The sequence below is a fragment of the Hemitrygon akajei genome, chromosome 24 (assembly GCF_048418815.1).
Source record: "Hemitrygon akajei chromosome 24, sHemAka1.3, whole genome shotgun sequence".
NCBI classification, from domain to species: Eukaryota; Metazoa; Chordata; class Chondrichthyes; order Myliobatiformes; family Dasyatidae; genus Hemitrygon; species Hemitrygon akajei.
In genome coordinates this window covers 58,354,417-58,498,595 of record NC_133147.1, presented here as the reverse complement: position 1 = coordinate 58,498,595, position 144,179 = coordinate 58,354,417, and the positions used below count along the sequence as shown (strand labels likewise).

General features: G+C 43.6%; 2 protein-coding genes across 5 annotated transcripts; both read left to right on the top strand.

The window, feature by feature from the left end:
* The first annotated feature begins 61,149 nt into the window (after positions 1-61,149).
* LOC140716083 (scavenger receptor cysteine-rich domain-containing protein DMBT1-like) lies at positions 61,150-110,496 on the top strand. Of its 4 annotated transcripts, XR_012096236.1 has the most exons (16): positions 65,416-65,654; positions 65,802-65,898; positions 70,357-70,392; positions 73,143-73,457; positions 75,865-76,179; positions 79,614-79,928; positions 81,662-81,976; positions 85,266-85,580; positions 86,413-86,727; positions 92,783-93,097; positions 96,830-97,144; positions 100,418-100,732; positions 101,772-102,086; positions 106,490-106,804; positions 108,384-110,287; positions 110,384-110,496. XR_012096236.1 is itself a non-coding variant. In XM_073028778.1 (15 exons), exons 2-15 carry the CDS (start codon positions 65,868-65,870, stop codon positions 108,710-108,712), a joined length of 3,861 nt encoding a protein of 1,286 aa, XP_072884879.1. In that variant the 5' UTR covers positions 61,150-61,168; positions 65,802-65,867; the 3' UTR covers positions 108,713-108,875. The 4 variants fall into 4 exon arrangements, 3 of the variants coding, with proteins under 3 accessions (XP_072884879.1, XP_072884878.1, XP_072884880.1); XM_073028778.1 differs by lacking the exons at positions 65,416-65,654; positions 110,384-110,496 and adding an exon at positions 61,150-61,168 and having other exon boundaries at positions 108,384-108,875; XM_073028777.1 differs by lacking the exon at positions 110,384-110,496 and having other exon boundaries at positions 65,416-65,624; positions 108,384-108,875.
* LOC140715769 (scavenger receptor cysteine-rich domain-containing protein DMBT1-like) lies at positions 110,361-133,607 on the top strand. The gene is made up of 5 exons (XM_073028141.1): positions 110,361-110,698; positions 111,550-111,864; positions 126,246-126,560; positions 128,016-128,330; positions 133,272-133,607. The coding sequence occupies exons 1-5, from the start codon at positions 110,584-110,586 to the stop codon at positions 133,277-133,279; spliced, it is 1,068 nt and encodes a 355-aa protein (XP_072884242.1). The 5' UTR covers positions 110,361-110,583; the 3' UTR covers positions 133,280-133,607.
* Positions 133,608-144,179: the final 10,572 nt, after the last annotated feature.

Below are 144,179 nucleotides of genomic sequence, written 5' to 3'. Positions count from 1 at the left end.
GCACTGAGTGTATCTAACATCAATGATTGGGAGGCCGAGAACCCTGGAGATTTCATTCCGATTTTAGAAGTCGATGGTAGGCTATTTCAGTAGTCATTAAGACCTCTCTCTCTGTTGTGCTCTGCACGAAGTAGCTTCTGGCTTCTTGGAGAAGATGGGAACCGAGGTACTTCATGAAGTCACGGCCATATACTTTCTTATTTTGGCAGTCGTTGGCGTTCCGGGTGAGTGCTACCCATATAAAAGACTTAAGATTGTAATCTGCGTTAAGGTTATTTCGCTGTTTTTCACAATCAGCCAAAACTAACCGGACTATTATTTTCTGTACTAATGTAAGGACACAGACTAATAGTAGGAGGAATTGCTATTACGCTCACCCCAGAACTCACGACCAATCGATGTGATCAGGTTTGAATAATGATTACGTTTCCAAGTCATGCAATACATCGCCACGGTCTCTCTAAAATTCACTCATATACAATATGTGATCTGTTCTGTGAATGTACCATCAATATCGATTTTGCTGCCTTAATTCAGCCGTAATCCCAGTGCGCCACAGTAGCGTAGCGGTTAGTGTGACGCTCTTACAGCTTGGGGTATTCATCAGTTCGGTGTTTATTTCTGGAGCGAACTGTTCGAAATCTGTACGATATCTTCGTGACAACGCGGTTTCTTCCGGGAGCCACAGTACAAAGAAGGACTGGTTAGTAGGCTAACTGAGTCTTGTAAATTGTGCTATGATTAGGGTAATCGGTGGGTTGCTGTGCGCAGCGGCCTGGGTGGCATGACCTGTCCCGTGCTGTATCTCTAAATAAACCTAAAGAAGTAATAACAAGTGGCATTTCTTTTCCACTCTAGATATGTTTTATATTTCTTACCGTTTAGAGCAGTGAGATGGTAAAGTGTAGATCATTTACAACAGTCAACGTGCATTAGCCGTGTAGAAAGAAACGTGATTTTTATTTTGCAGTTTAATAATCATTCATCACATAAGCCCGCAGGAAGTAGCATTGTGAATGACCATTGCACCGTCTCCATTGCTACTACATCAACCTTAATGGCACTGGAACCAAATCAGTGCACAGTATTCGAGGTTTCTCCTTTACCCCACTATGTACAACTATAATGTATCCTCAACGTGGTATTTACCTTCTCGATGGTTTGCATTATTGTCCACCCGCACGTGTGTGTGTGTGTGTGTGTGTGTGTGTGTGTGTGTGTGTGTGTGTGTGTGTGTGTGTGTGTGTGTGTGTGTGTGTGTGTGTGTGTGTGTGTGTGTGTGTGTTTGTGTGTGAGAGAGAGAGAGAGAGAGAAATTTACAGGGGGATAGGAACCGGAGTGATAGGGCTGAGGAAGGGGAAAACTGAAATAAATCAAAGATAGCATGCGACAGAGATGACAGAATGGACAGACAGGAGATGAGGCATAATCACAACCACTGAGATGTGTACAGGGCAATAGAGGTGTGGTGCAGATAAAACAGAAAGCAACACATACTGGACTGAAAATGTTATATTTGAATGCACGTAGCATAAGAAATAAAATGGGCGATCTTGAAATTCAGCTACAGATTGGCAAGTATGACGTTGTGGCCATTTCTGAAACATTGGCTGAAGGATGGCTGCCATTGGGAGCTGGACGTCCAAGGATCTACGGTGTATCGGAAAGATAGGTTAGTAGACAGAGGGGGTGGTGTGGCCCTGTGCATAAAAATAATATTAAATCATTAGAAAGTGATGACATAGAATCGAAAGGAGTAGTGTCTCTATGGGTTGAGTTAAGAAATGGCAAGGGTAAAAGGGCCTTAATAGCAGTTGTATGAAGGGCTCCAAACAGCAGCCGGGATGTGGATTACTAATTACAGAAGGAGACAGAAAAGGCATATCAGAAATGCAATGTCATGATAATTGTTGGGGAGTTTAACATGAAAGTGGATTGGGAAAACTAGGACAGTACTGGACCTCAAGAGAGAGAATTTGTAGGATGGCTTTTTAGAACACCTGACCGTTGAGCCCACTAGCGGATCAGGCTGTACTGGACTTGGTGTTGTGCAATTATCCGGAGGTGATAAAGAGCTTAAGGTTAAGGAACCCTTAGGGAAGTAATCACAATATGATCCAGTTCACTTTGAAATTTGAGAAAGACAAACTAAATTCCAATATGTCGGTATTTCAGTGGAATAAGGAAAATTACAATGGCATGCGAGGGGAACTGGTCAAAGTTGACTGGAAAAGGACACTAACAGGAAGGAAGTAGAGCAGCAATGGCTGGAGTTTCTGCGAAAAATGAGGGAAGTTCAAGAGAGATATATTCCAAATGAGAATAAAGTTTCGAATGGAAGAAACACTACCGTGGCTGACAAGTGGAGTTAGAGCCAAAGTAAAAACAAAAGAGAGGGCATACAAGGAAGCCAAAACTAGTGAGAAGATGAAGAATTGGGAAGCTTTTAAAAACTTACAGAAGGAAACTAAGAAGGTCATTAGGAAGGAAAGGATGAATTATGCATGGAAACTGGCGACTAATATCAAAGAACATACCAAAAGCTTGTCTAAGTATATAAAGGGTAAAAGACGGTTAAGGACAAATAGAAAATGACTGGAGATATTGTAATGAGAGACGCAGAGATGGCAGAGGAACCGAATGCGTATTTTGCACCGGTCTTCACAGTGGAAGGCATCTGCAATATACCGGACATTTAAGAGTGTCAGTGAAGTGAAGTCTGTGAAGCGAAAATTACGACTGAGAAGGCGCTCAGGAAGTTTAATTGTCTGAGGGTGGATAAATCTCGTGGACCTGATAGAATGCACACACGGGTTCTGAAATAAGCAGCTGGAGAGATTGTGGAGGCATTAGCGGTGATCTTTCAAGAATCGATAGATTCTGGCATTGTACCCGATGACTGGAAAGTTGCAAATTTCACTCCACTATTTAAGAAGGATGAGAGGGAACAGAAGAAAAAAATATACATCAGTGGATGGGACGTTGTTGGAATCTATTGTTAAAGATGACATTGAGGAGTACCTGGAGGAACTTGACAAGATAGGTCAAAGCCAGAATGGTTCCCTGAAATAAAAATACTGCCTGACTAACCTACTGCAATTTTTTAAGGAATTCCTAGCAGCGTGGATAAAAGAGATGCAGTAGATGTGGTGTACTTTGACTTTCGGAAGGCCTTCAACAAGGTGCCGCACATGATTCTGCTTAGCAAGATAAGAGTCCATGGAATTACAGGGGAGTTACTAGCATGGGTGATTGGCAGAAAACCCAGAGTAGGAATAGAGCGATCCGATTCCGGCTGTCTGCCGTTTACCAGTGGAGTTCCACAGGGGTCGGTTTTGGGACCTCTGCTTGTTACGGCGTATGTCAATTATTTGGACTATGGGATTAATGGATTTGTGGCTACATTTGACGATGATGCAAAGATAGGTAAAGGAGCGGCTGGTGTTGAGGAAACAGAGAGCTTGCAGACAGACTTAGATAGCTTAGGGGAATCAGCAAAGAAGTGGCAAATGAAATACAGTGTTGGAAAGAGTACGGTCATTCACTTTGGCGGAAGAAATAAACGGGCAGACTATTATTTAGATGTGAGAGAAATCAAAATGCAGAGATGTAAAGTGACTTGGGAGTCTTTGTGCAGAATACCCAAACTTTAACCTCCTGGTTGAGTCGGTGGGGAAGAAGGCGAATGCAATGTTGGCATTCATTTCTACCGGTATAGAATATAAGAGCAGGGATGTGATGTTGAGGCCCTATAAGGCACTTGTGAGACCACACGGAGTATTGTGTCCAGTTTTGGGGTCCTTAATTTCGAAAGGATATACTGACATTGGAGAATGTTCAGAGAAAATTCACGAGAATGATTCCAGGAATGAAAGGTTTATAGTATGAGAAACGTATGGCAGCTCTTGGACTGTATTCTCTGGAGTTCAGGAGGATAATGTGGGATCTCATAGAAACATTCTGAATGTTAAAAAGGCCTGAACAGATTAGGCATGGCAAAGTTATTTCCCATGGTAGGGGAGTCTAGGACAAGAAGGTACGACTTCAAGATTGAAGGACGTCCATTTAGAGCAGAGATGCGGAGAGATTACTTTAATCAGAGGGTGGTAAATCTGTTTGTAACCCCCTGGGTCGCCTCAGGATCGCTCAGCTCGTTCTTGTCTTGGGGGAGCAGCCTTCGGCCCCGCCAACCAGGTAATCAGCTTGTGTGGAAGTTGTGTGATGTCCCCGCCTCGCCAAAGAACAGACAGGACACCATATGCGATTAAATGATTACAGTTTATAAAGATTACTATAACTAAGTAATTTATATCGATACAGTATACATGAAGGAAAAGAAAATAAAGAAAAGGCGCCAAACTTATCAAAGTCCAAACCACTTCGTGCACAACCGTTGGAGCTCAATTACTGAAGTCTTCTGGCCACCATTCGATCCCGACCGAACTCCTCGACTCGCAGCTCAGGACCACCCGAAGTGGTCAACCAAGCACATCTATCTTCGTTTCCTCTCCTCGGGGTACTCACTGGCCTTGGACCCCCGCTTGGGGTCCGTTCCTCCCCCAGCTTAGAGCATCGCGTCCTCGCTCTCTCACCCCCTCGCGCCGATCTCCCCATAAGCCCGCCAACAATAGCTTACAGACTCAGAAGAAAGAACAACATTAATCCCAATTGGTTAACAAAGGAATACAATTTTCGTTATCAGTAAATTTTAACCCAAACAAGCTTCCAGCACTCTCTCGCAACAAAGAAACATTCCTACTTTTAACAAAACAAAAAAAAAACATTTTGATTAACATACGCAATAACAAAGAAAAAGAAGAACGCCCCCTTTACACTCTCCCTCCACCAAATAAAAGTCATGTCCTCATGACTATTAAATAACTCGCCCACTCTTCCTGCCAACACAAACCCTAACCCAGGCACAGACAGTGACATTGCTTCCCAAAAGAAGAACCCCCCCCCTTTACATGTGGATTTCTTTTTGCCACCAGCGGCTATGGAGGCCAAGTCATTGGATGCATTTAAGGCAGAGATAAATAGGTTCTTGATTAACCAAGGCATCAAAGGGTATGGGGTGAAAACTGGGGACTGAGATGACTGGAAGAATTGGATCAGCCCGTGATTGAATTCCGGAGTAGACTCGATGGGCCGAATGGCTTACTTATGCTCATATAATTTATGATCTTATGTTTTTATAATTAATGCAAAAATTGTGTGGTAGTGTTTATGCGTTTACTGTTCGCTCAGAAACCCGTTGGTGAGAGAAAGAATCTGTTCCGAAAACATTCTACTAAATCTGCTCCGAACGGATTAATTGTCGTCACACCCGCATTTCAAAAAGTGTCTAAATCTCTACACAGTATTCCAGCTGTGTCCTAACATCTGCGTTGTGGAGTTGTGAATAACTTCCCAAATCATAGATTCTATTTGAAAGTATAGTTCGGCTCAAGTACCAGCAAGTATTACGTTTTCTTTGTCCATGACTACCCGGTTTAGCGGGATTACTTAAAATAACTTCGCAAAAAAACTGTAGTTCAAACCTTTAATTCCAAGGTGATTGCTGTGAAATTGTTTAGACAGCCCGATTCCATCCAATGCGTCATCGTACTGCGAACATTTTATAATTAGTTTGCCCATGGCCTATCATCACCCGCCACATGACAACTCGCCTTACAGTGCTTGCATGGTGGCTGGCCGGAGTGTCCGTCGAAGAGAGGAAACCCCACTGCACTATAGATAGTTCAATTCTCTTGACCTCAGAGGTCCGGATGCAGTGGCACGAGCAACACATACAAAATGCTGGAGCCCAGACAGCATCTACGAAAAAGAGTAAACAGTCGAGGTTTCGGGCTGATGAAGGGTCTTGGCCCCAAACTGTTTTCCATAGATGCTGCCTGGCCTGCTAAATTCGTCTAGTATTTGTGTCTGCTGCTTATAATACCAGCATCTGCAGATTTTCTTAGGTTTGATAGTAGTACTAGTAGTCGTCATAAACTAATGTGTTCATTTGCTGCAGTGGATGACAACTTCGTCTTCTGTATATTGTCATGCCGTTCGCTCTCCATGGAGTGTGGCAGTACCACCCTCCCGGTCAGCGGATATCACTGTGGACCTCATCAACCCAATCCGGTGTGGACTTCGTATGTAAGGCAGGCATATCATTATCACTGGGATACGGCCGCTGACCACCCTCTCCTTGTTTAGCTCGCCTGTTGAAGCGGTGCACTGGTGTGTGCCCGCTGTCGAATTGAAACAGCTACCTGGACCCGCAGGTGAGAACTGAGTGTTCAATGGTGTCCAAAGGTAGTGAGGTGTCCCTGAATGGGCAACGCAAGCCCCTTCCAACAGAAGTGCTGCCCCTTCCAACAGAGGTGGTGCCCTATCCTGGACACACGTACACCACAACAGTGGCCTTACAGTGTTTCCATTGGCAACGTGCTCCAGTTCAATACACAGGTTATTGGATTTTAGTGTTGCGGAATGGAATATATTTATTCTACTGGTAAGCTGATGGAGAAGATCCTGAGAGGCAGGATTTATGAACAGTTGGAGAGGCATAATATGATTAGGATTAGGCAGGATAGCTTTTTCAAAGGCAGGTCGTGCCTTAGGAGCGTGATTGATTCTTTGAGGATGTGACTAAACACATTGATGAAGGTAGAGCCTTAGATTTAGTGTATTTGGATTTCAGCAAGGCATTTGATAAGATACCCTATGCAAGGCTTATTGAGAAAGTAATGAGGCATGGGATCCAAGGAGACATTGCTTTGTGGATCCAGAACTGGCTTGCCCACAGTAGGCAAAGAGTGGTTGTAGATGGGTCATATTCTGCATGGAGGTCGGTGATCAGTGGTGTGCCTCAGGGGTGTATTCTGGAGCCCCTACTCTTCGTGATTTTTATAGATGACCTGGATGAGGAAGTGGAGGGAAGAGCTAGTAAATTTGCTGATGACACATAAGTTGGGGATGTTGTGGATAGTGTGGAAGGCTGTCAGAGGTTACAGTAGGATACTGACAGGATGCAAAACTGGGCTGAGAAGTGTTGATGGAGTTCAACCCAGATAAGTGTGAGGCAGTTCATTTTGTTAGGTCAAATATGATGTCAGAATACAGCATTAACGGTAAAAATCTTGGCAGTGTGGAGGATCAGAGAGATCTTAGGGTCCGAGACTATATCACACGCAAAGCTGCTACGCATGTTGACTCTGTGGTTAAGAAGCCATACGGTGCATTGGCCTTCATCAACAGTGGGAATGAGTTTAAGAGCCAACAGGTAATGTTGGAGCTATATACTGTAGGATCCTGGTCTGACCCCTCTTGAAGTACTGTGCTCAGATCTGGTCGCCTCACTATAGGAAGGACGTGGAAAGCATAGAAAGGGTGCAGAAGAGATGTACAAGGATGTTGCCCTGATTAGGGACAATGCCTTGTGAGAATAGGTTGAGTGACTTTTCTCGGCCTTCTCTCCTTGGAGCGACGGGGAATGAGAGATGACCTGATAGAGAGGCATTGATCGTGTGGATAGGCAGCACGAGAGGGCATAGTTTTGAGGTGCTTGGAAATAGGTACAGAGGAGATGTCAGGGATAAGTTCTTTATGCAGAGAGTGTAGTTCTATAGGAACTGTAGTTCCTATAGTGAGAGTGCGTGGAATGGGTTGCCGGCGGCGGTGGAGGAGGTGAAACAATAGGGTCGTTTAAGAGACTCCTGGATAAGTACATGGAGCTTAGTAAAATAGAGAGCTATGGGTAAGTCCAGGTAGTTCTAAGGTAAGCACATGTTCGGCACAGCTTTGTGGGCGGAAGGGCCTGTATTGTGTTGTAGGTTTTCTCTGTTTCTACTTTATTTCCTCCGAGTCCTGATTAATGCTTATTTCGCTGCAGTTTTCAGCCAGTTGATAGTTCCCTGTTTTTGCATTATATTCCTACTGAAAAGGAATCTTGAAATCCATTAATGCACCGATCCTCTTTCCTTGCTTTACAGGTAACTTGATGGCGATTGTGATCCTGTGCCAAGGGAAGTGTGGTCTCTCCAAGTGCATCACTCGGTACCTGGTGGCCATGGCCGCGGCCGATTTCCTGGTCGGTGTTACCAACGTCCTATTAACCACGACAGTCGGAAGTTATTTCCCACTTTCTTTTCTGACCATTACGCCGGCCTGCTCGGTTAACATTACCCTGTTTTGCAGTGCAACGGTAGCCTCTGTCTGGTTCACGGTAGCTTTCACCTTTGATCGGTTTATGGCCATCTGTTGTCAGAAACTGAGAAGCAAATATTGCACCGAGAAAACGGCGGCTGTTGTTATTGGGCTCACGGGTACATGGAGCTGTTTAACAAACATTCCGTGGTATTTCGCATTTCGTCCTGAATATATAGTGGACAACGTTCCCCGAGGGTGTGGTATGAAGCTCACTTTCTATAGATTGCCCGTATGGATTGCATTTGACATTTCTGGTTTAGTCTTAACCCCTTGTATTCCGTTTTTCCTACTGTTACTTCTCAATTCTCTGACAGTGAGATACATTATGGTGGCCAGCAGAATCCGTAGGGGACTCCGCGGAAGGAGTAATGTAACGAACGATAAAGACCCAGAGATGGAGAACCGTCGGAAATCTATTGTTCTTCTGTTCAGCATATCCGGCACTTTTATACTATTATGGAGCACTAAAACATTGTACGTGATTGCTATGCATTTTGCAGGAAATTTTGAGTATGCTGGAAGTGACTTTGAAACAGTTGGATTTATGCTGCAGGTCCTCAGCTCGTGTACGAACACGTCCATCTACGTCCTGACGCAGAGGAAATTCAGGCAGCAGCTGAAGAATGTGATGACCTATCCAGTGAATTTAATTGTGAAATTCGTTAAATCATGAAAATAACTAGCGAATCCATCTAATGTGAAATGAAAGTACAGATTCACTTTTTTCCACTGTTCGGAAGTTTGAAAGCCATTATGAATACGTACACATAAAGATATATTTATGCGAATTTATTTATACAATGCTCATCAGCACCGACTCCAGCCTAGTCACCCCGCCACACAGCCTATGGTGGGGCGCGCCGGCTACAACGCATCTGTCCTGGTGCTTGCAGACTGGCGACCTCGTGGTTTGAGGCCTAGTCCTCGCGACGACCGAGGCCACGCAGTTCCCCTGCTTTCCTTCCCGTTCGCCGACAATAAAGCAGTAAATCGAATTTACGGCAGTCCACATTGTCACGTTCCCTTGACCGGGTTACCGAATCAGCAGAAATGGAATACACGTTGGAGTGTGGTATTACTGTAACTAATAGTGTTTACTAGTAAACTAAGTAATATAGTACTATAAAATGCAAAAATATGTACAAAACAGGTTAGCAATGATATATACAGAAGTGTGGAAACAGGAATCAAAACCAAACTCTTTCAAAGTCTGGGGGTAAATGAATAGTCTTACGATGATGCAGAGTTCAGTTCAGTGTAGTTTAGGTCGAGGTAGTTGCTGGTGTACCGTTGTTGGGGGAGGGGGGAAGGAGCGAGAGAGAGAGAGAGAGAGAGAGAGAGAGAGAGAGAGAGAGAGAGAGAGAGAGAGAGAGAGAGAGAGAGAGAGAGAGAGAGAGAGAGAGAGAGAGAACCCAGAAAAAAGCCCCCACCGGTCGCACCTTCACAAACTGTGAGCCTTTGATCTATTCCCCAAATCGATCCTCCAAACCCCTACCTTCACGTGGGTGCACAAATATCTTTGAGTGTCCCGTGGTGTGTCTGCTTGTGTCTTAGCAGACCTGCTTTTTATCATCACTTGCAGGACACCGGCCGTCCATCAGCTGGTCCCGCCTTGCTGTCTCAGCAAGAATCTTACAAGCAGGCAAAGAGAGTGTCTTTGGAGCAAAAGTAAACAATTAGCTAAGAAGCCATAATATTAAAACATCTCTCTCTCTCTCTCTCATCTGCAGCAGGATGCCTCCCCCTCTTCTCTCTCTCTCTCTCTCTCTCTCTCTCTCTCTCTCTCTCTCTCTCTCTCTCTCTCTCTCTCTCTCTCTCTCTCTCTCTCTCTCTCTCTCTCTCTCTCTCTCTCTCTCTCTCTCTCTCTCGCTCTCCTCATTAGCAGCATAGATCACAGGGGGTCAACTCTGGACCCTATCTCAGCCCGGTTTGCTCATAACAACATTACCAATGTCCAAAACGGTCTTGTGATTACAAGAAAAACGACCAAGGCGGTCACTTGCATCCGTATTAGCACTTTGAACAGGCCGTTCACTTTCTACGCGAGGGAGCAGCTCACTGATGGGAAAGATCTACAGTATTTTAAGTTCGTAATATTCTACAGGATCTTGCAATCATTCAAATACGTTTAAATATGAAAGAAGAAAGTGCAAAAGTTGGCTTGTTGCACAATATTAAGAAAACCAGGGATGATGTTTTTTTATTCATGGTAATAAATAGAAAGAGAGTGGAAGGAGTGAAGGATTTTGTCTTCCTCGGTTGAAAGATTTCTCTAGGGTGGCAACTGCAGCCATGAAATTAAACGGTGATTACTTTTTGGGAGGGCAACTATGGTAAATTTAGATAAATACTGAAGAGCAGAGACATAACATTCTCAATGAAGATCTGTATAGTCAAGTCTATAGTCTTTCCAGTTGTGATATATGGCTGTGAGAGCTGGACTATTATTAAGGCTCAATGCGAAAGAATCGACGACCTTGAACCTGGATGCTGGAAGAAAGCGTTAAGAATTCATGAACAGCCAGAAGATCTGACAAGTCAGTACTTGAAGAAATACAGCCAGACGGGAGGCTTGATTATCGGATTAAAAAGCTCATGTATTTTGGCCACGTCATGAGAAGACAGGATTCCTTGGAGAAGGCTCTCGTGTTAGGTAAAACAAGATAAAATAATAATAAGACGACAGAGGCTATGTTAGCTAATAATATGACTCAGACGATGTGTATGACCTCGGAGATGTCACGATCCGGTCCATGGATTCCGTATTCCGGTTATTCCCTTTCCTCCTTGTTCCGTTGGGCTTTTGAGGCAGCTGATTGTCATTTCTGTCTTGCAGCATATGTAGCTCAGGGGTGCGGCTATTCATAGAAACATAGAAAACCTCCAGCACAATACAGGACTTAACTAAGCTCCATATCCCTATCTAAAAGCCTCTTAAAAATACCCTATCGTATCCGCCTCCACCACCGTTGCCGGCAGCCCATTCCACGCACTCACCACTCTCTAAGCAATAACCCTACCCCTGATATCTCCTCTGTATCTACTCCCCAGCACCTTAAACCTGTGTCCTCTTGTAGCAACCATTTTCAGCCCTGGGAAAAGCCTCTGACTATCCACACGATCAATGCCTCTAATGATTTTGTACACCTCCATCAGGTCACCTCTCATCCTCCTTCGCTCCAAGGAGAAAGGCCGAGTTCACTCAACCTATTCTCATAAGGCATGCTCCCTAATCAAGGCAACATCCTTGTAAATCTCCTCTGCACGTTTTTTATAGCTTCCATATCCTTTCTCTAGTGAGGCGACCAGAAATGAGCACAGTACTCCAAATGGGGGTCTGACCAGGGTCCTATATAACTGCAACATTACCTCTCGGCTCTTATATTCAATACCACGATTGATGAAGGCCAATACACCATACGCCTTCTTAACCACAGAGTCAACCTGCGCAGCTGCCAAGTGTTTTCCCGTTAATACTATATTCTGCCATCATATTTGACCTACCAAAATGAACCACTTCACATTTATCTGGGTTGAACTCCATCTGCCACTTCTCAGTCCGGTTTTGCATCCTATCAATGTCCTGCAGCACCCACTGACAGCCCTCCACACTATCCACAACACCTCCAATCTTTGTGTCATCAGCAAACTTACTAACCCATCGCTTCACTTCCTTCTCCAGGTCACTTATATAAATCACGAAGAGTAACGGTCCCAGAACAGATCCCTGACGCATTCCACTGGTGACCGACCTCCATGCGGAAGGTGACCTGTCAACAACCACTGTCTGCCTTCTGTGGGCAAGCCTGTTCTGGATTCACTAATCAATGTTCCCTTGGATCCCATGCCTCCTTACTTTCTCAATCAACCTTGCATGGCGTACCTTATCAAAATGCTTGCTGAAATCCATATTCACAACATCTACAGCTCTTCCTTTATCAATATGTTTAGTCACATTCTCAGAAATTCAATCAGGCTCGTAAGGCACGACCTGCCCTTGACAAAGCCATGCTGACTACTGCTAATCATATTATACCTCTCCAAATGTTCATAAATCCTGCCTCTCAGGATCTTCTCCATCAACTTACCAACGACGGAGGTAAGACCCGCTGGTTTATAAAGTCCTGGGCTATCTCTACACCCTTTCCTGTATAAAGGAACAACATCTGCAACCCTCCAATCCTCGGGAACCTCTCCCGTCCACATTGATGATGCAAAGGTAATCGCTAGAGGCTCAGCAATCTCCCCCTTTTCCTCCCACAGTAGCCCGTGAAACATTTTTTTCCAGTCCCGGCGACTTGTCCACCTTGATGCTTTCCAAAACCTCCAGCACATCCTCTTTGTTAATATCTACATGCTCAAGCTTTTCGGTCTGCTGCAAGTCATCACTACAATCAGTAAGATCCTTTTCCATGGTGACTACTGAAATAAAGTATTCATTAAGTACCTCTGCTATTTCCTCTGGTTCCATACACACTTTCCCACTGTCACACTTGATAGGTCCGATGCTTTCACGTCTTATCTTCTTGCTCTTCACATACTTGTAGAATGTCTTGGGGGTTTTACTTAATTCTGCGAACCAAGGCCTTCTCATGGCCCCTTCTGGTTCTCCTAATTTCCTTCTTAAGCTCCTTCCGAGTAGCCTTATAATCTTCTAGATCTCTAACATTACCTAGCTCTCTGAACCTTTTGTAAGCTTTTCTTTTTCTCTTGACTAGATTTATTACAGCCTTTGTACACCACAGTTCCTGTACCATGCCATAAATTTCCTGTCTCATTGGAACGTACTTATACAGAGCTCTACACAAATATCCCCTGAATATTTGCAACATTTCTTCCGTACTTTTCCCTGAGAACATCTGTTTTCAATTTAAGCCTCCAATTTCCTGCCCGATAGCCTGATAATTCCCCTTACTCCAATTAAACGCTTTTCTAACTTGTCTGTTCCTATCTCTCTCCAATGCTATTGTAAAGGAGAAAGAATTATGATCACTATCTCCAAACTGCTCTCCAACTGAGAGATCTGACACCTGACTAGATTCAGTTCCCAATACCCAATCAAGTACAACCTCTCCTCTTGTAGGCTTATCTACATACTGCGTCAAGAAACCTTCCGAGCACACCTAACAAACTCCACCCCATCTAAACCCCTCGCTGTAGGGAGATGCCAATCGATATCTGGTAAATTAAAATCTCCCATCAGGACAAATCTATTATTACACCTTTTCAGGATCTGTTTCCCTATCTGCCCCTCGATATCCCTGTTACTATTAGGTGGTCTATAATAAACACCCAGTAAAGTTATTGACCCCTTCCTTTTCCTAACCTCCACCCACAGAGACTCCGTAGACAATCCCTCCATGGCGTCCACCTTTTCTGCAGCTGTGACGCTATCTCTGATCAACAATGCCACTCCTACTCCTTTGTTGCCTCCCTCCCTATCTTTTCTGAAACATTTAAAACCTGGCACTTGAAGTAACCAGTCCAGTCCCTGAGCCATCCAAGTCTCTGTAATGGCCACCACATCATATATCCAACTACTGATCCACGCTCTAAGCTAATCCGCTTTGTTCACAACACTCCTTGCATTAAAATAGACATATCTCAAGCCTTCGGTCTGAGCGCATCCGTTCTCTATCACTTGCCTATCCTCCCTCTCGCAGTGTCTAACCTCCTCTTCCACAGTCTCTTCAGTTCGGTTCCTACCCCCCAACAATTCTAGTTTAAACTCTCCCCAGTAGCCTTAGCAAACCTCCCCGCCAGGATATTGATCCCCCTGGGATTCAAGTGCAACCCGATCTTTTTGTACAATTCACACCTGCTCCAAAAGAGGTCCCAATGATCCAGAAACTTGAATCCCTGCCCCTTGCTCCAATCCCTCAGCCACGCATTTGTCCTCCATCTCATCCTTTTCCTGTTCTCACTGTCGCGTGGCACAGGCAGTAATCCTGAGATTACTACATTTGTGGCCCTGCTTCTCAACTTCTTACTAACTCGCTGTAGTCTTTTTTCAGGACTTCTTCCCTTTTCCTGCCTATATCATTGATACCAATATGTACCACGACCTCTGGCTGTTCTCCCTCCCACCGCAGGATATCTTGGACGCGATCTGAAACATTTTAGACCCTGGCACCTGGGAGGCAAACTACCATCCGTGTTTCTTTCCTGCGTTCTCAGAATCGTCTGCCTGACCCCCTAACTATAGAGTCCCCTATCACTACTTCCTTCCTCTTCCGTTCCCTACCCTTCTGAGCCACAGGGCCAGACTTGGTGCCAGAGTCACGGCCATTGCCTCTCCACACCCCCAACAGTACTCAAACAGGACTACTTATTGTCAAGGGGTACAGCCACAGGGGTGCTCTCTAGTAACTGACTCTTCCATTTCTCTCTCCTGACTGTGACCCACTTGTCTGTCCCCCGAGGCTCTGTTGTGACCAGCTGACTGCAACTTCTCTCTATCACCTCCTCGCTCTCCCTGACTAGGCGAAGGTCACCGAGCTGCATCTCCAGTTCCCTAACTCGGTCCCTTAGAAGCTGCAGCTCGACACATCTGGTGCAGATATGACCGTCCGGGAGGCTGGGAGACTCCAGGACCTCCCACATCTGACTCCGAGCACAGAAAACTGGCCTCACACACAGACTTTCTACCTCTCCTCGTCCCGTGACAGCCTAAGCCTGTTCAGCCAAAGCCCTACCACTCTGCTGCCTCATACTCCGCTGCTCACTGGATATGGCTGCCTTCTTTGTAAACCTTTCGCGCTCTACTGCCTGACGTCACCCGCCTTCGCTGGACCGTCCCCGTTATACCGTTAGAATCTCTGTGAGAACCCCACACCAAGAAGCTCGGCATCCGAAACCCACATCAAGCTCGGCTCTGTGTCCAAGAGGAGTCCCGGCTCTGTGTCCTGTGTCCAAGGAGAGTCCCATCCCTGCGTCCTGTGTCCAAGAAGAGTCCCACCCACTGTCCAGTGTCCAAGAAGAGTCTCGGCCCCATGTCCTGAGTCCAAGCAGAGTCCCGGCTCCGTGTCCTGTGTCCAAAAAGAGTCCAAGTCGAGTTAACTCGGAGTCTAAGCCTGAGCCCGAGTTCCTGGTCAAGTCAAGACAAGACCCAGGGACCGAGTCTCTGTGAAGACCCGAGTTCCGAGTTATGACCTGAGTTCTCAGTTAAGTCCCTGTCCAAGCCAAGCCAAATCCGAGTTCTAGTCAAGAGCCCAGATAAGACCCAGGTACCGAGTCCCTGCCAAGATCCGAGTTCCAAGTCATGACCTGATTTTCCTGTCAACCTCAAGTCCCAAGTCCAAGTCCAGGTTTCCGATTTGTTATTCTACGTCTATGTCCATGCTGTTATTTTGTTCTCGCTCCTTGGCTTCCCTAGTATTCTTAATAAACATAGTCCTGTCCGTATCACTTGTGTGTCTTGCATTTTGGACCACTCCCCAGCGCCCCCTTGTGAGAGGGGGATCTTAGAGGGGCAGTTTCTAAACAGAAGGCTTGGTATGCAGGAGTCCATGAAATCATGAAATGTCTGACTCGACTTAACGATTTACAATATCACCTTTTGTTGAATACTGAGAGCCGTCTGACCTAAATTGGCGCCATCTTACCAGAAGATTTGACTGTCCTCAGCCACATAGAAGGAACGTTTATTACACTCCGCAAGTTTCAGTTTAACATTGAGGTTGCTAGCCCTCAGCTAAAGCCCCGAACCTGGAGCACCAGTGGACCATTCATGGTGTGGCTTCTGCTCTTTTCTCCTGTTTGGCATGGGTGACACTACTAAGACCCGAAGCACAAGGCCATCACTACAGCAAAGGTAGCCCTCTGGGTCATTGAGGGAAGCAAACCTCCGAATTCTACGACAAGGTTTCAGTTCTCTCGGAGGTTTTTACTCATATGCAATATTTTACCTGTTCTGTGAATGTCTCTGCAAGAGCGAATATGCTCCCTTAATAGAGCTCTAATATCAAGCGACATTTTGTTTTGTATTTTATGCATGCGTAATGCCCTGGCTCATAAATTTACTGTTATGATGTATGCATATCTTTCATCAGTTTGTAAGAGCAGTCCGTTCTTCTGTCAGCCTGTCTGGGTTATTGTTGAAGATAAGGAATGATGAGGAATGTGTGCCATTCGATTAGGATTGTAGAACTGAGGGGAGTTTTTTTCTGGTGAGGAACACTGAGGTTGGGCTTGGGGCTTTTGTTCGGCTGGAGATGAAGAGAGAAGACTCCAAAGAGAACCGGTCGTCGGATTCGACCTGGAGTGGGACCGAAATTCGATGAAGTCAGGGGGCGATGATAGATTGAGGATTGGTGAACATGATAGAATGTTAAGCTCCAAATTGTACACATTTGACTGTTTAATTAAAATGGTCCCTTCCTTTTTGTTTTTCTTTACTAACCATTCAGTTTGGTAAAGATTCATAAATATAATCCTTTCAATTCCTACAGAGTACTGTCCGTCCTTTCGTGGCACTAATTTGCAACAGAGTAGCAAATTGCACTGCATCCACACAAATCGGGGTTTGGATTGGGAGAGCTGTCTCAATCTCACGAACTTGGGGTACCGAGAGTGTCTTCACTAATGATACGCTGCCAAGGAAACCAAGGGGTTTCATATGTATTATAGTTCTTCCGGTCCTTAGGTGCTGCAAAAAGGTAGACGCATAAATCGTTAACAGCATATACATCATTTATCTGAACCGAGAATGCCCCTGCAAAGGCGAATTTTCAGCCTTAATTCTGCTGTAGTATCATATTGCTCACAGCAGTGATGCATAAATAGTCACATACATTAGCTGTGTAGAGAGGAACACGATTTTGGTATTTCGGTTTAATTATGACCCAATCAATTAGACTGGTTTATGTCCTTTGAACGGTCTCCATTGTTACTACATCCACCTCATACCTGATCCCTACTGCAACTAGTGATGCCACATAAAAGAGGGGCGAGAGTAGATATTGTACTATTGGAGTGGTGGTAATTGAGGACAAGTAAATGGCTCACGAAGTGAATAAACATTTTGCATCAGACTTTACAATGGAACTCTCTAGCCGTATGCCAGAATTTCGAGAGTGTCAGGGTGTTGAATTAAGTAACAGTGTGTTATAGGGGTAGAAAGCTACAATACAGTATCGTGTCCTTCGCATTTACAGTCCGTGCCGAGCAATTTAACTGCCTAGTCCCATCGACCTGCAAACGGACCACAGCCCGCAATATCCCCCCATCCATGTATCTATATGTATCTGTCCAAATTTCTCTTAAACTGCAAAATGGAAATCGCACTCACCACCTGCGCTGGCAGCTCGTTTCACTTTCTCACCACCCTCGCGGTGGAGAAGTTTCTCCTCATGTTCCCCCTAAACGTTGCTACTTTCACCATTAACCCATGGCCTCCAGTGCTGTCTCAGCCAAATTCAGTTGAAACAGATTACTTACATTTACCCTATCTATACCCCTATAATTTTGTATACCGCTATCAAATCTCTACTCAATATTCTTAGTTTAAGGGAATAAAGTTGTGACCAGCCAGTCTTTCCTTAAACTCAGTCACGGCTACTTCCTTTTAAAATTTCTCTGTACTCTTTCAATCTTATTTGCGTCTTTCCTGTAGGCGGGTGGCAAAGCCTCCATACAATAGCTCAAATTAGGCTTCACCAACGCCCATTACTACTTCAACATAACATCCCACCTCCGATACTCACTACTTTGATCTATGACGGCTAAAGTGCTGAAAGTTTTCTTTAGGTCCTTATCAACCTGTAACGCCAATTTCAATTAAATTTGGATCTGTATTTTTAAACCCCTCTGGTCCCTCCCGTTCACTGTGCAAGACCTACTCTGGTTAGTGCTACCGAGGTGTAAGACCACGGACTTGTTTGCATTAAGTTCCATCTGCCGTTTTGCAGCCCAGTTTTGGAACTGGCCCAGATCTCGCTCCAAGATTTGACAATCTTCCTCGCTTCTGCTACACCTCCAATGTTGGTGTCATCCGCAAATCTGCAGATTAGCCAATCACGCTACATCCAAATCTTTGATACAGATGACAAACAACAACGTAACAGACACCGATCATCGTGGCAATCAACAAGTCACAGGCCTCCAGTCAGAGAAGCAACCATCCATTTCCACTCTGATTGGTCTCGCAAAGCCAATGTCTAATCCAAATTACTTCATCTTGAATGCCAAGAGAATGAAGCTTCTTAACCGACCTTCTACGTTGGACATTGACAAATGCCTTGATGATGTTGAAATGGACGACATCCACTGTCTTGCCCTCATCAACATTCCTGGTAACTTCCTTGCAAAATATAAGATTGGGTGGACGGCGGCTACTACACAAAAATCTATGCCGACTATCCCTAATCAATCCCTGTCTATCCACATAGTCGTACATCGGCTCCGGTGGAATACCTTACAATAACTTTCCCCACTACTGATATCAGGTTCACCGGCCTATAATTTTGCGGTTTATTCTTAGAGCTTTTCTTTAACAGTCGAACAGCGTTAGTTATCTTCAAGTACTTCGGTCCCACACAGGTTGTTAAGAATGTTTTAAATACTTCTGCAGTTTCTGCACTTGTATCGAAAGAGGGAACCCTTGCTAGACCATGGAAATTGGGCCATCATCATTTACCTGAATGCTGCAAGCACCCCTGCCCTGTAATCTGAACTCACTGTTTTTTTGCATCGGTCGTATGGACTCCGCATGCGTCTCCAGAGGAAGTACAGATGGAACTATTCAGTTTAAAAATTCCCCATCTGTCTTTGCTTTTTGCATGAATTACCATTCTGACCTTCCACTGAACCAATTGTGTCCGTTGTAATCTGTTTGTTCTTAACATATCCGTATAAGACCCAAGGATGTTACTTCGCCTTCACCTTGTCTGCTAAAAAAACCTTATGCCTTCCCTGAGCACTTCTGATTTATTTCTTGAATTTGTACTCTTGCATTTATGACACTCCTCATGCACTTCATTTGTACCTCCCTACCTATACACGCTATGTACCTCCTTTTCCATCTTAACCAGATCCTCAATATCCCTCAAAACCAAGGGTCCCTGCTGTTATTTATCCTTGCCTTTTATTCATGAGGCAGATGTAAACTTTGCATTGTCATACTTTACGTCGGAAGGCCTCCCACTTACCACGTACTTATTTCCCAGAAAACACCCCGTCCAAATACATAGTTGTCAAACCCTTTCTGACATAATTAATATCGACCTTTCTAGCCTTATGCGCTGAACCCGAGGATCATAAGACCATACGACCATAAGATATAGGAGCAGAAGTAGGCCATGCGACCCATCGAGACTTCTCCGCCAATCAATCATGGGCTGATCCAATTCTTTCAGTCATCCCCATTCCCCCGCCTTCACCCCATGGCCTATGATGCTCTGGCTAATCAATAACCTATCTATCTTTGCCTTAAATACACGCCACCATCTAACTTAAGTAATTTCTCCGCATATCAGTTCTAAATGGACGTCGTGCCTTCTTGTCCTAGATTCCCCTACCATGGGAAATATCTTTGCCCTATCTAATCTGTTCAGGCATTTAATATTCGGAATGTTTGTGAGGTCCGCCTATATTCTCCTGAAGTCCAGGTACGACAGCCCAAGAGCTGACAGACGTTCCTCATACAATAAGCGTTCCATTCCTGGAATCATTCTTGTGAATTTTCTCTGAACCCTCTTCAATGTCATTACATGCCTTCTAAAATAAGGAGCCCAAATCTGCACACAGTACTCCAAGTGTGGTCTCACGAGTGCCTTATAGAGCCTCAACATCACATCCCTGCTCTTATATACTATACCTCTATAAATGAATGCCAAAATTGCATTCGCCTTTTTCAAAACCGACTCAACCTGTCAACAACATCCACCGAATTTCCTATGAGTACCGTGCTTTTAATTTCCTTAAAGAATTCTAACATATTTGCCATGAAATGATGGCTTACTTTCACAATGTGTCTCCAAGTACCCGAAACCTCATCCTGAACAATCTAATCCAATATCTTCCAAAACCCTGGGGTCGGGTTAACTGGCTCCTACTATCCTTTCCTCTGCCTCTCTACCCTCCAGGAGACAGAGTGACATTTAAAATTTTCCAGACCACCGGAACCATGCCGGAAGCAAGTGATTCTTGAAGTATCATCACTAATGGCTCCGGAAAATCATTTGTAGCATCTTTCAGAACCCTGGCTTCTAGTCCATCTGGCCATGGATGACTTAACTAACTTCAGACCTTTCAGTTTCCCAAGCACCGTCTCAGTAAGAATAGCAAATGCACTCCGTAAATGAACTAAATCGGATAGAGGTTGTCAAATATTTTGCAGAAAATTTCCTTAATCAATACACAGAAGTCCCAACGAGAGAGCGTTCAATACTTGACCTGTTCTTAGGGATTAAAGCTTGCGCAGGGGAACGCTTTTCATTTAGTGATCATAATGCCTCTAGTTTCAAGGTAATTATGGATAAGTATATGTCTGGCCTTCGGGCTGAGATTCTACTTTGCAGAAAGGACAATTCTAGCAGAACAGACTTTTTTTCCGGCAATGGTGTACTTGTAAATGGGAGACCATGAGTAGTGAAATTTTGAGAATATTCATCTTGCATCTGCCTGTTAGAATAAAAAGCAAGGATAGCAGGTTTAGGGACCCTTGATTTTCGAGGGATATTGAGAATCTGGTTAAGACGAAAGAAGGTTTTTTAGGTATCGTCAGGGAGGAATAAATTAAGTTGGTGAGGAGTATACAAATGCAAGAGATAATTAAGAAATAAATCAAGAGGTCTAAAAGAAGCCTTGAGGTTGCTCTAGCGGACGAGGTGAAGAAGAATCCTCGGGGTCCTATGGATATGTTAAGAAGAAAGGAAATGCAAGGAAACATATTCGTCCTCTGGAAGATCAGAAACCCAATCTATCGTGGAGCCAAAAGAAATGGGGAGATCGTAAATAGATTTTTAGAAACAATTATATTTGCTGGGAGTTGGACATAGGATCCATGAAAGCGAGTCGAAGCAGCAGCGAGGTCCTATACACATTATAAAAGAGGGATTGTCAGCTGTCTTGAGAGAAATTTGGGTGAACAGCCCCACGGCCTGAAAAGGTATTTACTTGGATCCTGTGAGAGGCAAATGCAGAAGCTGAAGGGTATGCAGCAGCGATCTTTAGATCGTCATTAGCGACAAATGAGGTACCGGAGGTTTTGAGGATAGCTAACGTTGATCCGTTGTTCAAGGAACTTTCTAGGAATAAGCTAGGAAATTATAGGCCAGTGAGTCTGACATCCGCAGTGGGAAATTATTGGCTGGTATTCTAAGGACAGAATATGTGAGCACAGGACGTACACCGTGAAGAGTGGGTCATTAAGGCGTGCGGTAGAGCAGAGGGATGGAGAAATGCAAACCTATAATTCTTTGAAAGTGGCGTTACCAATAAATGAGGTTGAAAAGAGAGCTTTTGGCAAATTTACCTTCAGCAATCAAAGTATGACCAAAAGTTTCTTCAGATACGTAAAGTGTAAAAGAGCGGCAAGAGTGGATATTGGACTGCTGGAAAACGGTACTGGAGAGGTAGTAATGAGGAATAAGGAAATAGCTGATGAAGTGAATAAGTATTTTGCACCAGTCTTTCCTGTGGAAGACACTAGCAGTATGGTGCAAGTTTTCAAGTGTTGGGGGCATGGAATGTGTGAAGTTACCATAACTAAAGAGAAGCTTCTTAGGTAACTGAAAGGCCTGAACGTAGATAAGTCACCTGGACCAGATGGTATACTCCCCAGGATTTTGAAAGGGGTGGATGAATTAGAGGTTATCTTTCAAGAATCACTAGATTCTGGAATGGTTCCAGAAGACTTGAAAATCGAAAATATCACTCCACTCTTCAAGAAGGGTAGGAGACAGAAGAAAGTAAATTATGCCTCAATTAATCTGAACTCAGTGGTTGGGAAGATGTTTGAGTTAATTGTTAAGGACGTGATTCAGGAACACTTGCACGCACATGATAAATTAGGCGGCAGTCAAAATGGTTTCCTCAAGGGAAAATCTTGCCGGACAAATCTGTTGGAATTCTTTGAAGATATAACAAGCTGGATAGAGAAAGGAGACTAGGTTGATGTTGTGACCCTGGATTTTCAGAATGCCTTTGACGAAGTGCCACACATATTGCTGCTTAACAAGCGAGGGAAAAGTATTATCGGAAAGTTTCTAGCATGGGCGACTGGCAGGAGGCGAAGAGTGGAAGTAAAGGGAGCCTTGTGTGGTTGGCTGTTCGTGCCTTGTGGTGTTCCACAGGGTTATGCTTTTGGACCGATTGTTTCTACGGGTTGTTCATTGTTTGAAGGATGGAAATGATGGCTTTGTTATACAGTTTGCAGTCGATACGAATATATGCGGAGGTGCAAGTAATTTAGAGGAAATAGTGGGGCTGGGGGCCCCTTATCTTCGAAAGGATATACTGAAACTCGAGAGGGTTCAAAGGACGTTCAAGAAAAGGATTCCAGGATTAAACGGCTACTGATATGAACAATTTGTGAAGGCTCCTATGGTGGGAGCGTCTAACACCAAAGGGGAGAAACTCAAAGTAGAGGGGTTTCCTTTTAGGACGGATGAAGAGGAATGTCTTCAGCCGCAAAGTGCTGAATCTGCGGAATTCGATGCTACAGGTGCTGTGGACGCCAGGTCTTTGTGTATATTTTAGGCAGAGATTGAGAGATTCTTGATTAGTCAGCGCACGGTGGGACAGGAAGAGAAGGCAGGAGATTTGGTCTGAGAGGAAGAAAATGGATCACCCATGATGAAATGGCGGAAGAGACTCCGTGGGCAAAATGGCCCAATTCTACTCCTGTATCTTATGGTCTTATTGTATTGTGGAATAGTGCTGTATATTGAAATTATATAAGTCATTGTTGAGGCGTAATTTGGAGTGTAGTGGGCAGTACCTACAACCTGTCTCCCGCAAAGACATCAATCTCAGTGCAAATTTCTGTACTCTGAGGGTTGTGAGCTTGTGGAACGAGCAGCCAGATGAGGTAGCTGATGCGGCCACGATTCCAATATTTAAGAGACGTTTGGATTAGAACATTATCGGGAGCGGTATGACTTCGATGCAGGTCGAAGCGAATAAACAGAATAACACACAGAATACATTGCCGAAAATCCTGTTTGTCCGTCTCAGTGCTCTATGATCGTATGACCAACACTGACACATTAGAGGTCAAAAGGCATTGGTGAACCGGCACTATTGCTCGCTGCCGATTAATAATAATCGGCAACAGAAACTCCAGCAAAGCCTTCCCTGGGAGAGGAAGGAACTTCGACTCAGGATAGAGGTCTGCCGAGCAATTTTCGGCGGCCGATGCCCCAGTAGGGATAATGAGTTGAAGAATAAAAAGAATATCACAATCCTACGCACCAATCGCACTTTCGGTCTGCCCTCCCTGGTGTCTTCCCAGAAAAGTATTTAATTGGAGACAAATGACGCAACATGTTTGTTCAATGAGTGTAACGAACATCAATGATCAGCAGGCTGAGGACACTGGGGATTTCATTCCGATTTTAGAAGTGAGTGGTGGGTTCTTTCAGAAGGCATAATAAATTCTCTGTTGCGCTCTGCAGAGGCAGCTTCTGGCTTCTTGGAGAAGATGGGAGTCGCGGCACTTAATGAAGTCACGGCCATATACTGTCTTATTTTGGCAGTCGTTTGCATAGCGGGTGAGTGCTGCCTATACAAAATGCACAAGACTGGAACCTGCGCGAAGGTTATTTTGCAGTCTGTCAAACAAATCGGACTATTAACTGCTGTACAAATGTAAGGGACACAGGTTAATAGCAGGAGGATTTTCTATTTTACGCGCACCCCTACCCGACTACTCGATGTGATCACGTTTGATTTCTGAAAACTGCCAACGTTTTCCCAATTCATGCATGCATTGCTTTAGTACCTCTGAAATTCCCTCATAAACAAAATGTAATCTGTTCTGTGAATGTCGCATCAATAGCGAATTTGCTGCCTTAATTTAGTTGTAAATGAGGAGCGCCACAGTAGCGTAGCAGTTAGCGCAGCGCTCTTGCAGTTCGGCGTGTTCCGCAGTTCGGAGTTTTTATTCCGGAGCCGACTGTCCGGAGTTTATACATCTCCTCGTGACTGCACGATCTCTTCCGGGTGCTCCAATTTCCTGCCGTAGTCCAAAGAAGGACCAGTTAGAAGGTTAATTGGGTCTTGTAAATTATGCTGTGATTCCACTAATCGGTGAGTTGCCGTGCGCAGCGGCTCGCTTGGTCGGAAAGAACGGTTCAGTGCTGTTTCTCTAAGTACAACTAAATGAATAAGAAAAGTGACAATTCTTTTCGAATTTACGTATTTTTTATATTTCTTACTGGCCCTAAGGTGTTGCGTTAGGAGAGATGCATCAGTCGCTAACACTGAAACAAGAAACTGTAGATCAGTTGCAATAGTCAACGCACTTTTGCCATGTAGAGAGAAACGTGAATTTATTTTACAGCTTAAGTATGATTCATTCCACAGGAATTAACCTTGTGGGTGGACATTACACTGTCTTCATTGCTAAAAAGTAATGCAAACAACCTGAGGGCTGTCTATATGCAAATTAAATAATTAATGCAAAAAAGTGAGGTTTAGCTTATGCGTTTATAGTCCGCTCAGAAAAATGTTTGCAATGGAAACAAGCTGTCCAAAAACATTCCACTAAATCTGCTCTGCACGCGTTCATTGTCGTCAAACCTGCCCTTTAATATAGTGTCTAAGTCTCTACATGTTACTCTAGTTGTGTCCTAACATCTGCGTTATGAAGTTGAGAATAACTTCACAGATTTTAGATTCCATTTGAAAGTATACTCAGGGACCAGTACTGGCTACGTCTTTTGTCCATGCCTACCCGATTCTGCTGGATGATTTAAAGTAATTTCGCAAAAGCTGGAGCTAAGGCGATTGCTGTGAAATTATTTAGCCAACGCGATTCCACGAAAAGCGTCATCGTACAGCGAGCATTTTATATATAGTTTGCCTGTTTCCCATCATCACACACCACAGGGCAACTCAGGTCTGAAAGTATAAAGACTGTTGCACTGGGGACCGACCTCAGAAGTCCAGATACAGTGGTACGAGCAACACACACAAACTGTTGGAGTAACTCACCAGCCCAGGCAGCATCTATGGAAGAAAGTAAACTGTCGAGACTTTCGGCCGAGACCCTTCATCAAGCCTTGGCCCAAAACGTCGACTGTTTACTGTTTATCCATAAGCACTGCTCAGATTTCCAGCATCTGCAAATTTTCTCATGTTTCATAGTAGTACTAGTAGTCGTCATAAACTGGTGGGTTCATTGGCTGCTGTGGATGACCACTACGTCTCCTGTACCTTGTCATGCACTTCCCTCTCCACCTTCTTGGCCGTTGGATATTACTGTAGACCTCATCCGCCCAGCCCGTTAGAGCTGACCTCGTACGTAAAGCAGGCATGACCTCTCACACTGCGATATACGGCCGGCGACCACATTCATCTGGTTTAGCCTGCCTATTGAAGCAGTACTGGCGTGTGGCCGCATAGAAACAGCTACTCGGATCCACAGGTGAGAGCTGAGTGCTCAGTGGTGTGCAAAGGCGAGTGGGGTGCCCGGAATGGAAACGACAAGCCCCTTCCAACAGAGGTGCTACTCCTTCCTGGACACCCATACACAACAAGAGTGGCCTTATTGTGATTCCATTGGCTACGTAGTCCAGTTCAATGCACTGCTGATTTCATTTTAGCGTTGCTGAATAAAATATATTTATTCTACATTGTCTCTTCCTAATCCCGATCAATTCTTATCTCGCTGCAGTTTTCTCCCAGTTGAAAGATCTCTGTTCCGTTGTATTCCGTGAACAGTCATTTGAAGCACAATTCCGAAATGTAATCAAATTAAACTTGCTGAAGAAACTCAAAGTCAGTCTAGAAAACCAATAATCCGCAGCTCGTCTTTCCTTCCCTTACAGGTAACTTGGTGGCGATTACGATCCTGTGTCAAGGGAAGTGCGGCCTCTCCAAATGCATTACTCGTTATCTGGTGGCCATGGCGGCCGCCGACCTCTTGGTCGGCGTTACCAGCGTCCTAGGAACCAGGAGAGTTGAGAATTATTTCCCACCTTCATTTCTGACCGTTACGCCGGTCTGCTCGGTTATCAGTGCCCTGTTTGGTGCTGTTACAGTAGCCTCTGTCTGGTTCACGGTAGGTTTCACCTTTGATCGGTTTATGGCCATCTGCTGTCAGAAGTTGAGAAGCAAATATTGCACAGAGAAAACGGCCGGTGTTGTAATTGGACTCATAGGTGCACTTAGCTGTTTAACAAACATTCCGTGGTATTTTGCCTTTCATCCTGAATACATAATAGACAACGTTCCCCGAGGGTGTGATATAAAGCCCACGTTCTATATATTGCCCATATGGATTGCATTTGACATTTATGATGTAGTCTCAACCCCTTGCGTCCCGTTTTTCCTACTGTTACTTTTCAATTGTCTGACAGTGCGACAGATTTTGGCGGTCTCAAGAATTCGTACGGGACTTCTTGGACGCAGTAACGTAGTGAACGATAAGGACCCAGAGATGCAGAACCGTCGGAAATCTATTGTTTTACTCTTCAGTATATCTGGTACTTTCATGCTGTTGTGGAGCACTAATACATTCTCTGTCATTAGTATGTATTTTGCAGGAAATCTGGATAATGCTGGAAGTGACATTGTAACAGTTGGATTTATGCTGCAGGTCCTCAGTTCGTGCACTAATACGTCCATCTACGTCCTGACGCAGAGCAAATTCAGGCAGCAGCTGAAGAAAGCAGTGACGTATCCAACGAGTTTAATTGTGAAATTGGTTAAATCATAAAAATAACTAGCTGCTCCATCTGATGATCAATACAAGCAGAACTTCACTTAATTTCCATCTTTTAGAAGTACAGGGTTCTCAGATTATGAACTGTAATGTTAACTGTTAACTGCATATATAAGATGGCTTCACTGTGGGTAACTGATGAAGTAATACTCTGTTTAGTTGAAATGTTTGGGTTATAATTATTGAGAACGGAGGAATTAACCAATGGTAGCGATGTTGTTCTCTCTGTATGTGTGGGAACCTAGAGTCAATGGCGGGCTTTTCGGGAGGAGAACCGAAGAGAAAGGACGTGCTGGACGCGCTCTGGTCGACCACCGAGGTTGGTCCCAGGCGGCGGGTCGGGGAGGTCGGAGAAGATCGAATGGTGGAGAGAAGGCTGCGAAAATTGAGCTCCAAAAGTTGTGCATGAACTTACTGAACTCTGATAAGTTTCGTCGCCCTTTTCTATCTTTTTATTTTGTATCGCTATTAGTTACCTAGTTCCAGTAAGATCTATAAAGTGTAATCTGTAAAACGTACATTGTGTGCTGTCTGATATTTTGACTGCAAAAGACATTCAGGAAGATTTAGCAGACTCTGGAGTGGTGGTGCACTGTTCTACTGTGCAGCGACACCTGCACAAATATGACCTTCATTGAAGAGTCATCAGAAGAACCTTTCCTGCGTCCTCACCACAAAATGCAGAGCCTGAAGTTGGCAAAGGAACATCTAAACAAGCCTGAAGCATTTTGGAAACAAGTCCTGTAGACTGATGAAGTTAAAATAGAACTTCTTGGCCGCAATGTGCAAAGGTATGTTTGGAGAAAAAAGGGTGCAGAATTTCATGAAAAGAACACTTCTCCAACTGTTAAGCACGGGGTGTATCGATCATGCTTTGGGCTTGTGTTTCAGCCAGTGGCATGGGGAACATTTCACTGGCAGAGAGAAGAATGAATTCAATGAAATACCAGCAAATTCTGGAAGCAAAAATCACACCGTCTGTAAAAAAGCTGAAGATGAAAATAGGATGGCTTCTACAACAGGATAATGATCCTAAACACACCTCAAAATCCACAATGGATACCTCAAGAGCCGCAAGCTGAAGGTTCTGCCTTGGCCCTCACAGCCCCCCGTCCTAAACATCATCGAAAATCTGTGGATAGACCTCAAAAGAGCAGTGCATGCAAGACGGCCCAAGACTCTCACAAAACTAGAAGCCTTTTGCAAGGTAGAATGGAAAAATCCCCTAACAAGAATTGAAAGACTCTTAGCTGGCTACAGAAAGAGTTTACAAGCTGTGATACTTGCCAAAGGGGGTGTTACTAAGTACTGACCAGGCAGGGTGTCCAGACTTTTGCTTCGGTCCACTTTCTTTTTATTTTACTTTGAAACTGTAAAAGATGGAAATAAAAAATTAATCTTGCTTGAAATATTAAAGAAATGTGCCATCTTTAACGTTATGCCTTTTGTAAAGCGGGTCATCTTTTACTCGCTTAGCTATTCACAGTAACAAATTTTGACCAGGGGTGCCCAAAGTTTTGCATGCCGCTGTATCTCAGCTGTTATGGAAGTATCCGAGTACATAATCAACTGATGGTAGCTCCAAACTAGATGGACTTTGGAAAAAAAGTCGTGAAAGTGTGTTTGATGCGGACTGGGTATTCGCCCAGCAGTCCAGGAAAGTTACATGTGGTGGTGCACACGCTTTACAGAATCGTTGTGGGGAACTTACATATTTCGCAAATAAAACGAAATGAAGCATTTTATGTTTAATGAAACCCGCAACACAGTTTATTGAACTCTAATTCCTCAACACAAGAACGCGCAACGACCTCACGTTAGGCCAGCCTCCTAAAGTGAAACCCCGATTCAATGCCGGTGGTTATGAATTATGTATATTTCTCCCAGTCACATTACCCTGCATTCTAATCAAATAAATATGTTGGAGGTGGTCTAGATAGTCATAGGTCATAGAGTTATGGGACAAAAAGGCAAAACTTACTATCTCACTACATGGCAACAGCAATAACTATCTAATCCTATTTGCCCACATAAAACCCGTATCCTGCTTCTCCTTGTAGTAGTAGGTGTCAGTGAATGTCATTTCTTGAAGACATTGTGGTTTACAAGGGTTGCTGATAAATTTCACCAACTTCAATTGTATGTGGCTGCCTCACCGCCAAGCCTTTCCCTTCCACATTCCCAGGAATTAAGGAATTGCAAAGATGCTAACACATACGGAATGCCAGGTCATCGCCATAACTCCAACGCGGACACGTTGGATTCCATGCTGGGTTGGGACTGGTCCCATCCCTTCGGTGCTCTCGTCCAGTGTTCGCTCGGTGGAAGTAAGTTGGACTGACTTCATCTGCGGCTACACTACCGCGAGATAAGGAAATGCACTATGCAAGGGACAACAACTAGGCAACAAAGTCTCTGCTTTATATATACAAAATTATTGTCTTTCATCCACTGTCAATATTTTTATTCATCTCCTCGGTAGTTACATTCATGGCAGGTCATCAGTGGCTACGGGACCTCTACCACATTCTCTCAGACTGCTCATACCCAGATTTCGCACTCAAACATGACCTCGTATCGTGGACCACAGCTTCTCTGCAGCCACAATGATTCATTTCATCTTCGATCGTAGGTCTTTGAAATCTTGCTTCTTTATCCACAACTGTATCGCAAATTCAGAGCGGAAGTTACAACTTAACTAAATGATAAATTGTATTCCATTGATCGTCTGAAAGAGACTCCAGAAGTTCCAATTCCCAAGCGCGTTTAACCTTATCATTAGACATCATTCGTACACTCATTAGCCTTTTATATATAATGGCTATCAATCCTTTTTGAAATGGTTTAAGGTGAAAAATAGCATCTATCATATTTTGTAAATGAGGAAATGGATAATTCGGTAACAAATCGCGTAAAAAATTCCAAACTTGTAAGTATCTAAAAGATTGTGCGATAGATATATCATATTTATCTACTAGCTGCGAAAAAGACATTAAGCGATTCTCTAAAAACAGATCTGAAAAAGGAATGCCCAGTCTTCTTTTTTTTGTTTGTTTTAGGTTAGTTTAGTGGGTTGCTTTTTTTTTTCTTTCTCAATAATAGAAATTTTGAGTCTTTTTTATGAATTGTTAAGAGGACTTGTGGTTTCTTTTTCATATTAGCTTAATATTATACTATACACGATTTTGACAGTGTATATTCCTTTGTTTGTACTTCTATTGAAATATGTATTTGATGTAACTTCTCCTCTGATTTGTATTTAACCTTATATTCTTTTAAATCAATAAAAAAATATTGAAAATGGAATTTACAACTTATGCGAAATTTGGCCCTAAGTACAACATGGATCTTTTCCCTCGAAAATGAAGGCGGAGGCAGAAATCTTCCATGCATTCGCACACCCTCGGGATGTGCACTCGTGGAGCAGCGATCTGCAGAACTGCAATGCTCACATCGCCAAATCAGCTTTGGCGCAGCAACTCTGCTTCTACTGCTACGTATTTCAGTCACCCAGTGACGCTCTTTTGTGTCAAAAACTTTTTATTTTAATCATCCTGTCATTTTTTGATTATGTAGAAGATCGGTGTTGATATTCAGTTCTGGTCGCCTCACTGCAGGAATGATGTGGAAGACATAGAAAGGGTACAGAGGAGATTTATAAGGATGTTGCCTGGATTGGGGAGCATGCCTTATGTGAAAAGGTTGAGTGAACTCAGCCATTTTCTCTTGGAGAGAATGAGGATGAGAGGTGACCTGATAGAGGTGTACAAGGTGATGAGAGGCATTCTTCGTGTAGATAGTCAGAGGCTTTTTCCCCAGGGCTGAAGTGGTTGCCACAAGAGGACACGGGTTTAAGGTGCTGGGGAGCAAGTACAGAGGAGGTGTCGGGGTAAGTTTTTTACTCAGAGAGTGGTAAGTGCGTGGAATGGGCTGCCGGCAACGGTGGTGGAGGCGGAAACGATAAGGTGTTTTAAGAGGCTTTTAGATAGGTACATGGAGCTCAGTAAAACAGAGGGCTGTAGGTAAGCTTAGTAATTTCTGAGGTAGGGACATGTTCGTCACAACTCTTGGGCCGAAGGGCCTGTATTGTGCTTTAGGTTTTCTGTTTCTATGTTTTTCTATGACATCAGAAGGCAGATTAACGAAGACGAAAGTATACATTACACAGTTGCAACCAATGTAGTGAAACAAAATAAAGAAACACAATATGCTGGAGAAACTCATCAAGACGGGCAGCATCTATAGAAAAGAAAAAGACTCAATATTACGGGCCGAGATGCTCTACCAGAACATCTCAGAGCAGTGGTGAATGGAGGGTCTCGGCTCAAATCACATGGATTGCTGGGGGAAATCAGCACGTCAGACAACTCTTTTCCACTGTGTTGCCTGACGTGCTGAGTTCCCTCAGCGTTCCGCGTGCATTGCCCTGCATTTCCAGCATCTGTGTGAGGAACTGCAGTTCACATAATGATCTGAATAATCATCAAGGAACACACGAAACCGTAGAGGAGGCGCATTCCGTCCAAATTACTGCAAACACGCAAAATCATGTGACATCAGGCCGTGAGGCCGTTGAAATGCGAAATTGCTTTAGAAGGTTGCAAGCCAAGTATAAGACAGTGCTGTTGATAAAATGTAGTTTTGCTTGAGCACATATTACGCGATCTTCAGGGCCAGACTGTCAAGGCTTTGGCTTGGACGACCTCGCAGGGTAAACGGAGAGCGCTCAATTACTTCCAAGCAATCTGCGTGTTGCACGTGTCATTGTCGAAACTTTCGCGGATCTGGCCTGAAGGTATTGTATCCTTCCATAAATAGAACCATAGAACCATAGACTATTACAGCAGAGAAACAGCCCTTTTGGTCCTTCTTGGCTGTGCTGAACCATTTTTTTGCCTAGTCCCACTGACCTGCACCTGGCCCATATCCCTCCATACACCTCCCATCCATGTACCTGTCCAAGGTTTTCTTAAATGTTAAACATAGAAGCATAGAAGCATAGAAAATAGGTGCAGGAGTAGGCCATTCGGCCCTTCGAGCCTGCACCGCCATTCAGTATGATCATGGCTGATCATCCAACTCAGAACCCTGTACCTGCTTTCTCTCCATACCCCCTGATCCCTTTAGCCACAAGGGCCATATCTAACTTCCTCTTAAATATAGCCAATGAACCGGCCTCAACTGTTTCCTGTGGCAGTGAATTCCACAGATTCACCACTCTCGGTGTGAAGAAGTTTTTCCTCATCTCGGTCCTAAAAGGCTTCCCTTTTATCCTTAAACTGTGACCCCTCATTCTGAACTTCCCCAATATCGGAAACAATCTTCCTGCATCTAGTCTGTCCAATTCCTTTAGAATATTATACGTTTCAATAAGATCCCCTCTCAATCTTCTAAATTCCAGTGAGTATAAGCCTAGTCGATCCAGTCTTTCTTCATATGAAAGTCCTGCCATCCCAGGAATCAATCTGGTGAACCTTCTTTGTACTCCCTCTATGGCAAGAATGTCTTTCCTCAGATTAGGGGACCAAAACTGCACACAATACTCCAGGTGCGGTCTCACCAAGGCCTTGCATAACTGCAGTAGAACCTCCCTGCTCCTGTACTCAAATCCTTTAGCTATGAAAGCCAACATACCATTTGCCTTTTTCACCGCCTGCTGTACCTGCATGCCCCCATTCAATGACTGGTGTACAATGACACCGAGGTCTCGTTGCACCTCCCCTTTTCCTAATCGGCCACCATTCAGATAATAACCTGTTTTCCTGTTCTTGCAACCAAAGTGGATAACTTCACATTTATCCACATTAAATTGCATCTGCCATGAATTTGCCTACTCACCTTACCTTTCTAAGTCACGCTGCATCCTCTTAGCATCCTCCTCACAGCTAACACCGCCACCAAGCTTCGTGTCATCCGCAAACTTGGAGATGTTGCATTGAACTCCCTCGTCTAAATCATTAATATATATTGTAAACAACTGGGGTCCTAGCACTGAGCCTTGCGGTACCCCACTAGTCACTGCCTGCCATTCTGAAACGGCCTCGTTTGCTCCCACTCTTTGCTTCCTGTCTGCCAACCTATTCTCTATCCACATCAATACCATACCCCCAATACCGTGTGCTTTAAGTTTGCGCACTAATCTCCTGTGTGGGACCTTGTCAAAAGCCGCTTGAAAATCTAAATATACCACATCCACTGGCTCTCCCCTATCCGCTCTATTAGTTACATCTTCAAAAAATTCTATGATTCGTCAGACATGATTTTCCTTTCACAAATCCATGCTGACTTTGTCCGATGATTTCACCTCTTTCCAAATGTGCTGTAATCACATCATTGATAACCGACTCTAGAATTCTCCCCACCACCGATATCAGACTCACCAGTCTATAAATCCCCGGTTTTTCACTCCCTCCTTTTTTAAAAAGTGTGGTTACATTAGCCACCCTCCAATCCTCAGGAACGAATTCAGAATCTAAGGAGTTTTGATAAATTATCACTAATGCATCCACTATTTATTGGGCTACTTCCTTAAGCACTCTGGGATGCAGATCATCTGGCCCTGGGGATTTATCTGCCATTAATCCCTCCAATTTACTTAACACCACTTCCCTACTAACATCTCACTAGACCCTCGGTCCCTTACTATTTCCGGAAGATTATTTATGTCCTTCACAGTGAAGACAGTACCAAAGTAGTTATTCAATTGGTCTGACATGTCTTTGTTCCCTATGATGAATTCAGACGTTTCTGACTGTAAGGGACCTACATTTGTCTTGACCAATCTTTTTCTTTACACATAACTATAAAAGCTTTTACAGTCAGTTTTTATGTTCCCTGCCAGCTTTCTCTCATAATCTTTTTTCCTTTTCCTAATTAAGCCCTTTGTCCTCCTCTGCTGGTCTCTGAATTTCTCCCAGTACTCAGGTGTGCCGCGCCTTTTGTTTTGCTAATTTATATGTTTCTTCTTTGGACTTGATACTGTCCCGAATTTCCCTTGTCAGCCACGGGTGCACCACCTTCTCTGGTTTATTCTTTTGCCAAACTGGGATGAACAATTGTTGTAGTTCATCCATGCGATCTTTAAATGCTTGCCATTGCATATCCACCGTCAACCCTTCAAGTATCATTTGCCAGTCTATCTTAGCTAATTCACGTCTCATACCTTCAAAGTTACTCTTCTTTAAGTTCATTTACACAACTCCCACCAGCGTTTTATGCTCCTTAGTGTTATGCAGCTCTACCCATATCGATTCCACATCCTCCAGGCTAATGCCCTTCCTTTCTATTGCGTTAATCTCCTCTCTAACCAGCAATGCTACCCCACCTCATTTTCTTTCCTGTCTATCCCTCCTGAATATTGAATATCCCTGGATGTTGAGCTCCCATCCTTGGTCACCCTGGAGCCATGTCTCTGTGATCCCAACTATATCATATTCATTAATAACTATCTGCACATTCAATTCATCCACCTTGTTACGAATGCTCCTCGCATTGACACACAAAGCCTTCAGGCTTGTTTTTACAACACTCTTAGCCCTTATACAATTATATTGAAAAGTGACCTTTTTTGACTTTTGCCCTGGATTTGCCTGCCTGCCACTTTTACTTTTCACCTTACTATTTTTGCTTCTACCCTCATTTTACACCCTCTGTCTCTCTGCACTTGTTCCCATCCCTCTGCCACATTAGTTTAAATCCTCCTGAACAGCAGTAGCAAACACTCCCCCTAGGACATCCGTTCCAGTCCAGCCCAGGTGCAGACCGTCCTGTTCATACCGGTCCCACCTCCCCCAGAACTGGTTCCAATGCCCCAGAAATCTGAATCCCCCCCCCCCCCCCATTGCAACATTTTTCAAGCCAAGTATTCATCTGAAATATCCTCCTATTTCTACTCTGACTAGCATGTGGCACTGGTATTATCCAGAGATTATTACCTTTGTGGTCCTACTTTTTAGTTTATCTCCTAACACCCTAAATTCACCTTGTAGGAACTCATCCCGTTTTTTACCTATATCGGTGGTACCTATTTGCACCACAACCACTGGCTGTTCACCCTCCCATTCCAGAATGTCCTGCAGCCGCTCAGAGACATCCTTGACCCTTGCACCAAGGAGGCAATATACCATCCTGGAGTCTCGTTTTCGGCTGCAGAAATGCCGATCTATTCCCCTTACAATCGAATCCCCTATCACTATAGCTCTCCCGCTCCTTTTCCTTCCCTCCTGTGCCGCAGAGCCTCCCATGGTGCAATGAACTCGGCTGCTGCTGCCTTCCCCTGTTGAGACATCTCCACCAACAGTATCCAAAACAGTATATCTGTTTAGGAGGGAGATGACCTCAGGGGACTCCTGCACTACCTGCCTACTGCTACGCTGTGTAGTGGCCACCCCTTCCCTTTCTGCCTGTCTAGGCTTTACCTGCGGTGTGGCCAACTCACTACATCGCGGATGCTCCAGTATGAATCCAATCGCAGCTCCAGACGCTCAATGTGGTCTGCCAGAAGCTGCAGCTGGACACACTTCCTGCACACATAGTCGTCAGGGACACTGGAAGTATCCCTGATTTCCCACATGCTGCAGGATGAACAAACCACGGGACCGATCTCAGCTGCCATGACCTACCCAATACTTGCCTCACCTTTTGAAACTTTCTTCTTTGAAAGGAACTTACCCGGCCTTACCTCACTTGGTGTGAAGCTCGTCCTCAGCCTTTGCTCGCCGAAGCCTCTCGAGACAAAGCCTTCCTACTCTGTCTCCCTCTACTCTGTCGCCCGTTACAACTTCGCCCGCTCCGTCTACTGTTCTCTTTAAATACTCCCGCTGCCTCACGGTCCGACTTACACGCGCTTGCGCAGTCGTGCTCCCGTTAAACTGCCTAAGAAAATGACCTACTTCCACAAACTGTTCTCTTTAAAAGTGAGTCCGCATTTATCACTTCATCTGGCAGCTCATTCCACACTCCCACCACTCTCTGTATGAAGAACCTCCCCTAATGTTCCCTTTAAACTTTTCCGCCTTCACCCTTAACCCACGTCCTCTGGTTTTTTCTTTCTTGTTGGAAGACCAAATCTTTCAGGCTGAATCAGGTTTTCCTCCAGGATATCCCTGCATTTTGTTGCATTCATTTTACCCTCTACTTTCACAAGCCTTCTATGGCCTGTTGCAGTGAAGCAACCCAACAGCATGATGCAGCCACCACCAGGTTTCACGGTAGGGAAGTTGTGCTTTAGATGATGTGCGACGTTTGGCTTACACCAAACATAGAATTAACTCTGATGGCCAAAAGGCTTAATATAGTTTTCATCAGACAAGAGAACCTTCTTCCAGCTGACTTCAGAGTCTCTCACATGCCTTCTGACAAACTCTAGCCAGTTTTGAAAAATGGCTTTCTCTTAGTCAGTCTCCCATAAAACTGCAGCTGGTGAAGCACCCGAGCAACAGTTGCTGTATGCGCTGTCTCTCCCATCTCAGACACTGAAGCGTGTATCTCCTTTAGATTTGCCACAGTTCTCTTGGTGGACTCCCTCACTAGTCCCCTTCTTGCACAGTCACTCCGCTTTTTAGGACGGCTTTTTACAGGCAGATTTACAGCTGTGCGATATTCTTGATGATTGACTAAACTGTATTCCAAGGGATATTCAGTGACTTGGAAGTTTTCTTGACTTGTGCTTTTCAATACTTTTTCTTATGCAGTTGCTTAGAGTATTCTTTTGTCTTTTTGGTGTAGTTTTTGCCAGAATACTGTTATGACTGCTGAACAGACCTGATGGAGATGTTTTGCCTGTTTTGCGGGAATTTGAGTTTTTTTATAACAAAGCATGTGAATAATAAAGACAATGTCATGGTAGATTGATTGACTGAATGTTAAGTTTAAAAGTGATCTATAGATTAGTATTTGCACAAACCTCTGTAATGTACTACATTATCATCACACATGTATTGGTTCACACTTTGTAATATAGACCTAAGCTAAGAACACAACCCTTGGTATTTTTTTGGCTAACATGAAGAATAAAAATAGACAGTTTCTTAAGTTGGAGTCTGTTGTTACAAGAATTTGATATTAAAATACAACATGTAAAGGGAAGTGACAATGTAATTGCTGATTGTTTATCCAGGTGTTAATTTGAAAGTATATCTGTATTATTCTTGTAGTTAATGACCACTTCTGTATCATATTCGACTCTGTATTGTGCTTTACTAGTTAATTTTCACCCTGGTGAAAATTCCTTGATGGATGAGGTTGTTATGAGTGCTGAACAGACTTGACAGAAATGGGTTGCAGAGTTAATTATTTCCTCCCCCTCTTTGAGAACTATGAACTATTGCTATTGCTATGCTGCTAATGAGAGAGAGAGATGAAGCACAGAGGCAGGGACATCTGCTACAGATAAGAGAAAGAGAGACACACACACATTTGATTTATGTATTATGGCTTCTTCCTGGATTGGTTACCTTTCGCTACAAGGACGTTACTTTGCTCGTTAACATTCATAAGGAGACAGCAGGAGTGGCTTGATTTGATGGACATGGTCATTTTGAGTTGATGGATGGCTGATACCCCGTCAGTGGGAATAAAGGACAGGTGTGGGGAGACACCCTAAGATACACCAGTGGACACTGACCGAGTGTTGTGCTCCCACAGGAAGGTGGGGGCTTCGAGGACCAAATCAGGAGATCGGTCAACAAAGCTCACATTGTGACGGCAGGGCCGGTGGGGACTTGTGTGTGTGTCCACTCATGCCAGAGTGACGAGTCCACCACAGAATAACGGTCTAGCCGAGAACGGAGGGGTCATAACCGAATGACCACAACTGTACGACGGAATAAGAAGACAACGGAAGGTTTGCCTGCTGCAGCTGTTACATCTCGCTCGCTCTCTCTCTCTCCAACAAATTACAATACAACAACCGCAACTACCTCAGCACACATGAAGTGAACTGAACTTTATATTCTTCAATGACAATTCATTTACCCCTAGACATTGATAGAATTTGTTTATTATTGTTGATTATTATTCCTACACTTCTATGTTTATTATTGCTAACCTGTTTTATATGTATATCTGTATTTTTGATATTGTATTGCTTAGTTTACTAATAAACACCTTTAGTTTTCGGTACCACCAGACTCCAACGGATTTTTCTATTTCTGCTGGTCTATAAAACCAGTTACGGGTACGTAACAATACTGACTCACCAGCAGTTCGACGTTCCAGATACAGGTGTATTTTTACGACACTCAAGAGAAACACTTGGACTATGCACAGTGATATCCATTAAGCTGATTATGCGACTTCTAAAACCAATTGCCGGCACCAGTGATATTTAGTATTTCATATTTAAGGACAGCGGTGGACAGGGTGGCGAGGGTGGCGTGGAGTGGTGGTGAATACTTATGCCATCAACTATTTTCTGTTTCATATTTGTAATTAGTATAGATCACTTTGTAGAGATCTGTTTAAACTTTGACACAAAGAGCCTATTTCTGTTGATCAGAGTCAAAAAAGCTAAATAAAACATGAAAACTTCCAAGGGGAATGAGTATTTTTTAGAGGCATTGTAGGATGTCCAGGAGCCTGAAGGGCCATACTCACTCAAGGTATTAGAAACAGTTAATTCCCTCCTCCCCAGTGCACATGAACGGGTCCTCCGTGAAGACAGTCAGGAGCACCAGGTTTCTGAGAGTGTATATCACGGATGATCCCACCTGGTCCCACAACATCATCTCTTCATACAAGGAAACATAATTGCGCCTACAATTCCTGAGGAGATTGTTGCAAGCGTGGCACCACGGCCCCATTCTAACCACTTTATACAGGAGAAACAGTGAGAGTACCCAGAGCTCCTGCATCTCCGTAAAGTATGCGAATCGCAAGGCTTCTGACCGCAACCAAGCAATGGATTGTCAGGACTGCTGAATGAATCATCAGGGTCTCTCTCCTCATCAATGCAGGATATAAATCAGAAGAGCTACACTCACAAATGCCCCAGAATTGTCAAGGACCCCCCCCCCATCCATCAATCTTTTTGTCATCCTACCATCAGGCAGAGGTACCACAAGTTAAAAGCGAGGATTCTTAGGCTGGGGAGTAGCTTCTTCCTCCAGGCTGTGAGACATCTGAACACATTGACACCATCCATTATACATTACTTATGACAGCGCCAGGAGCAGTAATCCTGCTGTATATTTAAGTATAGGACCTATATGCACTTTGTGTCAACTTGAACGTCAATAGAATATTTTATACCATCTGTCAGTATATTTGTTTTTGATATTCTTTTATGTTTTGAATGAGATATATGGACTATGATTTGCACCTTGACCCCAGAGCAAAGTCGTTTCGTTTAGCTGCATTTGGATGACCATAAACTTGAACTTGAACTCTATCTCGACCTGTCAATATTCGGTCAGTTCCAATGCAATTCGCCCTCATTCTTCATCAGTCCACCCCAACCTCATTAAATTTATGATCCATCGTATTATCTTAGCGTTCAAAATTATTGGAAAACTTGCTTTGCAGTCTTTTGTGAACCAGGATATATGACAGACAGATTCGTCTAATATTCTTTTCAGTGTTTTGACAGATCTATTTTTGTCCTCAGTAAATGGTGGTGGTTATCCATCCTGCCCGGCAATAACAGGGACTAATGCAGGAGAGTTTTTAACTTTGAAAAACCACTGCACTGCGGCAGTCTCAGACCTGTCGATCACAGAAGTCTCAGTGCAGTTTTACGAAAAAGCGTCACAAACTGGGGACTTGCTTAGTTACAGTGGATGACGTCTTCCGTGCCTTGGCATGCCCTTCGCTCTCGACGGAGCGCTGCAGAACCGCCTTCCTAGTCGTTGGATCTCAGCGTACATCTTACCGGCCCAGCCCAGTCCGCTGGAGCTGGTTCCGCATGCTAGCACAGCCATCTCCCTATTTTTCCGGGGTACAAGGCCGCCGGCTACCCTACTCTGGTTTACCTCGACTATCGAAACGTTCTGGCATGTGGCCGCTGTCCCATTGGAGCCACGTCTGAGAGTTCAGTGACTGGTGGGGACCAAAGATGATTGAGCTGCCCTGAATGGGCCGACACGTCCCTTCGTCAAAGGTGCTACCCTTCTCTGGACATCCCATTCAGCCCCATCAGAAAATATAACATAGTAAATGCCCAAATAATGGGCGTTCTACGTCACTGGCAATCCACGTTATACATCAGTCTCCACCCTTACTGTGGAAGAGTCTACGGTTTGCAATAACGGGCTGATCCGTCGCCGGGGTAAAGTCGTATGCTATTTTTTTTCCGGGTTGACATATCCTGCACTGCCTTAAACATAGACATGCGCAGTGGGGTGTGTCAGGAATGGACAGGAGGAGGAGTATAGGAAACTGATACAGGACTTTGTGATATGGTGCAACTCAAACTACCTGCGTCTCAATATCACCAAGACCAAGGAGATGGTGGTGGACTTTAGGAGATCTAGGCCTCATATGGAGCCAGTGATCATTAATGGAGAATGTGTGGAGCAGGTTAAGACCTACAAGTATCTGGGAGTACAGTTAGACGAGAAGCTAGACTGGACTGCCAACACAGATGCCTTGTGCAGGAAGGCACAGAGTCGAATGTACTTCCTTAGAAGGTTGGCGTCATTCAATGTCTGTAGTGAGATGCTGAAGATGTTCTATAGGTCAGTTCTGGAGAGCGCCCTCTTCTTTGTGGTGGCGTGTTGGGGAGGAAGCATTAAGAAGAGGGACGCCTCACGTCTTAATAAGCTGGTAAGGAAGGCGGGCTCTGTCGTGGGCAAAGTACTGGAGAGTTTAACATCGGTAGCTGAGCGAAGGGCGCTGAGTAGGCTACGGTCAATTATGGAAAACTCTGAACATCCTCTACATAGCACCATCCAGAGACAGAGAAGCAGTTTCAGCGACAGGTTACTATCGATGCAATGCTCCTCAGACAGGATGAAGAGGTCAATACTCCCCAATGCCATTAGGCTTTACAATTCAACCGCCAGGACTTAAGAACTTTTTAAAAGCTATTATTAATGCTTTTTGAGATAGTGATTTAGATGCATATCATATTTTTACTGAGTTAAGTATTGTATGTAATTAGTTTGCTACAACAAGTGTATGGGACATTGGAAAAAAAAAGTTGAATTTCCCCATGGGGATGAATAAAGTATCTATCTATCTATCTATCTATCTATCTATCTATCTATCTATCTATCTATCTATCTATCTATCTATCTATCTATCTATCTATCTATCTATCTATCTATCTATCTATCTATCTATCTATCTATCTATCTAATGCCCCAATCCACTCTCGACGATCTGCTACTTACACATACAAAATGTTTGAGGAACTCAGTGGGTCAGACAGAATCTACAGAGAGGAATAACGAACAGACATTTCTACCAGTCACCTTTCAGCTTGTACGCTTCACACCCCCCAGCTTTTATTCTAGCTTCTGCACCCTCCCTTTCTGGTCCTGATGAAGCGGTTCTGCCCCAACGTCACTGTTTATTCCTCTCCATACATGCTGCCAGACCTTCTGATTTCCTCAGCATTTTGCTGGTGTGTTACTGAAGCTGCCACAGTGTCCTTTTTATTGGCTAGCTATTTTGCCGTTTTCTGTTTCCTCGCTTTCAATATATTTTTAAATAATATTTCAGCTCTGTTTACCTCTTTAAGCCCGATGAAACCCCTGTTCATAATCCACATTCTTTTAAGGGAAATGAATAAATTATTTCCATATTTGCACCATTTACATTCTGGCCACTTTATCATGTATACCTGCTCATCTGCTCCTTAATTCCAATATCTTATCGAACAGTCACGTGGCAGCAACTCGATGCATAAAGGCATGGTGACATGGTAAAAAGTTTCAGTTTCTCTTCAGAGCAAACATCAGAATGGAGGAGAAATGTGACCTAAGTGACTTTGATCGTGGATTGATTATTGATGCCCAGACTGGGTGGTTTGAGTATCTCAAGAACTGCTGATCTCCTCAGATTGTCCTACAGTCATTCTCTGGAGTTTACAAAAAATGGTGCGAAAAAAAATCAAAAGAAAACCATCCGGCAAGTGGCTGTTCTGTTGCCCTTGCCAAATAGACAGAGGGGAATGGCCAAATTGGTTCAAGTTGCCAGGAACGTGATAGTAACATAAATCATCAGGTACTGTGCATCTCGAATGCATAGCGCGGGTGTCCTTGAAAGGGATAGGCTACAGCAACAGAAGACAATGAACATACGGAATGTTCCCGGTGTTAGGTACACGGGCTGCATAATGACGCGGCCACTGAGTGTATTCCTTTACGATGGGGGTTTCCAGACACTGTCATTTATTTGATTTTTAACCTCTTGGTTTCTCGCTCACAATGTTTTCTTGCAATACAAATTGCCAAATATTCTATCTTTATCATAGATTTCTGGTTCCCTGCGTTTCTTTGGATAATTATATCCGTGCTGTGCCTTTGTTTGCGCTGACCTTTCGGTCTTCGGGTGAATATGCAAGGTGGATAGCTAGCCAATGTCTGCAGGGATATATTCCAGGTTATTGGGGGACGCACGAGTCGAGGTACTGGGGCTTAACAAAGATGTTTGTACCCTCTGTAGCCACGGCGAAGACACAGTGGAGTCACAGAGAAGATATTGGCCCAATGTTTAAGAAGACAAGTAGAGATAATCGAGGAGATTATGGGCAAGTTGGTTTCATCCCGTTGGTAGTGAAGCTGAGGATACATAGGATTTGGATTTATTCATCTTTCGAGAAGCATGAGTTTCCTCGGGATAGTTAGCATGATATGGTGCGGGATAAACTATGTCTTACAATATTGAATGTTTTGTTTTCAGAAGAGAATAGCATGGACTGGTGAGGGTACATCCGCTCATATTGTCCATATTGACGTCAGTAAGGCACTATGAAAGGGATTTTTTAACGATAGGCTTATCAGTAAGATTAATATGCATGGGATCCCATATGACTTGGTAGTATCGATTCAGCAATGGCTTCACCATAGGAGTTTGAGGGCAGTGGTGTTCCGCAGTCATCTATACTGAGACCGTTGTTTCTCATCCGTAAAATGGCTTGAATGAACATGAGAATGGGTTCAATAGTATGATTGAGGAATATAGACAAAAATGCTGGAGATGTGCATTTTGAAAAAGATTTTCGAACTAAAGTTTCTTTGCAAATACTGGCCGAGAAATTATTTACATTATTTTAACGGAACAAGTGTTAGTTGGTAAATTGAATTGGTAACGTGGTGCATTGTTATCACATGTAGAGCGCTATGTTGGAAATCTTTATATTGCAGTTTATTCATGAAGAGCATTTCATCACACCAGCACATCGAGGTCGTAAAAAGCGACAACAATAACAGAATGTCGAAAGAAGAGCGTGAAGTGCAAGCTGACTGTAAAGTTCAAAGGCCACAACAAGGTACATTGGAGGGCAAGACTCCCTTTTTATACTAGAAGAGATTCCTACAATTGTCCAAAAAGACGATGGTAGATGTTTGATGTTTGGGACTGGTGATTGATAGGCTTTCAGGCATTCGTATCTTCTGCCGATGGCGGGAGCGAGAAGAGAGAACGTCTGGGGTTGGGGTGGGGGGGGGGGTCTTTGATTATGCTGGGTGCTTTACTGCGGCAGCGAGAAGTGTAGACAGAGTCCGGGGACAGAAGGTTGGCTACTGAATGTGCTGAGCTGTATCCACAACTCTCTGCCGTTTTTTGTGGTCTTTTAGAAAAATAGTTGGCACACCAGGTCGTGATACATAACAAAAGATTCCTTTCTATGGTGCATCTATAGGATTTGGTTAGGTCAACAGGAACATGCGTAATTTCTATAGTTCCAACAGGCAGTAGAAGCGCGGGTGCTTTTCTTTGGTCACGGCAACTACAGAGATAGTCGAGCGCGGTCTATTGGTGAAGTTTACTGCTAGGAGCCTGAAGGTTGCAATCATCTCCACCTTAGCACCATTGATGGAAACAGGAGCTTAGTTCCCCACTTCCAGATGTCAATGACCAGCTCTGTTTTTTTTTTGTTGGCACTGGGGAAAGGTTGTGTCATGACCCCGTGTCAGTCGCCGCTCTATCGCATTACTAAACTACCACTCATAATATTTTACTTCACTGAGAGATCCAATAGGAGGCGAAAGTATTGAGTAAATGACGAGATCCTTAGGAGCATTAATGTATCGAGAGATGTGGTGATCCAAGCCCAGTGTTCTAAGACAATGACGACACAAGTTGAGAGGAAGACAAAGCCCCTCTTCATTATGGAACCCCCCTCTTAATCGAACGAAACGATGCGTATAAGAATCAAGAAATCGAGCTGCTCCTCTATAGCACTCTGTTTAGGTCGCTTTTGGAGTGTGGTGCGCATTTCGTCTCACCCCAAGCCAAGAAAAATGTGGCGTACATAAAGTTTCACCAAAGGTTGAACCGATTTTGACCTCTCAACGGACGTAGAAAGACGAAGGCTGAAGGGCGACCTGAAAGAGGTTTATACAATTATCAGCGGTTCATAAAATTATCAGGAGATATAGTCAGCAGGCAGAACATTTTCTTGCAGTGGGAATGTTATATTGAAGAGGACATCGTTGTACGTTAAATGACATATTCAGCGTTTGATTTATTTACATGGTCCATTAGAATTCTGGACACATTTTTCCGATTGGCCGTAGAAGCAGACATGATTATGGCGTCGAAGAATTATTTAGATTGGCATGTGAACGCGCACAGAATGAATGGAATTGAAACATGTGCAGGCAGACAGCTTTAGTTTAATTTATCATCATGGTCCGCGCATGGTTCACCCCATAATGTAGGGGAGTATGCTTCATTTTCTGTATTTGAACAGACGTCCACAACGATAGATGTTAAGTATTGTTAACTGCATTTGCTATACGTTCGTGCGCTGACAAATTTCCTGAACTTGATTTCCTTGAACACTGTATTGAATATAAAATCAATGGCCACTTTCTTAGTAATACCTGCTCATCTACTCGTTAATGAAAACACATAATCAGCCAATCACTTGGCAGCAACTCTAAGCATCAAATCATGCAAGCATAGTCAAGCGGCTGGGCTGTTGTTCAGAACAAGCATCAGAATGGGGAAAAATGTGATCAAAGTGATTTTGACCGTGGAATGATTGTTGATACCAGACAGGATGGTATCACTATCCCAGATTCAGTCTCTGGAGTTCCGCATTGGTGCGGTAAACAGAGAAAAATCCACGGAGCGGGAGTTCTGTGGGCAAAAACGCCTTGATAATAAGAGAGATCAGAGGGGAATGGTCAGATTTGTTCAAGCTGACAGGAAGGCGACAGTACCTCAGATAACTACACGTTAAAACAGTGGTGTGAAGAAGAACATCTCTGAACACACATTTCAAACCATGAAGTGGATGTGCTACAGCAGAAGAAGAACACGAACATACACCCAGTGGCCACTTAATTAGGTAGAAGAGGTAGCAGCTACTATATATATAAATCTGTGTGTGTATATATCGAGTTTATAATGTTTTGAGTTTATAATGGAAACAACGACAAAGCGTAGGTCGCGTTTAGCCAATCTTATAGAACGCATTGCGTAGGTTACCAGGAAAGATTATGAAGGAAAAGGAGTGGATCATAGCAAAACCTTTGAAAAGTCCCGCATGGGAGGCTGGTAAGAAAGGTTCAGTCGTTTGGCGTTCAGAATGAGGTAGTAAATTGGATAAGAGATTAACATTGCGGGATAGACCAGAGAGTGTTCGTAGATGACAGGCTCTCTGACTGGAGGCCTGTGACTAGTGTTACGCCGCAGGGATTAGTGCTGGGTCTGCTGTTGTATGTCAAAATTTGCCGTCTACTGCGATGTATTGCACTTCGGCAGGACGCGCCATTTAGGCGTTGCAGTTGAATAAGATGTCATTTGGAGTATATTGTGCAGTTCTCCTCACTTAGCTACAGCAAAGATACCGATAAGATGTCAAAGTTACAGAGAAAATTTACAAAGATGTTGGCTGGACTCGAGAACTTGAGTTACAGAGGAAAGGTGAATACGTTAGGATTGTATGTATCCCTGGAGCGGAGGAGAATAAGCGGACATTTAATGGAGGTATACAAAACTTTGAGGGGTATAGATAGTGGTAATTCAAACAGGCATTTCCCATTGAGTTTCGGTGAGACTGCAACTAGAGGTGATAGGTTAAGAGTGAAAGGTAAAATATTTGAGAGGAACCTGCAGGAAATCTTCTGCACTCAGAGGGTGGTGAGAATGTGGAACGAGCTGCCAGTGAAAGTGGTTGATGAGGTTTCGATTAGCATACTTAAGAGAGTATGGTTCAGTTGCAGGTCGATGGACAGAATAACACATCGGCACGGACTACTTATCCAAAGGGTCTGTTGCTCTGTCTCTGCTCTCTTTGATTGTATGACCATATGAATAATATTGAGTGAAAATATCATGAATCTAACTGGGCATGCGTCTAGCAGCACCATCCCTCAAAACGTAGAGTTACAGAAACGTCAACACGGACACCACAGAACACATCCCTGGGAGAGGATGCATCTTCCCTTAGAAGACGTATGCACTCGTGTGGTGATCATCGATCATCGTCGGCCCCGGACAGAGGACTCTACCGAGCTGCTATCGGTGGCCTATGGTCCAGCAGGTGTAATGAGTTGAAGAAAAAAAATATCATGAACCTACGTACAGATCACACTTTCGCTATTATCTCCCTAGCGTCTTCCCAAAATAGTATTCATCTGGTGGCAAATGATATAATGTGTTTGTGCAATAAGTGTAATTAACATGAATGATCGGGAGGATGAGGACACTGGAGATTTCATTCCAATTTAAGAGGTGATTGGAGGGTTATTTCAGAAGGCATTAAAACCTTTCTCTGTTATGCCTGTACGAGGTTTGTAGCTTCTGGTTTCTTCGAGAAGATGGAGACCGCGGTACTTCATGAAGTCATGCCCATATACTTTGCTATTATGGCAGTTGTTGGCGTTCTGGGTGAGTTCTGCCGATGAAAGACTTAAGGGTATAATTTGCGCTATGGTTTTTTCGCTGTCTTTCAAGATCAGATAAAATGAATCGGACTATTAGTTGATTGCGTGTGTTGTACAAATGTAAAGGACACAGGTTAATATCAGGAGCCACAGCCTCACGTGCACCACAGACCTCCCGATCAATCGATGTGATCAGGTTTGATATCTGAAACCTGTAGGTCATGCCTCAATCCCTCTGAAATTCACTCATACACAATATGTGATCTGCTCTGTGAATGTTCCATCAATAGCGAATTTATTGCCTTGATTCAGCTGTAATTCTAGGGCGCCAAAGTAGAGTAGCTGTTAACTTCTCGCTATTACTTATTGGGGTGTTCTACATTTCGGAGTCTAATTCCAGCGCTGACTGTCAGGAGGTTGTACGATCTTTCCGTGACTCCGTAGTTTCATCCGGCTCCAGTTTCCTTCTGCAGACCAAAGAAGTACCGGTTAGTAGGTTAATTGGGTCTTGTAAGTTGTAATGTGATTAGGATAAGGTTAAATCGGTGGATTTCAGTGCGGAGCGGTTCGTTCGGCCGAAAGGCCCTGTTCCGTGCTGTATCTCTAAATAAAGCAAAGTATATAATATCGTGACATTTCATTTCTATTTTATATGGTTTACATTTCTCATAGATACTAAGATGTTGCCTCAGGAGGGATGCAACAGCAGCGAAGCAGTGCTGTCAGGAGACGGACATAGCCGTGTAGAGTGAAAAGTGATTATTATTTTACAGTATAGTTATGACTCAACACATAAGAGCCCAGGATTTTACATTCCATTTCAGTGTCTAGTAAGGGAAGTATCGGATAGGGTTTCTTTGTCCATTCCTACCCTGCTGAGTTGGATTACTAACTGCAAACGCAAAAGCTCTGATATTCCAACCTTCAATTCCAAGGGGATTGCTGTGAAATTTTTCAGGCAACTTGATTCCGTGTTATGCATCATAGGACTATGATAATTTCATAAATATTTTGCCGATCGCCCTTCACAGGACAACACCTTGCAGTGCCTGCGCGGTGGTTGGCCATAGTGTCCGACGTTGACAGGATACCTATGCGAGACAGTATTAAAAGTGGAAAAGCTTTTGCACTGGGGCATTTCCATTCTCTCCACCTCAGACATCTGGGTACAACAGTACGTGTGGTCTTCAGAAAAAGGTGTCTTCCTTGCTTGCAATGGATGACCATAACTTCTTCTGTGCCTTGCCATGCTATTCACTGTCCAGGGAGCGTTGCAGCACCGCCTTTCTGGACGTTGGATCTCACAGTAGATTTCATCCACCCGGACAGCCGGAGCTGGATGCGTATGCTAGGACAGGGATGTCCCTGTCTCGCCGGGTATAAGGCCCACGACCACCCTCACGTGGTGTAGTCGCTTGTCGAAGCGGTACATCGGGATGTGGCCACTATCGCATGTAAACACCTACTTCGAGACAAAGGTGAGAGCTGAGTGTCCAGTGGGGACCACATATCAGTGAGCTGCCCCAGAATGGACACAAGTTCGTTCAACAGAAATGTTAACTCTCCGTAGACACCCTAAACCACCCAAAAGTGCCTGAACAGTAAGGACCCTGATTGTGATTCCATTGGCATGGTGCTCCAGTTATATATACTGCTGATTCTATTTCAGAGTTGCGAAATAAAATGTTTCTCTTCTACGTTGTGCTCTCCTAATCTTGATTAATACTTATTTTGCTGAAGTTTTCTCCCCGTTGGAAGTTCCCTGTTCCTTCATAATATTGTATCAGCTGTTATTTAAAGCACAATTCCAAAGATAACAAGGCAAATTTATTAAATACACTGAAAATCAACCCTGTGGACCAAGAATACAACGATCTTATTTCCTCCCTTTACAGGTAACTTGGTGGCGATTGTGATCCTGTGTCGAGGGAAATGTGGTCTCTCCAAGTGCATCACTCGCTACCTGGAGGCCATGGCAGCGGCCGATCTCTTGGTCGGTGTTACCAACGTCCTATTACCCAGGACAGTGGGTAGCTATTTCCCACTTTCATTTCTGACCGTAACGCCGATCTGCTCGGTTAATATTGCCCTGTTTGCTGCAGCTACGGTAGCCTCTGTCTGGTTCACGGTGGCTTTCACCTTTGATCGATTTATGGCCATCTGTTGTCAGAAGCTGAGAAGAAGATATTGCACCGAGAAAACGGCGGCTGCTGTTATTGGGCTCACGGGTACATGGAGCTGTTTAACAAACATTCCGTGGTATTTCGCATTTCGTCCTGAATATATAATGGATAATATTTCCCGAGGGTGTGGTATAAAGTCCACATTCTATGTATTGCCCACATGGATTGCATTTGACATTTATGATATAGTCTTAACCCCTTGCGTTCCGTTTTTCCTGGTGTTACTTTTTAATACTCTGACAATGAGATACATTTTGTCGAGCAGCAGAATCCGTAAGGGACTCCGCGGACGCAGTAATGTAGCGAGCGATAAAGACCCAGAGATGGAGAACCGTAGGAAATCTATTATTCTAATCTTCACTATATCGGGCACATTCATCTTGTTATGGAGCACTAAAACAATCTACGTTATTGTTATGCATTTTGCAGGAAATCTGAATTATGCTGGAAGTGACTTTGAAGCAGTTGGTTTCATGCTTCAGATCCTCAGCTCGTGTACGAATACATCCATCTACGTCCTGACGCAGAGGAATTTCAGAGAGCAGCTGAAGAACGCGATGGCGTATCCAGCGAATATAATTGGTAAATTTTTTACATCAAAAAAATAACAGCCGACCCTATCTAAAGTTAAATAAAAGTCCTAATCTTTTTATTTTCTACCTTTTGGAAGTTTTGAAACCAAGTTTTATTCCATCAGAATTCAGATATACAATCCAAGAGTTTTGTCTTGCCTATCAACAAATCGTAAATTGATAAAATGCATGATTTCAAAACGAATTATATATTCGATATTTGCAACAAATAAACTAACCGTCTAACATGATTTGAGTCATATTAATTATTAATCAATTACCCTTTACGCCACTGTCATTTAGGGCAGCAATGGAACTCTTCCATTTCTGTCTGTCCTTGGCCACATACTTTACTGTAGAAGGAATCTTCTTTCTACAGTAGACTAAACTGATACTACCTAAAAGTGAGGCGAGAGTGCATAACGGACTACTGGAATTTGACGTAGGAAGTGTAGTATAGCGGGAGAAGGAAATAGCGGGCGAGCTGTGTAAGTATTTTGTATCAGTATGTGGGAGACACTAGCAGTATGCCGAAAATCCGGGAGTGTCAGGTGGCTGAAGTGAACATAGAGCAGGGGTGGGCAAACTTTTTGACTTGTGGGCCACAAAGGGTTCTAAAATTTGACAGGGGGGCCGGACCAGGAGCAGATGGACGGAGTGTTTTGGTAATACACTTCATAAGAGAAAATAAAATATCATGGGATATGTAAAAACCATGTGCTTTAATTTCAATTGAAAATGAACAAATGCATTACAACAAAATATCTGTCTTTGAAGTCCCATGGTATTTAGCTATTTATTGAAATGACTTTTAAAACACTGAAAATTAAATGAATAAAATACAGCTTTTTTTTAATAGTAACAGTTATTATTTTAAAGCACTGAAAATTCTGTTATCCTTCAAGATATTATCATCATCACTCTCCTCCTGACTGTCTTTATTTCAAAAACGGTAGGAGATGCAGGTCTACTTGTCCTGCTCCTTCTTATTCAATTGTCCCCTGAGTTTATTCAAAACTCAACAACGACCAGCACAAGGGCAGAACAGTGACAGCGCGCCAGTATGCGGAGCGCGTTATTTGATCTGGAGCGCATTTTTTATTTTCAGAACGTACGTGCACCTGCGCACTACTCATGTCCATCACTTAACAGAAATGAGATGTAACATGTAAGGCTTATTGAAAAAAATATTTCCAAATGCATTTTTTACATAACACAACGAAGAAACTTATTTTTAATTTCAGTGGGAACAGTGCTGTTGGTCTCCCTTTTTAGCCAGCGCATCAAAGTCTGGATTTAGTTTTGTTGTGGCGAAAACGCCAGAATTGCGGGGGAAAAAGCGTTAACAAGGTTTATTAATATAATTTCATCAAGTTCTGCGGGCCGGATTAAAAAGCTTAACGGGCCGCATATGGCCCCCGGGCCGTAGTTTGCCCATGCCTGACATAGAGGGTATAGTCATAGATAACTACATACAGAAACAGGCCCTCCATTCCATCTAGTCCGTGCCGAACCATTTAAGCTGACTAGTCCCATCGACCTGCAAGCAGATCACAGTCCTCCATTCCACTCTCTCCCATGCAGCTATCGAAATTGCTCTTGGAAGTTGAAATCAAAATTGCAGCCACAACATCAGCTGGCAGGTCGTTCCACTTCCTCACCATACTCTGACTGAAGAAGTTTCGCTGATGTTCTCTTTTAAAATGTCACCTTCCACCCCTAACCCATGACACCCAAATCAGAGGAAAAAGATCGCTCACAGTTTTCCTATCACTCACAATTTTATATAACTCTATCCAATCTGACCTCAATCTTCGACGTTCTAGGGAATACCGTTCTAGCCTATTCAATGTTTCCTCATAACTCAGCTCCTCCAGTCCCTGCAACATTCTTGTAAATTTGATCTGTAACATTTTACCCTTATTTATATATTCATGTAGGCAGGTGACCAAAACGGCACACAATACTCCAAGTTAAGTTTCAACAACGTCTTTTACAACCTCAAAATAACGTCCCAACTCCAAAGCTCAGTACTTTTATGTATGAAGGCAAATGTGTTAAAAAAACCTTCTTTACGAACCCTATCTACCTGTGTCGCCAATTTTAATGAGTTATTCCCAGATTCCTTTATCTCAGTGTCGTACCGCTTACTGTGTAAGACTTGCTCTAATTGGTCCTGCCAAAGTGCAACACCAAACATAAGTCTGCATTAAGTTTTACTGAACCTTCTTGAACAGCCTCCCTTGCAGGACTTTGTAAAACGTCTTGATAAGATCGACGTAGACAGACCCACTGGCTTTCTTCATAAGCTTCCATGGTAATCCCCTCCATACGTTTGCTATGAAGGACAACCACACCGAAAGCCATGTTGACTATTCCTGCTCTGGCACTGTATATCCAAATACGTGAATGTCCGATCCGTCAGAATATCTTCGACTATCCTACCTACTACTGTCGTCGAAGTCGCTGCTTATAATTCCCCGCTTATTTTTAGAGGCTTTGATCAACTTAGTTAGGTGTGAGGTGATGTATTTTGTAATGACAAAACCAAGGTAGGACCTATCCAATGAATGGCAGGACACTGATGAATGTAGTTCAACATAGGACTTGGGAGAACAAGTGCACAGGCCTCTAAAGTCGGCCTGGCAAGTGGACAAGGGGGTGAAGGGCTTCATTAGTAAGGGCACCCATTGGAGGAGTAGGAGTCACAACCACAGATTCGACAGCACAGTCGATATGTCCAATTGCACTTGTGAATATGCACGTGTCAGATAATTATTAGTTCACTGTGATGGTATTTAACGCCATACTTTTCGTCGTAGTGCTTGTCAAGACTTGGACACAACAACGCTTTGCTGCCTGCTTGCATTCCACCTTGCCTGAGAAATTGGATTGTCGAGTCAACTGACTCTGAAAGCTAGTGGCATTCGTTTTATGCTTACTGTTTTTTTCAGTCGCAATGTAGGCTTTAGCTTCGCTTTGAGAGTTTTAGTTGACGACCTTGTTTGGCCTAGGGCTTATTGTTTTCTCTTCTATTTAACATTGTTCGCATTAAAGTCTGTGAACTATCAACCTGCTTCAGTGTCTCTCACTCCGCATTTGGGCCATGTCCGAACCGGGGGGGGGGGGGGGGGTGTGACATTAGGGGCCTTATGTTGCAGTTATGTAATTAGTTCTTAAGGATGCACTTGGATGATTGTGTACATATTTTGTCGTCGAATTAAGAAATACATTATCAAGCTGGTTAAAGTGCAGAAGAAATTTATGAGAATGCTACGTTGTCTAGAAGGCCTAAGCTATAGAGAGATGTTGGCCACGCTGTACCTTTATTCCATGGAACGTTGGAGAATAAGGCTTGACACCATCGAAGATTATAATATCATGATGGGTATCGAAAATATGGGCGGAAATCTTTGTGCCATTGTTGGGGAGTCCAAGAGTAGAAGGCACGGTAGAGGTGAGATAGTTTAGAGATATCTGACAGTTAAAGAGTAACGTCTTAATACCTTAATTCGGAGGGTTGTGATTACCTAGACTGAGCTGCCAGAAAAAAACTTTTGAGAGTTGGGTGCAATTACAACATGCAAGATGCGTTCCGGTAGATACATGGACGGAAGTGACTTGGAAGTTTATGGAAGGTACGCTGGAAACTGGGACTAGCAAGGAAGCTGCGTGATCAGCATGGGCCAGTTCGGCTGTAGTATCTGTTGACGAACTGTACAACTCTAGGAATGGGTCAATAAGTATTGAAAATTACAGCGGGGAATCACTGTAAACATAATGATATAGCAATTGCAGAAAGAGAAAAGTAGTTCTACTTGAATGTGAAAAAAGAAGTGTATTCGCATTCCCTCTTTTTCCACAGCCCTGACAAGAAAATAGATGAGATAAAAATAAAAATCCACGGTAAAATAGTCATTCTCATTAAAGTCAGAACAGAGAAATACCATTTTATACATAACGGACTGGCAGCAATGGATATTGCCCCCTCTTTTACTCTCTGTATACCCATGACCTTTTCGCCACCCACAGCTCCAATCTGCTACTTAAATGTGCTGGTGATACAACATTGACGGGCCGAATCTCAAATAATAACGAGTCGGCCTACAGAGATGAAGTTATCACCCGGACACAGTGGTGTCAAGAAGACATCTCCCTCAAAGTCGCAAAAACAATGGAGCTAGTTGTGGGCTAAAGGAGGAATACAGACAGGCTAACCCCTCTTGACATCAATGGATCTGGGGTTGAGACGGTGAACAGTTTTAAGTTCATCGGCATACAAATCACTGAGGATCTGTACATACCGGCTGTGTGGTGAAAAAGACACAACAGCGTCTCTTTCACCTCAGAAAGTTGAAGAAGTTTGGTAAGTTCCACCAAACCCTAAGAACGTTCTACAGAGGCACAATTAAGAGCATCCTGACTAGCTGCATCACTGCCTGGTATTGTAACTGTAATTCCCTCGATCGCAGGAAATGCAGAGAATGGTGCGGACAGCCCAGTGCATCTGTAGGTGTGAACCTCCCACTATTCCTGACATGTAAAAAGACAGGTGTGTAAAAAGGTCCCGAAGAATTATTGGGGACCCGAGTCATTCCAACCACAAACTGTTGCAGCTGCTACCATCTGGAAAATGGTACCGCAGCATAAAAGCCAGGCTCCGGTTCAACTTCTTCTACCAGGCCATCAGACTGATTAACTCACGCTGATGCAATTGTATTTCTATGTTACATTGATTGTCCTGTTGTACATACAATTTATTACAAATTACTATAAATTGCACATTGCACATTTAGAGGGAGACGTAACCTGAAGACTATTACTCTCGCGTATATGAAGGACATAAGTAATAAAGTTAATTCAGTTGAATATTGGCCATATAGTAAACAGTGCATATTCAAATTCTTTACTTGCGAGATCAAACACCATTCACAATGCAGGTGCTAAAACTCAAAATAAACTGCAAACTAACAATCCACGATACTTTGAAGTTAGTAAAATAATTGTCACTTAGTTGATGCTTAGTTTACTGACCGTTACACTGCTGATGTTCAGAGAAGCAATGAAGGTCCGCTATCTTTGGTGATGTTTACGTTTACCTTCATCATGTCAGTAGGTTCCTCTCAGTCTTCAGCACTGTCCGTCATGCAAGTCTCTGGTGAAGGCTCAGGAATATCATCACACTCAGTGTAGAGATTCTTCATCGCTTTTTTCCCTAACAATATTGTTTTCGCGGTCAAGCCCTGAGTTGAACCCCACAAAACCTGGAGGGCTGGTGAACTTAATCTGACGTCGACCCTTTGTCTTTCTAGCATGGGTGACCCAACCAAGAACCGAAATGCTTGATGTGCTGACACCAGCCGACATAGATCTCTGGGTCATTGACGCCCACAAGACGCCAAAGCGCGGCAAGATTATGATCCTCTTGGAACGCTGATGGCGTTCATTGATTGCTTCCATGAATTGTTCCGTTAAGTTCTTATCTCTTGTCTCTCAAATTGCTCCAGTCCCCTGCAGTGCAAAGGAAACCTATGCTCATAAAGGGCCTTTCTTAAAAGATCTGGGATGCCTGCACTCTATCTGTAAGTATTAATCCGCCGTGTCCCATCGACTACACGCGGACCATTGCCCTCAATACCCCTCCCATCCATGTATCTGTCTAAATTACTCTTAAATGTGGAAATCATACCTTCATCCGACACACTTGCTGGCAGCGTTTTCTGCATTCTGAAGGAAGACGTTCTCCTTCATGTTCCCCTTAAACATTTCACCTTTCACTCTTAACCAATGACCTATATTTCTCGTCTCGCCCGATGTCATTTGAAAAAGCCTGCTTACATTTACCCTACTTATACCCTTCATTATTTTAGAATACCTCTGCCAAATCTCCCTTCATTCTCTTACGCTCTGGGGAAGAAAGTTCTAACCTATTCAACCTATCCCCATAACTCTGGTCCTCAAGTCCCACAAACATCTTTGTTACGTCTTTATGACGTTTTCACGTACATCCAGCGACCGTCCTATGCTAATATTATTTTTGTCCCTACGTTTCAATAGCACCTTCTGATCAAACACTCCGATTGGGATAACTTAGAGTGGCCAGTTGCTTAATAGTGTATACACCTTCGACGTGTGGATGGAGTACGGATAACTCGGGCAAAACCAGAATGGTCACAGAAAGAACGTGAAAACTTAAGCTAAGATATAATGCAGTTCATAATTGAACTGTGGTTAGTGGAGCTGTGTGGAAGCAACTCTTCCTGCTGTGCGAATGTTTGCAGTTTCATGCAATCACAGTACAGACCACAATACTATATTGTAGGCGCCGCTGCAACGTAGCGAGTAGCACGACGCTATTACAGCTCGGGACGTCGGATTCAGTGTTCTGTTCTGGCGTCCGCTGTGAGAGGTTTGTCCTGTCAGCTTGTGGGGTTCCTCCAAGTGCTCCGGTTTTCTCCCCCAGTCCAAAGACGTACAGGTTAGTAAGTCAATTGGTCATTGTAAATTGTCCTGTGGTTACACTATGGTAAAAAATGGGTTGTTGGACAGACGGCTTGTTGAACTGGAAGGGTCTGTTCTGCGCTGTCAAGAATGTCAAAAGGCATCTGAGCAGAATTCGGTCATTGAGCTCAAAAGTTCAAAGGAATTTAATCTCTGTTCAAATTATTTTTCCCTGTCCGTTTGTTGTTCATGTCTAAATATATAGACATAATTTCGAACACGGTTGCAACATGATCACATTTCAACTTGGAAATGGAGTAACGAGTTTTAAGGAGTTCCTTCCCTTCGTTAGCCTGAAGGTCATCCTTGAACAATGGATCCTTGTACTTATCTAGCCTTCCCCCCCCCCCCACCCCCACCACCCTCGATCAGCAACATGTGAAGCCATGGGAGCAGGTGGTGGATGGTCGTATGAGCAAGATAAAATCTGAAGATGATGGAAATCCGAGCAACACACACAAAATGCAGCAGGAACTCAGCAGGCCAGGAAACATCTATGGAAAAAAGTACAGTTGACGTTTCGGGCCGGATGTCCTGTCGAAGGGAAGGGCGAGTGGACAAGGGAGTGGCGTAGGGAGCGATCCCCGCAGAAAGGTAAAGTAATGGAGGGAGTGAGGAGTTAGAGGGAAAATTGTGCTTAGTGGTGGGATCCCTTTGGAGATGGTGGAAGTTACGGAGAATTATGCGCTCTCTCTCTTTGTGATTTCAAAGTTTACATTGAATCATAGTGAATTAAACCTGGCTTATTTTGACAATGATCAACAGAAAAAGACTCTTTCGTGAGAAACTGAACAGATCTTTATAAAGTGATCTACATTAATTGCAAACATAAAACACAAAGTCATTGATTGCATAAAACATCACCCCCTTGAAGTCGGTAGATGCAACATTGGCAGCAATTACAGACTTGAATCTATGTGGATAGGTCTCTATCAGTTTTGCACATCCTGACATTGCATTTCTTCCTCATTCTTCTTTACAAAACTGTTCAAGCTCCTTCGGATTGCACTGGGATCGTGAGTGAACAGCCCTTTCCAAATTCAGCCGCATATTCTCAATTGAATTGAGGTCTGGACTCTGACTTGGCCGCTCTAGGACATTAGCCTTGTGTGTTTGATCCATTCCTGAGCAGCTCTGGCTTTATGCTTGGGGTCATTCTCTTGCTGGAAGACGAATCTTCTACCAAGTCGCAGTTCTCTGGCAAACTGCATCAGGGTTTCTTCCTGGATTTCCCTATATTTTGTGGCATTCATTTTACTCTATACCTTCACAAGCATTCCAGGGCCTGCTTCAGTGAAGGTTCCCGCAGCATGATGCAAGCACCATTACGCTTCACGGCAGGGCTGGTGTGTTTTTCATTATCTGCAGGAGCCTACCATTCTTCCGAACTTGGGTTCAGTTGTTTATCAGCGCACAGTGTGACAATATGCAATGTAATCGAAATCAGGATTATCTTTAATATTATTGACATATGTCATGAAAATTGGTATTTTGCAGCAGCAGCGCAGTGCCATACACATAAAAACCATAAATAACAATAAGAGATATGCTGCATATTAAAAGAAAACCTAAATTAGACAAATAGTGCAAAACGAGAGCAAAATAATGAAGTAGTGCTCACGGGCTGGTTCATTGACAATTCAGAAATTGGATGGTAGAGGGATAGAAGCTGTGTGTTTTAAGCTCCTGCACCTCCGCCCTGATGATAATAATAAGAAAAAGGCATGTGGTGGTCTGCTGCGAGTCAGTCTATTCTACCATCCAGTCTATAGCACAGTAGCAGCTTCCTACCTGTCACACAGTTCACTATGACACAGATGTTCTGGTCATCGACTTATTTGCAAAACATTCTTCATGCACAAAGATTAATTATACCAACATACAGTGCTGTGCAAAAGTCTTAGGCACCCTGGCTATATAAATATGCCCAAGAATTTCACAATACTGTACTTCTCTCTCTCTCTCTCTCTCTCTCTCTCTCTCTCTCTCTCTCTCTCTCTCTCCTCTCTCTCTCCTCTCCTCTCTCTCTCTCTCCTCTCCTCTCTCTCTCTCTCTCTCTCTCTCCTCTCTCTCTCCTCTCTCTCTCTCTCTCTCTCTCTCTCTCTCTCTCTCTCCCTCTCTCTTCTCTCTCTCTCTCTCTCCCCTCCCCCTTACCTCTCACTCCTTCTAGTTCATACTATCTCTTTGTCTCCCTCTTTCACTTTCTTTCTCTCTATCTCTCAATTACACATAAATACTCAAACATTTACACATGCACCCAGACATACATGCATGAGTGCGCACGCTGCTAGTAGAGTTTATTAAAAGTTTTGTTTGCTCGATGGGTTATAAACCACCTGCCCTGGTCAATACACATAATGTCATCCTATGCCAGTGAATATGCATTTCGAATAAGATCTTTCGCATCAATTTGAATGAATGAAATTTCTTTTGCAGGTGCAGCTCCTGGAACTGGGCATTAATGATAAACTAGGTTTTTGTACCTGATAGACAGGCCAGTGAATATAAGGAAGTTATTCTGTGGCTGGCGCGTTCCTGCCGCCGTCCGACTTGAAAAAAACCTGCTCGTCCTTCCGATGCCATTCGTTTAAGTGGTGACTGGCGTCAGCGGGCACAAAAGTCAAAGGGAATCACACGCCTCAAACACTCGTACTGTGCCTATTCTGACGATTACAAATAAAAGTAGTTAAAGTTGGCATTCAGCTCTAAATATCTTTTCTTCAGTCTTGACGTAGCAAAGTCCTATATGTTATACCGGGATCAGACGGACTACATTTCTGCATTCTGAAATAAGACCATAAGATATAGGAGCAGAAGCAGGCCATTCGGCCCATCGTGTTTCTTCTGCCATTCAATCATGGCCTGATCCAATTCTTCCAATCATCTCCACTCCCCTGCTTTCACCCCATACCCTTTGATACCCTGGCTAATCAAGAATTGGTAGCAAAAGAGATTGTGGGAGCATTAGTAGTGTTCTTTCAAAAATCACTATATTCTGGAATGGTTCTGAAGGATTGGAAATTTGGAAATGTTACGCCACTCTTTAAGAAGACGGGAAACTATAGACCAGTTAGCTTGACTTCAGTGGTTGGGAAGATATTGGATGACGTTTTCGATAATTAGGATGAGGTTTCGGGCAGTTGAATCCACATTTTAAAGCCATGCCGAAGTAAGCGTTGTTTACCTAAAGGGAAATATTTACTGATAAATCTGGTCCAATTCTTTGAGATAAATGTTTTTCAATTCTTTGATAGGTAAAGGAATGTCAGTGATGTTGTTTCATTGGATGTTCAGAAGGCCTTTGACAGGATGCCTCACTTCAGGCTGTTGTACAAGATAAGATTCCATGGTGTTACAGGGAAGATACTAATATGGAAGGTAGATTGGCTAACAGGCATAAATCAAAGAGTTGGAATAAAGGGGGGCATTTCTGATAGTCTGCCGCTGATAAGTGGTGCCTCGCAGGGGTCTCAGTTGGGACCGTTTCTTTTCACGTTATATGTTAATGACTTGGATAATGAAATTGATGGCTTCTGGACGATACAAAGACAAGTGGAGGGGCAGGTATTGTTGAAGAAGCAGGGTGTCTGCAGAAAGAACTGGATAGATCTAGACGACGGACAAAGAAGTAGCATATGAAATATAGTGTAGGGAAGTGTATGCACTTTGGTAGAAGGAATAACGACGTAGACTATTTTATCTACGTGGACAAATGTCAGAAACCAGAGATGCAAAGGGTCTTGAGATTACTTGTGCAGGATTCCCTAAAGTTCAACTTTAAATTTTGAGTTGTTGGTGAGGAAGGCAAATGTGATGTGAGCATTCATTTCAAGAGAGACAGAATATAATATCAAGGATGTAATGCTCAGGCTTTATAGAACTTTGGTCAGGCCACACTTGGGATACTGTGAACAGTTTTGGACCCTTTGTCTAAGAAAGGATATGCTGGTATTAGAGTGGTTCCAAAGAATGTTCTGGAGAATGATATCAGCAATGAGAGGATTGACGTATGTGGAGCATTTGGTGGCTTTGGGCCTATCCTCGCTGAAGTTCAGAAGAATGAGGGAGATATTATTGAAACGTATCGAACATCTAAAGGCCCAGATAGATCAGAAGCTGAGACGATGTTGCCTATAGCGGATGAGTCTCCGACCTGAAAACGCAGCCTCACAATAACCTTCCCTTTCTCCCATAGTCAACTATCTACTCATATCAGATCTCTTCTTCTACAGCCCTTTACTTTTTCTACCTATCACCTCCGAATATTAATTTAATTCCCCCTGTTAAACCGTGTGGCTTCACCTATCACTTTCTAGTTTGCACTCATTTCCGTTCCCCACATTTTATTCCGGATTCTTCCTCCTTTTTCGGTTCTGATGAAGTGTATCGGTCGAAACATCGACTGTTTATTCATTTCTGTTGATGCAGTCTTACCTGCTAAGTTACTCCAAAATTCTGTATGTGTTGCTCTAGATTTCCAGCTTCTTCAGAATCTCTTGTGTTTATGTCTTTTGCCGAGTTATTTGTTTGAACTCAGATTCAAAATTTGAACGTGTGTACGTTCAAGAATTCTACAAGTACTTCAACATATTATTCGGCATTTCAACATATTAATCAATATTATTCACGATTGGACCAAGTACCGTAATTCAGGAAAATTACTCTCACGCTATCTCGAAAATAAATCAGTCGAGGCTGTAAAGTACGTAAGCAAGCTGGTGACGCAATCCGTCCAATTTCAACCGTCTGAGGAGTGCGGCAAACTTGTTCCAGGTCATCTCCCGCAGTATTCTTTCAGTCGCAGACTTATCTCAAATTCAAGAGGTACTTTTTACTGTGGTTGTTTCTACCGCTCCGCTGACTCGTTAGATCAGGGCCCATCTCATTATATTGAAGCAATGCATTTGGTCATTTCTAGAATCATGTATTCGCCTATTATTGTCACGTGTAGAGATCCACAGTGAAATGCTTGTGTTATGCCCGTCGTCCTGACAACGTCTCGAATGTTCTTCGATAGCCGTTTAAATACTTCTGGTCTGGTTGCACTCGTTAATTTTTTGGCTGCTGGTTTTAAGGAATAAGGTTTATTTCGTGTTCCGGCTTTGTTCTATCTCCTGGTTCAGGGTCTGATTAATTGCTGCTTGTGTGGAATGAGCTGCTAGCAGAGGTGGTGGATGCGGGTTGGATTTACACAATTAAGAGAAATCTAGATAGGTACATAGATGGGGGTGGGGGGGGGGTTATGGAGGGCTATGGTCCGGATGTAGGTGCATGGAACTAGGAATATTAAGAGTTCAATCCGAGCTAGTTTCTGTGTTGTAGTCGTTCTATGACACTAAGACATTATGAATTCATGGCGCTGTTCAACACTGACTACATGAGTCTAAGGGCCTGTTTCACTGCTGTAGCGTTTTATAGCTCCTTGACTTGACAATATACTCAATATATTACTTAATGCATTGTGCTATCCCGAGACGTACTGGAATACGCTTTCAAAATAAACACAAATATAGGGAAAATGACAGAGACTGTCCTCTCGACATAGGAGGGCACAAAATCTTCAGGTAGACAATTAATGTACATTACAGAACTAGTGCCGCCAACACGGATGGCAACCAGGCTCCAGGCAAGGGTTATCGAAGCTAAACGTTTGCATTTCACATATCTTCGCAATTCCATAAACCACACGTCAGATCAATGGCAAAGTTTATGTTTCGAACTGTTTAACTTGCCATTCCGAAGCAAAGAAAGTAGGGGCAAACAGCGTTTCTGACCAAAATCACGACCTTTCCTGTTAATGAGCGAAATGTTCACAATGCACTGCGGGCCAATTACCTCCGTTTGTGTTACGCAGTGGAGTCGTGCCTGTTCCTCACTTTGCCATAATTGTTTTTACACATGAAAGTGGAAGGCGAGTAATTTACGAGTAGTTCAGTCATCAGAAGCCGTGTCATCTTGCAAAAGACATCTCTAGAATATACTGTCAGTGATCACCTCCTGTTTGCAGTCGTCTGCTACTGCAGCCCAACCAATTCAAATTTGAACGTGATGTGCGTTCAGAAAAGCTCTTCTGCACACTTCTGTTCTAACATTTGGTTATTTGAGTTAATAACTCCTTCCTGCCAGCTTGAAACTGTCTGGCCATTCCGCTTTGACTGCTCTAATTAACAAGGCGTTTTCACCCACATCACTGTCGCTCACCAGATTTTTTTTCCTGTTTCTTGCACCATTCTCTTTAAATTCTAGAGACAGTTGTGCGTGAAAATCCCGGGAGATCAGTCGTTTCTGAGATAATCAAGCCACCACGTCTAGCACCAACGGTCAAAGTCACTCAGGTCACATTTCTTCCCCATTCTGATGTTAGGTCCGAACAATTATACCCTGTCTACATGTTTTATGCATTGAGTTGCTGCCACATGATTGGGAGTTATAAGGCCATGAGTGAGGCGTAGGCCAATGTCGGTTGGAAGGGCATACCAGCAAGGATGACGGCAGACAGCAATGGCTAGTGCTTCTGGGACCAAATCGAAAAGTGTAGTATAGGTGCATCCCAAAGAAGAAGAAGAAGAAGTATTCTAATGGCAGGACGATGCAATCGTGGCTGACAAAGGAAGTCAAAACAACATAAAAGTGAAAGAGAAGGCATTAACTAGATGAAAAACTAATGCGAAGTTAGGTAATTAGGAAGCTTTTTAAAATGAACAGAGGACAATTAAAGAAGCCATAAGGAGAGAAAGATTAACTATAAAGGTAAGGCAGCCAACAATATCAACAAAGATACGAAAAGTTTATTCAGGTATATAAAGTAAAAAAGAGACAAGAGTACATAACATACCTCTGGAAATGAGAAGAGAATAATGGGGGACAAGGAAATGGCGGCCAAGATAAATATGCATTTTTCATCAATCTTCACTGTGGAGGACACTAGCAGTATGTCAGAAGTTCGAAAGTGTCAGAGTCAGAGGCAATTGCAATTACTATAGACAGGTGCTTGGAAAGCTGAAATGTCTGAAGGTGGATAAGTCACCTGGACTAGATGGACTACACCCAACGGTTCTGAGGTAGGGAGCTGAAGAAATTGTGGAGGTATTAGTAATGATCTTCCAAGAATCACTAGATTCTAGCACGGTTCTGCAGGACTGGAAAATTGCACATGTCACACCACTCTTCAGGAAGAAAGTGAGATGAAAAGCAACAATAGCCCATTTAGCCTGACCTCAGTGGTTGACAAGAAACTGGAGTCAGTTGTTAAGAATGTAGTCTTAGGGTACTTAGAGGCACAAGATAGAATAGGACAACGTCAGTGTGGTTTCCTTAAGGGAAAAGCTTACCTGAAAATCTGTTAGAATTATTTTGTGAAAATAACAAGTAGGACAGACAAAGGAAAATCGGCGGATGCTGTGCGATTGAATTCTCAGAAGGCTTTGACAAGGTGCCGCTGATGAGATCGCTTAAACAATTTAAAATATGTTGAGATTTTACAGACTTGCTTCCCTCTAAATTAACTGAGTGAAGACTAAATGTATGAGTGAAAACTAAATTCGTGAGAAACGCGGCCCAGAGATTTGTAATGGTTCCTTGCCCTCCACCTGAAAGTCGCAACCTTCCCCCAAGCAATCAAAGTCTGTATAATTTCTGCACATATCCTTTAGAGTACAAATAGAAATCGTACAAAAGTACATCATGCGAACATTCTGTTCTCGACCTGGAGCAATGCCAGAATAAACTCAGAAAACTTGGAGAAAAATAAAACATTTTGTTAACCATTAATTCCGTTTAGAACAAAATCTGCGCAATAAATGTTTTGAGGTATCCGACAGGGTGAAATGTGAGGGCGGGGTAGAAGAGCAACTGAAACGTAGCGGTTTAATGAAATTAAACATCATGAAACGCACGTTAGCAATTGCTGAAACGTAGATAGAGTTGAGCAGACGGAGATAGAGAAATATAGAGAGATAAACAGAGAGAGGGGGGTTTGGAGAGGTAGAGAAGGGGAGAGAGGGAGGAAGAGAGAGATAAAGAGGTGTGGGAGGGAGATAGAGAATAGGGAGATTGATAGCGATAGACAGAGACAGAGGGGAGAGAGAAAGAGAGAGAGGGAGAGAGAGAATAGGAAGATCGATAGTGATGAACGCAGAGACAGAGAGACACAGGGGCGTAAAACTGAGGTGCGGAGGTGAAGGAAGAAAGGGGAGGTGGAGAGAGTGGCTAGGCAAATAGGCCTAAGGAGACTGGGAGGAGATGGAAAAGAGAGAGAAGGATGAAGGGAGGGATAGAGGAAAATAAGAAAGGATACGGAGAGTGAGCGAGGGTGGGGAATGGTAAAAGATAGATGCACAACGAGATCAAGAGAACGCAAGTCGTGTAGAATAAGGCTCAGAGTATGTGGCCTGATACGCAGAAGCCTAAAGTGAAGCAGATATTATTAGTGAGAGGGAAGTCAATATGCAGTGGAGGGAAGGGTATGGTGAGAATAAACGAAGAGGGAAATTGAGATTTACAGAGGGAGAGTAATCAGAAATATGGTTAAGATAGAAAGGCAGAGAGAAAAGAAGGAACAGAGTGCGGGGAAGTATTAGGTAGGATTAGGAAAAGATGAATGAAAGTGAAAGGCGAGTGGGGGAGGGAGAGTGAGGGAGATGGTGTCGAAGGGGGAGGAGAGACGCACTTAGAAAGAAAGAGAAATGCAGTGGCAGTTTTCAGCTGGAATCAAGAAGCAGAAATTGAGGGATATTTTCTGTGTGAAGAAACAGAGAGAGAGGGAGGAGTGTGAGTATAAAAGCGAAGGGGCAGATATGAAGGGAAAGAGAGAAAGGGAGTGAATGAGTAAATGACAGACAGGGTTGGAGAGGAGAGAGAGAGACAGCTAAAGGGAAAGTTTCATTGCAGAGAGGGGAATTTTCCTCATCGGTGTAAACACCACACAAACAGGGGCCAGGAAAGTGTAAACACATTGAGAGCATCAAGTCCCCGAGTGCGCACAAAGTCCTAAATAATGTCAACATAGCCAGGCAATCACCCTCAGTTCGCAAACACAGAGCGAACAAGGGTCGCTAGAATGTACTGCATGCCCCAATTTGTAGACAGAACACGGATTTTGCCCTTGTGTAAAGACAACAGAAGCACGTTCCTTTGTAGCTTGGACCGTGCCGAACACTGGTGTGCACAGATTGAGCAGGGTTAAGGGTTAGGCGTTGGCTGAAAACGTCGATGCCGCTAGGGCGGCTGGGGTGGTTGCGGAATTGCGATTTATTGTAGAGCAACTATGGATGAACAGCATGTACGATTCTAAGTTTCTATATGAAATCCGGTATGTGTACAGATGCCCCAACTGTATTTTTCGTCTGGATGAAGGCTTGGTAGAAGTATAAAAAAAATGAAATCCTGACGTTATTGTGAACGCCAGATAGTGTGCCTGAGATGTTCATTTGCTCAATCGAACCTTTTTGTTTTAAAGATTGCTTGACCGTTATCAAGAAGAGGCGATAGATTTCCAAGCCAGAAACGCGTAGACCACGTATACATGACTTGGACGCTGTTATTTCTGACATTGGGTAAGTGACTCCAACCTTAGGCAAGTAGTCTCTTACGGGGATTAGAACAATACAGCACAGTGACAGGCTCTTCGGCTCAAGCTGTCTGTATTCAGCATAATACCTTATTAAACTAATGCCTTCTTTCAGCACTTAGACCATATATAATAGTTACTCGTGGAGTTTATTGTCAGGCACAAGTACGTGTAAGTATAGGTGTAATTGAAAAAAGAAACATACTAACAGCAGGAAGACGCACACAAAGTGCTGGAGAACTGGGCCGCCGGCGACAGTGGTGGAGGCGGATACGATAGGGTCTTTTGAGGTACTCCTGGATAGGTACATGTAGCTTAGAAAAATAGAGGGCTATGAATCCTTTTCCCTATGAATCCTAGGTAACCTCTAAAGTAAGGACATGTTCGGCAGAGCATTGTGGGCCGAAGGGCCTGTGTTGTGCTGTACGTTTTCTATGTTTCTATGAACGCAGTAGTCTACGGAAAAAAGTAAAGTCGGCGCTTCTGGCTAAAACCCTTCGGAGTGGGGAAAAAGCTGAAGAATTCATTTAAAAGGTGGAGGAAGGGAAAGAGAACCCCTAGGTGAAAATGCAAACGTTCGAAATAGGAGCAGGAGTAGGCCATCGAGCCTGCTCCTCCAATCCATAAGATCATGGCTGATTTGACAATGAAATCATCTCCACCTACCTGCCATTTTCCCATAACCCTTAATTCCCCTACAATGCAAAAATCTCGCCAACCTTTTCTGAAATATATTTACTGAGGTAGCCTCCACTGCTTCATTAGGCTTCATTAGAATTCCATAGATTCACCACTCTTTGGGAAAAGCAGTTCTTCCTCATCTCCGTTCTAAACTTACTCCATCTGCCTTCTTGATAACCTGCTGCACCTGCAAACCAATTTTTTGCGATTCATGCACAAACATTCCCAAGTCCTTCTGCGAAGCAACATGTTGCAATCTTTTACTATTTAAATAATAATCTACTCTTCCATTTTTCCTTTCAAGGTGGATAACCTCGCATTTACCAACTTTGTACTCCATCTGCCAGACCCTTACCCATTCACTTAACCCATCTATATCTCTTTGCAGACTCTCCGTATCTTATGCAGAGTTTGCTTTTCCACTAAATTTAGTGTCATCAATAAACTTTGATACTCGACACTCGGGCCCCTCTTCCAGATCGTTAATGTATATCGTCAACAGTTGTGAGCCTTGCACCAACAGCAGCAGCAACTGACTGCCAACCAGAGAAACACCCATGTATCTCAACTCTCAGCTTTCTATTGGTTAACCAATCCTCTATCCATGCGAATACTTCACCCCAACTCTATGCCTCTGTATCTTATGGGTAAGTCTTTTATGCGGTACCTTATCCAACGCCTTCTGGAAATCAAAGTAAATAACCGTCCATCTCTTCCCCTCTATCTACTGCGTTTGTTACATCCACAAAGGACTGCAGTAAATCTGTCAAACAGACCTGCCTTTACTGAATTCACTCTGGGACGGCTTTCCCAATGCCTCGCTATTTCTTCTTTAATGATAACTTCAACCCAACTACAGATGTTAAACTGATTGGCCGATAGTTAACTGTCTTTTGCCTATATCCTTTTTTGAACAGTGGCTTGACATTCTCCTTCTCCCAATCTGCCGGGACCTGCGTAAGCTCCAGAGAATTTTTGTAAATTATCACAAAAGCCCCAACTATAACTTCTGCAATTTCTTTCAGTACCCTGGGATGCAGACTATCAGGAACAGGGCACTCGTCTATCTTTAGGCCCATAAGTTTGCTCAGCACTACCTCTTTAGTGACAGCTATTGTATCGAGATCCTCACCTCCCATCGCATCCATATCATCTCTCTTCGGAATTTTACACGTGTCCCCCACAGTGAAGACCGACACAAAATAATCATTCAAAGCCTCGGCTATTTCCTCATTACCCAATATCAATTCTCCTTTCTCGTCCTCCGATTACAATGGACCTGCGTTCACTTTCGCCACCCTATCCCGCTTTATATAATTATAAAAACGTTTGTTAGCCGTTTATAAATTTTGTGCTAGTTTATTTTCGTAATCTATCTTCTCTTTCTTTATTGCTCACTTAGTGGTTCCTTGATGCTTTTTAAAGTTTTCCCAATCTTCCAATTTCCCCCTACTCCTGGCGACTTTTTACGAACAAGCTTTTTTTGATGCCTTCCTTTATTTCCTTAGTTATCCATGGCTGGCACTCCCCACCCCTACTATCCTTGCTTTTAACTGGAATATAGTCGTGTTGAGCACAATGTAAAATCTCTTTGAAAAGCTTCCACCCTTCCTGAACCGTCTCACAATATAGCCTGCGTTTCCATTCTACCATACCAACACCTCCCTTATCCCGTTGTAGTCTCCCTTGTTTAGGCACCGGTTTTAGATCGAAATATTGCACCCTTCAGTTGTATGAGAAATTCACCTATACTGTGATCACTCTTTCCAAGAGGATACCCAATTACAGGATTGTTAATTTTACCTATCTCATTGCACAGGAACAGATCCAAGATAACATGTTCCCTTGAAGGTTCAGTAACACGCTGTGCAAGCAAGCTATCAAGTATCCATTCTATGAAGTCCTACTCAAGACTGCCTCGACCAATGTAATGCACCCAATCTATGTGGAAGTTAACGTCCCCACGATAACTTCAGTTCCACTCTTACATACCTCAGATATTTCTCGGTTTATTACCTGTGCCACTGTAATTATATTATTCACAAAATTATTCGGTGGTCTATAGAGAACTCCCACCAGTGATGTGTTCCCCTTATTATTCCCAATCTCTACCCAGATAGATTCAATATTCTGATGCTTAGATTTTATATCGTCTCTCACTATCTCCCTGATCTCACCTTTAATTAAGACCACTACCCCATCTTCCTTAATTTCCTGCCCTATCCTTCCGTATTACCTGATAACCTTGGATATTTAATTTCCAAACCTCTCCACCCTGCAACCACGTTTCTATAAGGGCCTCTGAATCATACTCCTTTATACTGATTTGTGCCACAAGTTCACTGACATTTTTGCGAACACTACAGGCATTCAGATAAACTGCCCTTACACTCATTGTGTCTTTAAAACCTACTAATCTTTGTCACTTATGCACTTGACTTTTATGCACTCCTCCCTTACTTTTCTCTTATTTCACCTTTTACTTTATCTTTATCCACACTTTCCTCTTTTACTTTATCCATACTTCTCCAATCTGTTGAATCAACTCTACTTCTATTTAGTTTCAACCCTTATCCAGAACCCTAGTTATGCGAATCGTCAGGATCAAGGTCCCATCACGGTTCATATAGAGCCCATCCCAATGGAATCATTCCCTCCTCCCCAATACTGGTGCCAGTTTCCCATGAATTCAAACCCAGCACTCACACACCAATCCTTCAGGTACGCATTTAATTCTCTAATCATCTTAATCCTGTACCAATAAGCACGTGGCTTAGATAGTAATCCCGAGATTACCGCTTTTTTGGTTCTCCTTTTTAATTTATTCCCTGGCTGCTCAAATTCCGTCAGCAAACCTCTTTCCTTGTTCTACCTACGACATTCATACCCACAGGTAGCATGGCAACTGGATCATTCCCCAAACACTGGAATTTCCTCTGCAGGTCAGATAAGATGTCCCAAACACAGACAGTAGGAAGTCGATACATCCTTTGGGACGCTCTGTCACTGCACAGTGAACTTTGACTATGCCCCTGACTGTACAGTCTCCAATTATCACTCATTTCTCTTCTCTTCCCCCTCTTGAATGGCCCCTGAACCACGATGCCGCAGTTAGGTTGCTCATCACCCTCGTCCACACAGGAAGCAAAAATCTCAGATCTGTTGGGCAAGATCAAGAGATGAGTTTCCTCCAGCACTGTCTGTTTGATCTCACTACCTGCCTGAACCGTAATCACACCTTCTTTCGCCTGACCAAAGACCGAATTTGCGTGCGCCCACCTCCTGAAACAGAGCGTCCAGGTAACTCCCCCGCCCCTCCCTGCAGTGTCGCAGTTTGAAGCTCAGATTCCAGGTCATCAACCTAGAGCCTGAGTTCCTCGAGCAGCCAACATTTGCTGTAGATCTGGTCAACAGGAACCACAAACTCCCACATCATGCGGCTACAGCACATCGCCTGATCCTGCATCTTCCCTACTTTATTTAATTAGTTCGCAATGTTTAAAATGGGTGGTGAATGATAATCTTTGCTTTGATATCACGTGCGAGGCTTCAGGAACAGTAAAAACTTAAAGTACGTAGAAACCTGTTGTTTTAAGTTATGGATGCCCTTCAGAAATCACTTCGCTGCTATATATCATTGGCTCCAGTAAATTTTCTGGGAATATGTTGCAGAACGGAATGTGCCATGCAAGTTATTTTCATTGCAATATTACACGATAAAATTGTTCAAAACGCTTGTTGATAGCGTGTGTTTTTTTCACAGTGATTCTGGGAATTCAGCAGAATGTTTATTCTCAAGGTCAGTACCAAATATTTCAGAAAAAAACTCGATGGCTTCTCGTTAACGTTAATACTGTCCTACAGTTCATAGTCTTAATACATCGTCGTTAGCACTAGAGGTAGACAGATCTAAGTCGACTAGCTCTCACCTTTTTAATGGAATTCACTTTGTTACCTTGATTTACTCTTTACTATCTGCAGAATTTTCCGGGCCCTGTTGACCACTGAATAAACCTTCAGGCGCACATCACCTGGCAGAATATGTCAAAGGATACCTCAGCAGATAAATATCAGCGAGAGTCGTATTCGCAAGCACAGACGCAAATGCACATAATCTATCCGGGAATAACCCCTCCACCAACAGACAGAACCACACGCATATAGATACGCAAGCGCTTCTCTCTCTCTCTCTCTCTCTCTCTCTCTCTCTCTCTCTCGCTCTCTCTCTCTCTCTCTCTCTCTCTCTCTCTCTCTCTCTCTCTCTCTCTCTCTCTCTCTCTCTCTCTCTCTCTCTCTCTCTCTCTCTCTCTCACACACACACACACACACACACACACGCACAATAGAAGGGAAAGATGGATACATTTCAAAGTACATTGGAAATTTATTTTAAAATACGTATACGTCACTATATACTTGCCCGAGATTCCCTTTCTTACGGCCATTCACAGTAGACCAAATAAATACAATTAAAATCAATGGAAAACAGTCAACGACAAACAACCAACGTGCAAACGAAGACAAAATGTGCAAATATTTAAAAAAACAACAAATATATCTATAGATTGATAGACGAATTGATTGATCGAGAGACAGTCAGATAAATAGTTAGATAGATGGATAGATAGATAGATAGATAGATAGATAGATAGATAGATAGATAGATAGATAGATAGATAGATAGATAGATAGATAGATAGATAGATAGATAGATAGATAGATAGATAGATAGATAGATAGATTTTAGTCGTTGGTGAGGATAAACAGTTCTGTATAACCGCGGTATAATATAAAAGATGTGATTGAACTGGAGCGAGTGCAGCGCAAATCTACGAGGACATTACCTGGTCAGGAAGCCCAGAGTTAAAGGAAAACGTTTGCTAGGCTTCATTGGAACGTGTGAGCAAGAGCTATGAAATTATAGAAGAGTTAAAATTATGAGATACCTGGATAAGATATATGATAACTGACTTTTCGCAGGGTCGGGCAGATTAAAACAAGGGGTCATCAGTTTAGGATGAGGGAGAAACATTTAAAAAGAAACTGAGAAACAACCTTTCACAGAGAGGGTGGTGAGTATACGCAACGAGCCGCCAGAAGAAGTGGTTTGGATGGATGCAATAACATAAACGAAGAGGCGATTGCCTTGCCAAGGATTGAAAAGATACTTTGCCGAAGTTTCATGTTAGGACTATCTGGATTGGTGCCATACTAACTAGCGACTGTGCTGTATTAATGTGTAATGGTTTTCTTCTTTAAATAAAAGGACATTTCATTGGATGATGGCAAATTTCTTTATCCAAAGGTTGGTGAATCTCTGGAATTTACTGCCATAGGTGGCCATGGAAGCCAAGTGATCAGATGTTTTAAAGTGGTGGTTGATAGATTCTTGAGTAGTAAGGGGAGAGGCTTGGAGTATGAGGATGAGCGGGCAAATATATTAACCATGATGAAATGGCGGAGCAGACTCGACTGGCTTAATTCAGCAGCTACGTTTTTGACCCTATTGTCTTAACTCCATGATTCTAGTCAGTAAAGGCGTTGTAATCTCAGGATCCTGTTTCGGTTTCAAATATTGCAGCATTGCCAATGGTATCAGAAAGCAGCAACAATAATGGAACATTGCAACATGTAGCTGTTATCTCCAAAGATAGATCATGAGGACCTGCATCGGTCGAGGTCGACCACACACATTGCTTTCTAGCTGCCAATGTAGTCGATATCGAGAGCAAACTGTTGTCCATGAAGCAGCAACGCCCACCCGCACCCCCACCCCCACCCTCACCCGCACCTCCACCAACCCCACCCCCACCACCACCACGCTCCAAGGACGATGAATCCAAAGGTATGGCAGAAACTGATAGTTTGATGCCAGCAGCTTTTCAGGAATTGCCAATCAACGTTGAAGTCATCGTTGAAGCCTTAGGATCCCAATTTCAGGATTTCCCTTAGGTTTTACTCCTGAAGCCTTGACGGTGAGTGAGTGTAGCCGCAAAGCAGGGAAGGTTTCAGATCAGAGATTTAGTCTCCAAGATGAGCTGCCAACCACGGTTGACCAGCCCCATCTGTCCGAAGCAACTGGTTTTATATCGCAAGTACTAGACTAGACTCCTCCTCCTGTCAGTAGAAACTGATCTGTCGGGCGTTGTAGCTAACACACACATCAATGCCAGAAGCTCAGCTTTCTTGTTAGTGGCATCTCCAGACACACGCCATCGGCAGTGTTTACGAGTTAGTGGGAACTTATCATTCTGTCTAAACTTTCTTCTATCTAACTATCTCACAGGTACACTGGCACACACACACACAGAGGGAGGGAGATAAAGACAGAGGTAGAGGTAGATACAAAGAGATAGATAGAGAGAGAGGGGGGGTAGGAGACAGGGAGGGAGAGAGAGAATAGGGACATTGATAGTGATAGATAGACATAGAGACAGATAGGGGCGTAAAACCGAAGTAGAGAGGTGAAGGTTGAAAGTGGAGATAGAGAGAGTGGGCAGAGAGAGAGAACCAAATACAGAATTAATATTTGTCTGAACTTCATTTCAGTGCCTGCGGTGAGAGTCGTGAACGGCGATGGCTACTGTTCAGGAAGAGTGGAAATATACTATAATGGAGAATGGGGAACGGTCTGCGATGATGACTGGTCCTTGGAGGACGCGCAGGTTGTGTGCCGTCAACTGGGGTGCGATCTTGCCGTGTCAATACACTCGTCTAGCGAATTCGGGCCAGGTACAGGGAAGATTCTAATGGACAACGTTGGCTGCAGCGGGACAGAATCCTTCCTATCGGCCTGTTCCTTTGGCGGCTGGGGAAACCACAATTGCAATCACAACGAAGATGCAGGTGTTGTCTGCAAACCAGGTATGAGTATTGTTGAACACCCTTCTTTTTTTGCCAGAAGCGTTTCCACTTTTAACAGAAATGTTGTCCGAACTTTACTCCAAAACAGGCAAAGATATAGTATATATAACTTGTTTATTGTTCATAAACGAACGGAAATATGCAGACGATGGAAATCCAGAGTGATACATACAAAATATTGGACGAGCATCAGCAAGTAAGGCAGCATTTATGGAGAGGAATGAAGCGTCGGCGTTTTAGGCTGAGAGGCTTAATCAGGACTGGAAAGGTAGCGGGAAGAAGCCAGACAAAGAAGATTGAGAGGAGGGCAGGGGAAGGAGTACAAGCTAGAAGCTATTAAGTGAAGACAGATGTAGAATAACAACATTATAATCATATGATCGTGGTCTTCGATATGTCATGACTGTGTTTGGACTTGGCAATTTTTTTTTCTACAGAAGTGTTTTCTTATTGCCTTCTTCTGCACAGTGTCTTTACAAGACTTATGTCCCCCAGCCATTATCTGTACTCTTCAGAGATTGTCTGCCTGGCATGAGTGGCCGCATATCCAGGACTTGTGATATGCACCAACTGCTCATACAACCATCGATCACCTTGTCCCATGGCTTTACGTGACCCTGATCGGGGGTGGGGGTAAAGGGCTACTCAGGCATTACACCTCGTCCAAGAGAGACCTGCAGTCTAGCAGAGGGAAAGAGCACATTACCCCCTCCTCAGCCCTCCACCCCGTCAATGGCTAGAAAAGAAGGAATCTGATATAAAAGGAAAGTTTCCTCAAACGTTCTAAACGAAGAATTAGGTTAATTAAAGTGAATATACAGAAACAATTAATGGATTTCAGTACCGTATATGAAACGCACAAAGTAAGAGCAATTGTCATAAAATGGTATTTTCGTTTGAGAGTCACAAACAACGGAACTCAGTTAGAAGATAAGAGCCGTTTCGTTATAAAACGTATTAAGGCGTGGAAAAAAATCTGCTCTTAGATGTGAGTGAATCTGAAATCCTCTCCCCTACAGAGCGGTAGATGCAATGTTGTTACAAACGTTTGTAGATATGTTTATGGCAAAGAATAATACTTTGGAGACCGAGGGACTGAGGATTATGGAGCAGCTGATACTGAAGAGGACTTGAGGCTAGAGTTGTTCAGCCGTGATCATGTTGAATACATGATCATGCTTCATTGAACTCTGGTCTGCATGTGGCGGATTGTATTCGTTTCTAGTCGTCTGATTAGAGGAAGGATGTGGTGGTTTTGGAGAAAGAACAGAAAAGTTTTCCTTGATGCTTCCTAGATTAGACGACTTGTTCTAGAAGTAGAGGGCAGACAGGCCAGGATTTAATGTTCAAAAAGTTCTTAGATAATTTATTATTAATGTAAATATATATCACCGATACAACCCCGAATGAATTTTCTTGAGGGGATACTTTTTACGTGTAACCGCAAGGAGGTGAGGTAAAGGAACAGAAGGCTCACAACTAAAATACACCACTCAGAGTTTCTTGCCCGGTGCGTCATTCCGTTACTGACTTACTTAAATCACCCTTAAACCGCATAAACAGTTGGCAGCAGCTCGTCAGAGATCTTTGTCCTGGGCCAGTCTTTCAAAATGTCCCCAGGTGTAGTGCATCTTCGAAAATATTTGCTCTCCCAGACTGAGGTCTTGGAAGATTCTGTTGGCGTTTCTGTAGCTACGAGCTTTTACGGGATGGGTTTGCTAGCGCCATTTTCAAACCCTCCTTCTTTCGCAGTCGGGCTTGTTCGCTTCAGCACCGCTGTCCTTCAGTCACTCCATTCCTCAGACGTCACTCGATAGAGATCTCTGCATTGCTCGCTGTTAAATCCAGGGTAACGTGGAAGCAGGTTCACGGGTTTGGTAAGTGAGACAGAAAACACGGACTACGAATGAGCATATTAAGCATTTATTTTCAAACAGTTGAATAAATCGACTAATTAACTTATACGTCTTTGGACTGTGGGAGGAAACACACTCTGTCATGCGAAGTAACGTACAAATTTCTTTCAGACAGCGCCGGAATTGAACTCCGACACCCCGACCTGTAATAACATTATGCTAATTGCTACGCTACCATGACGCCCCAAGTATTTTTCTTCAGTCCAAATTATGGGGCATGGAGTCAGGGTGAAAGCGGTAAGGCTTGAAAGGAATCCGAAGAACAATGTTTTCAAAACGAGGTTAGCGAGTATATGGAATGCACTCCAAGACGAGGTGGTTGAGGCATGTATTAAAAAGCACTTGGAAGGGAACGTGGAAGGGAGGGTCCAGGAGTGATATGTGTCAAACGCAGAAAATTGGAAAAATGTGTGGTTATCTTTGTCGGCATTAACTCGTTGTCCCGTTGTCCTTTATTGTTCCATAACAGATATTCTATGACTCCATTTCAGATTTGCATGTGAGACTGGTGGGCGGGAGCAGTCGCTGTTCCGGACGAGTGGAGATCCGCTACAATAACGAGTGGGGGACGGTTTGCGACGACGATTGGTCAGCTGAAGACGCTGCAGTTGTTTGCCAACAACTCGGCTGCGGCTCCCCCGCGATTGCGCACCCGGGAACGCACTACGGGCCAGGTAGTGGGAGTATCTGGATGGACGATGTTGCGTGCGAAGGAACTGAAGCTTTTCTTTCAGCTTGCACCTTCAGCGGATGGGGAGTGAACAACTGTCAGCACGACGAAGATTCAGGCGTGACCTGCCAATCAGGTGTGTATACACACCCTTAGAATATCTTCTTCTTTAGCTGTCCATTGGTTTCGATATTGACTGAGGCCTGGGCATGGTTGTGTGGAAGACCGGCAGTTGCCCATGCTGCAAGTCTCCCCTCTCCAAACCACCGATGTTGTCCAAGGGAAGGGCCTAGGCCGATACAGCTTGGTAACGGTGCCGTCGCAGAGCAATGTGTGGTTAAGTGCCTTGCTCAAGGAAACAACATGCTGCCTCAGCTGAGGCTCCTTAGAATATAGAACAGTGCAATACAGGAACTGCCCCTGTGCCCATGATGTTGTGCTGGACTGCTGAAACTAGTAATTAAATGCTTAGCTAAACTGATCCCTTCTACTGACTAACTGTCCGTATCCCTCCATAATCTACATATGCTTCTGCCTACCCAGAATCCCATTACAGCCTTTTATCGCATCTCCCTCCATCACCAACCTTGGCTGCGCATTCCAGACACACACCAAGCTCTCTGTGAAAAAAATAATTGTCCCACTGATCTCATTTGAACTTACGCCCTCTCAGCTTAAATGGTATTTCAGCTCTAGGAAGAAGATACCGGCTGTCTACTTCATTTACGCCTCATATATTAGTACTTCTATCAGTTCTGCCCTGATCTTCCGCTGCTCTAGAGAAAGCAACACATGTTTGCCCAACCGCTCCTTATAGTACATGCTCTCCGATTCAGGCAGCATCCTGGTGAACCTCTTCTGTACCTCTCCAAATCTTCAACGTTCTTTCTACAGTGATCCAATCAAAATTAAATGTATTAGTTCTGGTGCGGTCTGACTAGAATTTTATAAATTTGCAACTTAACTTGCCGACATTTGAACTCGGTGCCTCCACGAATAAAGGCACGCCTTCTTTACCTTCCTGTCAAACCATGCAGCCACTGTCAGGGAGCGATGGATTTGGACATATTTGAAGGGAGACAGATTTAAGTTGGGAAACTTAATGGTGGTGGTGGGTGTTGGAGATCATTTTCTGCATTTCTTTTCACTTGTTCGTTTTCGTTACTTGAATATAACGAGTGGTGGAGTGGAGATATATCTCTGCTGAAGGAGGCTTAAGGTGCTCCTTCCCTCCGTTAGCCTGCAAGTCGCACTTGGACAAGGCGAAGGACCTGCTTAGAACCCAGATCAGATTCACTTGAAGTCATAGGAGCAGCTGGTGCATTTCACAGGTCCTGGTGATAAGGCCATTGATGCGAAGCAGGCAGTCTCTGAAGAGTATTGATAATATCTGGGGTCACCCGTTTTGGAAAGGACAGTCCTGATGAAGGGTCTCGGTCTGAAACGTCGACAGTTTACTCTTTTTCATAAATACTCCCCGAACCGCTGAGTTGTTCAGGCATTTTATGTGCGCTGCTGGTATTCCAGCAACTGCAGATTTTCGAGCCTTTGTAAAGTCGCTGCCCAGAAGGTAATGATACCCACTTCTGTAGAAACAAAAAGTGCCAAGAAAAATCGTGGTCATGTAGAAAAGAAAAAGATCAGATTAAAGACAAATGGAAGACCACGATCGCCCACGTTATAGGAAAAGGCACAAAATGACGATGACGATAAGTTGGAAATTAAGAATTGCTAGGAATCCTGGATTCCTCCGGGCATTTTGAGGAGGCAGATCACACAGCAGATTTCTTCGTGAATCATTTCATCATGGTTAAGCAATGATAATACAAAAAAAGCAAATCAGGGCTATTGTTGCTAATTGAACCGAAATAAATACAGCACACTGCAAACCGCACCAAACTGTGATTATGCCTAATTCATATTAACTGCGATTAATGCAATTAAACTGCCATACCCCCTAACTCTCTGTACTTTTGCACAGTAAAGAACTACTTTTTCCTTGCTGTTCAACTCACGTGCTTGAGAAATGTCAATGACGAATTTATGCGCTATTTTTATGTTTACAGATTTTTCACCGGAAAATTAACCAAATTCTTTGAATATAACGACAACTGAGAAGCAATCCGAAAATTTTTATTATTATTCCTAACACTACGACTGATGCAGTGCACTCAGTAGCTATTTTGTTGGGTTACTAAATAACCTAATAATCTGACCACCGTCCGGTACTGCTTCTGGGATTTTCACGCACAACAGTGTCTAGAGTTTACAGAAAATGCTATGAAAAACAAATCGACACAAAAATAATTCCAGCGAGCGGCAGTTCAGTGAGCAAAAATGCTTTGCTAATGAGATAGATCAGAGGAGAATGGCCACACTAGTTTTAGCTGCCAGGAAGGCGACAGTAATTTAAATAGCCACGTATTATAACAGTTGGGTGCTGAGGAGCATCTCCGTAGGCACAGCACGTCGAACCTTGAAATGGTTTGGGTACAGCATCAGAAGACACAAGGTCTTCCTAAAGGTGCACCTAATGAAGTGGCTACTGGGGATAAGTTCGACTCTAAAAATAATTGTAAGAAAGTAGAAGACACTTAGCAATTTCTTTAAATTTGCGGTGGAGAGCAGTCTAACCAGTTGCATCACAGCCCCCAACGAGAGATTGCAGAAGGTTGTGGACTCAGACTGTTCTCTCTACGCTGTGCAGTTGCGCAGCCGCCTGTAACCGAAATGCTCCCATGCATAGAGCCTCAAAGCAGTTGGAATATAAACAACTGAGAAAAGGTTTCCAAAACGTGAACAAGTTTCTTTGTTGTACTACATTTTATTATGCCCTCCAATAAATAAATGAAATCAAATGTGGGTGAGTTTTCAATTTTCATTCTAAACATTCAGTGTACAGATACTTACAACAACATTTTAGATGCCGTGCAGTTTTCAGGCCGTGTAAAAAAAAATTCATATCAAAGCTATGGCTGGCCCCCGCAGCTGAAAAGAAATAGATGGACCGTCGAGCCTCAGCCAGTTCCATCAAAGGCACACGCCTCCTCACCATCGAGGGCATCGTCAAGAAGGCGGCATCCATCACTGAGGGCCCTCATTATCTGGGACATGCCCTTGTATTGTTATTATCTTTGGGGAGGTGGTACAAGAGCCTAATGACTCACGCTCAGCGATTCATAAGCGTCTTCCTAAATCTGCTATCAAATTTCTGAACGATATCTCGTGATTTATATTGTTCTTTTTAATCTTTGTAATGTAGGGTAATTTGATATCTTTGCATTACACTACTGTCACAAAATAACAAATATCAAGTCACATACGTTAGTGAAAATAAATTTGATTTTGATCCTGATTACTCGTGTGGAGTAACCTATGATCAAGCTTCGTGATGTATTACTTGCGATTTCCAGTATAGCAAATTCAATACAAAATATGAGAAGAAGCCGTGTTACAAACTGGTGACTATTTTCTCCGTGACGACTGGAAGTACGAGAGTGCAAACATAAAATAAGAAATGACAGATCACGTTTTGAGTCTGAATTAACCATTTTTTCAATGATGTTTCAGATGTGGCGATGCGGCTGGTAAACGGCAGCGACACCTGTTCAGGAAGAGTGGAGGTGTATTACAATGAGACATGGGGAACCGTTTGCGACGACGATTGGGGTCCGGAAGAGGCGAAGGTTGTTTGCAATCAGATGGGTTGCGGCTCTCGCGCAAAGGAGGTGTCAGGAGCATACTTCGGGGAAGGTAGCGGGAAAATTTGGATGGACAATGTCGCGTGCAATGGAAGTGAGCCTGCTATTGCGCATTGTTCCTTCGCCGGATGGGAAAGCCATGACTGCGCACACCATGAAGATGCTGCTGTGATTTGTGAGGAAGGTAAAAACGATGTTATTTTTATTGTTAGTAGGGCATTTTAGCGTTGTATTTGGCTTAAGATTATCATAGCTGACCGGGTTTAGTGGGGATAAGCTCCCACTACCCATTAAATGCTCCTCATGGCGTGGTTCTCAAATACCCTCTGACAACCAAGTTCAGCTCCTGCCCTTCACGCGTGGCCAAGTTATTAAGCTCGGCGGAACCGCTGTCAATCCTCCGCCCTTTTGCGGTTATATCCATTGATGGCAAGGTTTCATGAGTAAACACTGAGGAAAGATCCGAAGCTTGAGTCGAATCTTGTGTTCAACACTGACTAGCAACCACTGTGACTCTGCAGGTGCCAAACAGTATCGGTCTCTGCCATACCTTTTGATTCCTCAGATGCGTGAAGGGCGGGTTGGTTGCTGCATGGGGAATAGCTTGCTCTCCATATTGTACTGCCCTGGTGTGCGTACTAGCTTGTGAATAACATAGACTGCAGGGTCACAACATCTTTGGTCCACCTGGCCAAACTTCCCTGTATCCCATGCCTTCTGACTTTCTGAATAAGCATACCGTGTGGAACCTTGTCAAGTGCCTTACTAAAATCCATGTAGATCACATCCACTGCCCTACCCTCATCTATATGCCTGGTCACTTCCTCAAAGAACTCTATCAGGCTTATTAGGCACGATCTGCCCTTCACAAAGCCATGCTGACTGTCCCTGATTAGACCATGATTCTCTAAATGCCCACAGATCCTATCTTTTCTAACAGCTTTCCCACCACAGACGTAAGGCTCACTGGTCTATAATTACCTGGACTATCCCTACTACCTTTTTTGACCAAGGGGACAGCATTCGCCTCCCTCCAATCCTCCGGTACCATTCCCGTGGACAACGAGGACATAAAAATCCTAGCCAGAGGTTCAGCAATCTCTTCCTTTGCCTCATGGAGCACCCTGGGGAATATTCCGTCAGGCCCCGGAGACTTATCCGTCCTAATGTATTTCAACAACTCCAACACCTCCTTTCCCTTAATATCAACATGCTCCAGAACATCGACCTCACTCATATTGTCCTCACCGTCATCAAGTTCCCTCTCAGTGGTGAATACCTAAGAGAAGTACTCATTGAGGACCTCGCTCACTTCCACAGCCTCCAGGCTCATCATCCCACTTTTAACTCTAATCGGTCCTACCTTCACTCCTGTCATCCTTTTGCTCTTCACATAATTGAAGAATGCCTTGGGGTTTTCCTTTACCCTACTCGCCGGGGCCTTCTCATGCCCCCTTCTTGTTCTTCTCAGCCCCTTCTTAAGCTCCTTTCTTGCTACCCTATATTCCTCAATAGACCCATCTGATCCTTGTTTCCTAAACCTCATGTATGCTGCCTTCTTTTGTTTCCAAAATGTTTTGTTTCCAAAATCTAATCACACCAGCTCCCCAATTTTACCTGTCTTTTTCTCTCTATGTGCGCGTGTTTCTCTGTTCTCCCTGTGCCTGTTTCTCCCTATTTCTCGCACTCCATGACATGTTATCCCTTACACAGAATAAACCGTTGTAAAACGGAATTTCATATGCCTCGCCTTTTCAGGTATATGGAAACTCAAAGGGCATCAAGTAAATGAACTGTTCGAGTGATACTTTCTTAGAGGTTTTATGCTGTGCAGCAGCAGAGGGATGAGCAGCACCTCAGACAGAAGTGAACAGAATGACTGGGTTACGAGCAATGTTTCTTTCAATGTTATTTCAGAATCGGCGGTGCGGCTGGTGAACGGTAGTGACGCCTGTTCGGGAAGAGTAGAGGTTTATTACCATGGAGTGTGGGGGACCGTTTGCGACGACGAATGGGGCCCAGAGGAGGCGAATATTGTCTGCAAAGAGTTGGGCTGTGGCAGTCATGCTATTGCAAAGTCGGGAGCGCACTTCGGGAAAGGTTGCGGGAATATCTGGATGGATAATGTGGCCTGCAGTGGAATGGAATCCTCTCTTGTGTACTGCTCCTTCGCCGGTTGGGGGAGCCACGACTGCGGTCATCAGGAAGATGCGGCTGTGATATGTGAGGCAGGTAACACACCCTTCTGGGATTTCGTTAATCTTTATCATGGTATTTTACTTCAAATGAACATATTTCCTTTCGGTAACAAATGACCTCTCAGTCATAAAATCAGGACGGGGCGCCACGATAGCGTACCCTGAAGCGCGACGCTATTACAGCTCGGGGCATGGAGTTTGGAATTCAATCCCGGAGTCCTCTGTAAGTGGTTTGTACGTTGTCGCGGTGGAATGTGTGGCGTATCTCCGGGTGCTCCGGTTTCGTCCCATAGTCCAAAGACGTACTGGTTAGTCGGTTAATTTTAAACTTTCCGTGATTAGGCGAGGGTAAATCGGGGGTTGCTGGCAGCATAGATCGCTGGGCCGGATGGGTCTATTCCGCGTTTTTCTCTGTAAGTAAATGAATGCACACATTTATAGATAAATCCATGGAGTCACAAAGTTATAAAGCACAGGGTGATGCCCTTCAGCCCAACTGGCCCATGACATCACGATGAATATCAATGTTTGTGACAACCCGAGCTTAATACACACCGCCTGAACCTGTCTCCCGATGCACCTGACCACATGGCTTTTAAGTATTATAATTTTATCTAACTGCTCTACTTCCCCAGGCAGTTCGTTCTTCACCCTGTGGTATACCTGTGCACTTGTATGTTAATTCAAATATCTAATCAGCCAATCACGTGGCAGCAGCTCAATGCATAAATGCATGCTGACGTCGTCAAGAAGTTTAGTTGTTATTCAGACCAAATGATGACTTTGTCTGTGGGATAATTGTTGGTGCCAGGCGGGGTGATTTGGGTATCAAAGAAAGTGCCAATCTCTTGGGATTTCCACGCACAACAGAGTTTACAGAGAATGGCACAAAAATCTCGTGAGCAGTAGTTCTGTCAGTGAAACCACCATGTTAATGAGAGAGGTCAGGGGAGAATGCCTGCAAGCTGACGGAAGGGTTATCTTCAATATCGCGTTACAACAATGGTGTGCAGAAGAGGATCTCTGAACGCATAACACGTCGATCCTTGAAATGGATCGGCCTTAGCAGCAGAAGGACACGAATATACACTCCGTGGACACTTTATTAGGTACAGCACGCCTCGTCTCCTTCCTGAGCGATTACAATGCTAACGTTTGAACTCGCTCTTCCATTAAAAAGTTATATTACTCAAGGCGTCACACTTCTGCCTTGTAGTTGCAGCAATCGTGTTCTAATCTGAGTTGGAGATTATCCGTGTGCACATTCTCCGATGTGTGCGTGGATTACCTCCTGTTTTATTCGGTTTCTTGCCTGAAACAAACCTCACAAGCTATTTAGGTTAATCCACCTCTGTAAAACTCTCCAAATATAGGTGGCTGGTAACTTCTGTGGAAGACCAGCCTCCCTTCCACTTGTGCTTCTCGGTGCAATCGGAAAGCAACTAACAATCTGAGACGGCACGCCCCCGGCAATTCTCTCTTCTTCCCCTTCCATCGGGCAGAACATAAGCCGGTTAGAAACTGTCTTTAAGTCTGGTTAAAGCACGTTCTACTAAGGTTGAGGACAGTGTCTATCCCGGTGTTTTAAACATGATGAACGGACATTTCCTTTAAGATGGGCTCTTGCCTTGGTAGACTTTTCACTTTTCGTCTACCCGCTCCACAGTGTAACAGTAACATTTTTTCATGCATCCTTTTATTGCTCTTTCCCTGTACCGATGTTATGAGATGCTGTGTATGGACTGCATGGATGGTATGGGAAGCAATGCTTTTCACTGAATTAAGCTTCATGTCACAATAATAAACAATTTGTCGGTGTACCAAATGCATTACATTCGAAGTGATATAAATGTAAATTGGTAGATTGGTAAATTGATTTATTATTGTTGTATCTACCGAGGTTTCTTGGGTGTCTGGGTATCCAGGGAGGGAAAGCAGCTCTTTGACAGGTCACTCAACCTTGGGAACCACCGGACACTTAGTTGCCACCTGTGACTCCAAGTAATTGCTTACATGCAACAACAGCCACATCACGATGCACGGCTGCGACTGGTGGGCTAAACTAGGCGTGAGTAGCCGGTGGGCCTCATAACCCGGTGAGTTAAGAGCATGCGAAATCAGTAGCGGCGGACCGGGCCGATGAGATCACCAGTGCGATCCAACGGCCAGACAGTGGGTTCTGCAACTCTCCATGGAAAACGATGAACATTACAAGGTGCAGAAATCATGGTCATCTACTGCATCAAGGAAGGCCCCTTTTTGTGACGACTACTGGACTCGAACTTCTAAGGTCAAGAGAGTAGAAACGACTCAATGCAGCGTCTTTTCCACTTTCAAAACTCTCACCCACAGATCTCCAGTCACTATTGGATGCGACGGACAACTGAGACTTTGCCTACCATCCATGCAGATCATTGCATTACTGCGGTACATTGTGTGTGGTAGCACAAGGCAATGAGAACAACAGGATATCGTGTTACAGCTTCAGAGAGAGTGCAATGTAGGCAGACAATTATGTGAAAGATCTTAACGTAACTCCACTCTTTAAGTAAGGAGGAAGGCAGCAGAAAGAAAATTATAGACCAGTTAGCCTGACCTCAGTGGTTGGGAAGATTTTGGAGTCAATGGTTAAGGATGAGGTGATGGAGTACTTGGTGACACAGGAGAAGATAGTACAAAGTCAGCATGGTTTTCTTCAGGGAAAATTCGGCCTGCAAACCTGTTAGAATTCTTTGAGGAGACAGATAAAGGGGATGCAGTTGATGTTGTATATTTGGACTTTCAGAAGGCTTTTGACAAGGTGTCACACATGAGCCTGCTTACCAAGTTAAGCGCCCAAGTATTGCGAGAAAGCTACTAACATCGTTAGATAATTGGCTGATTGGTAGGAGGCAGCGAGTGCGAATAAAACGATCATTTTCTGGTTGGCTGTCAGTGACTAGTGGTGTTTTGCAGGAAAAATCTGGAGTGGGAGGGGTGGGGTGGAAAGAGCAAGTGTTAGCAGAAGACGTGTGGATCCGGATTCTGGGGGCTGCTAGGCAGATAGGAAAGGGAGGCATAAGAAATTCCGTAAATGCTGGAAATCTTGAACAACAGCAACAACACACACACACACACAGTGCTGGTGGAATTCAGTAGGTCAGGCACCATTGAAGAGGCGAGATAATCTTTCGATTTCTTGGGCCGTAAGGGCTCCTGCACACACACAATTAATCCCTGTTATTTCTTTTGAAGCCCATGACAAGCAAATAGACAATTAATTCTTCAAAAGAAGACAAATACGAGTGAAACTTGATCCGATCTTGTCTTTCACTTCGTTGCAGAGGCGACAATCAGACTCGTGAACGGGAAGGACGTATGCTCAGGAAGAGTGGAAGTCTATTATCAAGGGAAGTGGGGAACTATCTGCGATGACGGCTGGGATGCTGAAGATGCGAAGGTTGTTTGCAAACAGATGGGTTGCGGCTCCCAGGCAACGGCGATGTCGGAAGCTCATTTTGGGGAAGGCAATGGGAAAATCTGGATGAGCAACGTCGCTTGCAGTGGAAGCGAATCTTCCTTTTTGGATTGCTCTTTCGCGGGCTGGGGGAATCACGGCTGCGGACACGCGGAAGATGCGGCTGTCATCTGTGAGGAAGGTAAAGGCATAAGTTTAATTAGCTAGGCACACCATTGTGGGCTGAAAGGACATGTTACTGTTTACTAAACTTCTATGTCTACGTCTGTGAATGCCATCTTCGCCCTTCGCCGCTCAATTACATCATAATATACTCTAGTGATAAGAGCTACCACGCCTTAAACGTAAGTATACACCACCTTCATACCATTCGCAGAAAGAAAAATTTCCGATGGCCAACCACTCTAATTTCAATCCCCATTCCCGTTCCGACTTTCTCCCATGATAAGATCACTCAAAGGTTGGAAGAACAATATTGTATATTCCGTCTGCGTCGCCTCCTACTTGATGGCATAAATATTGATTTTTTTTCAAATCCCGTTATTTGTCCCTTTTCCCTTCACTCTTTTTCGTTTCCCCACTCCAGCCGCCCTCTTACCTCTTCTCCTCATCTGCGTAACACCTTCTCCTTGTGCCCCTGCACCTTCCCTTTCTCTCATGGTCCACTCTCCTCTCCTATCAGATTCCTTCTTCTTCGACCTTTCACCTTTTTCACAACATCTCCCACTTTCTTACGTCAACCCTTGCCTCACCCACTTGGCTTCACCTATCACCTTCTAACTTGCACCTCTTCCCCTCCCCAAACTTCTCATTCTGGCAAATTTCCCTATCCTTTCTAGTTCTGAAGAATGGTCTCAGCCCGAAAAGTCGATGTTTTATTCCTCTCCAGAGTTGCTGTCTGATCTGCTGAGTTCATCCAGCATTTTGTGCATTTTGCTTTGAATTTCCAGCATCTGTAGAATCTGTAGTCTTTAAAGGCTTAAACTCAATTTATTGATGGATTCATATTTCAGAGCTGGAAATCAGACTAGTTGGTGGCAGCGATCGTTGTTCAGGAAGAGTGGAGGTGAGCTACAATGGACAGTGGGGAACGGTGTGCGACGACGGCTGGGACATGAATGACGCCAAGGTGGTTTGTAATCATCTGAATTGCGGCGATCCCGCCTCAGCACTTCCGGGAGCATACTTCGGCCAAGGGAAGGGGAACATTTGGATAGACGACGTCAAATGCAAAGGAAATGAATCTTCACTTTGGGAATGCTCCTTTTCACCGTGGGGGGATAACAACTGCGGCCACGGGGAAGATGCAGGAGTCAGATGTATAGAAGGCAAGTAATTGGATTTAATACTGAACATGATTTTTTTTCACATTTTCCATTAATAATCAAAGATTTAGGGAATTATGTTAAAGTTCAGGAGTTTGAGTCAGAGTCCACCCCTCATCATTAAGGCCATAAGTCATAATAGGAGCAGACTTAGACCATTCGACCCATCGAGTTTTCTCCACAATTCTATTGTGGCTGATGTAATTGGCCTCTCAACCTCTTTCTCCTGACAACTCTCCGTAACCGTTGTTGCATTTATGGATTAAAATCCTTTCAACTTGTGCTTTAAATATACCAAATGATGGGCCTCGACAGCCGTCTGTGGCAATGAATTCCATGCACAATACTTAAACTATGTCCTAATCAATGATTTGTCCGGCTGCAGCATGACTTCCCGACGACTGTACACAGTACCACAACTGATAAAAATCAGTATGATCTTTGCCTTTATTCACCAACCTGTCTAATCGTGATGCCACTTTAAAAGAGCAAAGTAGTTGAGACATGAAGTCAATTGTTAAAATGGCTGCCGAGTGGTGTAGATTCAGACATCGCCATCACGTACAAAATCCGCTACACCGCTGACGAGTGTTCAAGAGGCGGTATATTTAGAAGGTGGCATATATAATTAAGAACCCACGCCATCAGATATGAGAAAGTGAATGTTCACACTGAATGATACGGGAACAGTTTTTAATCTCTTCTGCCATCAGATTTCTGAACGGTCCACGAACCTATGAATACTACCTCATTATACAGTTTTAGCACTAATTATTCATTTTTGTAGTTGATACATTGTTATGACATTGCACAATATAACTGCCTAAATGAATGATTTCAGATTAGAAGACCATAAGACAAAAGAGTAGAATTAGGTCATCAGCTTATCGAGTCTGTTCCCCTATCCATGTCTGATCCAGGATTCCACTTAACTCCATACACTTGCCTTCTCGCCATATCCCTTGATGACCTGACCGATCAGGAAGGTATCAATTTCCGCCTTAAACATACCCACGGACTTGGACTCCACTGCAATCTGTGGTAGAGTACGCCACCGATTCACCACGCTCTGGACAAAAAAAATATCTCATTACCTCCGTCCTAAAAGGTCGCCCGTCAGCTTTGGAGCTGTGGCCTCTAGTTCGGGATACCCCCACCGTAGGAAACATCCTTTCCACATCCATCCTATCTAGTCCTTTCACACTCGGTAGGTTTTAATGAGATCCCCACGCATTCTTTTAAATTTCCGTGAGTACAGGCACAAAGCTGCCAAACGTTCCTCTTATGTTAACCACTTCATTCCCAGAATCATCCTCGTGAACCTGCTCCGGACTCTCTCTAATAACAACATATACTTTCTGAGCTATGGGGCCACAAACTGTTGACAATGCTCCAAGTGTCTTACAAAGCCTCAGCATTATCTCCTTTCTATTACACTCTATTCTCCTTGAAATAAATGCCAAAAATGTATTTGCGTTCTTTATCACAGACTCAACCTGTAAATTAACCTTCTGGGAGTTTTGCACTTTTAGATAATATTCCACACTATTGTCCCTTTTATCAAAATGCATTATTTTACATTTCCCAACACTATAATCCCTCTGCTACTTTTTGTCCAGTCTCCCAAGTCCTGCTGCAATCGCATTGCTTCATTAGCACCTCCTACTCCTCCATCAGTTTTCGTATCATCTGCAAACTTTGCCACAAAGCCATCAATTCATTTATCCAAATCATTAACTTTGTGAAAAGTAGCTGTCCCAATACTGACTCCTGACGAATGCCCCGAGTCACTGGACGCCACCAGAAAATGTCTTCTTTATTCCCATTTGCTGCCTCCCGTCTGTCAGCCATTTATCTATCTATGTCAGTATCATTCATGCAACGCCATAGGATTTTATCTTGTTAAGCAGCCTCACGTGCAGCAGCTTATCAAGTGCCTTCTGAAAATCAATGTAAATGATATCCACTACGTCTCCTTTGTCCACTATGCTTATTCCTTCCTCGAGGATCTCTAATAGATTTGTCAGGCAAGATTTCCCTTTTACAGAAACCATGCTGACTTCGACTTATTTTATCAAAATAAGTACCAAGTATCCCGAATCCGAATCCTTAATAATAGGCCAACACTTTCCCAACTATCGAGGTTAGGCTAACTGACATATAACTTAACTTCTTTTGTCTCCCTCCCTTGCTAAAGAGTTGAGTGACATTTTCAATCTTCCAGACCACCTGGAAAATAACAGTATCAAGTCATTCTTCGAAGATCATGACTAATGCATCCGCTATCTTTTCAGCAACCTCTCTCAGGACTCTAGGGTGTGTCTATCTGGTCCTGGTGACTTATCTAACTTAAGACCTTTGAGTTTTCCTAGCACGTTTCCCTTTGTAGTACCAATAGCATTCACTCCAGCTCTTCAGCACTCACGGACCTCTGGCACTCTGCTATTGTCTTCCACAGTAAAGACAGATGCAAAGTACCCATGAGGTTCATCTGTCAATTCTTTGACCCCATTACTACCTCACCAGCGTAATTTTCCAGCGGTCCAGCATCAACGCTCACTTCACTTTTACTCTTTTTATAACTGAAAAATCCTTTAGTATCCAACTTTATATTATCGGCGAGTTTACCAACATATTTCATCTTATCCCTTCTTATAGCTCTTTAGTTACATTTTGTTGGATTTTAAAAGTTTCCCAATCATCCAATTTCCCACTCACCTTTGCTACCTTATATTTTATGCAGTCCTTAACCTTCCTTGTCAGCTACGGTCAATTATGGATAACTCTGAACATCCTCTACATAGCACCATCCAGAGACAGAGAAGCAGTTTCAGCGACAGGTTACTATCGATGCAATGCTCCTCAGACAGGATGAAGAGGTCAATACTCCCCAATGCCATTAGGCTTTACAATTCTACCGCCAGGACTTAAGAACTTTTTAAAAGCTATTATTAATGCTTTTTGAGATGGTGATTTAGATGCATATCATATTTTTTTTACTGAGTTAAGTATTGTATGTAATTAGTTCTGCTACAACAAGTGTATGGGACATTGGAAAAAAAGTTGAATTTCCCCATGGGAATGAATAAAGTATCTATCTATCTATCTATCTATCTATCTATCTATCTATCTATCTATCTATCTATCTATCTATCTATCTATCTATCTATCTATCTATCTATCTATCTATCTATCTATCTACACCTGCCATTTGAGCACTTCTTCTGTGGGACATATCTATCCTGCGCCTTGTGAACTATTCGCAAAAACTTCTGCCATCTCAGCTCTGCCGTCATCCTCGCCAATATCCTACTCTAATCCACCTGGCCAAGCTCATTTCTCATGCCACTTTATTCCATTGCGATACTGATACGTGTGACTTATGTAGTATCTCAAATTTGAATATGAATTCAATCATATTATATTCACTGCCTCCCAATGGTTCTTTTACATCAAGCTCCCTTATAAAATCCGGACTATTACACAACACCTAATCTAAGATAGCCTTTAGCTGAGTAGGCTCAAGCACAAGCTGCTCTAAAAAGCCATCTCGTAGGCATTCAACAAATTCCCTCTTTGGGATCCGACACCAACCCTATTTTCCCTGTCGCCTTGCCTATTGAAGTTCCCCAATACAATTGTGTCATTACCCTTTTACAGCTCCCTTTGCAATCTCAACTCCGTAACTTGACTGCTATTTGGATGTCTATATATGATTCCCTTAATATTTTTTTAACTTACATTTTCTTAACCCCACCCAGAAAGATACCACGTTCTCTGTTCCTATGTCACCTCTTTCTAAAGACGTAATTACATCTCTTACCAACAGAGCCACACCACCACCTAAGCCTTCCTGCCTGTCCTTCCGATGCAAAGTACTTCTTTTGAATTTGAAGTCCCAACTAAGCTCTTCTTTCAGCCATGACTCAGTAATGCCCACAACGTCATACCGACCAGTCTCTAATTGCACCATAAGTTCGTCTACCCTATTTCGAAAGCCAGTTGCATTTAAGTACAGCACCTCCAGTCCTGCATTCTTCGCCCTTTTGAATTTTGCCTCTGCGGTACAATTTAACTCTTTGCTCTGTCTGTATTTGTAACCAATCATTGGCTTTTCCTTCCTTACATTCATGTTACAGATATCATCTACTTCTAAATCTATTGGCTCATTCTCATTTCTATCATACTTGTTTTTATCCCATGCCATTTAAGTTTAAACCATTCCCAAGTGCTCTAGTATACCTGCCGCAAGAATATTGGTCCTCCTCAGGTTCAATGCAACTCCTCCCTTTTGTACAGGTCGCACATGTCCCAGAAGAGGTCCCAATTACCCAGAAATCTGAATACCTGTCCCTTGATCCAATTCTTCAGCCAGCATTTATATGCGACGATTCTATTGCTATCCACACTGTCGCCTGACACAGGTAGCAATCCCGCGATTACTATCCTGGAGGTCCTGCTTTTCAGCTTCCTTCCTAACTCCCTGTATTACGTTTTTAGGACCTCCTCCATTTTTTTTTACCTATTTCGTTGGTGCCAATATGCACCACAACTTCTGTCTGCTCAACCACACCTCCGCCCCCTTCAGGATATCGTGGACGCTTTCAGAAACATCGCGGGTCCTGGTACCTGGGAGGCAAACAACCATGCATGTTTCTTTTCGCATCCACAGAATCGCCTTTCAGTCCCCCTAAATATAGAGTTGCCTATTATTGCTGCCATCCTCTTCAGTTCCCTGCCCTTCTGAGCCACAAGGCGTGATTCATTGCCAAAGGCATGGACGTTTATGCTCCGCCCAGAAGGTTGTTCTTCCACCCTGTAAAAATACGCCTAATGGAGTGCTTACTGTTGAGGGGGACGGCCACAGAGTTCCTCTTCACTATCTGACGTTCTCCCTTCCCTTTCCTGACAGTCACATATTTATCCCTCTCCTGTTGCCTTGGGGTAATACCTCCCTCTAGCTCCTGTATATTGCCTCTTCATTTTCCCTAGCACGCCGAAAATCATCGCATTGCAGCTCCGGTTCTTTAACACGATCTCTTAGGAGCTTTATCTCGATGCACCTTTACAAATGTGGCCATCGGGGATACTGGTAGTCTCCTGTAAATCCCACAACTGATCTGAACACTGGCCCTGTAGACATATCCCCTATTCCCTTGAAAGTTAAATAAGAAATAAGAAATAAGGAATCTACTTACTCACTTACCCTGCCTCCGCCTGGTTTCACCGAATTCTGGCTGAGTCAAAACCTTACCATTCTGACTTAGAACACTCCAATGACGACTGCTCCGCTAGATGATACCCCTCTTTTATACATATTCTGATTTTAGAGCTCTTCGCCAAACGTGCATGGGAACGCTTCTCCTGCATCTGCACAGAATTCCAACGAATCATATGGCATTGATAATAAATGTTATACAGATTCTGTAAGATAGAGGGTGGATCGTGAAATTAATTCACTGGGACACAAATTACTTTCAGTTGGATTAGATTCGATTGGATTGAATTGGATTGGATCTGATTGCATTGGATTTGACTTGATTGTCTTAGATTGGATTGGATTCCATTGGATTGAGTTATTATTGTCACACATACTGATATAAGGTGAAAGGTGTATCTTGCAGACTGTTCATACACATCAAATCATTACACAGGTCATTGGAGTACGACAAAATAAAACAATAACAGATGCAGGAGAAAGTGTTGCAGTTACAGGGAGAGTGTAATGAAGGTAGGCAATCGGGTGAAAGTCCATAGCTATGCACTGTATATCATGAAGTCGATTATCTACCTTAACATTCAAGGGAACAATTTAATTGTCTTATAATAGCGGGGTGGCTGCTGGTACTTGAGGCTGCTGTCGTGGGTAACTTTCATTTGGCACAATAGGGCCAAGGGGACTGGGAGTTCTCCTGGTGGACAATAGCCCTGTTACTAGATGAATAAAGAGTTCTTTGGGATAACATCTACCTGCAGTAAGAAAAATACCTAAAACGTTAATCTGTCGTATACGTTACTTCTTCTTTGATTCACTTATAATTTCGGTGTTTTATTTCAGAGCTAGATATCAGGCTGGCAGGTGGCAATGACCGTTGCTCTGGCAGAGTGGAGGTGAATCATAATGGATATTGGGGGACCGTTTGCAACGACGGCTGGGACGAGGAAGATGCAAAGGTTGCTTGCAGGCAGCTGGGCTGCGGCTCCCGAGCATCAGCTCTTTCGGGAGCTCAGTTCGGGCAAGGAAGTGGGAACATCTGGATGGGCAACATCGCGTGCAGCGGCAATGAATCTTTCCTTTGGGAATGCGCTTTCCCAGGATGGGAAGTTCACAACTGCGGTCACGAACAAGATGCAGGAGTGAACTGCACAGAAGGTAAGGACAACATTTTACAATTTAAGCTGCCATATTTGCTGACCCTTTGCAGGTCAGGACCTCAAGGGTGGCGTTCTCAGGATTGCTGCCAGTGCTACGTGATAGTGATGGTAAGAATTGGATGAGACGGCAGTTGAATGCGTGGCTGAGGAGTTGGTGCAGGTGGCAGGGTTTTAGATTTTTGGATCATTGGGATCTCTTCTGGGGAAGGTGGGACCTGTACAGATTGGATGGGTTGCACCTGACCTCGAGGGGGAGCAATATCCGTGTGGTAGGCTTGCTAGCATGGTTCGAGAGGGTTTAAACTCATTTGCAAGGGAGATGGGACCTGGAGCGATAGAGCAGTGAAAGAAGTGCATGGAGTAAAGCCAGATCTATCATATAGAGAGGCTTTGAGGAAAGAGAAGCATTATAAAGGGTGTAAAGGCAGTAAGGTAGAAGGGCTAAAGTGTGTGTACCTCAATGCAAGAAGCATCAGGAACAAAGGTGATGAACTGAGAGCTTAGATACATACATGGAATTATGATGTAGTGGCCATTACGGAGACTTGGCTGGCACCAGGGCAGGAATGGATTCTCAATATTCCTGGATTTCAGTGCTTTAAAAGGGATAGAGAGAGGAGAAATGTGAGGATGGGTGACATTACCGGTCAGGGATACTATTACAGCTACAGAAAGGGTGGGTAATGTAACAGGAACCTCTTTTGAGTCAGTATGGGTAGAAGTCAGGAACAGGAAGGGAGCAGTTACTCCACTGGGGGTATTCTATAGGCAGAGATACCGAGGAGCAGATTGGGAGGCAGATTTTGGAAAGCTGAAAAAATAACAGGGTTGTTATCATAGGTGACTTTAACTTCCCTAATATTGATTGGCACCTGATTAGTTCCAAGGGTTTGGGTGGGGCAGAGTTTGTAAAGTGTGTCCAGGATGGATTCCTGTCACAGTATGTTGACAGGCCGACTAGGGGGAATGCCATACTAGATCTAGTATTAAGTAACGAACCGGGTCAGGTCACAGATCTGTCAGTGGGTGAGCATCTGGGGGACAGTGATCACCGCTCCCTGGCCTTTAGCATTATCATGGAAAAGGATAGAATCAGAGAGCACGGAAAGTTTTTTTAATTGTGGAAGGGCGAATTATGAAGCTATAAGGCTAGAACTTGAGGATGTGAGTTGGGATGATGTTTTTGCAGGGAAATGTACTATGGGCATGTGGTCGATGTTTAAGGATCTTTTGCAGGATGTTAGGGATAAATTTGTCCCGCTGAGGAAGATAAAGAATGGTAAGGTGAAGGAACCATGAGTGACAAGTGAGGTGGAAAATCTAGTCAAGTGGAAGAAGGCAGCATACACGAGGTTTAGGAAGTAAGGATCAGATGGGTCTATTGAGGAATATAGGGTAGCAAGAAAGGAGCTTAAGAAGGGGCTGAGAAGAGCAAGAAGGGGGAACGAGAAGGCCTTAACGAGTAGGGTAAAGGAAAACCCCAAGGCATTCTTCAGTTACGTGAAGAAGAAAATGATGACAGAGTGAAGGTAGGACCGATTAGAGATAAAAGTGGGAAGATGTGCCTGGAGGCTGTGGAAGTGAGCGAGGTCCTCAATGAATACTTTTATTCCGTATTCACCAATGAGAGGGAACTTGATGATGGTGAGGACAATATGAGTGAGGTCGATGTTCTGGAGCATGTTGATATTAAGGCAGAGGAGGTGCTGGAGTTGTTAAAATACATTAGGACGGTTAAGTCCCCGGGGCCTGATGGAATATTAAACAGGCTGCTCCACGAGGCGAGGGAAAAGATTGCTGGGCCTCTGGCTAGGATCTTTATGTCCTCGTTGTCCACGGGAATGGTACCAGAGGATTGGAGGGAGGCGAATGCTGTCCCCTTGTTCAAAAAAGTTAGTAGGGATATTCCGGGTAATTATAGACCAGTGAGCCTCACGTCTGTGGTGGGAAAGCTGTTGGAAAAGATTCTTAGAGATAGGATCTATGGGCATTTAGAGAATCATGGTCTGATCAGGGACAGTCAGCTTGGCTTTGTGAAGGGCAGATCGTGTCTAACGAGCCTGATAGAGTTCTTTGAGGAGGTGACCAGGCATATAGATTAGGGTAGTGCAGTGGATGTGATCTACATGGATTTTAGTAAGGCATTGGATAAGATACCACACTGTAGGCTTATTCAGAAAGTCAAAAGGCATGGGATCCACGGAAGTTTGGCCAGGTGGATTCAGAATTGCCTTGCCTGCAGAAGGCAGAGGGTCGTGGTGGAGGGAGTTCATTCAGATTGGAGGGTTGTGACTAGTGGTGTCCCAGAAGGAACTGTTCTGGGACCTCTACTTTTCGTGATTTTTATTGACGACCTGGATGTGGGGGTAGTAGGGTGGGTTAGCAAGTTTGCAGACGACACAAAGGTTGGTGGTGTTGTAGATAGTGTAGAGGATTGTCGAAGATTGCAGAGAGACATTGATAGGATGCAGAAGTGGGCTGAGAAGTTGCAGATGGAGTTCAACCAGGAGCAGTGTGAGGTGGTACACTTTGGAAGGACAACCTCCAAGGCAGAGTAAAAAGTAAATGGCAGGATACTTGGTAGTGTGGAGGAGCAGAGGGATCTGGGGGTACATGGGTGGTTAAGAGGGATAGAGTTTAAGAGACGCGACGAAATGATGCAGCTCTATAAAACACTGGTTAGGCCACACTTGGAGTACTGTGTCCAGTTCTGGTCGCCTCACTATAGGAAAGATGTGGAAGCATTGGCAAGGGTACAGAGGAGATTTACCAGGATGCTGCATGGTTTAGAGAGTATGGATTATGATCAGAGATTAAGTGAGCTAGGGCTTTACTCTTTGGAGAGAAGGAGGATGAGAGAAGACTTGATAGAGGTGTACAAGATATTAAGCGGAACAGATAGAGTGGACAGCCAGTGCCTATTCCCCACGGCACCACTGCTCAGTACAAGAGGACATGGCTTTAAGGTAAGGGGAGGGAAGTTCAAGGGGGATATTAGAGGAAGGCTTTTCACTCAGAGAGTGGTTGGTGCGTGGAATGCACTGCCTGAGTCAATGGTGGAGGCAGATACACCAGACAAGTTTAAGAGACTACTAGACAGGTATGTGGAGGAATTTAAGGTGGGGGGTTATATGGGAGGCAGGATTTGAGGGTCGGCACAACATTGTGGGCCGAAGAGCCTGTAATGTTCTGTACTATTCTATGCTCTATGTTCTATGTACCTATTAAATGTTTCCAAATACGTGCGTCTTAAATAGCCTCTAACAAAGAAAAGGTGCAAAGACGAGTTACTGGCGTCTGGTTGGCAGCTCATCTAGGAGAAGGAAAATTCTGATTTCAGACCTCTGCTGCTTGGCGGCTGTACCTAATCATGGGGAGAGCCTCGGGAAAAAAATCCTCGAGGATAAATCAGGAGCCTACGTCCCCTGGCCAGTCTAATGTTGTGTTCATCGCTAACTGGCGATCCCTGATACTCCAGGGATCGGGCTCTGTCGTTCCTTTGGATTCATCTGCAGCATGGAGTGCCTGCTGCATGGGCAATAGCCTGCTGTCCATATCAAACTGCCCTGGTGTACGTACCGCTAGGACCATGTTGCATCCATGGTCGACCCCGATCAATCTTTAAGTTGGACCAGAATGCCCACAGTCAAGGAACAGTAGAGATATTGTTAATATGATCTAATTTTTAGATACACATTTTTGATTATTGTAACTTTCTGTGTCATTTCAGAGATGGATATAAGGCTAGTGGGTAACAGCGATCGTTGCGTAGGAAGATTGGAGGTCAGTTATAATGGAGAATGGGGGACAGTTTGCCACGATGGTTGGGACATGAAGGATGCCAAAGTCGCTTGTAAACAGCTCGGTTGTGGTCCTCCCACCGCTGCACTCCGGAGCGCTCACTTCGGGCAAGGGAGCGGGAAAATCTGGATCGACGATATTGCATGTGAAGGAGGAGAATCGTCCCTTTGGGAGTGCTCCTTCCCGGGATGGGGTATTAACAACTGCGGTCATGGAGAAGATGCAGGAGTGAACTGCACGGAAGGCAAGTATAAAACCTGGCAATTTTAATTCCTGATTTGCCTGTGGTGTAAAGGTTGCGGTGTAATCATGTTACTTAATTTAATTAATTCCACTTACGGTGATCGTCTCGCCGTGACATCGGGCACTGAGAGTGGACATTGTTGATGACGTCAGTAGTCAATGACTACCCTGTTGTGAGATGGACAACATGGTGGCGAGAAAAAAATTTCATTGTTGTGTCATATGCAAAATGCTGGAGGAATTGAATCGGTCAAGCATATTCTATGGAAAGGACTAAACAGTGAACGTTTCGAACCTAGACCCTTAGTCAAGACTGAGTTCCTCTAGCAGTTGCTCTGGATTTCCAATTCCGGTATGGTCGGTCTTAAGGCTGGATGCGAAAGCAGGGAGGTTGGCGACACCTAGAGACATTTTTAAAGACTGGCCCAGGACAGAGGACTCTGGAGAGCTAAAGTCGGCGTTCCATGCTCTTGTAAGAGCGGTGGGGCTTAACTAAACAACTCCGGATTTCCAGCGTATTCATATATTCTGAATTTACCATTGATTCCTATTGTAACAAGCATGTAGACGGGAATCCCAGAAAGCTTTGTATTACTAAGCCACCGAGAAGATTATTCTGGGTCTTTTCCTTCCTTTAAGAACCTGAAAAATGATCTGTGTTTGTTCATTTTCATGGATGCTGCCTGGCCTGCTGAGTTCATCCAGCATTTTGTATGGACTACTCTGGATTTCCAGTATCTGCGGAAATTTTCGCGTTGAGATTAAATGCTTGAGATGTTTTCCTAAAAAATATGCATTAAAGATAAATCATACCCTACATTTGCGCATCCTGACCTCATGCCAGATTCACGATATACCTGTAATTACATTCAATAATTCTGTGTTACCAGAGTGCCATGTGAGATCTGTGCTGTGAATACCTTGCTATGCAATAAATCGCCGTTAGAATGGTGATCTTTCAATCTATGTGTACACTTCGTCGGAAAGTTAAATACAGTATTGCCAGAAAGTACACCATTTATAACAATCAAGGTAAAACTATTTTTCAAGATGTCTGATTGTTACGAACGTCCGGCTTTTCGGATGCACAACCAACGAAAGACATCTCATAATCTCTCTGTCTCTGTCTGTCTGTCTGTCTGTCTGTCTGTCTGTCTGTCTCTCTCTCTCTCTCTCTCTCTCTCTCTCTCTCTCTCTCTCTCTCTCTCTCTCTCTCTCTCTCTCTCTCTGTGTCTCGCTGTCTCTCTTTCTCTCTCTGACTCACTGTCTCTCTCTGTCTTTTTGTCTCTGTTTCTCCCTCTGCCTCTGTCACTGTCTCTGTTTCTCTCTATTTCTATCTTTTTCTCTGTCCCTGTCTCTCCCTGATTGTCTCTCTCTCTCCCTCTCTCTCTCTCTCTCTCTCTCTCTCTCTCTCTCTCTCTCTCTCTCTCTCTCTCTCTCTCTCTCTCCCTTTGTCTCTCTTTCTCTCTATCTCTCTCTGACTTACAAAGACAAAAGAAAGACAGCAGGCACTGGAAACGTGGAATAGCAATGCATCAGCCTGAACTGCGCTGGCCGATTGGTTAAGGCGTTGGACTTGAAATATGATAGGAATTCCCCACGCATGTCAGAACTTGTCAGCCAGTATTTGCTGAGCTCCACCAGCATTTTGAATGTGTTGAGTATAAACTATAAAATAAAAGATATGGCCCTCAAAACATGAGCTCTTTCTCGGCTAGGTCCGCCTATTTCTACCCCCCGCTAGGAAGCCTTCACCTCCATCTATAACCCTAATATCCACACCCATCTCTGCACCAGCCTCTCACTTCCATTCCCCAATCCTACTCCTATCCATAACCCTTCCCCACAAAGCACGGCCCTCATCCCCCAAATCAGAGCACGCATTTCCTACAATCTAACCCCTTCCCCAACACCAACCATAGTACTAATCCCATAACACCCACTTATCCTTAGCACATTCACAACCCTGAACGTAAGGAGGAGAAAGATTCCAATCAAAGCAAGTGTTGGACCAGGTTAATGGCGTGGGCCAGATCAAAGTGGGAGAGGAGAATGAAAATTGAATCTCCAGTAACGAGATCAAGAACCACTAGAGGGATAGTTCAGGGCAGTGTTCAAAGCAGTTCAGAAATGAATTGGCAGAGGAGAATAAGCATTTTCTAAATGGTTGTATGTGGGTCTTCAGGCTCTGGTCCCTCCATCTTGATGATATTCATGAGAAGAAAGCATGCTATGGATGGTGAGGGTCTTTCGTGGTAGAAGCCTTAAGGCCCCACCTCTTGATGATGTCTCCGATGGTGCGGAGTGTCTAACTGTATTGCAGCTGGCTGCGTCCACAATCCTCTGCTTCCTCTTACGAACCTGTTCATTGGAGCTTCTATACCAGGGATGTGATGAAGCCAGTCGGCATGCTCTGTAAACCTTTCCTATCGATGAATCTGTCCAAAAATATCTTAAACGTTGCAACTGTACCTGCATGCATAACATCGACTGGCATCTCATTCCATATGCCCATCACGCTCTGGTAAAAAAAAATCCTCTGGAGGTACATTTAAACTGTTTACTTCGCGTATTTAACCCATGCGCTCTCACCGTCTCCCCCACCCCACAGTTTTAAATTCCATTGTCCTGGATTAAAACAAAATCCGTGACTCTTCACCTCATCTATGCTGCTCCTGATTAAGTAAGTCTCCATATACATCTTTATACCTCACCATCCGGGACATGCCCTCTTCTCGTTATCATCATCGGGTATGAAGTAGAGTATCCTGAAGAACCGAATTCAATGATTCAGGAACAGCTTCTTCCCCTCCGCCATCCAAGGTCCCAGATTACCACTACAGGATGTTCACTTTCCATTTTGTACTATTGATCTGTCTATCTATAGCATATTTATTCATTCATTTATTTACTTACTTGTTTACTTATTTATTTTGTAATTTGTAATAAGTTTATGTCCCTGCTCTGCAGAAATGTCTTATTTAATATCAATGATAATAAATAGGTCTATTCTCCTGAATGTGAAGGACATCCCTCAATCTCCTTCGCTCCGAACCATTCACATGGTGACTAATGTCAGGCGTCTCATATCCTTCCTTGAGGCTACAATATCTGCGGTACAGAATGGCTCATTATCAAATCACAAATTAACGGAATATTTGAATCGCATTTTTAATTAGATATCATTGCCAGAAATAACCAATGGACCTGAAAAGTAAGGTGTTTACGGGGGAAAAGATTTCGTTGAAATTTGATTATTTCCTTCTAATTGCAGAGAGCGATATAAGACTGGTTGGTGGCAGTGACCATTGTTCGGGAAGAGTAGAAGTGAAGTACGATGGACAATGGGGGACGGTGTGCGATGATGGTTGGGACACAGAAGACGCCAAAGTCGTTTGTAATCAGCTTGGTTGCGGGTCTCGTGTAACAGCCATTCATAGTGCTTACTTCGGGCCAGGGAACGGGAACATTTGGATGGACGATGTTGCGTGCAGTGGAAGCGAGTCTTCCCTTTCAGAATGCACCTTTGCAGGATGGGGTAAACACAACTGCGGTCATGGGGAAGATGCGGGAGTGAACTGCTCGGAAGGCAAGTACATAATTGCACCACCAAAGATGCATTTACAAAAGGAAGAGAAGTCATATTAAATTCTTTGCTTTTTAAGTATAACACTTCCTTACTTAAACTACTTACAGCACAGCGACCTTTATCTGGATGAATGGTATGATTCAAAAATAAAACAGAAAGGGGGGACTTAAGAGAAATGGTTCGCAATTCCATGCTTATAAAATATCTAGTCTAATTCCTAACTGGAATGTCTCAATATATATTCCGTAGCCACTTTATTAGACATACTTTTAGACCTGTTCATTAATGGAAATACCCAATCTCCCACCTCAATACAAAAAAAAAGACCGCTTGCAGATATGGTCAAGACGTTTAGTTGTTCTTCAGACCAAACATCAGAATAGGGAAGAAATGTGACTGTGAGTTTGATTGTTGGTGCCAGACGGGGTAGTTTGAGTATGTCAGAGATTGCTGATTTTCTGGGAGTTTCACACACACTAGAGTTTACAGAAAATAGTTCGATAAACTAATTTTTTTTAAAAATACATCCAAAGAGCGGCAGTTCTGTGGGCAAAAAAGCCTTGCAAATGAGAAAGGTCAGAGGAGACTGGCTAGAAAGGTTGAAGCTGACAGAAGGGCGACAGTAATTCAAAAAAAGCACACGCGTTACAACAGTGGTGTGCCAAAGAGCATCTCGGTAAGAACAACACGTCGAAGTTTGAAGTGGGTGGGCTACAGATGCAGAAGATCACGACGGCACAGCCGAAGGTCACTTTATTAGGTACGGTAGCTATTCAATGAGTGGCCACAGTATGCTGATTGAATTTTCATGATTCGGATCCCCTGGACCCAGAGGGTCATTGGTACAGGACCCTCGTGATAACTGTATAGAATGAATACATCAAGGGCGTTGGGGTTCATTTTTGATATTTTCCAAGGAAATGGAGATCTTATCTAATTTGTTTTTATTGATGAAATCCAGCCACTGTCCACCCTTTATCGAATCTATCTTCCGAGCGTCGTCATGGCTGAAGAATCGTTTCCCTCTGTTTTATTCCAGAACTCGATATAAGGCTAATAGGTGGCAGCGATCGTTGTTCGGGGAGAGTGGAAGTGTACTACAATAGACAATGGGGAACAGTTTGTCACGACGGCTGGGACAAGGAAGACGCCAAGGTGGTCTGCAGGCAGCTGGGTTGCGGCTCACGTGTGGTAGCCCTTCCTGGTGCACACTTCGGAGAAGGGAACGGAACAATTTGGATGAACAATGTTGGTTGCAATGGAAGCGAATCTTCCCTTTGGGAATGCTTCTTCTCGGGATGGGGTTTTACCAATTGCGGCCACTGGGAAGATGCAGGGGTAAACTGTACAGTAGGTAAGTAGACATTACATTTACAATGGAAATTGTCTTATGTTCATGGTCTTCGTTTGCACGTTACAATGATCATACATATCATTTTATTTAGGTAAACGTAATGTAATCACCGACAATCCCTCGTCGTGAAATTATATACTGAGCATGCGCATTTATGACAATGTAGCTCACAGAACATAGAGCATTACAGTATAGTACAATCCCTTCGGCCCACGTTGCTGTGCTAAACTTTAAACCTACTCTAACATCAATCTAATTTTCTCTCCCTCATAGCCCTTCATTTTTCTATCATCCATCTGCCAATACGTTGATACCTAACGTATCTACTTCTATCACAACTCCTGCCAGAGTGTTCCCCGCATCCACCACTGTGTAAAATAAATCCTTCCTCTGTCATCCCCTCTATACTTTACTCCAGTCATGTTATTAGCCATTTCCGCCCTGAGAAAAACGTCTCTTATCATCCACTCTACCTATGCCTCTTAATGTCTTGCACAACTCTATCAATTCATATCTTATCCTCATTTGCCCGAAAGAGAAAAGCCCTAGATCATGCTATATAATCCAAAAAGCAAACTGGTAAATCTCATCTCTATAAAGGTTCCATATTCTTTTCATAATTAGGCAACCAGAAGTAAACGCAATTCTCCACGTGTTGTCTAACCAGACTTTTACAGAGCTACGACATTATATCGCGGTTCTTGAACTCAGTTCCCCGACTAATGAAGACCAACACATTATACGCCTTCTCAATCACCCTATCAACTTGCACGACAACTTTGAAGGACCTATGGACGAGGAAACCAAGATCCCTCTGTTCCAAGACACTGTTAAGAATCCTGCCGTTAACTCTTTATTCCGCCTTCGGATTTGAACATAGGAAGTGAAACACTTCACACCTTTCTACGTTGAAACTATCTGCCAGTTCTGTATCCCATGAATGTCCCGTTGTAACCTACGACAAACATCTACACCATTAACCTCCTGTGTCTAGCGTCACTTTATTGATATATAATCAAACTATGTATGCTGTCAAGTCATGTCACTTTTATTGTCATTTCAACCACACCTGCTGGTACAGTACATAGTAAAAATGAGACAACGTTTTTTCAGGACCATGGTGTTACATGACACAGTACAAATACTAGACTGAACTACGTAAAAAAAGACAACATAGAAAAAAACTACACTAGACTACAGACCTACCCAGGACTGCATAAAGTGCACAAAACAAAGTGCAGGCATTACAATAAATGATAAACAGGACAAAGGGCAGTAAGGTGTCAGTCCAGTCTCTGGGTATTGAGGAGTCTGATAGATTGGGGGAAGAAACTTTTACGTAGTCTGGTCGTGAGAGCTCGAATGCATCGGTGCCTTTTCCCAGACGGCAGAAGGGAGTAGAGTTTGTATGAGGGGTGCGTGGGGTCCTCTATAATGCTGTTTGTCCATAATGGCGGGAAGAGAGAGCCCAATGATCTTCTCAGCTGACCTCACGATCCGCTGCAGGGTCTTGTGATCCGAGATGGTACAATTTCCGAACCAGGCAGTGATGCAGTTGCTCAGGACGCTCTCAATACAACCCCTATAGAATGTGATGAGGATGGGGGGTGGGAGATGGACTTTCCTCAGCATTCGCAGAACGTAGAGACGCTGTTGGGCTTTCTTTGCTATGGAGCTGGTGTTGAGGGACCAGGTGAGATTCTCCGCCGGGTGAACACCCAAGACATTTGGTGCTCTTAACGATCTCTACCGAGGAGCCGTCGATGTTCAGCGGGTAGTGGTCGCTCCGTGCCCTCCTGAAGCCAACAACCATGTCTTTTGTTTTGTTCACATTCAGAGACAGGTTGTTGGCTCTGCACCAGTCCGTTAACCGCTGCACCTCCTCTCTGTAAGCTGACTCGTCGTTGTTGCTGATGAGATCCACTACGTTCGTGTCATCGGCGAACTTGATGATATGGTTCGAGCTGTGCGTTGCAGCACAGTCATGGGTCAGCAGAGTGAACAACAGTGGATTCAGCACACAGCCCTGCGGGGCCCCCGTGCTCAGTGTGATGGTGTTTAAGATGCTGCTCCCGATCAGGACTGACTGAGGTCTCCCAGTCAGGAAGTCTAGGATCCATTTGCAGAGGGCGGTGTTCAGGCCCAGAAGGCTCAGTTTTCCAATCAGTTTCTGAGGGATGGTTGTGTTGAATGCTGAACTGAAGTCTATGAACAGCATTCGAACGTACGTGACTTTTTCGTCCAGGTGGGTTAGGGCCAGGTGGAGGGTGATGGCAATGGCGTCGTCTGTTGAGCGGTTGGGACGGTACGCAAACCGCAGGGGGTCCAGTGAGGGGGGCATCAGGGTCTTGATATGCCTCATGACAAGCCTCTCGAAACATTTCATGATGATGGATGTGAGTGCAACGGGCCGGTAGTCATTTAAGCAGGACACTGAAGAGTTCTTCGGCACGGGGACGATTGTGGCGGCCTTGAAGCACGTTGGAACGGTGCCGCTGCTCAGTGAGATGTTGAAAATGTCAGTGAGAACATCTGCTAGCTGGTCTGCACATCCTCTGAGCACTCTGCAGGCTTCCGTGGGTTGACCCTGCACAGGGTTCTTCTCACATCACGGTGAGACACAACACCTAGTCATTTGTAGGAGGGGTGGACGTCCTCTCCGCCACTTCATTTCCCCCCTCAAAACGGGCGTAGAAGTTATTCAGCGCATCTGGGACGGAGGCATCGCTTGCACAGTCAGGTGATGTTGTCCTGTAATTGGTGATGTCCTGGATGCCCTTCCACATGCGCTGCGTGTCGCCGCTGTCCTGGAAGTGGCTATGGATTCGCTGGTTGTGTGCACGCTTTGCCCCTCTGATGGCCCGGGACGGTTTGGCCCTTGCTGTTGGTAGGGCGGCTTTGTCGCCTGCTCTGAAGGCGGAGTCACGGGTCCTTAGCAGCGCACACACCTCCGCGATCATCCATGGCTTCTGGTTAGCGCATACAGTGATGGTCTTGGACAGAGTAATATCATCAATGCACTTGCTGATGTAGCTGGTCACTGATGCTGTGTACTCCTCTAAGTTGGTAGAGTCGCCATCGGTTGCAGCCTCCCTGAACATGTGCCAGTCAGTGTTCTCAAAGCAGTCTTGAAGAGCAGAGATAGCTCCTGCTGGTCAGGTTTTCACCTGCTTATGAACCGTATGCTGGGATTCGCATAACAGAGATGTGGTCTGAGTAACCGAGGTGGGGGCGGGGCTCTGACCCGTACGCGTCGGGGATGTTTGTGTAAACCAGGTCCAATGCGTTCTCCCCCCTCGTTGCAAGGTCCACATACTGACGGAATTTGGGGAGCACTGACTTGAGGTTCGCGTGGTTAAAATCACCGGCGGCAATAAACAGTCCATCAGGGTGTGCGTTCTGCAGTTCGCTAATAGCCCCGTACAGTCCACAGAGCACCTCCTTAGTATTAGCGCTGGGGAGAATGTACACATCGAATATAAGGACAGAGGTGAATTCCCGTGGCAAATAAAATGGTCTGCATCTAAGAGACACAAATTCCACTAGCGATGAGCAGTATCTGGAAACCTGCACAGAATTCTTACACCATTCCGTATTGATGGAAACACACAAGCCACCACCGCGAGTCTTACCAGAGAGATCTGCGTCCCTGTCCGCACGAAACAAGGCGAGCCCGTCCAGCTGAACGGCGGCGTCCGAAATTACACCAGTGAGCCATGTTTCCGTAAAAACGTACGCACAGCAGACTCTGTATTCCCACCGAAAATTTCGTTGGAGTCGGATGTAGTCCAATTTATTGTCCAGAGAGCGGACATTGGAGAGCAGAATGGACGGGAGAGCCGGCCGGCTAGGGTTTGCTCTTTGCCTGGCACGGACCCCTGCCCGCTTGCCTCGCTTCCGTTTCCTCGCACATCACTTCCGAAGTCTCCATCTCCGGCTACCAGCATCAGGCGACTCCGAGGATCGTAGGCCCGTTCCCTTCAGCAAGCCGAGGTCACGTAATTTAACCAGCAGGTATTCGTGAAGGTTTGTTTTTGGGCGATCTCTGTATTGTAGTAGTATCTGGCGATGGTAGATAGTCGCTGTGTTATCCATGTGCCCTAATCGAAAATTGTGTATCAAACTTAAATTATAAAATTAAATTAACATCAGGTCTGAAAGGCCGCTGCTGCCATGCCGCGCCGCCTCATGGCAAACCATAAGCTATCTTATGTATTTATATTGATTGTGTTTTATTATTGTGTTTTTCTATTTTTTCTGTTCTTTTGGTGCTGTATCGGATCCCGAGTAATAATTATTTCCTTCTCTCTCGCACTTGTCTTCTGGAAATGAGATTAAACAAACTTGACATCTCCCTATGCCATATTTACCACCCTATCAACCTGTGTTCTGTTTCTTTTCAGAACTGGATATAAGACTGGTTGGCAGCAGCGATCGTTGTTCGGGAAGGGTGGAGGTGAATTACAATGGACAGTGGGGGACGGTGTGTGACCGAGACTGGGACACCGCAGACGCCCAGGTTGTCTGCCATCAGTTGGGTTGCGGCGCTCGCTCATCAGCATTTCAGGGTGCCCATTTCGGGCAAGGCAGCGGCAACATTTGGATGACCGATGTCGCCTGTGTTGGGAATGAACTTTCCCTTTGGGAATGCCCCTTCCCAGGATGGGAGACTAACAATTGCGATCATGGGAAAGATGCAGGAGTGGAGTGTGTGAATGGCAAGCATATGATTCTTTGTTCCAATTGATAGAGGTTCCCCCTGATAATTTGCACGTGATAATGAAAATGTATATTATTTATTTAATATATTTTATTCACCATTGCCTCCCCCTCGTAAAATTATGATAATAGCTGTCTACATTTAATGCCTACCTGTCCATAGAGTGGAATAGACCATATCTCTGTGCTTTGCCTATTCTTATGTTGTACTGTTTTACCTTCTATATTCTGCTCCAATGCACAGGATCAAAAGCGGCAGCAGAGAGCTGTAGCAGATAGAACATAGAACCGTAGAGCACTGAAATAGGTCCTTCCGCCCACAATGTTGTGACGAACCAAATAAACTAGTAATGAAAAGGCCAACTAAACGATTCTATTCTGCCTACACAATGCCCATATCCTTCGATTTCCCTCACATTCATGTGCGTATTTAAACTTATCTTAGAAGTCCCTAATGTATCAGCCTCAACCACCATCCCAGGCAGTGTATTGCATTCTCTGTGTGAAAGACTTGTTATAAAACGCTCTCCGGTCTCTATCATACCAACATGATGCTCCCTGGAGAAGCATTGAAACAACATCTAGCAATAAACTGCTCAAGCCATACACTTATGAGAGCCCTTTGCACCTATTTATATGGAAGCTACAAATAATATTGTTGGGAGACCACAATGGCGCGCTATTGCAGAATGCATTCCTGTCCGAGAAACTACTGTCAAACGTGATCACTTATTACAGAATATTACAGGATAATGTAAATCAGATGTTCACTGTTGTATGAAGCAAGATCCCTGCTATTGGTTGGCTCACATCATTGTCTCAGATATCGTGGCCAAAAATAAGGAACAGAAGGTATACGGTTAAGTTTAGGCTTACTAATTTGTAGGCATGCTAGGTCTGCGCCGGAAGCGTGGCAATAATTGCAGGCTGCCCTCAGCACAATTTTCGCTGACTTGATTTGACGCAAACGATGCAATCACAAGAGATTCTCCAGATGCTGGAAATCCAGATGAACTGGAGGAACACAGCAGGTCAAGCATAATCGGGACTGGAAACGAAGGAGAAAGATGTCAGAATAAGAAAGTGGGAGGAGGAAAGGATGACAAGTTAGAAGGTGAAGCCAGGTGTGTGTGGGAGGGAGAATGAAGTAAGAAGTTAAGAGGTGATAGGTGGAAATGTCAAAGGGCTAGAGAAGGAATTTGATAGAACTGGAGAGTAGACGGTCGGAGAAAATGTAGGAGGAGGGGCACGGGGTAGGTGATAGGCCTGTGAGGAGAAGAGATGTCGCTAGAGAACAGAACAGAAGAAAAGGGAAAGGGACGTGGAAAATTACGGAAGGAGAGCTTTCATCATCATTTCATCAGATTTCAGGCCACCTAACCGAAATATGAGATGTTGCTCTTCCAATCTGAGAGTGGCCTCATCGTGGCAGTAGAGGAGGCCATCGACCGGCATTGCATTTTACTGTATGTTTGGAAATGACAAAGAAAGCTATTCTTTAAACTCCACTCTTTAGAACTGAAAGTCGTGGAAAAATCAAAAATGACAAGTCACTGTCCTCTCCCCTTTTCATTTCAGAACTAGATCTGAGGCTCGTTGGTGGCAGTGATCGTTGCTCAGGAAGAGTGGAGGTGAATTACAATGGGCAGTGGGGGTCCATCTGCGGCGACGGCTGGGACAAGGAGGACGCCCAAGTTGTCTGTAAGCAGCAGGGATGCGGCCTTCGGGCAGCAGCAATAGCGGGCTCCCACTTTGGGCGAGGCAGCGGGAAAATTTGGATGGACAAAGTCGCATGTAATGGAAATGAATCTTCCATTTGGGAATGTGCCTTCGAAGGATGGGGAATTAAAAACTGCGTTCACAGGGAACATGCGGGAGTCAACTGTACGGACGGCAAGTACAAATGAAAATAACTGAATGGGGATCTTCGTTCATGTTTTCCATGTGCAATTAATGATAGCATGCTATCATGTTATTTACATCAATGAAATCTAATCTGTGACGAACGTTACATAGCTAACAGTGTAAGCACGTATTGCCCACGTTTCTATCATTTGGAGAAGATGGTGATGCGTCATATTGTTCATTGCCATCTGTCCAAAATTATGTACAGTACTGTGCAACAGTCTTAAGGACAGCTATATATACCTAAAGTGCCTAAGACACTCAGGCACAGATATACATCTAGAGTTCCTTAGCACAGTACAGTACAAAATGCTGGAAAAATTCAGAAGGAGAGGCGGCATCCTGAAGAATCTCAACCCGCAAAATCGACTGTCCACCTGAGTTCCTCCAGCATTTTGAATATGTTGCTTGCAGTCTTTCCAGATTAATCACGACTTTTCTGTAACAGGATGAACACAATTGTCAAGTACAGTCTCTCCGATCACTTGTACATCTGCAACATAATGTTCCAACTCCTCAACTCAAGCCAAGTCAAGTCAACATGTATACCACCAAACAAAACAAAATTTCTCCGGACAAGGGTAAAAAGCACAGTGGTGCACATAACGCACTCCTAACACACACATATAACACACAATAACTGAGGAAAGTAAGAATAAAATCTACAAATGAATTATGCATACTGCAAACTGACATTGGGCACGCCTCGGAATTAATTAAAATTATTAAAAGACATCAAGCCCTTGACGGTTAATTTTTTAACATTCTGTAAAAGCAGATCACAACAGGACAGAGCAGCACAGAATACATAATTCTGTGCCGCACAGAAACCCATCTAGTCTGCGCCGATCTGGTCTTCTGCCTCGTGCCATCTACTTGGATCTGGACCATATTCCTCCAAAATCCTTCTCACCGATGTACCTATCCAAGCTTCTTTTAAATATTGCAATTGAACCCGTATCTACCATTTCCCCAGGCAGCTTGTTCCACACCCGTAGCATCCCCTGAGTCCAGTATGAAAGAATGAACCAAACCAAGAAATTCAGCATATAATTGTGCTGAATTCTATAGCAAGTGCAAATAATGTGTAATTGGTTATACTTACTGAGTATACCCTATAGCGGGTATATTGCTTACACTTGACACATAGACTACGGTAGTACATTAAGACCGCTTGCTTGACACTTCAGTTAACGGAGATGTGCTTATACAGTTAGATGACACGTCCTACGAGTGCTTGGCTCTCGTGTTTTCTATTTATTTTTAATATAGAGTTCAAAATAGGGCCATTCGGGCCTTCGACCCGCGCCGCCCAGCAATCCACCATCACCCTTGCTCCCCGCTATGAAGCCAGCCTAATCACGGGACAATTTGTAATGACCAGTCGACCTACTAACCGGTACGCCTTTGGGCTGTGGGAGGAAACCGGAGCACCGGGAGGAAACATACGCATTCCATAGAGAGGACGTACTCTTTATAAAGAAAGCCGGATTGAACTCCAAACTCAGACGCCTCAAGGAGTAATAGCGTCGTGCTACGCTACACTACCGTGGCGCTCCATTTACTGAAATATCATGGTTAGAAACAACGATTGGTCCTTCAGATGAAGGTAGTCAAGCCCATTAGGTCTGACGGTCGTTAAAAAGTAATTTATACTTTCTGCTTCATACCAGAACTTGATCTAAGGCTCGTAGGCGGCAGCAATAATTGTTCGGGGAGAGTGGAGCTGAACTACAATGGACAATGGGGGACAGTTTGCGACAAAGCTTGGGACTTGGGAGACGCCCAGGTCGTTTGTCACCGGCTGGGTTGTGGTTCTGCCGCGTCGGCCTTTCGTGGAGCCTACTTCGGGGAAGGGAGCGGGGAAACCTGGATGGACGATGTTGTGTGCAGAGGGAACGAATCTTCCCTTTGGGAGTGCGCCTTCAAAGGATGGGGGATCACCAACTGCGGTCACGAAAGAGATGCAGGAGTGAAGTGCGAAGACGGCAAGTATATTTTTTACAACTTGAAATGCTCCGTGAAGTATGCGTTAGTAGCAAAATTAAAGTCAGAGTGGAGTTTATTAAAATATGCAGAGGTACTTGCATACATAGCTGCAATAAGAAGCTTACAACAGCATCACAGGCATAACACATCATCGCAAAACATTCACAAGAAACATAAATACAACATACACGCATTACTGTGATACAACGCGAAACAGGTACTTCGGCCGTTTGAACCCCATCACCCAAGCCCTTCGAATTAACCCTAGACTAATCGCAGGACAATTCACAATGGCAAATTACTGGACGAACCCTTGGACTTAGGTCGTTGGAAACCGGACTGCCTGGAGAAAGCCCACTCATTCCACGGAGATGACGTACAGACGCTTTACAATTGTATGTATTATATGGGGCAAGTGGAAGAGTATGAGTACCAAGAGCGGGGAAGGATGGGGGGGGGGGGGGGATGGTAGTGCCGCTGCAGGTACACTCAGCCCGGAGACACGAAGCAAAGTCATTTGATTCCCAACAATTAGCTTATTGATGATTGTAGAATGTCACTCTGCTGCTGCCCCTGCCTTCTCTTTCTCTTTTTCCCGACCATGATTCCCCTCTCCGTGCAATTTTCCCATTCTCAGTCCACAGGAGTTCCAAATCAGAATCAGGGTTTTAGGGTTTTTTCTCTCACACATGTAATTAAAGTTGTATATAAAAGATAGATAGATATATGTATAGATATAGATATAGATATAGATAGATAAATAGAACCGCCACGGGGAGAATTGAGGAATATAACAGAAAGACATGCTATTCTCAAAATGACGAAATTTATTCTTTCCGTTGCATTCCAGAGCTGCGTGTCAGGCTAGTAGAAGGCGGAAATCATTGTTCAGGGCGAGTGGAGGTGAACTATAATGGAGAATGGGGGACAGTATGCCACGATGGTTGGGACATGGAGGTCGCTAAGGTTGTTTGCAATCAGCTTGGTTGCGGTTCGCCAATCTCAGTACTGCCAGGAGCACACTTCGGGCGAGGGAATGGTGTAATATGGATGGACGACCTGGCATGCACTGGAAATGAATCTTCCCTGTGGGAATGCTCGTTTTCCGGATGGGGGATTCACAACTGCAAACACTGGGAAGACGTAGCAGTGACCTGTACGGAAGGCAAGTGCATCATCTTAGAATTCAATGGGGATTTCAGTTCACGTGCGCCATTTGCAATTGACATTGAATGGGGTTTATCGTATTATTTACACTTCTAGAGTTACTGAGTAATACAGAATGAAAACAGGACTTTCGGTCCAAATGGTCCATGCTCACGGTGCAAGGCCCTCGAAATCTTTCCAATCCACATAGTTATCTTGATGGCTTTTAAATGTTGTTAACGGACCCGCCTCCACCATTATTCCTGGCAGCTCATTCTAAATACGCACGTGAAGCAGACCCTGATGTCTCTTTTAAATCCCTTGCATCTGATTTTAAACAATTTTATGTATTTTTTATTATTGCGATGCAGCGTGGAATAGGCCCTTCCGGCCCTTCAACAAGTCCAACAATCTCCTGATTTAATCTTAACCTAATCACGAGGCAATTTACAATTACCAATTAACCTACCAACTGGTACGTCTTTCGACTACGGGAGGAAACTCTTTATAGGTAGTGGCGGGAATTGAACCCGTGTTGCTTGTAATGCAGAACATTCAAAGTTGAACGTTCAAAGCTGAAAGTAAAATGTATTATCAGAGAACATACATGTCACCACATACAACCCTGAGATTTTTTTTTCTGCGGGCATACTTAGCAAATCTATAGAACAATAACTATAAACGTCAGGAACTATAAACTGTAAGCAAACTGTGCAAATGCAGATATAAATAAATAGCAATAAATAATAAGCATGAAAGAACAATATAACAGAGTTCTTAAATGAATATAGATATCCATTTTTGTTCAAGAGCCTGATGGTTGAAGGGTAGTAACAGTTCTTGTATCTGGTGGTACGAGTGCCGAGGCACCTGTACCTTCTACTTGATGGCAGTAGAGAAAGAGCATTGCCTTGGTGGTGAGAATCTTTGATGACGGATGCTGTTTTTCTACGGCAACGTATGATGTAGATGCGCTCAATATTTGGGAAGGTTTTACCCGTGATGTTTTGAGCTGAATCCACTGCCTTTTATTTCCGCTCGGAGGGATTGGTGTTCCCATACCAGGCCGTAATGCAGCCAGTCAGCACATTTTCTATCACACATCTATAGACGTTTGCCAAGGTTTTCGATGACATGCTGAACCTCCACAGACTGCTGAGGAAGTGAAGGCGCTGTTGTGCTTTCTTTGCCATAATATTGATATGATGGGTCCATTGTGCCAACCACTATGCTAACATGCTTCCCGCTTGTTTACAGCACCCCATTCCCTCGGCCCTGTATCATGTTAATTACCTCTATCAAGTCGTCCTTCGGTCTCCTGCGTTCTAGGGAATAAAGTCCAAGTCCACAGAACCTCTCCTGATATGATTCAGGCCCCAAAGGCCAGTCAATAAGCTGATAAATCTTTTCTGGGCCGTTTCTAGTTTAATAATATATTCTCCAATAATATGATGACCAACACAGCACAGGATATTCCATACACGGTCTCATCAACGCCATTCTCCTCACGTTATGAAGGCTTTTTCACCCACAAGACTGCTGCTGCTGAATTTTTTGGTTTGATTTTTCGTACTATTCTCTTTAAACTTTAGCCTCTCCAACTTCTACTTATAAATCAGGCCCTCTAGTCCTCTCAACCGCGCGTAAATTCTCTCCTCGCCATTTCCAACATTTTTCCCATAATAGGAGGGTGAGCAAAGCTATATACAGTGTTCTAAGTGTGGCCTCACCATTGAAACTCCAATATAATTTGCCAATTCACATATTCCGTCCCTTGACTGATGAAGGCCAAAGCCACCACCCTGACTACACGCGACGTCGCTCTCAATGAACTATGAACTTGTATGCCTAAATCGCTCTGTTCCATTGCATTCCTGAATGTCCTGTCATTTATAGTATAACTCTTTAAGCTGTTTTTTCCCCCCAAAATGCATCATCTCACGCCTAGCAGTACTGAAATTCATTTGCTAATGCACGGACGACTTCCCGAACTCGTCAAGATATCATTGTAATCGCCGGTAAGCCTGCTCAGTATGAGCAACCTCTCCCAATTTCATGAATTTCGCAAGATTAATAAGTCTTTTCCAAATCATTTGTATAGCTGTCGTGCCTAAAAATTTTGCACAGTACTGTAGGAATTTTACGTAGTGCACTGTACTGATGCCACGAAAAAAAAAACAAATTTCATGACTTATGTGAATGATGCTATGCCGGATTCTGATATGGGCCTCTATTGTGGACTGAGAATGGGAAGGTGGACAGGAAAGAGGAATCATGTTGGGTAAAGGAGAAGAGAGAAAGGACGGAGCAGGAAGCACCAGAGAGACATTCCATAACGATAAATAAACCAATTGTTTGAAATCAAATTACCTTGCATGCTGTTTCAGGCCTGGGTGTGTTTACATCCTGAAAACGCGCCCCTCTACCATGGCAAGCCCTTTGTGCCGCCTGTTCCACACCCCTTCCATGGAGCTCCACCTTCACCATTCCCAACACCCTTTACTTCCGCTAAATTTACAAGCTCACTCTCCATTTCACGTTCACAAATACAGTACTGTGCAAGTCTTTTGCACGTTAAGTACATATATGTGCCCAAGAGTTCTGCACAGTACTGTTGATAATGAAATCCAAGTGTCCCAATGCACACAATTAGTCATTTGTCCCCATTCTGATTATTATCTGAACAACCAAATTTTGTTTCATAACTCCGAGCCAATTTTGAATCTTCTGAACTGCTTCTTTGGGAAATAAACTTCTTGTCCAACCAGCCACGGGGAACATCATTGAAGGGCTTTCTAAAGTCTAAATAGACAACAGCTATTGCCCTGCCCTCATCTACTTTTTGCTTATAGATGTAGAACAGTATCGCGCAGGAATACACACTTCAGCCCACATGCTGTCGAAGTAATCAATTAAGTAATGAAATGGCCGACTAAACTCATCTTATCTGCCTTCACAATGCTGATAATCTTCCATTTTCCTCACATTCATGTGCTTATCGAAACATCTCTTAAAAGTCTCTAATATTTCTGCCTGTACTCCGACCCCAAGCAGAACATTTCAGGCAATCAGCCCTCTCTGTATTAAAAGCATACCCCTCACATCTCCTTTGAAATGACCACCTATCAGCTGAAGTGCATGCCCTCTGTTAGTAGACATTTTAACCTTTAGAAAAAGATATTGTCTGTCTACACCATCTGTGCCTCTCATAATCTTAAAAACTTTCATCAGATCTCACTTTAGTCACCAGCGCTCTGAAAAAAAAAAACAGCCCAAGTTTGTCTTACGGCTCTATTCTAGAGGTTTGCTAAGCATGATTTCCAACGCACCACACCACGCTCACTACATAAACACGAGAAAATCTGCAGATGCTGAAAATCAAAAGCAATAAACGCACAATGCTGAAGGCAATCAGGTGGCCAAGCAACATTCGACAGTTGGGGCCGAGACCGTTCATCAGACTCTGTTGATCCAATACGATGGTAGATCTTCTCCCTCAGAATTGCTTCCAGTAACCTACCACTACTGCTCTCAGGCCAACCTCCCTGTTGTTTCTTGGCGTGTCCTTGCTGCTGTTTATAAACACGGGAACAGTATAAGCCTTCATCCCATCATCGGGAATTCACCGGTTGCTAACGATGAAGAAAACATCTCTGCACCGGCCTCCTCAATTTCATCATTAGCCTCCGAAAAAAGTCCTAGGTATTTGCTATCAGGCCCTAGGGTGACTTAAGTGACTTGTGATGCTGGAGATACTTCTCCCTGTTATTGAACTGAGTTATTTCTTATATCCTTCACATACATGAGGAATAAAAATCTTTCTTTTCAAATCTTTTTAATATTATTATTCAAAAATAACACAGGTACATAGAAGTAACAACTTACAATGCCTCAAAAAAATTTATCTTAAAGACTGAAAATTTTTGTCAATAAAAAAGAACCCTACGAAGCAAGAAATGTGTGAGAGAGAAAAAAAAGACCCATTGGGGGTACAACCTCAGAGCCCTGCGTCATACAAAAGCTTTTAAAAACAAACATCAAACCGCCAACAAGAAAGAAAAATATATCAAGAAAAAAATTACACTTAGATCGTGGAGGAAATCTATCAGTTAACTGAAATGATAATACCGAGCAAATGAGCCCCATCTCTTCTCAAAATCAAATAAAGGTTGAAAGGTTCGACTTCTAATTTTCTCCAAACTAAGACATAGCATCACTTGAGAGAACCATCGTGACAAAGTAGGAGCTGATATATCCTTCCATTTCAACAAAATGGCCCTCCTAGCTATCAATGTAACAAACGCGATAACATGTTGGTCAGACACAGAAATACCATGGATATTTTGAGGACTTATTCTACAAAGCACAGTCAATTTATTAGGTTGTAAGTTGATTCTGAGTGCTTTAGAAATTGTCGAAAAACTCTTAATATGGAACTTGACTAGAACATACGCGTCAGTGTAGCTATCTCAGTTTTACATCTATCACAATACTTGTCAACATTGGGAAATATTTTAGAAAGTCTCTCCTTCGTCAAATGGTAACGATGTACAATTTAAAATTGAATCTGTGAATGACTAGTACAGATCGAAGAAGAGTTAACCAGCTTCAGAATCCGCATCCAATCCTCCTATGTAAATGTCAAATTGAGTTCCTTCTCCCAATCCTGTTTAATCTTAAGTGAAGGACGCTTATCCCATTGTAATAATAAATTATAAATTCTTCCAATAGAACCTTTTATTGAAGGGTTCCTATTCATAATAGTATCTAACAAGTCAGCCTCCAATATGCAAGGAAAATTACTTAAATATTTTTGTAAAAAATGTCTAACTTGAAGATATTGTAAAAGGTGTGAATATGAGAGAGAATATTTATCGACTAGTTGTTCAAAATGCATCAATCTGCCTTCTTTAAATAAATCCAAAAAAAATTAATGCCTTTATTTTTCCAAAGTAAAAAAAAAATGGATCACTCCAGGAAGGTTTAAAATTTGTTTTTAAATTTTTTTAATTCCCCGACTCCATTCTACATCTATTGTTGCTGGTTCGTAACATAAAAATTGGTGGCTCATCCGGGATCAGACCAATTGCAGCTTATTGGTTAAATAATGACCTGGAATAAAAATCTTTACATGATGTATCCGTCTAAATGTGCAATGTGCAATCACCTAGCAATTTATAATTATTTATAATAAATAGACCCATCAATCTAACGTAGAAATACACTCAAATCAGCATGAGTTAATCAGTCTGATGGCCTGGTGGAAGAAGCTGTCCCGGAGCCTGTTGGTTCTGGCTTTTATGCTGTGGTACCATTTCGCGGATGGTAGAAGCTGGAATAGACTGTGGTTTGATTGATTCGGGTACCCAATAATCCTCCGGGCCAGTTTATAACACCAGTCTTTGTAAATGTCCTGAATCATGGGAAGTTCACAACTACAGATGCGCTGGGCTGTCCGCACCACTCTGCAGAATCCTGCGATTAAGGGAGGTACAGTTCCCATACCAGGCAGTGATGCAACTAGTCAGTATGCTCTCAGTTCAGCCCCTGTAGAAAGTTCTTAAGATCTGGAACCCATACTTAACTTCCTCAACCATCTGAGGTGTAAAATTTTCACCTCACAGCTGGTGTGTACAGACCACGTGAGGTCCTCAGTGATGTGGATACCGAGGAACATTACGCTGTTTACCTTCACAACCCCAGATCCACTGGTGTCAATAGGGGTTAGCCCGTCTTCATTCCTCCTGTAATCTTCAACCAGCTCCCTTTGTTTTTGCGACATACAGGGAGTGGTTGTTCTCTTGACGTCACTGTTTCACAGAGATGACCTCTTCCTTGTAGGCCACCTCGTTATTGTTTGAGGTTAGGCCCATCAATGTAGTGTCGTCGGCAAATTTAATTAGCAGATTAGAGCTGTGGGTGGCGACACAGTCATGGGTATTCAGGGAATAAAGGAGGGGACTGTACAGCCCTGAGGGGCTCCTGTGTTGAGAGTTGGAGGGGTGGATGTGAGGGAGGTGAGGGAGCAGATTATTACCAGTAGCTGGCGATCTGACAGGAAGTCCAGGATTCGGCTGCACAAGGCAGAGACAAGGCTGAGGTCTCTGAGCTTCTTGTCGAGCTTGGATGGAATTATGGTGTTGAATGCTGAACTGCAGTTCAAGAGCAGCATTCTCACATAAGGTATTTTGAATGTCGGAAGACATGTGTAGGAAGATTGATAATACGATTGTATATGCCGTTAATGCTGTTGAAAATTAGTTTTTCACTAGACAACGGCGTGACCCGTTGTGGCACCCTTTGAGAGAAAGGTCGTGCAGTTTGATGTGACTAGAATGAACATTAAATTTTCTTGAATGCTATTGGTGTTGCTTTGCTATGGAAATTGAAGAATAAAAACCAGTTTATTAACGAAGAAAGACGCATAGCAAGGCAAATATTGCTCCTCCTAGTTTAAGGAAGGACACTTCCGATGGCAACATTTCTGGTTGATCTGTCACCCTTGTGCCTCTTGTTATTCTGGAGACATGCAGTCCTTTCATGTGCTGTCTCTTCATCTCTTCTGCTGTTTGTTCCTTGTCTCTGATCCTGGAGACGTGCATTTCTCAGCTCCTTTGTCTCTTCCTCTCTCCTCCTTCTGTGCCTGTTGTTGTCATTCTGGAGACGTGCATGCCTCTCCTCCTCTGTCCCTTCTTCACTCATCTTTTTTGCCCTGACTCTTTGATCCTGGAGTCGTTCGGCCCTGGTCTCATCCGATTCTTCTTCTCTCCCTCTCCTTGCCGCTTCCCGACGATGTTTGGCGTCCCCCTTCTCTTTCCACGCGGTATAATTAGGCTGACCATATTTTTTTACCCTAATGCTAGATAGAAGATATGCAGCAGTAATACCAAAGGAAGCTGATTATTCTTGATGATGTGGGCTGTCCGAAATGGACATGATACAGTCACCGTTGTCCTTTGACTGCAGCAAAGGGTTTTATGGGTGCCTCGAAGTACGTCATTACGGGTTACGGGATGTTATGTCGTGTTTAAATTTAGAGAAGATCCGATCTTCAGTTTTTGAATGTAGTCAAGACTTTTATACATTGTGGGGACCATTTTTGAGTTATTTTCAAAACCTTTGATTTGTTGTAAAAGTACAGATGGTGGCTAATAATATATCTTATTATATGATAAGGGTTCCCCCCCCCCTTTCTTGCTTTTCCTAACAGCTCTGACTTTGGTAGTGGGTCTAGACTTTTTTCTGTATACCAATTTTTTAAATATTTCAATATTACGATTTAATTTATTTTTATGAATACAAGGTTTTGTGATTGTAACTGTATTTTATTACAGTGTATTTGATATTTTTTTACTTCTTGTACTCTATTCCTTTATGCAGAAACTAATATAAATACTGAAAGAGAAGTGCGTCAATACAATAAGATTTAGTGATCTCTTATTGATGGGTGGCAGTTAGATCTGTCCCAATCCTGCACATGCTGATAATGATATGTGACAGCTCGAAATAGAGCTGCCCTGTCCTTTTGCTGGGTTGGTGTCACTGCTGTGGCTAGCTATGCACATGCGTCGTGGTGTCGCGTCCCTATCCATGATGGCGTATCGGCTCTTGGGTGAAAGGCAGCCTGTTGATTTTTTATGAATGAGCAATTTTAGACGAATCTATAACCCTGAATTTTGCCTCCATTCTGTAAGATAGCGCATTTTAAGTCGATTTAGCAAAAAAAAGTGCCGCTGTAATGCACCGTTTGCGCTAATTGGAAGTCACAAACAGACAGGCAGACAAAGCATGAGAGTTTTAGTAGTATATAGATTACATCTGTGAATACCGGGTCAATAGGGTTAAATTCCTTGACATTAATATATTAGATTAACAGCATGTAAGCGCCATTCCAAATAGGCACTACTTTCTTAGAGGTTTGCGCAGATTCAGCATGCCATCTAAATCTTTGACAAACTCATATATATATATGCACATAGAGAGCATTCTAGCATTCTGACATTATGGCTTAGTATGAAAACACTGATACCCAAGAGCAGTTAACTAAATGTGGTGGACACCGTCTAATCTATCACAGGAAATGCCTTCCCCTACCATTGAGTACACTTACAAGGAGCGCTCACGCATGAAAGCAGCATCTATCATCAAAGACTCCACCAAATAGGCTATGCTTTCTTCTCATAGATACCATCGGGAAGGAGGTACAGGAGACTTAGGTCTCACACCATTAGGTTCAGAAATAATTATTATCATTCATCGATCAGGTTCCTTAACCAGTATGGATAAATCCCCTCAACACTGATCTGATTCCACAACCTATGGACTAATTTTCACTGACTCTCAGTACTAATTAATTAATTATCTATCTATTTATCTATTTATTAATCTGTTTATTTACTTCTTATCATTGTGTTTTTTTCAGCTTAATCTGGTAAAACCTGAGGTATGGGCATAACCAAGCATGTTCATTTATCAATTGCTAGGAACTTACGGCCTATTCTAGGGGTATTCCGTATTGTGGTTTTCTCAAGATTTACATATTACTGTGTAGCCCTAATTATTTAATGCTATTATGCAGTGCCTTTGGGATGACATCAGTTGTAGATATTACTATCAGGACTATGTATACCTTGTTCGTGTTCCAAAGACTTTCAATTTCCTCTTTTAATTTAGCATATTTCTGTTATTTTTCACTTTTAGATTTCTGTAAGTTATGTATGTTTGGAATGGCTGCATCTGTTCAGTAATTTGTTCTTGCTTGTGTGTCCTGTATTATTATATTCGGACAGTTGTTATGCATTGTCCTATCTATAATAACAGATCGGTCATAAGATAATTTGTGGGCTTCTGACTTTAAAATTGGATTTATATTTGTAGTAAGTTGTAAACTGCTGCAGAATCCTGTAATGAGTTGGACCTTTTCTGATTTTTCTTGGCATTTTCTACATTTATCATCTTGAATTTGTTGGCCGTTTATTAAGGATTTTTGATTTTTTTTGTGTGTTAACTACCTGATCCTGTATTGCCACAAGGAACTCTTCTGTTTCTGGGAAGAGGTCTCAAACTCAGAATTAAGTGTTTGACACTTGGTGGTCAATATCTAGTCTGCTCAGATAGTGGGGATGTCTTCCATGGAGGGTCATGCTCTTCCAATGATTAATTTTCTCTTCAGTCATGATAATTGCTTCCATTTTCTGGGGTGTATGCTCGCTTAAGTTTAGTGATATGTACTTCTTATCAGAATTGCATATGCTCGCGTGGAGTGCATATTATTATTATCATTATTATTTATTTGCACAGTTTGTCTTCTTTTGCACACTTGTTTGTTAGAATTCGTGTGTAGTTTTTCATTGATTGTATTTTTTCTTTCACTGTGAATGCCTGCAACGAAATGAATCTCAAGGTAGTGCGTGCTGGCATATACATAACTTGATAATAAATTGAGTTTGAAATTTGGCTTTGCCCTTCAGAGGGGTTTGTTCCAAATTCAATAAAATGAGACCAAATCAGTTATGTGATTCATCAGCAGAAACAAGTTGGGTGGACAGCCATCTTCCCAGCTGCATGACCCGGTGACTCAAATAGCTTTCAGTTTCGTAGTAGATGTGTTTCTTTTGGGCACCATGGTCGATGGGTCCGCAGTTCAGTAAATAACTCTGAGCAAATAAAGTTTTAAGTATTCAGTAGACCATTCAAGATGACGCTGGCGATGCATGGTGACATTTTGCGAGCGGCTCACAGAACTATTATTTATTCTACTAAATATACTTCTTCTAGACTATGAATACTATAATCTGTAGCCTGTGCTTTTGAACTATCTGAACAATCTTGAGTTTTTGTGGTATCCCGAAGGAATCGGCGAATTGGACTCTCAAGAATGCAGATACAGCCATGGCACGCCATTGCTGGAGTGGACCTCGGCTATATTTAAGCGTTAGAGCTTGGGCCTGAGAGAAACGAACCGATCTTTAGCCAATTTAAGTTCCGATCCAAATTAAAAGATTCAGGGGTGCGACTGAGTGCAGAGATCGAGCCGGTAGGCTCCTGGACGAGCTTCCTGTCCGGTTTATGTTCCATGTGTTATTTGTTTACGTTTTAACTGCTTGCATGATTTATTATTTTTTCACACATTCAATGTTTGTCGATGCTCCTTGCCTGGAGTTTGTCGTGAAATCTACTGTGTTTCTTCGTTTTGTGGTTGCCTGCAAAAGATTAATCTCTACGTTATATATGGTATGCATACTTCCATAATAAATAAATGAACTTTGAACTAATGAACTTCTATATATTAATGTGCTGTTCTACAGTACAATTCGGCATCATTGACACAGAGTTAAATATCAGTGTGAACCGAGGAACTTGAAGGGGTCACCTGCATTGTTTCTACATTGGTTGACCGCCGTATCTGGCAATTAAGTTTGTACAGGGAAGTATCTTAAAGTGGAAAAGCCTTTGAGCGGGGGCAGGTCCACACTCTCGAACTCAGAAGTCCAGGTTCAGTGGTAGAAGTAGTCATCACAAATGGGAACTTACTTGGTTGCAAAGGATAACCATGACTTCTTCTGTACCGTATCATATTCTTTGCTCTTCACGGAGCATTGCAGAACCAGTTGGATCTAAGTGTAGATCTTATCCGCAGGAGCTGACTTTGCATGCTAGGATAGACTTGTCTCTATTTCACTGGTATATAAGGACAGCCAGTGACCCTCACCTGGTTTAGCCCACCTGAAGAAGTGGTACACTGGGGTGTGATTGCTATTCCATGCAAACATCTACTTGGAGCCATAGGTGAGAGCTGAGGACCGGTAGGGACCAAAGGTGAACAACTTGCCTCGGAGTGGACACGGCAAGCCTCTTTCCGAGACATCCCATTCACCCCTTTCATTTCTATCGCAGAGATGAAAGATTGATGTCACTATTATTTGTTGAGAAAAATCGAGTGTGGATGTGACATCTATTCCCTGACTGAGCAATTATATTGGACAAGAAGGCTTTTATTTCCTGAATACATTTGGGTGTATCTTGTGGACTATGGGAGCTGATCATGAAAATTGCTATGACATTTCCCCATCACGCAGATTTTTTAAAAAATCGCCTGTATTTGTTATTTCAATTCATAATTCAGGTCAGTTAAAATGTTGCACATGATGTAAGCTGAAAAGTGTTGTATCTTGTCCAGGCATGCCTGGGCATGCTTAGACAGGGTGGATGCTGCATGGCAGGACAGGGTTTGGAAGGGCTATAAATTTCCCCGATGTATGTCGAAATTTGAGGCAAATACTTCCCAAAATAAGTGATGCCAAGAACAAAGAAGTCAATTTTGTTGATCCACAACTCAAACAGGCCATCAATAACAGACAATTCGAGGAATGTGTTGTGGGGCCGGAGAAAATCGCATAGAAAACATTCAAAGGTATTATTGAAAACTACATGCAGCTGGTTGACAACATGCTTCCAACATACAAAGCCATGAACTGCAACATGTCACTAAAGATTCATTTTCTGCATTCTCATTTAGACTTTTTCCTTGCAAATCTTGGCTTTGCCTGTGTCGAGCATTGTGATAGATTTCACCAGGACATTGTGGTCATGGAGATACGGTATTGAGGCAATTGGAATTCATCAATGCTGGCTTATTATTGTTGGACATTTAATTGAGAAGCCTCAGACACCGAGTACGAAGGAAAATCATCAACAAAGCATTTTTAGCTTAGTTGAACTGTTTCAAAGCATCAACACCGAGATGCAATAAACGCATTATACACAATAAAAGTTAATTCCTTGTTTCTCCATATTCCTACATGATACAAGTAGCCTGAAACCATATTTGTGTTCAGCTTCCAGCGGTCTGTTATAAACAAAACAAGATTCCAAGGAAGCAAAATTTTCGAAAAAAATGTTATCCATTGTTGTTATCAACTGCGGAGATTTGATATTTAACGCAAGACAGAAAGGGTTCAGTGTTCCTGTCAAGATGTCATTGCATTACTCACTGAGTTATCACTGCGACAAATAAAACAAAATCAAGGGCGAAGTATTCTCCAAAATTGCGCGGAAATCCCACAAAAAGAAACTAAAAAAGCTGTAAGAAGGGAAAAGGTTAAATACGAGGGCAGATCAGCCAATAATATAAAAGAAGACAGAAAAAAATATTTTCAGCTATATTAAGAGTAAAATGGAGGTGAGAGTTGATATTGGACCTTTGAAAAATGATGCTGGTGAGGTAGTAATGGCAGACAAAGAAATGGCTGATGAACCTAATAGGTACTTTTCATCTGTCTTCACTATGGAAGACACTAACAGTGTGCCAGAAGTCCATGAGTGTGAGGAAGCAGGAGTTATTGCTATTACAAAGGAAAGGTGCTAGGCAAACTCAAAAGTCTGAAGGTGGATAAGTCACCTGATCTAGATGAACTACATCCCAGAGTCCTGAGAGAAGTTGCTGGAGAGGTAATGGATACATTGGTTATCATCTTTCAGGAATCATTTGATTCTGGCATGAACCGGGAGGACTGGAAGATTGCAAATGTCACTCCACTCTTTAAGAAGGGAGCAAGGCAAAAGAAAGGAAATTATAGGCCAGTTAGCCTAAACTCGGTGGTTGGGAAAGTGTTAGAGTTTATTATTAAGGATGAAGTTTCAAGGTACTCGGCTAATGATAAATAAGTCAAAGTCAGCATGGCTTCTGTAAAGGGAAACCTTGCCTGACCAATCTATTAGAATTCTTCGAGGAAGTAACAAGCAGAGTGGACAAAGGAGAGGCAGCGGATGTCATTTACGTGGATTTTCAGAAGACGTTTGATCAGCTACCACACATGAGGCTGCCTATATTGCGTTGCAGAAAAGATATTGGTATGGATAGCGGAATGGCTGACAGGCAGCGAGTGGGAATAAAAGGGGCCTTTTCTGGTTGTCTGCCGGTGACTATTGGTAGTCCTCAGGGGTCAGTATTAGGACTGCTGATTTTCACATTGTTTGTCAGTGATTTAGATAATAGAATTGACGGCTCTCTGGCAAAGTTTGCGGATGATATGAAGATAGGTGTAGGGGTAGGTAGTGCGATTGCAGCAGGACTTAGACAAATTGGAAGAATGGGCAAAAATGGCAGATGGAATATAATGTTAGGAAACATATGAAAATGCATTTTGGTAAAAGGTGCAATAGTGCCTGTATTATCTAAATGGGGAGAAGATTCAAACATCAGAAGTGCAGATGGACCTGGGGTCCTCGTACAAGACTCCCAGAAGGTTAATTCACAGGTTGAGTCTGTGGTAAAGAAGGCAAATGCAACTTTGACAATTATTTCAAGGGGAATAGATAAAATCAAGGCGATAATGCTGAGCGTTTATAAGACACTAGTCAGACCGCACTTAGAGTATTGTCAACAGTATCTCAGAAAGGATGTGTTGTCATTGGAAAGAGTCCAGAAGAGGTTCATGAGGATGATTCCAGGAAATTAAGGGTTAACAAATGAAGAGCTTTTGGCAGCTTTGGTCCTGTATTCACTGAAATTTAGAATGCGTGGGGATCTCATTGAAACCTACCGAATGTTGAAAGGACTAGGTAGGGTGGATGTGGAGAGGATATTTCCTCTGGTGGGCATCCAGAACTATGGGCATAGCCTCAAAACTGAGGGGCAGCCCTTTAGAACAGAGGGAACCAGGATTTTTTAGCCATATTAGTAAGTCTGTGGAATGCTATGCCACAGACTGCGGTGGAGGCTAAATCTGTGCGTATATTTAAGGTGGAAGTTGATCGTTTACTGATCAGTCAGTGCATCAAAGGATATGGCGAGAAGGTGAATATAAGGGAATCCGGGATCAGCCTTGATGGAATGATGGAAAAGACGGGATGGCTGAATGGTCTAATTCTGCTTCTATGTTATGGTCTTATAGATTATGCGAATCAGGAGAGGTTGGATTGTTTCTCCAGAGAGGCACAGGCTAAGGAAAGATCTAATGAAAGTTTATAAACTTAGAAGCACAGATGCAGCAAAGGGCCGGTTGCTTTATCACAGAGTTGAAATGTGCATTATTGCCCGAGGGCAAGTACTTATGGTGAAGAGATAGGTTTAAAGAAGATATGCGGGCAAGATTTTTTTCTAAAAAAAATGGTGGGTGCCTAGAATGGTCTCCCAGGGGTTGTGCTGGAGGAAAATACAACAGGGGCTTTCAAGAAGAGAGTGTTAGACGGACTCATAAATGCATAGGAAACACAAGGATATCTGCATACTGTAGGCAGAAGGGACTGGTTTAATTGGGAATATGGTTACTATTTTATTAGTTCTGCACAACATTCTGAACCGAAGGCCCGCTCCTGTGTGGTACTGTTCTATATTCTATATATATTTTTAATCAGTTTGTGCATTATATACAAATTATTATTTCGATTTCATTTCAGTACTAGATGTAAGGCTCGTGGGTGGTAGCGATCGCTGCTCAGGAAGAGTGGAGGTGAGCTATAATGGAGAATGGGGGACGGTTTGTGACGACGGCTGGGACCCTGAAGACGCTAAGGTTGTTTGCAATCAGTTGGGATGCGGTTCTCGTGCAGTGGCTTTTCAAGGAGTGCACTATGGACAAGGGAGCGGAAACATCTGGATGGACGATGTCTCGTGCCGTGGAAACGAGTCTTCTCTCTGGTCCTGCCCCTTCGCCGGATGGGGTACTAACAACTGCGGTCATGGGGAAGACGCAGGGGTGATGTGTGCAGAAGGCAAGTATATAATTTTGCAGCTGATGGTGTGTGTGTGTGTGTGTGTGTGTGTGTGTGTGTGTGTGTGTGTGTGTGTGTGTGTGTGTGTGTGTGTGTGTGTGTGTGTGTGTGTGTGTGTGTGTGTGTGTGTGTGTGCATACAGAGAGAGTGGCAGATATACTGTATATGTGCATATATAAATGCATAGGCACATACTATATATGCGCTTTTATGTGTGTGCAAATTATAATTACATATAAATGTTATATATATATGGCTGGATCATGTAATTGCTTATAATAGAATTACACAGCACAGAAGTATGTCCTTCAGCTCAACTCGTCCATGCTGACCAAGATACACATCCAAGCTAATTCCATTTGTCTGAATTTGGCCCTTAACCCTTCAGACCTTGTCTATCCTTTTAACGATGTGTCTCCTCTGTCAGCATGTTCCATAAACCCCACCCCATCACCACCTCTGGGTGAGAAAAAACAAAAACAGTTGCCCTAAAATCTTTCTTCTTCTCACTCTAAATAACGGTTTTCTAAACTTTTTTTATGCCACAGACCCCAACTCATTAACCGAGGGGCAAAAAAGGTGAATATTTGCTGTATTTGTGCTCATAAGTTTACAAACCTGTATCTGGCTTCCTGTCAGCATCTTTTGCTCCAGAGAAAGTAATTCCAACCTACCCAGTTTCTCTTTAGCCATCCAGTCCAGGCGACATTCCTGTGCAACTTTACAGCACTTTATAGCTCCCTTTCCAGCTTATTTATATCCGATGTGTACTATGGCGACTAGACTGTAGCCACGATGAGGCCATTCTCAGGTTGCAGGAGCAACACCTCATATTTTGTCTAGGTAGCCTCCAATATGATGGCATGAGCATCGATTTCTCTAACACCCGATAATCCCCCCCCCCCACCACCACCACCACCACTTCCCCTTTCCTACGCTTTAGTTCCCTACTCTGGCCTCTTACCTCTTCTCCACACCTACCTTTCCTGCTCTTTCTCTTCCCTTCCTTCCAAGGTCCACACTCTTCTCCTATCGGATACCTCTTCCTCAGCCCTTTGTCTTTTCCACCTTTCACCTCCCAGCTTCTTACTTCACCCCTCTCCCACCCACCTACCATTACCTATTTCTATCTAGCGGGTCCTCCTCCTCCTCTCCTCCAACTCAGTCTACTATTTTACCCCATCCTTTCGAGTCCCAAAACACTGACTGCTTATTCATTTCCATAGATGCTGTTTAACTTACTGTGTTACTTCAGCATTTTTTGAGTATTGCTCTGAATTTCTAGCATCTGTAAAATCTCCTGTGTTCATAGACTGTGTAAAATACCATTGCCTTCGCTAGATACCATAGCAGAAGGCTGTAAATAGGCGGGAATAGTAAGATATTCTCCACCTCTCCAAAAAAAGGCATGAACCCGTGTCTAAGGTTCGATTTTTACTTTCATTTTCCTTTCAGTGTTGGACGTAAGACTGGTAGGTGGTAGCAGTCGTTGCTCAGGAAGAGTGGAGTTGAATTACAACGGGCAGTGGGGGACGGTATGCGACGACGGCTGGGAAAAAGAAGACGCCAAGGTCCTTTGTAGTCATCTCGGTTGTGGCGCTCCTACGTCAGTTCTTTCAGGCGGACACTTCGGGCAAGGGAGCGGAGAAATCTGGATGGACGATATAGCGTGCAGTGGAAGCGAGCCTTTCCTCTGGGCCTGCACCTTCCCAGGATGGGGCATTAACAACTGCGGCCATGGGGAAGATGCAGGAGTGATCTGTGCAGAAGGTAAGTTAATAACTTTACAACTTTAATTGTCACAAGTGCGGGGCACGGATGGACCCAAATGCAGAACACAAACATATTTTGTAGTGTTAACAAAATAGAGTTTATTAATAGTTACCAGGAAAGGCCGGAAATAAGGATTGTTCAGAGGGAAATCAAGGAGTGAGCTAAGCAGAAGCGGGAATAAGTGTGGCTGGACCCAGGACTCGGGACTCGGAAGCCGGGACACGGGAGCCGGGATTCTCCCTTGGACAGAGGACACAGAGAGACAGAATTCCCCTACTCAGAGTAGCGGCAAAATGACCGGACCTACTCAGCGAAGACAAGAACACGAAGAGACAAAACCACACAATGATAGACAGTTCCTTATCTAGACACGAAATGGCTCCAAGTAGCGGCAAGCTCTCGACGCAGCCCAGGAACTACAGACAATGGCTCTTATCTCACTCTGGCGGGTTAACTTGACGGACCCACTCCGGCAAGGTAGCTTAACGGCTCGCTCAGGCGAGGTAACTTAACAGGCTGGTTCCAGCAAGGAGAGGAGGCTTACTGGCACTCGCTTTGGGGAGAAGACTTGACTTACTTCGGTGACATACGGTGACGATCTAGCCCCGAGTAGTTGTAAGCCGGAAACTAAATACTGCTGGTAAATTCAGCTGAGAATTAAAGAGCCCGAGAAACACAGGGAAACAAGGAATAAAGGAAAACAAGGAGTCAACGGTGCCGATCATGACACAAGCAAAGGAAATTTAATGGAACCAGGGAATCACTGATCAGGACCATGACAGAAAATGCTTAAATAATCCAGGAAATGATGGGAAACATCTTTAAAAAGCATTCTTTACTCGCACTCTTAAAGTTATTGTAGCACCGACAAATGAATTCAAACCGAGATTATTATCACATGCACAAGCACATAAATGCATGTGTAATGGAGGGGTTATGTTATAACTGGGGGTGGCAATGGGGACAGTGGGGACAAACCTCCACTATTAAATGCTCCCAATAGTGCGCCCCTCAAATAGCCTCTGACAACCAAGTCCAACTCCTGGCCCTCGCATGTGGCTTAGGTACTAAGCCCAGCGGAACCGTTTCTACTGACAGGAGAACATAGCATATAGAACAGTACAGCACTCTGGCGCTCCAGAGAGAACAATCCAAGTCTATCCATCCTCTCATGATTGCATAAGTCCTTCTTAAACCAGACGTCATCTCGGCGAACCTCTTCTGCACCTCTCCAAAGCCTGAACATTATTCCTGTAGTGGGGTGACCAGAAGTGTATGCAGTACCCCAGATGTGGCCTAACTAGAGTTTTATAAATTTGCAACTTAACAGCTTGACTTTTGAACTCAATGCCTGGACTAATAAGAAACTGTCTTCTTAACCACCTTATCCAACTGGTTATTACCACCTTAAAACCAGTCACTTGGGTAAACGGGGCTCAATAGCCATAGGTGGCAGCTCATCTAGGAGAGGAAAACTCTGATCTCAAGCCGCTGCTTTGCAGCTATACTTACTCACCAGGAAGGCTTCAGCATTAAATCCCAAGAGAAAAATCTGGAGCTGAGTCTCTAAGCAGTCTTGCGTTCAGATCAATGCTGACTACCAACTCCGGCAACGCTGCTGATGCCAAACTGTATCAAATGTGTTGTTCCTTCGGGTTCTACAGATGCATGAAGAGGGAGATAGCTTGCTTTCCATATTGCACCGTACAGACTTGCGTATCTGGACAGTTAGTGCTCAACATCCATGGTTGTCTCTGACCAGCGGAGAGCTCAGAATAGAGAAAAAAATATCTAATTTGCAGCAGGAACTGTAGCGGGAATCTAGAGATATTGGGACGAGACTAATCTTCGTGAATCGATGAATGGTCTGATAAATTGTCTCGTCCCGAAATGCTACTATTTACCTCTTTTAGAATAACCAAATCAGAATCAATGAAAATCGGCACCAACTCTGGCATTCCATCACTGTGTAAAAACAACAAAATCTGCATATGCAAAAGGAAGGAAATCATAGTAATGATAAATAAACAATAATTTTCGAGAACAGGAGATGAAGAGTCCTCGAAAGTGAGTTCATATGTTGTCGGAACATTTCAATGATGGGGCAAGTGAAGTTGAGTGAAGTTACACCATTTAATTCAACAGCCTCGTGGTTGTGGGTAATAACTGTTCTTTAACCTGTTTGTGTGAGTCCTGAGGCTCATGTGCCTTCTTCCTGATGGCAGCAGCGAAAAGAGAGCATGTCCTAGGGGGTCTCTGTTGATGGATGGTGCTCTCCTGTGACAACGCTCTATCTAGGTGTACTCATTGCTGGGAAGGGATTACCCAGGATGGACTGAGCCTCATCCTGTGGAGGTCTGGAAAGTTAGGCGACTGGATAGAAGAACGTAACGAGGCATACGAGGCATATATAGTATAGCTGGTCTGACATTTTTGCCAATCTGAGAAATTCCAAATAATAAAAGGCATAACTTTAAGGCGATAGGGGATCCTCGACTTCCTAACCAGAAGTCCACGATCTGTCCGGATTGATGATAATATCTCCTCCTCACTGACGATCAGCACTGAAGCATCTCAAGGGTGTGAGCTTAGCCCACTGCTCTACTCTCTATATACCCATGACGTGTGACTAAGCATAGCTCAAACACCATCTATAAATTTGCTGATGATACAACCATTGTTGGTAGAGTCTTAGATGGAGACGAGAGGGTGAGATATGCCAACTAGTGGAGTAGTGTCACAGCAACAACCTTGCATTCAACGTCAGTAAGACGAAAGAACTGATTGTGGACCAGGAAGGGTGAGACGAAGGAGCACATACCAATCCTCATAGAGGGATCAGAAGTGAAGAGAGTGAGCAGTTTCAAGTTCATAGGTGTCAAGATCTCTGAGAACCTAACCTGGTCCCAGAATATCGATGCAGTTATAAAGAAGGCAAGGCAGCGTCTATACCTCATTAGGAGTTTGGAAAAATTTGGTATATCAGTAAAAACACGCAAAAACGTCTACAGATGCACCATGGAGAGCATTCAGACAGGCTGCATCATTGTCTGGTATGGAGTGGGGGGCTATTGCACAGGACCGAAAGAAGCTGCAGACTGGGAAGGGCCTGCACGTACAAAATCAGAATCAGGTTTAATATCACCGGCGTATCTCGTGTAATGTCTTGACTATGTGGCAGCACTATAATACAATACATAATAATAGAGAAAAGACTGTAAATTACAGGACAACACACACAAAATGCTGGTGGAACACAGCAGGCCAGGCAGCATCTATAAGGAGAAGCACCGTTGCCGTTTCGGGCCGAGACCCTTCGTCAGGACTAACTGAAAGGAAAGATAGTAAGAGATTTGAAAGTAGTGGGGGGGAGGGGCAAATGCGAAATGATAGGAGAAGACTGGAGGGGGTGGGATGAAGCTAAGAGCTGGAAAGGTGATTGGCGAAAGTGATACAGAGCTGGAGAAGGGAAAGGATCATGGGACGGGAGGCCTCGGGAGAAAGAAAGGGGGGGGGGAAGCACCAGAGGGAGATGGAGAACAGGCAAACAACTAAATATGTCAGGGATGGGGTAAGAAGGGGAGGAGGGGAGGAGTGGCATTAACAGGTTAGAGAAGTCAATGTTCATGCCATCAGGTTGGAGGCTACCCAGCCGGTATATAAGGTGTTGTTCCTTCCAACGTGAGTTTGGATTCATTTTGACAGTAGAGGAGGCCATAGATAGACATATCAGAATGGGAATGGGACGTGGAATTAAAATGTAAATTACAGGAAGTATGTTTTATATATTGAATAGATATATTAAATAAGAGGAGCAAAAATAGAAATAAAAAGTAAGTGAGGTAGTGCTCCTGAGTTCAATGTCCATTCAGAAATCGGATGCAAAGGGGAAGAAGCTGTTCCTGAATTTTTGAGTGTGTGCCTCCGGGCTTCTGTACCCCCTTCCCGATGGTAGCAATGAGAACCACGCATGAACTCCCTGCAGCTTACTTCAATCCTGTACAGTGGCATACCAAACGGTGCTGCAGCCAGTTAGTTTGCTCTTCACGATGTAGCCGCTGTTGTTCCATTCTTTGTAGCTGCATCGATATGTTGGGTCCAGGTTATATACTCCGAAATGTTGACACCCAGGAACTTAAGATTGCTCACTGTTTTCACATCTGATCCCTCTATGAGGACTAGTATGTGTTCTCTCTCCTTACGATTTCTGAAGTCCACAACAGTTTTTTGCTTGAGTGCCAGATTGTTGCTGCGACACCGCTCAACTAGTTGATATATCTCACTCCTTTATGCCCTCTCGTCACCATCTGCTAACAATGGTGGTATCGTCAGCAGGCCTCCAGATAGCGTTTGAGCTGTTCCTGGCTACGTGGTCATGAGTGTGGAGAGAGTAGAACAGTGAACAAAACACGCAACCCTGAGGTGAGCCAGTGTTGATTGTCAGCAAGATGGAGATGCTTCCGAGCACCACAGATTGTGGTCTTCCGGTTAGGAAGTTGAGAATCCAGTTGCAGAGGGTGGTATAGAGGCCGTGGTTCTGGAGCTTTTCGATCAGAGCTGTAAGAAAGATTGTGTTAAGTGCTGAACTGCAGTGAATAGACAGCATCCTGACACAGACCTTACAGGGTCCACAAATAGAACCCTTTTAGGAGAACATAATAGAGATCACTCAACTATTGTACTGTATTCTAAGTTCTAGTTGAGCCCAAACGTCTTCTGAGACAATATTGTACTTCAGATTCATCCCGTAATCACCCATAAAAATTCTTTAGAATGCAGAGGTATTTAGCTAGTTATTATGCCCAAGATACATTTCCTACGTGTTTGTTATACGCTGTTTTCATAGCTGAAGGGATACAACAAACAAATTGATTACTCTTCGGTGGTCGAGATGAACACTGTGTAACAATGGGTTTGGTTTTGTTCTCTAATTTATAGGGAATTGACATTATTTCACCTACCAACGACGGATAAGGCTTTCCCACTGTGACAGTGACGTTTCAAAAAACTGAAGGCTCTGTATTACAAAAGCCATTTACTATATATAATTTCCCGATTGAGCATTCAACATCCCAGATCTGCTGTGCTTTACTTTGCAATGTCGCGGTCTCCTGATCACTTTGTCTCCCGCCAGCACTTTGAAATCTACTCATGATTCATTGAGCATGTTACTCAGTCTGCAACAAATCCTTCAAGCCCATAGTAAATGTAAGTTTCTTAAATTCAATGTCCTTGTTTGTTTGTATTGAACAATAAAATGGATTTTAAATATGGCTGGAAATTATCGTTAAAACTAGTCTCCAACCTAACAGCCTGAACATCAGATTCTATAAATTACTATAATTTCTCTCCTTCTTTCTTCTCTCGTCATCTATTCCCATTCTGTCACTTCTCTTATCTGTTCCCTTCTGACCTGCTGATCACCTCTCTCCGGGGTCCCTGCTCCAGTCCTGATTAAGTGTCTCGGCCTGAAACGCCGATGGTCCATTTTTCTCCATTGATGCTGCCTGACTCTGTGTACTTTGAAATGTATCCATCTTTCCCTTCTATTGTGCGTGCGTGTGTGTGTGTGCGTGCGTGCGTGCGTGCGTGCGTGTGTGTGTGTGTGTGTGTGTGTGTGTGTGTGTGTGTGTGTGTGTGTGTGTGTGTGTGTGTGTGTGTGTGTGTGTGTGTGTGTTTTGTGTGCCTCGCTATGTGTCTATCTGGCTGCGGGGGTGTGTGTGTTTCTAAAGCTTACCACCTCCTGCAGTCTGTCTCGCTGCCTCGTGGAGAGAATGGGGGAATATGGAGGGTCTCTTTTGTGAGACTATTCTTGAGAACACAATTCTATGATTTGTTTCCTGAACTGGTTTTCGTTCATGGAAGGGTGGAATAAAGCCACTGAAGGTAGTAGCAATGACACACCATACCGCTTTGTGGAAGAGTGGGCAATGTCTGTGCTGAAGTAATCTGTTCCCAGTGTCTGGCTTCAGCTGTGTGTTGCTTGTTTAAAATAACCTGTTTCTGGGAAAAGCAAAGGAATGAAATCAGAGCAGGACAATGAACTGACACTACCTGCGGCCTTGGGCCAGAAGGCTATAGAAAGTAGACACAGACTAGCCAGATAACCCAGAACCAACGGAATGGGAGTGTCATGATGCAGAACTGACAAGCAGAAAGAAAATAACAATGAAGGTATCGGATGTGGAGCAGCAGATCTCCAGACATTAACTATTGCAAGGATTATATATTTTTTTTCCATTCTGGCTAAGCTCTCATTCCTTTTCCTCTCCATCACCTCCCTGTGGTTCCCCTCCTCCGTCCCTTTCATCTATCGTCCAATGCTTCATCCGATCAAATTCCATCTTTCACAGCCTTTACTTCTTCCACATTATCTCCTAGTTTCTTACATTATCGCGCCCCCTCCCCACCCACCCACCTTCCCCCTCACCTAGTCGCACGGATTACTTGCCAACGTGTACTCCTTCCCCTCCTCAGACTTCTTATTCTGCTTTATGCCCCTTTCCCGTCCAGTCCCGATGAATGGCCTTGTCCCGAAACGTGAACTGCTTGTTCCCCTCTGTAGATGCTGCCTGACCTACTGAGTTGCACCAGCATTTTGTGTGTATTGCTCAGGATTTTCAGAATCTGAAGACCACAGTGCCAGGTGCAGGGTGTAAGAAGCATCTATTGTTCGGCCAATGAGAGATCCCCTATTTTGGTGTGGGAGCCGGGTCGTATTGTAATAAAAGGAATAGTAACATTCCGTTTTTGCCCAGGGACCAACATAATTTATATGGATATTTGCGTTGATGCAATAAAGAGTTTTGAAATTATTGGGGTAAGTGTGTCGTTTTTCCAAATAAAGACATAAGGCCAAGTGTCAAGAACCAAAGCCCACACGCACTTTGACCTTAACCTGATAGCCCTCCATTGAATGGATGGTCCCGTATCACCTGTTTCTATTGCTCTACTGCCTCGCTTGCTGCTAACCTTGTAGATGCCTTGTGTCTGCCCAGCACTTCTCTCGCACAGGCGCCTGCACAGATACTCTCCTTCCCACTGTCTCATTGTTAACTCGGGTGCCTGCTTAATATAGGCCCATATCTAAGTTGGGTTACGTCGTTCACGTGTCGGTCCTTTCCATCATTACTGAGAATCGTTTCTCCTTGTTAGCCTGAACCGTGCACCTCCCAAACCCCAGGGCCGACACACAGACACATGCAAATACTCGGTGCCAACTTATTAGGTACGCCCGCTGGATAATGCAAATATCTAATTAGCCAATCATGTGGCAGAAACAGTGTATAAAAGGATGCAGACCTGTTCAAGAGGTTCAGTTGGTGTTCAGACAAAATATCAAAATGGGGAAGAAATGTGATCTATGTGATTGATCGTAGAATGATTGCTAGTGCCAAAAGGGGCTGGTTTGAGTTTCTCAGAAACAGCTGACCACCTGGGATTTTCACGCACAACACTCTCTAGAGTATACAGAGAATGGCACAAAAAGACCTGCTGATCTGTCCCAGGCCATCAGACAAAGTTTTGAGCTAATGCTCTCATTTTGACCATGTACAGATGACCGGCATGTAGCTCTCAGCTTGAATAGCACAACAACTCTCAATCCTTTCATCAGGCAGTCCCTGTCAAGGGCAAGTTCATCCTAGTGCTGGTAAAAATGGGGGAACCGGAATTTATGCCAAATATTCCAGACAGTTTTAGTTGCCATGTAGACCTGAGACAGTGTGGAGTCTTTTCTAGTTTCATTTCGAATAATCTCTGCCATAACAGGGAGACTTGTAATTTGCATTAGGGAGAATACGTCAAGAGGAGTGTCCCCTTCTGTAAAATTTGTATGTATTGCCTTCTCCAAGAGTAAACAGAACAATCTATCAACATTTCCATGATTAGTTGTCCTCTTGAACTCAATCTTTAAATTGTGTCCCCTAAGAAACAGAGCCCATCTCTGCAGTCATGATGCTGCTATTAGTGGAACACCCTTCTGAGGAATGAAAATGGACACCAATGGTTGATGATCAGTAATGAGGGTAAACTCTCTCCCAGACAACTACTAGAAACGGATTATACCCCAAATCAGACTTAAGTCCTCTCTGTCAATCTGTGCAAACGTTTTCTCTTGGTAAGGGAATGTGATGCCAAGACTATGGGGAATTTGTTTGCATGTGACTTGATTGCTCCTCTACCATTATGCAAGGTATCACACACAAGCTTCATTGGATGATGTGGATCATAATGTTTGGGTACTGTGTCTGACATCACCATTTCCTTTGTCCCTGGAAGACACCTCACACAGCTTTGTCCATTGCCATTTCTTCCCGATCTGTTGTAATGAATTCATAGGGTGTAGCACGGTAGCCATATCTGGCAGGAACCTGTTATAGTAATTAACAAGTCTTAAGAAGAACCACTATTGCAGCATGTCCTTTGGCCTTGGGACATCCACAACTGCTTGAAATTTCTCCGCACACTTGCATAATTCTTCTGCATCAATGGTGTGACCATAGTAAGTGATGCTTAGGTTAAAGAATTCACACTTGTTGCACTGTGCTCTGAGCCCATAATCTTCTAATCTTTTTAACACTGTCTTGAGATTTTGGAGACATTCCTTGTCATCCACATCAGTGACAAAAAAATTCATTCAGATAACAGTGATTGCAATGGCAGCCTTGTAGAGTCTGGATCCATAGCAGGTGCTAATAAAGCCTATTATCGTGATAAAGCCCTTTGTGAGTGTTCACGGTCAGAAACACTTTGAACTCTTCTTCCATATCTATCTGCAAGTAGACCTCAGCTTAGTCCAGTTTATATAAGTGTTTCCTTCCAGCAGGTTTTTCAAAGATATCTTCCACCCTGGGCATAGGCTATTGATCTTCTTTCAGTACTGGGTTGATGGTGAACTTAAACTCACTACAAGTGTCCAGAGCGGTCAAAAATACTTTCTGCAGTCTCAGAGTCAGCTCCTACAACCCAGGTTGAAAGGCCCAGAACCTGAGATTGTTTCACAGTCACAAGTCTCATCTGCTGAAATCCTCCACAGTAATTAAATCTTAAGGCCTGAATGTGAAAATTTAAAATTGACTATTGTTACGTATTCAGGCAACAATAAATATATATGAGTTAGGCAAGGGTTTTTATAACAAATAACACGTTTATTAAACACTGAAAACAAACCCCCCAAAAGTAAACAAACATAAGCTCAACCGGAATTCAGCTGCTGTGCGGCAGATTCACAGTTCTTAATAGCGTTGCAGCATAACAGTTCTTAAAGCGGTATTGAAAAAAAAACAGTTCTTTAAAGCGGTATGCCGAAAGTTCAAAAGCTCACAGTCCATTTAAAAGGAGAGACTTTTTAAAAGGCGATTTAAATTCTCTTCCACGTCGTTGTCCTTCGATTCCCCCGGCGTCGAACTTTCCCACGAAGAATTTTATGAAATATAACGGCTTAAAGGCACTGACCTTCCTTCCACACTCTGTCCTCAATCTTTTGCTATCCCAGCGGAGATTAACACGAGAACAGTCAACGAAATCCTTCCGAATGGGGATCAAATAAGATCGAAGCCAATCCACCTCGAAAATCGATTCTCCTCGATCTTTATCTACCAAATTCTTATCTTCACTCTCAACCAGCAAAGAAACCGCTGGCAATGACCTTTTAAACTTTAGGCATTATATAAAACTTCATTTTTCAACTAAACTGCGTCATCACATTAAATCACGCAGTGACATGAAGTCATCTCGGCAAATCTAGCCACGAACTGCCCCACCTGACAGGGTGGGTCTTCCTTTTATACCCTGTAAAAAAAAACCTGGGTGGGTCTTCCTTTTATACCCTGTAAAAAAAAACCTGTCACATAACCTCTACTGGCGGGAAAATGACGTCACTCCACCATCACAAGACCATTACCTCAAGTCCAGTATAACTTCAACCCCAGTCACGTGACAAGGGTACCACTGTCACGTGTCACGAGTACGTAACACTATGCAGTGCATGTGTGTATACACACACACACACACACACACATAGTTAGATAGATAGAGCGCGAGAGAGATGAGTAGAGAGCAATCCGATACACAGTTGAGTTGTAGTATATATTGAGTTATAATTTACAGAGAGCAATGTTGTGTATTTAATATTTCAGTAACATTCGAGTAATATTGTAAATATATTGTTATATTAAGCATTCTTTATTGTTTACATAATGCCTTGTGAGTTATCCGTAAAAGCATTTAAATAGCATACATCATCATGCCACTACATAATATGCAGATACACGATTGGTTGATCATACATTTGCATTAACACGAGCTGAACAAGTGTACCTAGTAAAGTAGACACTCTATGTATATACAGAAAGGTGCCATAAAAGGGCCAGCATAATCATGAAGGATCCCACCCACCTTGGATACGTAGCATCCATGCCTGGACCACCAGACTCAAAAACAGTTACTTTCCCCAAGCAGTAAGGATGATCAACACCTCCATCCACTACCACAATATTATTATTTCCTATTGGTCACCTTTGTGCAGAGACTTCCGTACCTAATGTCACTTTATATACACACAATTAGTCTATGTATATAAATTGATCTTATGAATTTTATTTCATTGTTTTTATAGTGTTCTTTATGATTAATGTGTATGTTGTGCTGCAACAAATCTGGAGTAACAATTATTTTGTTCTTCTTTACATTCGTCTCCTGAAGAATGAAAGTATACAATCTTGAATCTTTTATCAAATTGGGAGAATGCACACCAGGTCTTATTGAGGGGAACCTCCAACCCTCTGACTCTCAATACAGGAGCATCTCAGGGCAGCATACTGAGTCCCCTCCTTTATTCCCTGTATACCCATGATTGTATCGTCACCCACAGCTGAAATCTGCTAATTAAATTTGCCGACAACTCTATATTGATTGGCTTAATCTTAAAAAATAACGAGGTGGCCTACAAGAAAGAAGTCATCTCTCTGACACAGTGGTGTCAAGAAAACAACCTCTCTCTCAATGTCGCAAAAACAAAGGAGCTGGTTGTGGATTACAGGAGGAATGGAGGTGAGCTAACCCCTATTGACATCAATGGATCTGGCATTGAGAGGATAAACAGCTTCAAGTTCCTCGGCAACCACATCACCTGTTATGAGTGATGAACAGACCTGATGGACAACGAGGTGCAGAGTAAACTATTCCCCACCCCCCGAGAACCACAAACTATTACTGTTGCTGTACTGCTCATGAGACAGAGAGATAAAATACAGGCAAGAACATCTGCTACAGATAAGAGGGAGAGAGAGACTGTTGATTTATGGTATTTTGACTCTTCCTGGATTATATACCTTCCACTACAAGGACTTTACTTTGCTCGTTAACATTCCTCAGGAGATAGTAGGAGTGGCCTGATTTGATGGACATGGTCATTCAGAGATGATTCATAGCTGAAACCCCGTGAGTGGGGAAAAAAGTCAAGTCTGGAGAGATACCCTTCACACATACCAGTGGACACTGACTGATTGTTGGGAACCCACAGAAAGGTGGGGGCTTCAGAGACCGAACCAGGAGATCGGTCAGTAAAGCTCACAGTGTTACAGCAGGGCCTTTGGGGACTTGTGTGTGTGTCCACTCATGCCAGAGTGACGAGTCCACCACAGAAGAACGGTCTAGATGAAGACCAGAGGGGTCATAACTGAATGACCACAACGACACGACGGATTAAGAAAGCCACAAAAGGTTTGCCTGCTACAGCTGTTGCTGTTACATCTCGCTCGCTCTCTCTCTCTCTCTCTCCAACGATTTCAATACAACAACCATAACTACCTCAGCATTTATGAACTGAACTCTATACTTTCCTATGACAATTCATTTACCCTTAGACATCGATAGAGCTTGTTTATTATTGTTTATTATTATTATTTCTACACTTTTAGGTTTATTACTGCGAACTTTTTTAATATGTATATTTGCATTTTTGATATTGTATTGTGTAGTTTATTAATAAACACCTTTAGTTTGGTACCACCAGACTCCAACGGATTCTTCTTTCTCTGCTGGTCAGACACCCAGTTATGGGATACGTAATAAATTGGGGCCTCGTCTCCAGGATTTGATTACCAAATTGGAGGGCCAGTGAATCGGGATAGTGGTCCCTTATCTGATCTGGTTGTGTGGATAACCAAACGGGTAACCAGCAGAGATGGAAATTGACAAATTTTTAAAAGACCCGACTTCGGGGGCATTAGAGGATGCCAGGAAGGCAGAATTGGTGAGTGTTGCAAAACGATTAAATCTCTCGGCGGTGAAATTGTCGATGAGCAAGTTGGATATACAGAGAGCAATAGCTGTGCATTACGTATCCGAGGGTGTGTTCACGTCGGATGTATTGGACCTGTTCCCTGAGAAAAAACCAGTCGAGGGTGAGCTTCAGATACAGATAGAAAGATTAAGGTTGGCTGCGGAAAAGCAGAAAAGGGAGCATGAGCTCCAGGTACTCCAGATAAAGGAGATAGAAGCTGCAAGGCAGAGAGAAGAAGCTGATAGGCAGAGGGAGGACAGAGAAAGAGAGGCAGTTTGCGCTGGAAATGGAGAGGTTAAAGGCATTGCAGTGAAGAGACTGGGTGGCAGACCCAAATGAGGGGTTCAAGATTGGTCAGGAGATCCAGTTGGTACCTCCATTCGAGGAGATGGATGTCGATAAGTTCTTCCTTCATTTTGAGAAAGTGTCTGTGAATCAGAACTGGCCTAAGGGGAAATGGGCTGTTCTGTTACAGAGCGTACTTAGGGGGAAGGCTCAACAAGCATATTCGGCATTGCCTATGGATGAGGCTAAGGATTACGAGGAAGTAAAAAGGTCTGTATTGAGGAGTTACGAGTTGGTGCCAGAGGCATACCGGCATAAGTTCTGGAACTTGAGAAAGCCATGGAACCACACGTATTTAGAGTTTGCCCGTGAGATGCAAATGTATTGTGAGCGTTGGTGTGCCTCAAAAGGGGTCGTTGGAGATTATGATGAACTATTACAGTTAATATTGATGGAGCAGTTCAAAGGTTGTATCCCTGAGAGTATGAAGACGTACTTGGATGAGAAGGAGACAGTGACTCTGTCTGCGACTGCCAAATTAGCAAACGAGTATGCCTTAACCCACAAAACAAAGTTTTCCCTCAATAAGAGTTACCAGAAAGGCAGTAGGGGCGGTAGAGAAAGCCCACTGGCTAAGGCAGAGAATAAGCCGGGAGCCAGTGGAAAAGGTAAGGAGGAGGAAAAGCAGGCAGGCAGGAAGGTTCCCAACTTTACGTGTTATAATTGTGGGAAAGCTGGTCATATAGTGCTTTGCTCCGAAGAAGGAGACAGGAAAAGGGAAAACAGCAATCCTGACTGGTTGCATTGAGTCGGTCAACAGATCGATGGGGAAGGCAAAGGTAGATAGAGCACAAGAGGGGCGTGAGAAGTTTATCTCGGAAGGGACGGTGTCTGTGAAGGAGGGTGAAACCCCAGTTCCAGTGCGGATCTGGAGAGATACTGGGGCTGATCAGTCATTGATTCTAAGGAAGATGTTAGACTTCGGTCCTGAGACTGAGACTGGGGAGGTTGTGTTAAGAGGTATCGGAAAAGGGACCGAGGCCGTACCTTTGCACAGGATGTTTCTGAAATGTGACCTGGTATCTGGACCAGTTGAAATAGGGGTGCGGTCGAAACTACCGATGGACGGCGTGGACGTCCTACTTGGTAACGATCTGGCAGGTGGTGACGTGTATTCAGCAGTGAAATTAACAAGTAAGCCTGTAAGTGCTGAGGACCCGCCCATAGATTCCAAGATTTATCCCGCATGCGCAATCACTCGCAGCATGTCTAGAAAGGCGGCTGAGAAAGGAGACAGTTTAACTGAGTCCAGGGTTGATTTAGCAGAGACATTTTTCCTGACCTTGTATGAAAAGGGGTTGCCGGAGGAGAAGGAAATGGATAGTGGGGTTAAGGAGAGTAAAGGAGAGGAGGTAGATCTACCATTACCAAGGAGGGATTTGATAAAGGAACGCAGAGTCGTGATGAGGAGCTTGTGGCGTTGAAAGAATCAGCTCTTTCTAAAGTAGAGATTGATAAGGAACCAGGGGGATACTATCTGAAGGAGGGAGTGTTTATGAGGAAGTGGATACCGACCACGGTGCCAGTCAATGAGGACTGGGCGGTGGTACACAAGGTGGTGGTTCTGAAGGTTGATCGGGATGAAATTTTGAACTTGGCTCACAAGATACCCCTAGGTGGACACTTAGGAGTGAGGAAGGAGGTTATGGAGGCACAGAGTAAAGATGAGAAACAGATGAGGCAGTTAGAAGGTCCAGGGTTGGACACGGATGATCTGTCTGGTTTGACAGAGCTGTTTTCAGTTGAGGAATTTAAGAGTGTTCCCGATGATGTAAGGGTAGTCCGAGATGAAAAGGATGCCGCTACCTTCAGGGAGTCTGCTGGGTTAGCAGACGAGGTTGTTTTAACCCGCAAGGTTGAGTTTACTCTGAAGGGGAGTTGCCCAGAGAGTACCTGGGAGGATCAGGGGAACTTAGAATTTGAAAAGGGGACTGGTATTGAAAGCCTAGGAGAGGTAGATGTCCCGTTGGCCTGTGTTCAGGATATGAAGGATGTGGAGTCAGAGGGTACTGAACCTAGTGTTGAAGCTCAGGAAAAGTCTAAGGTGTCTGATTTAGTTGAAAAGGAATGCAGTCCTTTTGGGTCAGATGGACTTGGTTCAGTGAAGAAAGGGTTAACCTTGGCACCGGTAGAAAGTGAGAATTCTCAGTCACTTGTGTTAAAAGTTAGTGAGGAGATGAAAGCTGGTGATGTGAATATTATTGAAGGGAAAGGGAGAAGTATTGTTCCTAGACTTTTGAATAAAGAAATTTTAAAGTTGGGTTTGGTTTCAGAACTGTTAATTAAAGTGAAGGGACCGTTAGCTGAACAGTGGTTTGTTAACAAGGTGCTTGCGAATCAATTACAGTTTGTTTTGGAATTTAAGGATAAACAACTTGGTGATATTGTTCAAGGATGTCAGTTGGAGAGGCAGAACTTAAAGTGTTGTTTTGACCAAGAGGGATCACTTGCAGATGTTAAACGAGATACTAACAGTATTAAAGATCCTGAAGATAAAATTAATGATCTGCTTAAAAGTAATGAGTGGTGTGGAAGTTCAGCAAATGGGCTTAGTTTGGAAAACATTGGTGATAAGATAGTTCCTGTGAAAGGAGTCTGTGAAGGCCTGTTCCAAGCTGGTGAGCAAGCTAACCACGTGAGAGTTAAGTGGAAAAGAGGCAAGGGTTGATCAAATGCCACTTTGAATAACAGGATCTGGTTTTGCGGGAATTTGATTTTTTTTAACAAAGCATGTGAATAAGAAAGACAACATGGCAACATGGAAGATTGAATGTTAAGTTTAAAAGTAAAATAGAGATCAGTATTTACACAAACTTCTGTAATGTACCACAGTATAATCACATATGTATTGGTTCAGACTTTGTAATATACACCTAAGCTAAGAACACAATCCCTTGGTATTTGTGGCTAACATGAAAAATTAAAATAGGAGGTTATTAAGTTGGAGTCTGTTGTTACAGGAATTCGATATTAAAATACAACATGTAAAGGACAGTGTAATTGCTGATTGTTTATCTAGATGTGTATCTGTATTATTCTTTTAGTTCAGACCACTTATGTATTTTGTTAAACTCTGTAATTCAGTAATATGCTTTATTAGTTAATTTCCACTCTGGTGAAAATTCCCAGAAGGATGGGGGTGTTATGAGTGATGAACAGACCTGATGGACAATGGGGTGCAAAGTTATCCATTCCCCCCCCCCCCACGAGAACCA

Coding starts and splice junctions, on each gene's coding strand:
- LOC140715769 (XM_073028141.1), top strand. CDS start 110,584: ATGGACGATGTTGTGTGCAGAGGGAACGAATCTTCCCTTTGGGAGTGC. Junction 111,865..126,245: donor AGCAGTGACCTGTACGGAAG/GCAAGTGCATCA, acceptor ATTTCATTTCAG/TACTAGATGTAAGGCTCGTG. Junction 126,561..128,015: donor AGGGGTGATGTGTGCAGAAG/GCAAGTATATAA, acceptor TTTTCCTTTCAG/TGTTGGACGTAAGACTGGTA.
- LOC140716083 (XM_073028778.1), top strand. CDS start 65,868: ATGACTTGGACGCTGTTATTTCTGACATTGG. Junction 76,180..79,613: donor AGGCGTGACCTGCCAATCAG/GTGTGTATACAC, acceptor ATGATGTTTCAG/ATGTGGCGATGCGGCTGGTA. Junction 79,929..81,661: donor TGCTGTGATTTGTGAGGAAG/GTAAAAACGATG, acceptor ATGTTATTTCAG/AATCGGCGGTGCGGCTGGTG.